This window comes from Miniopterus schreibersii, assembly GCF_964146895.1.
Source record: "Miniopterus schreibersii genome assembly, chromosome: 3".
NCBI lineage: Eukaryota > Metazoa > Chordata > Mammalia > Chiroptera > Miniopteridae > Miniopterus > Miniopterus schreibersii.
In genome coordinates this window covers 27,633,456-27,774,747 of record NC_138103.1, presented here as the reverse complement: position 1 = coordinate 27,774,747, position 141,292 = coordinate 27,633,456, and the positions used below count along the sequence as shown (strand labels likewise).

The window sequence follows — 141,292 nt, the reverse complement described above, 5'->3', positions numbered from 1 at the left end:
CCAGGCTTGTCCCAGTTGTGTGAGGAAGGGCCAGGCAGGCAGCCCAGCGAGGAGGGCTGCTGGCTTTCACCCACTGATGTCCCTGCACTCGGGTGGTGGAAAGATAATGGGCTTTGGACGCTTTGGGGTCTGGGTTCAAATCCATTAGCCTCTGAGGCAACGTGTTCTCACCTGTGTAAAAACTAATATTCAGCCAGCAAGAGTGACCATGGGGATTAAATGTAGCCTCGCCCACATGAAATAAGGGGTGGTGGTGATTGCACGGGCACAGGTTTGGGAGTCAGATGAGGTTAGTTTTAGTCCTGGTTTCACCACATTCAGGCATGGGGGCAAGCTCCTGGCAGTGAGGGCCCGCCCACAGGATCTCCCAAAACAAGCTCTAGTTCACGCACTGCCCTCCTCCCCCACGGGGTGGCGGCAGCGGGCCCAGCCCTTGGTTTCTGTTTCGGTTCCTGCTGAGCCTCCTGTCTGCACTTGGCCCCGCGCCAGCGCTGGCTGGGCCTGGACTGTGGGAAGTCTGGCCACCCCTGCTGGGGCCACGAGAGACACCCCATCCCAGGCCCGGTGCTGGGGAGACCAGACTCTGAAGTGCCAGGCTGAGGGGTGCTAGGGGACCCTCAGAGGCTTCCCTGGGATCCCTGGCAGTCGGGATGCCACTAATAGTTTCCTGGCCTTGAGCAAATTACTAATGACCAGCAGCATGAACACTGGAGCCCACTCCCGTGGTTACCAATCTCTCCCAGCGAGCCGGAGCCTTCCAGACCTCACATTACCTTGCACAGCTGAGGGAAGGGGCTGGCCGGGGGCAGCCGCCGGTCAGAATGAGGCTGTGCTCACGCTGCCAGTGCTCTCACCCTGCTCTGCCCGTGAGCCTCGTCTGGAAAATGGGGGTGATGAGATGTGGTACCCAGGACTGGAGAAGCTGTGATTGTCCTTCCTTCTCCTGACCTTCAGCTTGGCTGCCTGTCTTGCTCCCTCTAATGCCTGTGGCTGTCCTTTCCCCTGTCAACTATTGTTGTCTCCAGCTGTTTGGTAGGTCTTCTCTGTCCACCCATGTCCCATGTTCTGTGTATGTCTGTGTGTGTGTGTGTGTGTGTATGTGTACTGTATGCCTCATTCTTAGGACTCTTGCTCTCTGAGTATTTGGCCTCGGCTCTCTCAATGTGTCTCTGACAGTCGGTGGGTCTCTGTCTCTCTCTGTCTTCCTGTGTCTCCCCCTCTCTCCCAGTCTGAAGCTCTTGGTTGATCTCAGTCTCAGTCTCTGCCTGTCTCTCTGTCTGTCCCCCTGTGTCATTGTATGTTGTGTGTGTGCTCCTCTTTCTCATTTTCTCCCTGCCTGTTTATCTTTTTCTCTCTTCCCCTCTCTCTCCAATTCTGTGTCTCTAGGTCTCTGTGTGTGCGTGTTTTCAGTGTTGGTGTACATTTGTGTGTTCTCTAGTGTGTGCTTCTCCTGCTCTCGCTGCCTGTGTGCCCATGTGCACGCTCCCATTTCATTCTCCCTGTCTCTCTGTGTCTCTCTTACTCCCATGTGACTTGTGTTTACATGTGTGTATTTAGTGTGTGTGATTAAAAAAAAAAATTTAAAAACCTTGACCAGTTTGCTTAGTGGTTAGAGCACCAGTCCACAGACCAAAGGGTCCTGGGTTCGATCCCTGGCCCTGGTCTGGGCTCATGCCAGAGGCAACTAATCCATGTTTCTCTCTCACATCGATGTTTCTCTCTCCCTCCCTTCCACTCTCTCTGAAAAGCAACGGAAAAAAATCCTCGGGGGAGGATTAAAAAAAAAATTGTGTGTGTGCGCGTCCATGTCTCCTGTTCCCTGCGTCTGTCTCTGCCTCTCAATTCCCACGCCCCGCCCCCCCGGGCCTGTGTCTCCCTCTGTTCAAGCAGAGCCTGTCCGGCAGGGCAGCGGATGTGAGGGATGATTCAGTCGCTGACAGGAAGTCTGCCGCCTTGCCTGCTGCCCGCAAGTGTCTGTGGCGTTAGTGTCAGTTCCAGCAGGTGTGTGGGCTCAAGATGAGGTGGCCGCAGTGAAGAGCCTTCAGCTCCCAGGTAAGCCTTTCCCAGGAGTGTCAGGAGCTCGGCCTTGAGGACAGGGGTCCCGAGGCCACCCCCATCCCCGACACCCTATGGGGGTTAGAGTAGCCTCACGGGCCCAGCTTGAGCACTTGGCGGCCCGCTGGGGGAGGTGGGAAGATGTCAGGACGCCTGGCACCCCCTCCTTTGGCCCCAGTCCTGCCCTGGCACCCCTGACTAGGGAGCCCTCACCCTGGACCCTGTAGCACTCAGAGGGGCAGCGGTTTCTGGGGCTTCAGCTGCTTTCCGGCCCTTACCTTCCCCAGCCCGGCCTGCAGTCCTAGGAAGCCTCCGGGGTGGTCCCATCCCTTCCAGAGACTGGTGAGGGGCCAGGACAGTGGCTCCCCAGGTCCATGCCCATGAGCCTAGGTTTCTTCATCTGTAAAATAGAACTGTAGCATCCCAGACACTGGACTACGGGAGCATGGGGGAGGCTTCACAGGCAAGTGTACGCAGGTCCTGCCCCAGGCCAAATGGAAACTGTCCCTGCCACCCCCTCTCTAATCCCCAGCCCAGCCTGCCAACTCCCTGCTGGGGTTCTGAGAGGTGTAGGCCCTGGGGAGCTCCCTGTGCCCAGCTCTGTCAACAGGTGGCCTGGCCTTCACCATCCGCAACTGCTACCCTGGAACAAGGGCTGCCAGACCCTGCATCAGTCACCTGAGCATTGAGAGCCTCCATTAGAGGCCTCTCGGCAGCCTCATCCGAAGGCCAAGGTTATTTGGGAAAACCAAACATACCCCAGAGCAGAGCCCGGTAGCTAAAGCCTTTCCAGGGCTCAGCCCAGGACCTCCCACTCTACCCCCACCCCCAGCCTGCCCTGCAGTCCTGGTGGGCCTCAGTTTCCCCATCTACAGTATGACAAGTGCTGGGAGAGTGGGCCTTTCTCGGACGCTGAGACCCGCATAGCCCAGCACCAAGGGCTTTCCCACAGCCAGCTTGTTGCAAACCTTGTTCATATGAAAACTGCCCACTTCCCCTTGAGCTATTTTGGCCTGCGAAGCCATGGGCTGTAGCAGCCTCCCTTCCTACCCCACCCAGCCCTGCTTGGCTTCTTGGGGCCTCCTGAAGCGGTTGCTTCTGCCTCTCCTGGGGCTCAGCCTCCTCTCCCTCCACCTCACCCCACCCCACCTGCTCTCAGGACATGGGTGGAAAGTGACGAGAGAGGGCAGATTTATTCAGGGGGTGGGGGGGAGCCACAGGAGTTTCCCTCAAATTAGTCTCTTTTTTAAAAAAAGTTTGATTCTTAAAAATGTAATATAAGAAAAAGGTGAAGGAGTGTGGCCTACAGAGGCAGCCTGCCCTGGGTTTGGATTCTGGCTCCATGACTGGCCAGCTGTGTGATCTTGGACAGAGTACGTACCTCTCTGGGCCTGGGATCTCCCACATGATGCTGCGGGTGTCTGTGACAACTAACAGGGGCTGGGACAAGATCACTCTCTCTTCCGATCCCACTCTCTCTTCTGCCTCTCCTGGGGCCCAGCTCCTCTCGGGTCCCAGCACAGCGCCCATACAAGGCAATGGAGGGAGGCTCAGGCTGCCTGTCCGGGGACCAGGCGGAGAAGGCACTGGATAGAGCTGCTCCACACTGTTCGCTGCAGGCCCAAAGGCAGCTCTGGCCCCAACAGGCTGCCCCTGCCCCTGCCCCTAGGACCGAGGTGATGGCCAGTCATGGTGGTCACAGGCAACTGTGCCCCACCCTGCACTAGCACCTTCCATTCATCATCTCGATGCCAGGCCTCATGTGACAAACCCACGGGAAGAGCGTCATTATTTCCCTCATTTAACAAAGGGGCGACCAAAGGCCCATGACACGGGGATTCAATTTTTGTTCCTGGGCAGAATTTGCATGTGCATGCTCCCCTCCCCAGCCTCCCCCAGCGCCAGGTGGGTGGACGTGGCCCAGGGCTGGGGCCACCCCTGAGTGTGCTTCACCTCAGGAAGCAAGAGGGCTCTCCCATAGTCAGGGACCCCGGGGTGGAGGGCCACCCTTCCCCAGAGGTCAGCAGGCCATGTCCCTGCCCTTCAAGGGCCAAGTCGAAAGCATGGACTTCCTTCTGGGGATGGCCGGTGGTGGACTCATGTCCCAGCTCTCAGGGATGGGCATGTGTGTGACCCACCCCGTGTGTCCATGCCCAAATCTCCTTCGGGGACAGAAAGAGTCACTGTCCTAACCAAAGGATAAAGTTGCTGAGGGGCAGGAGCCTGAGGGAGCTGTCCAAACTAGCCAGCTGGAAGTAAGACCCTCAGTAGGTTTCTCTGAAGGAAGCGCAGCCATGAGCCTGGCTGGACGTGCTTCACCCCCTTTTCACAGATGAGAATACTGAGGCCAAGAGGTGCTGAGGCACAGGCAGGGCTTGACCCCAGGAGACCTCCCTCTAAGGCAGGTGTCCCCAACTTCAAACAGCCTGAGATGGACTTGGGCTACCCAGGAGTCTGGGAAGGAGTCCGCCCTGCGGCGGCCACAGGAGGCAGGGCAAGGTGTGCAGACCAGGACAGCAGTGCCCAGCCTCTGAGAGGAGGGCAAGCGGATCCCTCTCAAACAACACCCTGCATGACAGGGGTCGATCTTTCTTCTCCGTGGAGGCTGCTCCGTCACGAGATTTGGGAAGTCTGTGTTCCCACGGACTTACTCAGCGTTCTGGGGAAGGAGAAGTGGTTCTCTGTGACCCGTCCCTGAGCCGGGCTCCGCACCGCGTGACGATTTCTTGTCTTTGCCAGACATTCAGGAAGCTCAAAGAGGTGAGGGTGCAGGTAGGGGCACACAGGCTTCAGGGGAGCCTGAAGCCAGAGGTGGGCAGTGCGAAGTTCATCTTCTCCCCAAGGCTACCCCTCCCCAGCTGTAAGGGGGGGGAGCCCTCCTCCCTGATGCTCGATGCAGGACACACAGGTGTGCACAGAGTGGACGCTCAGTGGTGGGGGCTCCATGTGCTACCTGGGGCATGGCCCCCTCAGACACCCCCTGCTGCCCTTCATCTATGTCCTGAATATTTTGAGGGGGCTAAATCTCCTTTCAGTTCCAATGATTCTCCTTGGAAACTCCCTCAAGAAGGCTGCACTTGCCTTCACCTGACCCTGGTGCATGGTTTTGATCGCCAAAGCCCAACAATCGCAGTGTGGCACTGAGGCCGTGGCTGGGACCAGCCATTAAGACAGCAGTCAGCAGTCAGCAGTCGGGGATTCAGGGCCTCCTTGCCCTGCAGCCTCTCTCCTCCAGCCCCACATCCCACCATGAGCCACCGTGTGCACATGCCAGGTCCCTTTGCCCTGAGCACGCTTCTCCCATGTTCTCAAGCCCACCTCCTCCAAGAAGCCTTCCCTGATCTCCCTCCTCCCAGCTCCCAAGATGGGAGGAATCTGGGTGCACAGATGTTTAATGAATGGAAATCCCACCCCCACCTTCTCCAGGAGGCCATGGATGAGGCGGAAAATTGCCTTAGGTTTGGGTGAGGGTTGCTGGGGGCTCCAATGCAGAAGGGTGTCCACAGACTTTGAGCTTGGGAAAGAAAGCTGGATTTATAGGAGGGAGGAGATGCAGTAGGCAAAGCCAGAGTTAGGGTCTGGATACTGGAACCTGAATCCTGTCTTTCCACTTAGCAATTGTGAGATCTCTGGCCTCAGTTTCTTTATCTGTGAGATGGAGTAAGCCTGTCCTTCAAAGGGCAATTGTGTCAATTAAGCAAGAGCATATACAGGAGTGTGCACATGACATGGTGCCGTCGGGTGGGTCCCAGAACCTTCCAGCACTTATCACGTATTGATGCTGGCCCTGGGGGACCAAGAGTACATGTCTGAGGTCAGATGGAGGAATAGGTCTGGTCCTCCAGCAGGGCGCGCAGGGCGCTCCCACAGCGTAGACTCAGCTGTGGGGCTGTCAGGGGACAGTGGGGTTAAGAAACCTGAGGGTGTGGGACTGGGCGGGTTCCTGGAGGGGTAGCCCTCTAGCCCTCCCACACTGGCTCATGGGGGCCCCCATGTTGTAGTGTTGCAGGAAGTGGCCAGGAGCAGACATGAGTGCAGAGACGGAGCTGCTGTGGCCCGGAGTGGCCCTTCTGCTGCTGCTGGGGCTGGTGGCCAGCCTGTGTGTACGCTGCTCCCGCCCAGGTAAAGGAGGGATTACGATGGCTGGTGGGGTGGGTATGGAGGGGGGCTCATGGGCACAATGGAGGAGGCAGTGTACCCAGAAACCCCCTCAGGCCCAGACCCGGCTGTAGTTAGAAGGGGCAGTCAGATAAGCCTCACAATACGGGGGCGACTCCCCCAAGGGCTGGCCCCAAACTGCCCCTGAATACAATCAGGCTTTGGTTTTGCTGGGTCAAGGGGTATGTCCGGGGCCCTGGAGGGGGGTGAGGGGGTTGCTCTGGACAAGGGAGGGGAGGCTGGGCTGCTTGGGGTGTCCACCTTCTCTATGCCCTGCTCTCCTAAATAAACGGTGAGAAACACCCTGTCAGTGTCAGGTGGCCCACAGTGATTGCAGGCCCCCGTGTCCTGTCCTAGGGCTGCACAGGGCACAGGGCAGACAGGATGAGGGGAGTCTCAGTTCCCACCCTGACTCTGAACACTTGCTAATCCGGTCCCGTTCTTGCAGGTGCGAAGAGGTCCGACAAAATTTATGAGCAGAGGAACCTGTGAGTGCCTCAGTGTCCCTGGCCCAGTGACTTTGTGTGCCCTAGGTGTAGGAATCCACCTGGCCATCCCAGCATGCTGTCCCTCACCCCTCTACTCACACCTCCTCCATGCTGGGCTCTGGTGGGTCCTAAGCAGTCAAGGGAAGGAGAGGGGGCACCCAGGGGCTGTCCAGGCCCTGCCCCACTGGTCAGCAGGGGCTTCGGGAGGAGGGGATGCCACTCTCCAGCTGGCCCAAGAGCATCTCCCGAGATCCTCCCTGTGAACCCAGCCCAGGGCAGCCTGCTGTGCTGGGGGGGGCGGGGTTGACAGAGGAATCCGGCCCTTTGGTGCAATGGGGGGGGGGGACAGAGATTGGGCACAAAGCAAAATGTGAACTGTGTCTGAGTCTCCCCTGAAAAATGCTAAAGGAGCTCAGGGGAGGCTGTGGGCATGTCCCTCGGGGCATTAAGGAAGGCCTGATAGAGGACGTGGCAAAGATTTTAAGAGAGAAAGAGGCAAAAGCGGACATTCCAGAGAAAGAGAGAGAGAACAGCGTGGGCAGTCGCTGACAGAGGACCAGGGTGGACACTGTCTTCCAGGGATGAGGTGGCAGGTACCGTGTGTCTTGGAGAGATGAGCTGGATGAGGGTGGGGAGAGGCCTTGGCCTTCGTTCTGAGGGCCAAAGGGGCCACAGAAGAGCTGGGAGCAGGGGCTTGTGTGCAGCAAGAAGGAGGGAGATGGGGTAGAGATGATATATGGGGTCAGTGAACCCAGCAGAGTGGTGGGACCCAGGTGACGGAGCCCCAGGCATCTTGAGAGCAGAGGGGCTGCTCTGTGAGTCCTGGAAGGGTCAGCAGTGCTGGACGCTGCAGACCAGGTTGGCCCTAGATCAACCCCAGGCAAGGGGGCAGCGGCCATTGGCGTCCTTACACTGACTAGGAGAGGGACTGATGGAGGGCTTGGGGAACCCCTGAGGCCTGCGTGTGCACATGTGCACAGGCCTGAACGCCCACTCATACCCACACGCTCCCTGCACACTTGCTCATGCGTGCACTTCTCACACATGCAGCACTATATGCACACCCGGGTGGCTACTCACGTACAAACGCACACACACACCCTTTCTCATTTCCTTTTGCAACTGAAAAACCACAGTGAGATTTGAAAATAGAATTTCCCCATCCAGACCCACCCCTGGGGCCAGGGCTGGATCTTTCTGGGCATCTTTGGCTACTTGGCTGTCTAGATTGCCGGCCCACAAACTCCACCAGGGGTGGGCTGGGCTCCCCTGGTGTCCCCTACTCTTCTGGGGCAAGGCAGGCCTCCTCAGTGTCTCCCCTCTCCCCTCCTCCCTCAGTCCCTGCCCACTCAAGGCCCCTAATTGGTCTTAGAACTGTGGACTAAACCTCCTCACGTAGGGGTGGGAAAATGGGGCCAGGGTGGAAGGGGGTAAAAAGGGAAGCTTGGGTTCTCCCCACCTCCCTAGGGTTCAGTCCTGCCAGCCTATACGAAACAACTGCTATGTGTGCCAGGCCCAGCTCCTGCAATACCTCCTCCGAGAAGCCATGCCTGACTCTGTCCTGTAAATTTAGAGCATCCTTCCTAAATCAGGTCATCTTGACCCCCAGCACCCCAGGAGCTCCTGGAAGGCTGGGCCAGGTACCCACATTAGTCCAGGGGAGGAGCCCAAAATTCTTTCATGGTTAACTAACCTGCTCCACCATCCTTAGTGGTGACTTCCATTCTCAAGGGCACTTGGTGGTCCAAAATGGCAGCTGGGGCTCCAGCCCTCACCTCTGCATTTCAGGCAGGAGTAAGAGTGAAGGAGAAGAGCAAAAAGGCTGTACTCCAGTTGTCAGTGACTCCTTTAAGGAACTTTCCCGGAACCCCCAACAACCTTGGCTTGCATTTCATTGAACAGAGTTTAATCACGTGGCCACACTCAGGGGCAAGGGAAATGCAGCCTTGTAGATGGGCGTGCTGCTGGCTAAACAAAAGTCAGGGTTGTGTTTCAAAGGAAGAAGGGGACACTGGGCAATGGCCAGACACCTGGCTGTGTCTGCTCACCCTGAAGTAGCCCCATCAGTTATTAGGTAGTAAATGGTGTGCTTGAGGGGTGTGCTCTCTTAGGAATGTTAAACACTCCTGGGGTGGTAGATGGGGGTGAGGGGCAGCCTCCTTGTTGCTTCGGGTTGAAGTCACTGCTGGGTCCCTGAGGAGTCACCCCAACCATCACACCCCAGAGTCTCGGGGCTGCCTCCCCAGCCCTGCCCGCAGACCCTCCTGACCATCTCGGAGGGTTCCTGGGTAGGCCATGTTGAGGGCTGGGGGTCTCTGGCAGCTGCTCCAGGCCAGGGCCATGTGGAAAGTGCAGGCACCCAGTGGGCAGGGGCAGGGAGCAGTCCAGGGAACGAGGCACCAGGGGGCAGGGCTCGGGCTCTGAGACCAGAGGGGTGGCAATTCCTTCTCATTCTTGCTCTGGTGTATCCCTCCTCTCTGTTCCTTGACCCCATCTGTCCATCTCTCCTCTCTGTCCCTTGGGCTGTGGGAGGCCGGGCCCTAGCTCAGAACAGTCCCGTATGTTTCCAGGCAAGAGAACCAACAGAACTTTGCAGTGACCCGGACCTACTCCTGTGAGTCCAGGGGCCGGGCTCGGGGTGGGGGGGTTCGTATCAAAGTCCCTTCTGCCTTCATCGCCCTGAGGTGGTGGCCACACCTGACCTGGTAGGGTGAGGGGATGAGGGGGCTACATTGACAAGCTGGCCTGGGGGGTCCAGCCAACACTTCCTTGTCCTTTGCAGTGGCCGGGCAGGTCTGGCCAGGCTCCCTGATGGAAACAGCCTCTGACCTGGCACCAGCAAGGTAAGAATGAGCCCCTTGTCCTGGGCCCAGGGGAGGCACAGCCCCCACTGGAGGTAATGAGGAGGACCCTGGGGGTCCCAACCTGGCTGAGTCCAGGCCAAGACCTTGCTCCCTCCTCAGACCTCAAGCTGGATCCTAGAGCCCCAGCAGGAGGCCTTCAAATCCCCTGAAAAACCCTAGGGCCATTCCTCACCCCTCAGGCCCTCCTCAGCCCCTACTCCCCCCTCCCCTGCAGGAAGGATAAGCTGCTGTGGTTCTCCCCAAGCCTCGAGGGTGAGTGACACTTGGACGCAGGAGTGGGGCAGGGGTGAGGTGGGACTGAGACAGGTGAATCCCTGGCGGGACAGGTACTGTGCAGGGGTGCAGGGGAGGTTGGGTGAGGACCAGGGGAGCCAGGGCAGAGGAGATACACAGCCAGGCTGGGAGGCCTGATGGGATTGGCCTAGTAGGGGAGGGGACAGAGAACAGGTGCAAAGGTGCGAAGGTAAGAAAGCCTCGGCCTTTCTTCCAGATCCTGCGTCCCCAAGGTACCAGAACTTCAGGAAAGGTAGGTGGGCTCCAGGGATTGGGGGCTGCGGTGGGGCCACCTCCAGGAGTTTAGGCCTAACTCTGCCTCCTCCTGCAGGACGCAGACACACATCAGATGCATCATACATGTGAGTGGCCTGCTCCCAGCCCTGGCACCTCGTCCCATCCCTGCCTACGCCTGCCCTGAACTTCCTTATTTATGAAGGTCTCCTGCCCTAGAACCCGCCAGCCCAGGCCCAGGCAGGCTCTTGTGGGAATGGGGACAGAGACAGGGACATGGTCCTACTCCGGGGACGGCCTGTGTGTGGGACTTCATCCTGCATCACCCAGTCAGAGACAAGTTACAGGGGCACCTAGAACCCCAGAGAGGAACAGTCTTCAGATATCTCACAGATGGGCAAACTGAGGCCCAGGGCAGGTGGACATTTGCGTAGGGTCACATGGCCAGGTGGCTACTGCCAGGCCACCACCCCTTCAGCCCCAAGGGGGCCCAGGGGTCCAGGGAAGTGGGATAGAGGGTTTGAAGGAGACCCTGGCCCAGCCCCCATGGGACCCTGGGGAATGATGGCCGGAGCAGCCCTTGCTTCACTGCCCCCCCTCCCCAGGAAGCCCTTACCCCGACCATGACCTGCCCAGCAACTGGTGTTGTGTTTTCTTGCCAGAGACCCCATCAACATGGACTATGGCAACTGGGGGCAGTCCCAGAAGCTCCGGGAAGGTGAGGCAGAGAGGGAGGAGAGGGGTAGGGAGGAGGGGCACGCAGCTCAGCTTCACTGGTGGGACCAGAGGCGTTTAGGAGACTCAGAGGTGGAGACTGTTTGGATGCACTGAGGAGTCTGGGGAAGATGAGGGAGCTGGCACCATGGGCAGGAGCCCAGGAGCAGAGGAGAAAAGGGACGTGTGGGAGTTAGGGGTGGGCCACAGGGGTGAGGAAGCAAGAGACAGATCTCTGGACAGGAGGAGAGCTGGGCCCCTTGTCATACAAGCCCCATTCGGGGCTGGGCACATATGGGACCTCAGAGGAAAGCCCTGGATGGGCAGACTTGATGGATGCTGAGCCCTGCAGGCTCTGAGGATGCTGGAACTCTAGGCCCTTAACACCTTTGCTTTAAGAAAAGAGGAACTGAGGACTGAGGGCAGGGAGTGCCTGCTGAGAGCTGCACAGGCCTGGGCTCCTGCCTGGGCCGTTCTGGGGTGGGGGTGAGGAGCCGTGGTGGGCAGGGAGTGGGATCCTCTCTTTCCCCCTGCCACTTTCAAGTTGGGGTGGGGCCCTCATTTCTCAGAGTCCTTTTGATGTAAATGGACGCTGGGTGGGATAGTGGTTAGACTCAGCTTCCCAGTTGGAATGGGGGTCAATGCTGGGTTGCCAGGCTCTGATATGCCATACCCAGCCTAAGCCCCTGGACAAAGGCTCTCAGTCCACCCAGCCCTGCCTGAAGGGTTCTGCTTCCAGATAGGTTTAGATCTGGTTCCTGTCTCTCCTGGCCCATCATGGCTCTTACTGCCTGATAGACAGGCCTCCCTTCATCCAAATCTCCATCCTGGGCTCGCCCAGCCGGGCATGGCTCAGCGGTTGAGTGTCAACCTAGGATCCAGGCGATCGGGGTTTGGTTCCCAGTCAGGGCACATGCACAGTTTGCGGGTTCTATCCCAAGTTGGGGGCGTGTAGGAGGCAGCCGATCAATGACTCTCTCATCATTGATGTTTCTCTCTCTCTCTCTCCTTCTTCTTTCCTCTCTCTGAAATCAATAAAAGATATATTTAAAAAACAACAACAAAAACCAAACAAAACAAATATCCATCCTGGGCCTGAATGCAGCCCCAACCCCTAACCTCCCCTCCCCAGTGCATTCAGGGGCAACCTTAGAGGACAGAGAAGGAGCCCAGGGTGGCAGCTGCTAAGCCAGCCCAGCACCCCTTAAGCTTATCCAGGGAAATGTTCAAGGCCCTGGGGGACCCAGAGGGCTGTGGGCTTAGCAGGGCTGGCTAAGGAGGGCTGGGCAGAGGGAGGGAGGAAGAGCCAGGCTTGACGATCAGGGCCCACCATTATGAAGCCCTCTCTCTCCCCAGCAGATGATGATGATACCAATTCCTATGAGAATGTGCTCATCTGCAAGCAGCACGAGCCTGACTCAGGTGAGGCTGCCAGCCTGGAGCTGGGCAGGGACTGGTGAGATCTGAAGTCCCCGTGGCTCAAAGGCGTGGCCCGCCTTGAAGCCCAAAAGGTCACGGGTACCTCCAGTGCCTTTGGGTCAAGCATTGCCTCGTGTCCCAGAAGGAGGCCCCATCATCCTGGGCCTCAGTGGGAATGCTCTATGGGGAGCCCTTCCTGTCCCAAGGCGCTGCCCACATGAGGGCACAGGATGCCTCTCTGGAGGAGCCGTGGCACCTCGCTGGCCTGAGGACTAGCCCTGGTGGCTTCCCCCCTTGCAGGCCCTCTCCTGGTTTCTCTCCCTACAGGCGAAGAGGATTATCAGAACTCGGCTTCCATCCAGAAGTGGCGGGAGTCCAGAAAGGTCATAGGTGTGTGGCCCAAGAGCAGGGGCTCCTGAGTGGTCAACTTCAGCAGGATCAGAGGGGCCTGGCCTGGGAGGATGGGGAGGAAGGGAGGCTAGAGTTGGGGGGGTGTCTGGCCTGGGAGGATGGGGAGGAAGGGAGGCTAGAGTTGGGGGAGTGTCTGGCCTGGCAGGATGGGGAGGAAGGGAGGCTAGAGTTGGGGGGGTGTCTGGCCTGGCAGGATGGGGAGGAAGGGAGGTGGGAGGCGGGGGAGGGGTCTGGCCTGGGAGGGCCAGGCCAGGGTGGGCTCCCCTGCAGCTGGGTCAGCTAATTTCACAATAAAGCCTTCAGCACATGGGTGGCTACACTGGCCTTGAACCATGCCAGGACGTCTCTCAGTGGCCATGGCCTCCTGAGGTCAGATCCTCCTGGACAGGCTGCCGGTCTCGCTGTGTGGATGGAGCCCACTCGCTCTGCTTCCAGGGCAGGACATATCTCTAGCAAATCCCAGAATAGGGACAGACACGCCATCCAGAGCAGCCTTTGCCTTCAGGCTGTTTGGTGGCACCTGGGGGTTTGAGCCCCGGTTGGGCGTTCTGGCTCGGGGAACAGGTCCGGGTGTGTCCCTGTGAACCAACTGACAGTTTGCCTGTTGGCCCACAGGGCAAGTCCAGAGAGAAGCACCCCCCTCCCCTGTAGGAAGCCCAGAGGAGGACGACGAGGGGGATCCCGATTATGTGAACGGGGACATGGCAGCCACGGAAGCCTAGGGCAGACCTAGGAGAAGGTACAACTGCCCTGGTGCAGGGTGGTGGCCTCACTGGCCAGAGGAGCCCCGTTCCACGGGAAAAAGATGAGACCTCAGGCTGGAAGAGCCATGGTGGGGGTCAACGGGGAGCACCCATGGGTGCCGAAATGGGGTGGCTCTGCAGGGTGCTGGGCTTGCCTACCTTGTCCCCAACTCCCATGGCAAACTTGGTAAGGTGACAGATTCATCGCAAGCACAAAGATCTCAGGCTGTGAGGTTGTCAGGCAGGGAAGTTTGGTGAGTCGGGTGAAGCTGGGCTCTGGGTGGGTCTCTGCAACCTTGGGGGAGTGACAACCTCCCCAGACCTATTTCCTCACTTGCAAAATGGAGCCAATGGGACCTGTGTCTTAGACAAGACACTGCACATAAAGCATGAGCCCAGCAGGGCTTGGCCAGCGTTGTACTCAGGGACAAGGGGCAGGACTGGGAGATGATGGTACTTATGACAATGGTGGCTGAACTGTGTTAAGCCACTCTGCAGGCCAGCATGGAGTCAAGTGTTCACACACACCATCTCTTGCCACCCAGAGGCAAGTCCCAAGAGAAGCACCTCACTCCCCTGTAAGCCATCTGCCCAAGGTCACACTTAGAATAAGTGGAGGGGGAGGACATTAGAGTGGCAGGATCCACTCCAGAGCTCTCTTGGTGGGTGGTGGGCTGGGCCTGCCAGGAGCCAGCCACAGAAATTTGAGCCCAACATACAGAGGCCCACTGTTCATTTTCATCCAATATTTACCACACCTGCCAGGGGCATGTCCTGCCGTTGGTGCTAGGGACACAATAGTAAACCCAACACACAAAATGCCGACACTGTGGTGGATAGATACAACCGATCCCTGTGAGCTAAGAGACAGGAGAGCCCAGCCTGTGTGGCTTGGCAGTCGAGCACAGACCTAGGATCCAGGAGATCCAGGTCCGATTCCCGGTCAGGGCACATGCCCAGGTTGCAGGCTCGATCCCCGATCCCCGGTGGGGGCGTGCAGGAGGCAGCCAACCAATGACTCTCTCATCATTGATGTTTCTATCTCCCTCTCCCTCTCCCTCCTCCCTCCCCCCTCCCTCTCTCTCTCCCTTCCTCTCTCTGAAATCAGTAAAGACATATTTTAAAAAAGAGAGAGATAGGACAGAGGAAATAGAGCATGCTAGATGGTAATAAGTCCTGTGGCGACAAATCCGGCAGGGAAGAGACAGGCAGTGTGGGACTTAGGTAGGGAGGTCAGGGAAGCCTTTTGGAAGGACACTCCGGGGAAGGACACCAGGCAGAGGGACTAGTAAAGGCATGCTCAGAGGCTCTGACAACAGCGGGAGGGAGGTGGGGTGATGGGGAAGTGATAGAGGTGGAGGAAGGAAGTGGAGGCGAATCATTAAGGCCAGCACCTGGGGTTTTTCTGAGATTTGGGAAGGGAAAGGGGAAACATGGGAAGGTTTGAAACACAAGAGTGACTTGATATTTCTAAAGGATCATTGACTACTGAACAGAGAAATGAATACAGTCAGCCCTCCAAAACCATGGATTCAACCAACCTTAGTTGCAAAATACTCAGAAAAATACTCAGGGAAAAAAAATCTCAGGAAAGTTCCAAAAAACTAAATTTGAATTTGCCACACACTGAGCACTACACTGAATCCACGCAAAGGAAGTGTAGGCGTACCCTGCTGCATCCTACATGCAAATACACCATTTACATAAGGGACTTTACCATCCTCGGGTTTTGGTATCTGATGGGCTGGGAGGGATGATCCTGGAACCAATCCCCTGAGGATACCAAGGGACAGCTATACAGGGGGACAGCAGTGGGAGCAGGGAGACCCGAAAGTTAAGAGTCTGGATAAAAGATGCCATCTTGGCCCAGGGAGGCAGCAAGAGAGGCAGATACTGAGTGTTTTGGGGAGTCAGTAGGAATCACTGATGCCTTGGATGTGGGTGCTAGGTAGAGGAGTTGAAGAGGGTTGCAGGTGTTTGCCTGAGCAATGAGAGGGTGTCTGTCAGCCACTAAGATCTGGGAGGCTACAGGCAGAGCGGGTTTTGTAGGCCTGTTAACTGGAGAGGCCCATGCGGGGGAAATATGAAATGGGCGTCAGCACCTGGAGTTGGGAAGTCAGGCTGGAGATAGACACTGAAGACAGGTCAGAAGAACCCAGGCCTTGGCCAGGACCAAAGAGCACAGTCAGGATTTTAAAGGAAAAGAGGAGCTCTTAGGATAAACTCAGCTTCATGGGTGGCTCCCTCCCCAGCCTGGGAGGGCAGCTGAATGCTGACCATCACTGTGCGTCCCTCCCACTACGGAACCAGTCACTCCCGTGCCAAGGGAACAAAGTGCTCACCAAGCAGGCCTTTTAGCCAACCACTTTCCTTCTAGCCAACCATTTTCATCTTCGCTGAAGGAGCCAAGGAAGCCAGAGCTCATAGGAATGTTTACCGTCTCCCAAAGATCACTTCTCCAGAGCTGCTCTACTTCTGGACCCCACCACAGTTACTCATGGGAGGTGCACCAACATGTCCCACGGACCATCGCTCTGGCCACGTGGGACCAGCCTGAGGAAGGGCAGTTACACGTGGAATCGGCTTTCCTGGGGCTGGGCAGGAGCCCGGTGCCGAGGGCAGAGCAGCTCCCGCCGTAATTGAATGCCCAGCGCTGAGGGCATGTCACATCCGCATTCCCACATCTAAAACATCTACAGTACTGGTGTTCGTATCCTTTCTGCTTTGGATTTGGATCCCAAATTGCTTACCAGTCGGTTGCTGGGATTTTTTTGTGATTGATAAGTTTGTATAATTAATTTATATAGGTGGAGCCATATTTAATATTCTACTTTCCAGGGTAGATTTTGTCTATCTTGTCTCCTATAAGCATTACATGTTCTAATTTCAGCAGACACTTGGGGAGCCCTGGCATTCCTTTCCTTGGGCCTCAGTTCACAGAAGAAGAGATGAGGCTACAGGCACCCATATGCTCTGTCAGTGGGCACATCCTGTGGACAGTTTCAGTTCTGCCGAAGGGGCAGGCAGGGTGCAGTGGTGCCCCGTTGACCGGAACCCCTCCTCTGCTCCAGGCCAGCCTCGGCTCGCTGATTGGGCAGCATGACTGTCTCATGGGAAGGGCAGAGGCCCAATGGGACCTGAGTCAGAAAAGCCAGTCAGGGAAAAATGCCTCCTCCAGTGGAAACGTCTCAATAAACCTTTTCAGTTTGAGCCGTAATTCTCCAGTGTCTGCTTTCTCTGCTTCATGCAAAACCAGGGGAATGAATCGGCCTCTTGTTTCATAGAAACGGACCCTGAGGCCTGGAGAGAGGGAGGGCTGGGGATAGAACCTTGGGCCCCAAGTCCAGCTCTTTCCAGGATGCCACACCAATTCTTTCCATGAGAAATTAATGCCACAAGTTAGGAAATTAGAAATAAAAAACCACTTAGAACACAGCTGTGGCCACTTGTCCTCACAAGCTCAGAGGGCAGCTTAGGCCTGAGCAGGGGTTTGGGGGTGCTGTGGAGAGACTTCAGGTAGGAGTCCCTCCTTGGTTATAGGTGTGGAAACCCTGTCTCTCAGGCCCCTCACCTGCAAACTGGGCACAACCATTCCTTCACCTCACAGGGATCCCGAGGCTCCAGACAAAAAATAAGACTGAGAAAGTATGTGTATTTTATAAAATTTCACCTTGCTGTTTTTGAGGACCTTATTTTTTCCTCTTAATTGAAAACCAAACCCCAAAAGCCGGTAATCTCAGAGCCTTTTCTATGTCCCTATCCAACAATGTGTTCTGGGGAAGTGACCAGCCTGAGGGACAGCAGTAAGTAGATGTGCCAGCAGGCCCTTCCCCTCCCTGCTTCCTCCACATGTTCAGGCTAGAGCGTTAGAAGCCTGTGAACCAAGCTTGGGCAGGGAGAAAAGCAGGTGGGCGCACCCAGCTGTTCGGGCACTATGTGCAGCATGGGCACACATGGCCACACAGCTGTAGCCCTTTGTCTGGGAACCCACAGGCAGGGAGAGCCAGCATGTCACACAAGTGTTTTTAATCAAAGCTTTTCACGAGATCACTAATCACAGAATGAGTGACTCCCACCCCCACTCCCTTAAAAACACCATTCTAGCCCTAGCCCGTGTGGCTCAGTTGGTTGGAGCATAGCCCTATGCACCGAAGGGTGGTGGGTTCAATTCCCAATCAGGGCATGAGTTTGATCCCTGGTCAGGTCATGTACGGGGGGCAACCAATCGATGTTTCCCTCACATCAATGTTTTTTTTTTCTCTCCCTTCCTCTCTAAAATCAACAAACAATCAAACGAACAAAACCGCCACCACCATTCTATGATGTCTGGGATTTGCTTCAGAACAATCCCAGAAATGGGGTGGGGCGGTAGGAACACAGAGGAAACAAGATTGGTCATGTGTCTGTATAACTGTTAAGACAGATGATGAATATGTGAGTATCTTTCTCTGTTTTATGTACAACTGATATTTTTCATAATTTAAAAAATGGAAAAAATAGTACCTTACCGAAAACAGCAATTCTACAAGTTAATATAAAACTTACTGGGAAATTCTAAAGCAACAAGTACTGCACAGAAGAAGCAACATGGCGGGAGAGTTCTGTGTGCTTATATTGCACCATTTTCCTCGGTGATTCCCCTAAGTCCTTTCTTCTAAGTCATGGACCTGGGCTGTTCTGACTTTTTCTAGTCAGTAACTTATAGCAAACCCTGCCCTCACCCCATGGAACTGTCCTCTAGGCTTCTAGGAAAACTGAGATTAGCTTGTCCAGTCTACTATCTAAATTACCTTTTCTACTTATAGGATGCAAGGGGCACAGAGAGACAGGAAGCTGGCTTTCTTTGCAGCCCTGTGTTGTCACATTACTGCAGACAAAAGTGTACATACAGTTTTATTAGCTAAAATTCCAACACATGCCCAATTGGGTGCCATGCCCTGGACATTCTCTGGGGCCTTGCCCCCTGTCCCCATGTCCCTGAGCCTGGGGCTGAATGCAAATGCTTGGAGATGTGTGTGGAAGCACCAGGAAGGCCACGACATGTTGATGAAAGGTGAGTCCCAGTGCCAGTCTGGGCAGCATTTTCTTCCAAAGCAGAGGCTGTGACTCCTGTCTCTCAGGGACTCTTGTAATATAATCAATGAGTTCTCCGCTCTAACTGGCCACCGGGGCCATTGTCTTCTGACACAGCCTGGCCAGGAGCCCTGCCATCTGCAGAAGGGAGTTCACACCTTCTGCTATTTTCATATGAGTGTATCCAATTTCCTGAAAACCAAATCAAATTTAAATCTGGTTAGTAAGTGAGGGAGGGATTTATTTTTTTAAATTTGTACTAGTTAGTGGTTTACTCAAAATTAATTCAATGAACTCCAACTCCAATTAGAAAATGAACTCTAAGTTGTCATGGATTATGCTGAACTAAAATTAACTGGGATGTTGGTATTTTTTGTAAGATACTGTTAAGAATATACAAAAAAAAAAGGAGGCAATATTAAACTACTTATAAAACACATCTGATGAAGGACTTGCATCCATATATACAAAGAACTTTCAAAACTCAGTAATAAGAAAACAACCCAATTAAAAACGGGAGATTTGCCCAGTTAATGTGGCTCAGTGGTTGAGCATCAACCTATATCCAGGAGACTGCAGTTTGATTCCCGGTCAGGGCACATGCTCAAGTTGTGGGCTTGATCCCCAGCAGAAGACAGCTGATCAATGATCCTCTCATCACTGATGTTTCTATTTCTCTCTCCCTCTCCCTTCCTCTCTCCAAGATCAATAAAAACATATTTTTTTAAAAAATGGGAGATTTGAACAAATGCTTCATCAAAGATTTTGAATGGCAAATAAGCACATGAAAACATGCTTCACATAATCAGTTACTGGTAAATGCAAATTAAAGCCATGAGCTACACACCTATTAGAATGACTTTAAAAAACCAACTGAGCATTCCAAGTGCTGGCTGGGATGTGGATCAGCTGAAATGCTCACATACTGCTAGTAGGATGCAAAATGCTTCAGCTGCTCTGGGAAAGTTGGGCAGTTTCTTATCAAGTTAAACTTACACTTACCATTCTACCAAGCAACCTCACATCCATACGATGGAATACTAGTCAGCAATAGTGATCCGCAGACCCTCACAGCAAACACACACACAAACCCAAAATGCATTCGGCTAAGTGAAAAAGCTGGACTCAAAGGACTATGTTTCTGCTTGATTCCATTTGTATAATGTTCTGAAACATTCTGCCCCCAAACAGAAAGCATATCAGTGGTTTCCAGGTGCTAGAGGGAAGAACTGACTACGAAGGAGCATGTAAAGTTGGGGGGATCAGAGGGTCATGTTTATACAATTGCATGATTTTGTCAGCAGAAGGCATCTAAGAGACTGAATTTTACTCTATGTAAATTACACTTCAACTAATCTGACCTTAAAGATAAATAAACACATCTCTAATGAAGGGAGTCATCTACAGAACAACAGGTCACTGACTGGCAGAATGGGCTCAAACAAACTCCCAGCCCCCAGGATAAGCAGCCACCGGGCTTCATTGGAGTCGAGGACACTTACTGAGCATCTTCCCAGTGACAGGCCTGTAAGTAAAACAAAGAAAACCACAGCATGGCACACATACTTGAGGAGAGAGGCATGGCTATATTCTCACTGACCTTAATAAACTCCAGTTTCAAATATTCTGCCATCTGGAAGGTTTTACACACTCGAAAAATGTTGCCAATGATGTCTTCTGGCGAATAGCCAAGATGCCACAGGTGAGCAAGAATCTAGACAAAAGAGGACACGCTGAGGCTGCTGAACTGTGTAAAGGACAAGGATACTCAGTGGAAATGAGGTTAAAGCCACACTAATCTTGGGCCTGTCACACTGCTGGGAGCTGACAGATCATCCTAGAAAACCCAAGTGATGAGAATCAGCTGAACATCACAGAGCTGGTGGGCCATGCCCTATATATCATGAGGGAATAATTTAACTGATTTTTCCAGCAGGCAGGAAGATAATATTGCAAAGGATTTTAAATGTATTGCAAGGTCTACTACTGCCCCCAAGGCTCTTAAACACTTATTAATCATCCCAGTATACCCCCGAGCAGAAGCAGCAGAACCCTCTATCTGCCCTGCTTTCCCTAGCCATAGTCCTAACCCCCTGCAGGAACAGCCCTGAACACATCCTGCCCAGGGCAGAGACTACAGCAGTCTTGGCCTTCCGCCACCTCAACCCCGGCTCCACCCCACCTGGGCTACAGGGTCTGGAGTCAGTTGTTTCTGTCTTTGCTTCAGCATTTCGGGGTAAATTCGGGGGTGGGGAACCTATGTGTGCCTACATCTAAAGGCTTCCTTCAGGATCACTTAGTGACCTAGTCCAGGTACCTGGGTCTCTGCCTCAGTCTCCCTGCCTTGCACTCCAGTTTCACATTAGGTCCAGCCCTGTGCTAAACTCAGTCAACTTCTAGCCTAATTTAGTGGGAGCAGGGAAACTGGCTGTGATCAGACCAATGGCCTCAGACCACACCATTGCCATCCACATGACTTGAGGGTCACCTGAACCCCAATGGTGCCCACTGGAACCTGCTCACAGGACCAGAATCTATAGTAGGCCAGACACCTCCTGGGTTCTCTCTTAGGTGACTGGAGACTGCTGGGTCCCAGGATGCCTACTCCCAGGATGCCTACTCGGGAGGATGGATGGAAAATCTCCCCTTAACAGAGAAAGATAGCTTCACTGCAACGTAAGGAATTGGGCTGGTCTTGCCTCATGTGTTACGTGGACAAATTCCTGTTGCAGAGAATATAATTACAGTACAAAGACATGATTTTGAATTCCAGGCCTACTACTTTTAAGCAGTGTGACAGAGAGAAGGGATTTTAACCTCTGTCATGGTTTTCTCATCTGTAGGTTGTACCAACTCCTAGTATCACTTTAAGAATTAAGGGGAGCGATGCATGTAAGTCCCTAGCACAGGGAGCTCCCTCTGCCCTGCTCAAGGAGAAAGGTCCCTCTGGAATCAGGAGAGGGGGAAGGAGGCAGACCTTGTAGGCTTCATCGATATTGGCATTCACACAGTGCTGGATCATCTCCTTCACAAGCAGAGGGTGTGGCTCGTCGCAGACCTGACCAAACAGAAAAGAAGGCGAGTCAGCGACCAACGGAACCATCTGACGAGGACCTGTCTGACATACCAACTTCTGGGTGATCTATGTAACCAAATTCTCAACTTGTTTTTTTCATCAAATTTTCCAGCAAGCAGAATCAGGTGGATAAAGCTCCTCACCACCAACCAAGTCACCAAATAAAAAGAATATAATGTCGCCCCGTAGGCATGGCTCAGCAGTTGAGCATCGACCTATGATCCAGGAGATCACAGTTTGATTCCCAGTCAGGGCACATGCCCAGGTTGCAGGCTCCATCCCCAGTAGGGAGTGTGCAGGAGGCAGCCGATCAATGACTCTCATCATTGATGTTTCTCTCTCTCTCTCCCCCTCCCTTCCTCTCTCAGAAATCAATAAAGATATATGGGGGGGGGGGGAAGAATATGATGTCAACCTACTATAGTGAGGAAGGCTTGACACCATGTAACCAATTTCTCCAAGAGAAGATGAACAAGGGCCACTGAAGAATCTAGCTCAGGAGCAGCTTTAAAGTAACATCTCAGAGAACTTGGATGATCACTTGCCCAGAACCACTTAGAACCCACTAAGACTTGGGAGGTCTTCTGGGCCACTCTCCCACCAGAAATGCAATTGGCTTTCCCAGGACAGGGTCCCCAGCCTCAGTGTGACCTGAGGAGCACCCTGTTGAGTGCCAGTGCAGTTCTCCCTAAGCCCAAAGGCTGGCTCCTGCTACTCCCTCCATTGGCCTTAGATTCCACCCTCTCGTGCAGTATCAACATTTAAATCTAAATGACAGCCTTCTGATATCTCAAGGCAGTGCCTATACCTGCCAATGGCCTTCTCTTCCCAGTTCAATTAATTCCCTCAGAAGTCCTGGTTTGCAGAGCCCTCAATGCTGTGCTCCACGAGGAAATGAGACCTTAACAATCACTACAGGTGACTAAACAAGTGTCCCTCAGTGTCCTTGAAAATACAACACTGCCAAGATCTAAGCAGAGGTTTTTAGGACAGCTTTCTTTACCCAAAACCTTGGTAAGACAAAGCTATAGATGAAACACATGGACAGCCCTCCCAATTTTTACCCCCAAATTAGGGGGAAATCAGACACTGAGGTGTTGGATGTGCCAATCAGTTTTCAAAAGTATTCCCCAAAAGAAAATCCTTTGCCGATGTGGGAGAGTGAGAATCTTTTGGCTTGGCTTTGAAGAGCTTTGATACCCCCTCCAGGTGCAGAAAGTGCTGAGGGAAAGTCTCAGATGGGAGCCAGAACCTGTAAAGGGGAAAGCACTGTGCTCCCTCCTGGCCTCAAGCAATCATCCAGCTGTTCTCAGGCAGTCTGCCTGGGTCTGTTTCCTCCGCCACAAATGCTGATGAGAACACGTGTGTGCAGGGATGCTGAGGATCAGAGCACATGGGAGAGCACCCAGCACCAGCCTGAGGCAGCAGTGGCAGCACCTGCATTTATCAGACACTGGTGGCATTCCAAAGTCCCTCCCAGCTCTCCAGTGTGGGGAGTGAAGTGGACACAAAGGAGCAGAGCAATCTCCCTACCCGCTGAGGGCGAGCTCCAGCACACTAGCGACACCATGTCCAACCCCTTCCTTCCAGCACCGTCCCACCTCCACCCCACTGGCCCCCGCAGATAAACATTGTTTTTGTAGACTGTGATGCCCAAGCCAGCTTTTGTACCTTGAACACATTCTCACTGTTAATGTAGCCAAATCCCGAGAAAGTAGACTGCAGGTTGTTCAATGCCTGTTGAGAAACAAAAACATCCAGGGTGATTTTCAATCTAGGCCCTTCCCCATCTCTCTTAGCTGAACTCCCTCCTTGAAAGTCTGCTCTCAACCAGCCCAAGGCCCAACGGTGTGTTGGGTCAACGTTCCCCACTCTGGTTCGGCTCTGTGCAGCCTTCACCTCCCTCTTCCCCCTAAAATAAGGGGCACGGTAGGCCCAGGAGGGCCGGCAAGTCCAGGAACTCGGGGCCTCAGGGGCAGCGACAGCACACACCTGCCTCATGTCTCCCTGGGCGGTGAAGATAATGGCTTCCAGACCATCGTCAGTGTACTGCACCTTCTCCTTCTCAATCACACTCATTAACCTTGCCAGGATCTGGGCATCGGTCAGCTTTGTGTAGCGGAGGACTGCGCACCGGGACTGAATGGGCTCTGAATGAGACAGGAAGAGTGAAGTTCCTGGGCCAAGGATGGCATCACCCTCCTGGTTCCTTAGTTACTTGGAAGCAGCTGCACAACCCACACAGCCCAGCCGTGCTGGCACCACTCTCTCTAGCCAGCAGGCACTCACCAATGACTGACTAATTGGAACTAAATTTCAAAATATCCACCAATAACCACAAGAGAGACTTCAACCAGCACTGCCTGGGACAACCTTGGTTGGCCATGGCTTCCCTAAGGGAAAGATCCTCCAAGATAGAGACATCCACGTGCCACAGCCTACAGGTGAGCCAGTGCTGCCCAGGTGGACCCCAGATCACTCTACATATGCTGAGCATCAGGGCGCTTCTGGGCAGGTCACAACCCAGCCAATCGGGTAAGCACAAGACACTTGTGAGGTTTCTTTAAAGATCCACAGAAGACTCTGACCACAGTCAGGACTGAGAACCACTAGACAGATGAATGCAGAATCCTGGAAGCTGTCCTTTACCTTTGGTTTTGACTACGACAATAGGTTCTTTAAGCCCCAGTTTGATCTCTCTCTGCTGCCACACTGGCCTTCCTCAAAATGTTGTGATCTGTCACCTCTTCCTGCTAAGGCAAACCCATTAATAGCCCCCTAATGTTATAGCACAGTTCACCTCTCACCCTTGTATGTAAAATCTTCTGCAAACCTCACCTGTCTCTACTCTCCTAACTCCAAGTCTGCTACCTTGTCTCTCCTAGAACAAACAGACCTTGCATCTCCTCCAGTTTCTTCCCATTTAAATCACAACCATCATTGAAAGCTTCTCTCAAACTCCCTCCTCCTGGAGACGGCCCAGATCTCCCCAGCCTGCAGTGGCCTCCCCTCCTCTGTTCACACACTTTCCAAGGAACATATTTCTGTTAGCTTATTTGCATTAAAGAAACCAGTTACCTCCTCAGGTTTAGGGAATGCAATGGATAAATATTATGAGGTCATAGCTCCTCAGAGCTTAGGTTTATAGGGATAGGACGAGATATAAACCATAAAGTTACAACACAATAAGACAAGGTCTTGCCCGGCCGGGCGTGGCTCAGTGGTTAAGCATCAACCTAGGATCCAGGCGATCGGGGTTCGATTCCCGGTCGGGGCGCATGCCTGGGTTGCAGGCTGCAGCTGATCAATGACTCTCTCATCATTGATGTTTCTATCTCTCTCTCTCCCTCTCCTTTCCTCTCTCTGAAATCAATAAAGATATATTAAAAAAAAAAAGACAAGGTCTTGGCAGAGGTTTCTAGGAACAGCTCTGGGAACCCCAGCCAGAGAGCAATCAACTCAGCCTAGGGGAGGAGAGCTTCTCAGGGGAGATGAGTTCTGAGCTGGGTTTTTAGGGATGAGGTTTTTAGGCTGGAAAGGCAGAAGGAACAGCACATTCAAAGGTAAAAGCAATGAAAGAGCCCAGGGGATTCAGAAAAACAAAACACTGAGGTTGCAGCGCATAAAAGAGATGAGGCTTCAGGCAACAAGGTCCTGTGTGCTAGCCTGGCGGGAGGGAGAGAGGCATGGCTGTGTAGGCAGTGGGTTTAAAAGGGAGTGGCAGGGTCAGGTGTGCTGTCATGACCTCGGCAGCCAGCACACATGCAAGAGAGCAGCTAGTTCTGATGCAACAGAAGCTGGAGGAACACTGCACCAGTGAAGGAGAAAAACAGTGAGGCCAGATCTGGAGTGAGGAAAAGAGGGTAGGGGTTTGAGATACTGGGGAGGTGGGACCACCTTGGATTTGATTTCGGTGAAGGGCTGGCTGTGGCGGTGAGCAGAAAAAGGAGGACTTGATATGGATCAGGGCTTGCTGTTTGGGGAGCCCCTCTCCTATCCATGCATGAGCTCCTAGAGGGCAGGGAGAGAGCCTCACACAGATCGGTAGCCTCCACTGTGCCTTGTGCAGAACAGATGCTGTGTACATATCTGTCAAGGGGATGAGACTTCAAAAAGCGGCTTTCCTAAGACTTAGTCCAGCTCAACTTGTCTCAGTGATTTTCAATCTTTTTCATCTCATGTCACACATAAACTCATTACTAAAATTCTGCAGCACACCAAAAAGCATATTTTTTGCAGATCTGACACACACAAAAAGGTGTAATTCCAATTCATTCACACCAGATGGCTATTGTTGTGTTGGCTGTTATCACTTTTTTTATTTGACAATCTAAGGGAAAAGAGGTCAGTGCCCCTGACTAAATATTCAGGTATCGTGTGTTTTAAAAATTCTTGCACACCGGTTGAAAATCGCTGACTTATCTGAAAGCAGAAAGCCTCACAACTGAACTTTATTTGCATATTTGATTTATCAGCACATATAAGAGAAAGATCAATTAGAAACTGGAGCCCAGCAGGGCTGGCTCAGCGGCTGAACATCGACCTAGGATCCAGGAAATAGGGTTCGATTCCCCGTTCAGGCACATGCCCAGGGTTTCGGGCTACAGCTGATCAATGACTCTCTCATCATTGATGTTTCTGTCTGTCTCTCTCCCTCTCCCTTCTTCTCTCTGAAATCAATAAAGATATATATATATATTTTTTAATATATCTTTATTGATTTCAGAGAGAGGAAAGGAGAGAGAGAGAGAGAGAGACAGAAACATCAATGATGAGAGAGTCATTGATCAAGCCTGCAACTGGGTATGTGCCCTGACCGGGAATCGAACCCTGATTGCCTGGATCCCAGGTCGACGCTCAACCACTGAGCCACGCCCGGCCGGGCAAGATATATTTTTTTAAAAAAAGAAAGAAAGAAACTGGAGTCCATATTTTAAAGCAATTAATATTCCAACTACACTAGAAGTTTCCTTTAGTTGATTTTTAACTTTTGAGAAGTTCCAAAAGCTGAATTCGCAGAATTTAAATACATGTCAGAATAAGGCAGCCATGGCCTTCCTTAGAGTATACCTCTCTCTTACCTGTATGAATCTAGGAACCAAAGTGAGATCTGGCTGCTAAGTTTCAAAAATCAACTCTGCAGCAATTTGACCATGAACCATTTCCTCTAACGCTGAGAAGTTAATTCCTTTAGAGATTTCATGTTTGCTATGTCCCTTTAAAAATTAAAAATAATCTGAATGCTGTAGGCATCACAAAAATTACTTTCATAAAAAGAGAATGCCAGAGCTTTCTCCACCAACAAATATAGTTTTGAATCGCTGTAACTCATTAATGCACAGTCCTATGCAAAATACATTGGTGGGGAGGTCAATAAGTATAATACAGCCCCTGCCCTCACAGATTACCACTGGCTAAGAAGACAAGCTACATACATATCCATCAATCAAGAACTTTCAGCAGTTTCCTCCACCACATCATTGATGTCTTAAAGATAGAGAATGTTTCTCATTAAACTCTGAATGCTCTGTACTAATGGTACCTGACACCTACTGAGAACAGAGTAAATGCTTGTTGAATAAATAGCTTAATAAATTAATGAACAAATAATGACTATCTAGGGAAGGTAAAAGGACCTAAAGGAATCCTGGTAACACAAAGAGCCTGCCAACTTTGTGGGGCATTACAGTTAACCAGCTTGTCCACAGCAGCATACAATGACCAAGAGGGGAGAGGGGGGAGTCAGATGGCTGAGTTCACACAGGCTGGGGTGTAGCAGGAAGGACGTGAGGCAAGGACAGCAGGACAAGAGAGCTGTGAGAAATGGAGAGAGAAAGCTGAATTGTGCCTGAAGTCTGTATCAGAAAGGGAAGGATGTGAAATCACCAGGAAGCTGAGATGCTGAAAGGTTAGGGTGGGGGGTGGGGGTTCACAGCAGTGAGTAAACAAATTGATGGAGGGGAGGGAACTGGAAGGACAAATGCCAGGTAGGAGGAGACTAACAAGTAAGGTTTCATAGGTGAGGCAATCCCTGGTAATAATCAAGTCCTGGTGTGCATATTAGACACAGTGCATACAAAGTACTCAAGCACACAGAAAGTGCAGGAACAGGTCTGGAGAGGGGCAGTGACTCTGACACTGTGCGCAGGATATCAAAATGTCACATGTGCCTGCAATGGCGCAAGAGGAAGAAAGACATGGGGTTCCAATCCCAGCTCTTCCACTTGCTATGTAACCGTGGGGAAATTATTCACCCTCTCTGAGCTCACTTTCTCATCTCTAATGTGGAGTTAATAATACCTCTGCAAATAATTATGTAAGATTAAATGAAAAAATTGATTATACAGCACAGTGCTTGGCTCCTGATAGGCAATCAAAAAGTCCCTACTCTTCTCTTCTAAGGAGCCAAATGAGCACCATGTGGACTCCAAGCCACCCAGGGCTGATGCTCACCTATGATTTTATCCGAAGCATTACAAGCAAGAGCAAAGCGAGTCGTTTTGGAGTAGATTTCCATGGTTCTCCTCAAGGCTTGCTGGGCTCCATCAGTCATGCTGAGAAGAAAAACATAGGAGTGCAGTTTGCAACTGTGGCCCAGAGCCCACTGGACACAAATCCCTCCCTATAGAGCCTGGGAACCCTGACCTCCTGACTGAACACACTCAGTCTCTCTTCAGGACCCTGTTTGGGTCTTTCATAGACAAGCTGCACACCGGCATAGAGCAGACGCTCTGCGCCCAGACTGCCTGGGCTCACTTCACAGCTCCTTCATCTGCTAGTTTTGGGACCACAAGGCAAATCATCTGAGCCTCAATGTCATCACCTATAAGGTGATAAGGATATTGCCTACTTCAGAGGGTTGTGATGACAGTTAAATGCGATCAAAACATGTAAAGTGTTTCGCAGAGTGCCTGGGATAATGTAAATGCTTACATATAAGTGCTCAATAAATGTTAGCTATTATTGCTATCTTATAGTAAATAGGTTAAGGTGCATCGAACTATGGATTATTACAAACTATGTTTCGAATAAGAATATAATAACGTGGAACAATGCTTTTTAAGTTAAAAGGAAAAGCCAGGATACAAAAATTATATACATTATGATCTAAACTATGTAAAAATACATAGTGTAGAAAAAGAAAATAAAGCAAGATATTAATAATATTTTCTAAATTTTCTTGAAAGAATATGCGTTACTGGTGTTTTTTAATGTCATTCAAAACTTTTCATTTATGCTGGTAATGGCTGTCTAACATTGTAAATGTACTAAATGTCACTGAATTATACACTAAAATGGTTAAAAATGGTAAATTTTATGTTGTGTGTACTTCACTACGATAAAAAAAAATAACATTTAAATTATTCATCATATAAGTGATGCTGGAACAAACACATTAGCAGACTATCTTAAACAAATGTAAGTTAATTAAGATGGGTTTAGGGCTCAAGCCTCTATTAAACTGCTTTTGAAGATAAGCAAACATACCACAAAAGTGCAAAGGTGGATTTAATAAAGCCAGACAAGAGATTTAGAGATCAAGGTCAAAATGTTCGGCAAGGCACTCTACCTGTCTGCTTCATCCAGGATGATGATCTTGTGTCGTCCTTTGGGAAGGGTGACTTTCTGTTGGGCAAACATTTTGATTTTGTTCCTCACAACATCAATGCCCCTGAAACGAGCCAGAATTTAACTGTCACCTTTGAGACAAATTCAGTTATGTTCATGGGAACTTTTAACTCGCATACATCACCATGGAACCAATTTAGTTGTTTCCTTTATGAACAAGTCTAACTACTTATAAGAATTGAAATTTTTTATTATTTTTATTCCTTTTTGGAGATCTTCAGAAGAAAGAAATATTTACTTACTACTTAAAATACAATGAAACTAACTTTATCTTGCAATTACCTTATGGGTCCATTGGATCATTTTATAAAAATCTTAGATATATGTTAAGGTCTTAGTGATCTTATTCTTCCTATACCGTGAAACTGTTTGGTATTTCATCATCCTAGTAATTATTTCCTCATTACTCATCAATTATTCCCAACTATACGAAAAACAACTAAAATAATAAGAAAATGAAAGAAATGATGGAATTGCCTAGAAGAATAATGCAATGGTGGGAGAAAAAATACTATTACTATTGTCTCATCCTTCCTTTTTTTCATTGTGCTGCCTGAAGTACTGCATTAACTCTCTAGAAGTCATAAAAGAAGTTCGGATACTCTGTCTTTGCTATCTTTTTTAAAGCTTTCACTGGTCACAACTAAAAAAAAATAAAAACTTTGCATTTTCCACCCACAATGTCAAAGAGAAAAAAGTTGACAGGAAAATGTTTCATAATTATTAGACAAATCAGAAAATGACTGCAGGGAAGCAAATAGCACTCTAGACTCTAAGGACGGTGAAACTGATCAGATAAGCAACATTTCAGACTGTTTCCTTAGATGCCAAAATCCTAGATGAATTTTCTCAAACTTAAGAACCAAGGAGTGTACTCACTTTGGCAACACATATATGAAAATTGGATGGCACAGAGAAGAGTAGCATGGCTCCTACACAAGGATGACATGCAAATCTGTGAAATGTTCTGTATTTTTAAAATCAGTAAGTCATGAGAATGTAATGTATAGCATCGGGAAAATAGTCAGTAATACTGAATAACCTTGTACAGACAATGTCAGATGGTTACGAGAATTACCACGGTGACCACTTCATTAGGTATATAAGTGTTGAATAACTATACTGTACACCTGAAACTAATATAATAGTGTATATTAACTGTTATTTTAATAAAAAATAAATTTTAAAAAAGAATCAAGGAGTGACCAATGTTTCTAAGGACAAAAACTAAATGTATTTTCATCTGGTTAGTCACTCAACAGGAAGGACTTCATTCCCCAATATCCTATGATAAGAACTTGGACCTTCAGTTTTGATAAAAAAAAATGTGATAGTACTCTTTCATCTTTTATGATGTTTGTACACCAACATTTACAGGGTACAGTTTGTAAGTGATCAAAAGCTGAAGGCAGATTTGTATACAAAAGTGAGTGGAAGGAAACAGATGATACAGAAATGCAAAAAAGTCATTGTATTGATAATTCAAATAGGTGTTTATAAATCTAAAATTGAAAATATTTTACAATTATGGGCCATTCTTTCTTTAAGAAAATTATGAGCCATCAAAGTTTTCAAAAATAGTGAGTTTAATGATGCAAGTGTGAGAAGAACAAGAGGTAACACTGACAAAATGGATTGACTTTAGGCTCATTCGTGACAGCTGGCGAGCAGTTAGTTGAATTCCAAGGATACTGCCTGCTTCAAGTATACATAAATCTTCAAAATTAGGATAATATTAAAGAGCTGAGAACTATATCCTCAAGGAATAACCAAAGACAGACTTGGCAGACTTTTTATTTGACAGGTCCTCATTTCATAATCCTCTACTATTTCATGTTAAAAAGTAAACCAGCCCTGGCCGGTGTGGCTTAATGATTAGAGTGTCAGCCCTCAAGCCTAAGGGTCGTGGGTTCGATTCTCGATCAAGGGCACGCACCTGGGTTGCAGGTTCGATCCCAGGCCCTGGTTGGGGAGCATGCAGGAGGCAACCAATTAATGTGTCTCTCTCACATCAATGTTTCTCTCTATCTCACACTCTCTCCTTCCCTCTTCCTCCCTCTAAAAATCAATGGAAAAAATATCCTCGGGTCAGGATTAACAACAACAACAAAAAAGTAAATCAGCACCTCATACCATTAGGATGGCTACTAACAACAACAAGATAGAAAATAACAAGTTGTCAGTGAGGATGTAGAGACATTAGAACCCTTGAGTACTGTTGGTGGGAATGGAAAACAGCATGGAGGTTCCCCAAAAATTAAACACAGGATTACCAGATATAATCCAGCAATTCTAAGTGTGCATCCAAAAGAATTAAAAGCAGGGTCTTGAAAACATATCTGTGCCCATGTTCATAGCATTTTCACAATTCACAATATCTAAAAGATAAAAGCAACCCAAACATCCATCAATGGATGAATGAATAAGCAAAGTGTGGTGGTCTATCATTACAAAGGGATATTATTCAGCCTTAAAAAGGACAGACAGTCTGACAGATGCTGCAATATAGATGAGTCTTGAGGACATTATGCTATGTGAAAAGAGCCAGACACAGAAAGACAAATACTGTATGAAACCACTTATATGAGGCATCTGCAATAGAATCAAGTTCATAGAAACAGAAAATAGAATGGTGGTTGCAAGGGGCAGGGGGATGGGGATGGGTACAGAGTTGTAGTTTTGCAAGATGAAGAAGTTCTAAAGATTGGCTGCACAACAATGTGAATATACTTAACACTACTGAACTGTACACTTAAAAATGAGCAAGATGGCCCTGGCCAGGTGGTTCAGTTGGTTGGAGGATCACCCCATACACCAAAAGGTTTTGGGTTCAATTCCCAGGTCAGGGTGCACATGGGAGGCAACTGATCAATGTTTCTCTCTCACATCAATGTTTCTCTCTCTCACTTTCTCTCCCCCCCTTCCTCCTCTCTCTAAAAAAAAAAATCAATAAAAAACCATATCCTTGGGTGAGGATAAAAAAAAATTAGTAAGACGGCAAATTTCATGTTATGTACATTTTACCATAATTAAAAATAATATACATAGAATGGAAAAAAGGCCGTTTCTAGAACAATTCAAAAATGTTGCCCTTTAGTGCTAATTCCCAAACGTACCTGTCATTTGAGGCATTGAGCTCTAAAACAGCATCCTTGAGAGCTGGGCCCAGAAGGGCTCGTGCCAAACACAGGATGCTTGTAGTTTTGCCAGTTCCTGGGGGGCCCTAGGAATGAGATCCCAGTAAGTGCTTCAAGCCAGCAGAATGAACTTAACGTAGCTCCTGATTTACTGTTCAGCACTTTTTGCACTCACCCCCCCCCCCCGAACCCTCAATCCCAACCCACAGCACACACCAAATCAATACAGCAACCAACCCACAGGCCTCCTGACCAACTTGGGTGAAATGTTTTCTTTGCAGAGGGCAATGTGAGGGCTGTGGTGTTATCAGGCCTCTCTGAGGAGGAAGCTCTCTGCACAAGAAAGCACTTCAGAGGGAAGAGAAAATGAGACTACAAGACATCCATCAGGGCTGAGACTGAGTACTCACAGCAATGATAATATTGGGCACATTCCCTTCTCGTGCAAAGACCTGAAGGAAGAAATGTCCATTAAAACTAGTTAACCTGTAAACCTTAAGGAGCCAAGCCTTCCAAGCCACGTAGGCCTGTGCAGTAAACATGGCCACAAATTTCTCCATGTGAATGCACCATGGAACTCTCACCTCAGCACATTCAAAATTGAACTCATCATCTTCCCCTATAAACCTGAGGCCCCACCCATATTTCCCCTTCCATGGACTGTCAATGCCATCAACCCCATCACCCAAGCCAGGAACCAGGAGGTTACTATCACTCGGTTTGGCCTTCCTCCTCCCCCCACAGAGCACCTTAATTACAAAGGCATAGTCATTCCTAGTCTCCTTGCCTCTAACCTTGCCCCTCCCCAATCCATTTCCCATACTGTAACCATAGCCAATTTTCTCAAACACACGTCTAATTAAAACATTTTTACCTGACTGAAACCCTTGGGATCACTCCTTACTGCCCTCATCATGAAGCCCAAACTTGTTTTTTTTTCTTATTTATTCATTTTTATTGAATTTATTGGGGTGATACTGGTTAATAAAATTATACAGGTTTCAGGTGTACAATCCTATAACACATCATCTGTATATTGTATTGTGTGTTCACCACCCAAAGTCAAGTCTCCTTCCATCACCACTTATCCCCTTTACCCTCGTCTACCTGCCCCCACCTTCTTTCCCCTCTGGTAATCACCATGCTGTTGTCTGTGTCTATGTTTGTTTGTTTTTTGCTTAATCCTTTTACCTTTATGATTTCACTCATATGTGGAATCTCATGAATAAAATAAACCAACAAACAAAATAGAAAGAGAGCCACAGACAGAACAGGCTGGCAGCTGTCAGAGGGCAAGGGGGTTGTGGGGCTGGGTGAAAAAGGTGAAGAGAGCTGGAGATTTTCTAATGTAAATTAAGGGGTGTGCTAGGCTGGCTTCATGAAGCCCAAACTCTTAAACATGGCTCACCAAGCCCTGCCCAGCTCACCACCTCATTTCTTACATCCTAATACATGGACTCTACAGCCTTGCTCATGGACCGGTGGCATAATCTAGCCTCACTCCAGAACTACTGCACCAGAATCTGCATCTTAACAAAATCCCCAGGCAATTCATATGCTCATTAATGTTTAGAAAGCACTATTACAATCAGATGGCACCCCCTCCCAAGAACAAGCCAAGTTTTCTCACCTGGGGCCTTTGCACATGCTATTCCTGCTACCTCTTCTCTCTCCACCCCTCCCCTCCAAGTCTAGTGAATTCACACTCAAGCTCTGGTATCACTTCTTCCACTTGGGAATAAAGATACTGTGAGATTATCTCCCTGCACCTCTTCCCATGTGCTCCCACAGTACCCTGTACCTCCTCCAGCAGAGTGCTTATCACATTCCCTGCTGACTTTAATGCTGCCCCATTAGACTAAAAATCTCACTCAGGCAGGAATGTCTATTCTGTTCACTATTATATCAATAGTTCCTAACATTGCACCATATCTGGCCCAGAGAACATACTCGAATATTTGTAAAATGAATAAATTTATAAAATTAATAAATACCTTGGTTGCTATTAAAATCTAAGCCCCAATTACTACAGAGACTATCTCGGTCATGTCTCAAATAGTTGGGCTTCTAGGTTCTGTCTAAAGACCTCTAGGGCTCAGAATTCAAAGCTTGCTCTACTGCTAAACATTTCTGCCTAGCCATTTTGAAGCCACCTGCCTTGTCACTTAGTCCCTCTAGGCAGGAGGTGGCAAACTATGGTGAAAAGGGGATGGAGGGAATGGGGGTAATTCAGCCTGAGGCCCGTTTTTATAAAACCCCTAGCTAAGGATGGCTTTCACATTTTTAAAGGATTGTTTAAAAAATAAACAAAGAATATTTGACAAATATCTTACAGTTTGCAAAAAGCCTAAGGTATCTATTAATTGGCCTTTACAGAAAGAGTTTGCCACCCTTGCTCTTGAAGAATGTAAGTCAGATAACCCCCCTTCAAATAAGCCAGCCCTTCAAACATCTGAAGTTACCCACCACTTCTAGGCATCTCCAAATTGAATGTCTCCCGCTCCCTCAACTCTTCTGGATCTGTGGCTCACCCCCCTCCAAATGCCTTAAGCTTATCAAGGCTCAATAATGTGGTACAAGTTTATCTATAAAAAAAACAACACCCACCTCCAGCCTGCTCACAGTGTCTTCATTCCCAACAACTTCATTCAATTTCACTGGTCTGTATTTCTCAACCCTGTTTTTAAGAAAATGCATTAAAGATGTTGACATAGCTATTTTCATGCTATGCAAAAGGAAGCACTAAAGAGCAGCAATCCTGCTGCTCTTTTGAGGGGGGGTTATCTGAGAGTTTTGTCAGATGATATATATTTCAATAAAAATATACCAAATGGCGGGAGCTTTTAAATTTAAAGGGGTGCACAACTGCCATTTAAAAAGTTAAGTGCATGAGAATTACACACCAGAGGCTCCAAACCCACCACCACAAAGAAATACCTGTTGTTGCTGGAGAAGGGCCAGAGCAGGCCATCTGGACCAATGTGATACTGTGCAGCAGCACAGTCTGCCCGTCACAACAGAGGTCCAGCACACATAGCACTGACATCATTTGATCTGACAGACATGGGTGCAACTGAGCCCCCTTCTCACCCCTTACCTGCTAGTTTCTGCAGACTTGGCGAAGTGCACAACAGGGCTGGCTAGACAGAAACCATAGGACTATCCTGTGACCCTATTAGGCTATGTGGAGTGGACAGGCTGGTGACCTAGTCAGACCAATATTTCTCTCTTTTTTTTGTTAATCCTCACCTGAGGATATTTTTTCCATTGACTTTTGACTTTTAGAGATGAGGGAGGGAGGGAGGGAGGGAGGGAGGGAGGGAGGGAGGGAGGGAGGGAGGGAGGGAGGGAGGGAGGGAGGAGAGAGAGGGAGGGAGGGAGGGAGAAGAGAGAGGGAGATCAATGAGAAAGACACATGGATTGGTTGCCTCCTGCATACACCAACCAGGGCCAGGGATCTAACCTGCAACCCAGGTACATGCCCTTGACTGGGAATCGAAACTTCAGACCCTTTGGTGCGTTGGCCAATGCTCTAACCTCCGTGCCACACCAACGAGGGCAATATTTCTCTCTTTTAAATGAATAAGCAAGCTATGCTATGAGAGAAAATGACTTTCTTCAACGAGGAGTGGAAGTAGATTTGCAATGATTTGACCATCAGGACTTCCTCTGTTCTTTATAACACTCCCTTATTTATTATGCAAGTACTGATTGTGCTCCAGAAGCAGCTGCTAAAGAAGCTTGTTTGTCACATACTACAGGATATAGAGGCAGCTCTTCTCCAAGACCAGCAGATGGAGCATGATTGTTCCTACTCATTTGTTCTCCATACTCAACCCCTTCCAGATGCCAAGCACTCTGAAAGGAGGTAGAGATCTCAAGGGGAGGAAAGCAGATAATACAGAGATAAGCAAGGCATAGTTATTGCTCTGAAGGGCTTTCCCAATGGCAGGGAGATAGAGCTTAGCAAGTCCCACTAGAGTGCTAAACTTATTATAGAAGCCAAGGACTGTGGAAGCCCAGAGGAGGGAGGGAATCACTACCTGGGAATGTTAGGAGCTGAAATTTGAGCTGGACTTTGAACAACACAAAGATGCTCCTCTTTCAGGGCCTTCACAGTTGCTCCATCTACCTGAAAGTTTTCTCCACATAGTCACGTCTTACTCCCTGAGTTCAGGTCTTTGCTCAAATGTTGTCTCATCAAAGGCCTTCCCTGAACACCACAGCTATTTATTTACTTCACAGCACTTGTCACCATCAAATATTCTATATATCTACTTGTTTATTTTTTTACTTTGTCTTTATCAAATGTAAGCTCCATGACAGCAGAGTTTGTTTTGTATACTTAAATATCCTATACATGTAGTGTTGTGCATGTAAAATATAATGCCAGCCACATAGGTCATTTTAAACTTTCTGGTAGCCACATTAAAAAAGGTAAAAGAAAACAGATGAAGTTAACTTTACTAATATAATTTATTGAACCTAATATACTAAAAAGTGTCATTCTCAATATGTAACAATATAAAAATTACTAATGAGTTTTTCTTAATACTAAATCCTCAAAATCCAGGTGTATATTGTACACTTATAGCCCATCTCAATTCCGACTAGCCTCATTTCCAGGGCTCAAAAGACTCGTGGCTAAGTGACTGCGGGACTGCACAACGCAGCTATAGACATTACAATAAGCTAAACTATCAGGTATCTGCTCTCATCAAGAAGAGGGGTGGCCTGGCCAGAGTGGCTCAGTTGGTTGAGCATCGTCATGTGCGCGTAAAAGGTTGACGGTCCATCCCGGTCGCAGTCAATCAACCAACCCATGTTTCTCTCTCACTCTCACGCCGATGTTTTTCTCTTTCCCTTCCCCTCTCTCTACGCAGTGCTCTAACGGACACTCTGCTTCCAGGGGTCAGACCGGCCACTCTCGACCCCAGGTGGGCTCAGTGACCCACGTCCCTCGCCCTCTTCAAATAATCTCCCGGTCGCCACCCGGGAGCCTCCCGAACGATCTCCCGCCCCAGGGTTCCCCCGGGACAAGACCCGCCTCTCGCCCACCTACGCTCCCAGAGCACCCATCACTTATGGCCCGAGCCCTCACCACGGCAGCTCGTAGTGGCCGGCACTGCCGGGGGACTTGCTGGGGGCCGGGGCAGGGTCCTGGGCCCCACGCTCGGCTGCGCCACAGCCGCTCTCTTCCACCTCCATTCTCCCGCCGCCTCTTCCCGCGCCCGAGGCCCCGCCCCATGACACCATCACGCAAGCCCCGCCCCGGAACGCGAGGGACGCTGGACGCGAGCGGAAGTCTTGGGTACGCCTTTTTTCGCGCCTGCGCAGAGAGCCACGGCCTGGCTAGTCAGCTGTTGCAAAGGGCCGCGGTTGCTGTGGGAGACCTGGCATCCGGCCTGGAAGAGAGAGGAAAGCGAGACCCGACCGCGTAGCGTCGGCGAAGGCTGGTCGCTCCGGGCAGGAACGGTCGGCGGTTTTCGTCCGCGTGCGACTTGTTGGGTAGCTCTCTCCGCGCGACCCGGAGAACAGCTCGGCCAAGGTGGGGCCGCGCGCCCGGCCAGGCCTGGCGGGGAAGGCGCGGGCTGCTCGGTGCGGAGGAGCAGGGGCCTGTGGATAGTACGTCCAAGTGCAGGACCCGGCGGCGGACACGGACAGGGACTGACGTCCCGCGGTGCTCGGTGGCAGAAACTGACGCCTGGAACCCGCGGTGCCCAGTTTTCCCGATTGCTCAGAGTTCCGATGCAACACCAGCTCCCGTTGGGTGCGCTTCTGTGTTCGACCTGGAACTTGACGTTTATTACCGGGAATTCTCACAGTGCTGCCGGATGGGGATTACTCCCATTTTGCAGAGGAGGCAACTGTCCCTCTGTAAGATGTGACTCGATTTCATTTCTGAGAAATAGGTACTTCATATTCACAAGTGATTTGAGCATTCTTTTAGGCCGGTTTTCTACCTATTTTACTAACCTTCCCTCCCATAGCTCAAATGTTATAATGATGAATAATTAAAAATATGAATAATGATGATCACTTACTATTACTTGAAATCCCTTGGTGGTAGATTAAGGGGATGGGAGAAAGCAAAGCGGAGAAATCTCTGGGATTGGGTGAATGGGGAAAATAAAGAAACAAATACTTCTTTTACATTGGTGGGTACAGAATAGTTAATAATTAACATTTACAGCTTACAGAGGTGGTATTGGGGCAATGAGATAACAATGAGGGGTTCTGTGGTCTCATGCTCTGGTACCAGCAGTTGTGCCTTGAGGGGTCTGGAAAAGATGATTACTCTGACATTTCAAAAGTATGTTATCTTAGATGCAAAAAGATGATAAACAGGCTTACTGAAGGTAAAGATTGATCTTTATCAAGGAAGCTACAGGCCTTGGGCATGTCTGCTCATTGTGACCCACTTGAGTTAGGAATTTTTATGTTTTTAAGGCCTGCCATGACTTGCCAGGTTTAGTATGTCGCCCCTTTTTCATCCACAATATGTTACAGGCAGAAGACCTTGTCTTCTAGGTTATTGATTAGTCATTCAAATAAATGTGGGCCCCAGAATCTATATTATAGGTGATCATTTTTCTATTTTGCTATTATTTTTTTCTAATCCTCACCCCAGACTATCCTCATTGATTATAGAGAGGGAGGAAGGGAGAAAGAGAGAGGGAGAAACAGATTCAATAGAGAAACTGGTCGACTGGTTACCTCCTCTACATGCCCAGACCAGGACTGAACCGGAAGCCCCGGCATGTGCCCTGACCTGGAATCGAACCCGTTGGTGTACGGGACAATGCTCCAACCGAGTCACACTGGCCAGGGTTGGTTTTCTATTTTTATCCTTATATTTTAGTTTTCCTTACCCCCGGAAAGCCCTGTCCATTATGGAAATTTATTGGGGAAGAGCATATTGTTATATTTATTTTTCATCTGTAAATTCTGTGCTTCATCTTTCCAACCTGAGTGTTCAGTTCCTTGGGGACATGGTACGTTTCCCCTATTCCTAGTTTCTGCCCGTGTACGTCCATAGTAGGCATGGAGCTGATGTCTGCCGATTGCTCCTTCCAGTGATGCAGCCAGGCCAGCAAGGTATCAGCAGCAGGCACAATTCACAATTGTATCCTTTGAGATGGGACGAGAACATGTGCTTCCTCATTCTTGTCAAGTTATTGCCACTTAGCAGGAACCTCAAATGACTCAAATTCTGAAGCAGTTTGTTTTAATAGTGGTGATTATTAAAGTTTCCAGGTTCAGAACTTACTTGGTGTTTTTCTTCTTTTATATGGTTTGGAAAAAATGCTTGAGGTTGACTGTCTCTCTTCCGTTCCTCTTTAAACTGATGGAGCCATCTTGCATATTTTTAAAATCACTGTTCACGGGTCCTTTAATTCTCTGGAGGAGAATATATAAATTTTTCTTGAAATAATAAACTTCTCTTGAAATGTCTCCTTGTGGTTTTCCCTTGCGACTGTTCCCATGTAGTAATAATATTCACATTTTCCTTATAGTCAGCTATGACAGACACACACCTCCCACCACATACACTGGATGTTTGTGATTAGAAACTAAACATTTTCAATAAATTTAAAAAACAGTGCACAATTCTTTTCCCCTTTATGGTTCTTTTCCAAAAGCCCCTCTCTACAAGAGGCCTGTTGACACTCCCAGGACTTTGCTTTCAATGATGTGCTTGGAATGCCAGGAGGATCAGAGAAGGAGGTGACCTTTGGGGCAGAACTGCACTATCAGAACATTCTTCTTTTCCCTAGACTGAGTCTTCTGTGACTTGTTGGACTTGGGCCCAGACAGAACTAAGAGCTTAAGAACTCCAGCCTCCCCTAGGGCCACACAGCAGCCCCTAGGGCCACACAGCAGCCCCTAGGGCCACACAGCAGCCAGGGAGTGTTGGGGAAAACCACAGGCTCTTGTGAAAGAGCAAAATGAGCCAAAGTGAATTCCTACTCTTCCCACCAAACAAATCTGTGAAATCCCAGGATACTGAATTCACCACCAGGCTAAGCCTCCAGATTATTTTCTCACAAGAGGGCAATTAGTTATACACAAGAGGAAAGACTGGGAAGGAGATAAAATTGAAAACAAAATCCTTTACCTAAAGCCAGAGCCTTTCAATCTAACACATGGGACAGGCAACAAATCTTGGTTAAAATGACACCATGACTTTAACCATTAGATGATAGCCCACTTCCCCCGTTGCTGGATGGAGTTGAAAATCTGGATGGATCTCAAAACCAGGACTACTGGTTTTCCACCCATCCATTGGCCCAGAATGTTGAACCTGTTTGATGCTGTCTGCTTTGTTTACATTGATTTTTTTAAAATTCACTTGTTTTCCAGTGGATTTCTTCATTAATTTTAGTTATTTTTTATTTATTTATTTTTAAATATGTTTTATTGATTTCAGAGAGGAAGGGAAAGGGAGAGAGAGATAGAAACATCAATGATGAGAGTCATTGATCTGCTGCCTCCTGCACACCCCCTACTGGGGATCAAGCCTGCAACCCAGGCATGTGCCCTGACCGGGAGTCGAATCGTGATCTGGTTCATGGGTTGACATTCAACCACTGAACCATGCTGGCTGGGCTAATTTTAGCTATTTTTTAAATGGTGACACTATTACTGAAATAATTGTTGTCTCTCAAACACTGTAGTGTTCCATCACCGTCAGAGTTATTCTGACATTTTTATTAGCATTTTCAATATTAAAAGGCTCATTATGAGGTGAAAATGCATATTTTCTAAGCATATCTATAGTATAAGAATTTATCATTTGGGTAACATTTGTCCTCAAGAATTGCTCTGAATAGGTTTTTAGAATTTGGAAACTGGTAATCATTTAGCCTGACTCTTGGTTTCTGTCTTTAACAAATATTGATTTAGTGCCTACAGCCACTGTCATAGGCACAGGATTCATGAACAGGGCAAGCTTCTGGGCCTCAAAGAGCTTACATTTAGGGAGGGAAACAGACACCAAGCAGCCAAATATATGTTTACTTAATTATAATTATGATGTATTAGAAAAGGCACTGATTGGTTGCTAAGATATCAGCAATCGGGTACCACCCCACCTGGGAAATCAGAAAGGGCTTTGCTGGGGACAGGCATTTGACCCAAGATCTGAGCCCTGAATCTGAGATCTGAACACCTTCTAACAACCTCCCTGTCTCTCACTGCTCCCTCCCCTATTGCATTGTTTATTTCTTTAGTACTTACCCACAATCTATAATTATCTGGGTTTATGGCTTTGTTTATTGTCTCCCCCACCCCCCAAAATGGCAGCTCTTTGAGAACAGAAATTCTCTCCTGGTCACCGTGGTACCCTGTTGCCTATATGGCTGGCCCAGAGTAGGTGTACTGTATGTCCTGGAGGGATGGAATGACTGAATGACAGTGAGAGTGGAGCACACAGTAAGCAGATGGATCTAGGATGAGTGGGAGTCAGAGAGAGACAAGTCTAGTGTGGGACAAGAGCAATGAGCCCCTGGAGGAGGCTAGGTAAAAGCTACCCCACCTAGTTTATATTTTAGGTCACTCTGGTTACCATGTGGCAAGTGGTCTGGAGGAAGGCAAGGGTGCATGTGGAGAAAAGGTATGTAGAAGTGTTTGTTTTATGATCTTTTAATCTCTAAATTTTAAATTATAACACATTTCAAACATACTGAAAATAATATCAACATTCATGTTCTCACTGTTGAGACAGCTGTTAAAATTTTGCCATCTTTTTAAAAAAAAGAAAACATTATGGATACTGCTAAAGCTCTCCACCATGTTCTTTCCTCTTCCTTTTTCCACTCCCACTTTACAGAAGAAGAAACTGAGGCACAAAGAGGTGAAGCTGTGGTCCCCAGGGTCTCTTGGTGAGTAGGGAGTAGACTTGGATCTAGACTAGGTGGTCGGAGCCCAGGGCCTATATGTCTTCATTTTTAAAATATGTTTTTATTGATTTCAGAGAGTGGAAGGGAGATGGAGAGAGAGAGATAGAAACATCAATGATGAGAGAGAATCATGGATTGGCTGCCTCCTGCGTGCCCCCTACTGAGACTGAGCCTGCGACCTGGGCATGTGCCCTGACCTGGAACCAAACTGTGAATCAAATCGTGACCTCCAGGTTCATGGGTCACGCTCAACCACTGAGCCACACTGGCCATGCCAGGGCCTATATGCTTTACATACTTTTGTACTTTAATGAGACACAGATTATCTGTTAACATAATGTACTATTGTTCGGTGGGTTTAAAAAATTTCCATAAATTGAATCATTCTATGAATAACTTTCAATTTGTTTTTTTTCCACTTAGCATTATATTTTTGAATTATCTATATTAGTTTATTTTATCTTATAGAATGTAAAATTATCTCTTTTGTTCACTGCCTGGTACAGATTAGGTGCTCAATAAAAACTTCCTGAATGAATTAATTTGTTTTCTGCTACAGAGTATTCCATTGTGTTTCTGAGAGTAGATGATATCTAGAAATGAAACTTTTGGGTCCCAGGGAAGGGCATCTTCAATTTAATAAGGATCCTTAGAATGACTTTTTGGAGAAGGTCTCCAGACAAATTCTCGCAAAATATCCAGGGTCAAGGTAGAATAAAGAAAACGAAGCCCTCCAAGGCCCCATATGTCTTACTTCCACACAGTTATTTTCTTGACTTCCTTTCCACCACTTTGACCCGCGTATACTCGATTCCAGTCACATGGGCCTCCTTGCTCTAAATGAGAAGGCCCAATACATCCTCACCCCAGGACCTTTGCCCTCACTCTTCCCTTGGATGTCCACATGGCTTGCTCTGCCTCATTAGGGTCTCTGCTCGGTGTCATCTACTTACTGAGTCTCCCCTGTTCTCCTCCTCCCACCAGTTCCTTTCTTCCCTACCCTGCTTTCCTTTTTCTATAACATATAACTCTAGCTGATAATGTATTATGTATGTATTGTATGTGTGTCCCCCACTGGAATAGGTTTCATGATGGCAAGGAATTCCTCTGTGTCAGCCACTGCTGTTGTCAGTGCCTTGAATAGTGAGTGCTTGGCACTTTACAGACGTTGATAAATATTTTTTGAATGAATGAGTCATCTCAGAGAGTTTCAGAAGTACAAACATGATGAAGAAAGTAAAAATTTGTATCAGTATTTTTTGCAGCACCCATACATAATTGTTATTATTTGATATGTTAAGGATTTGAAATGCTTACGAGAACTTGGCATACTAGTGTCTAACAGGGCAAATATATGAGTCTAATTTAAATGTAAATTTGAATTAAGTTAAACAAGTGATTTTAGATTGAAATTTACCAAATTTATAAATAGTATTAGGATGTTTAAGAGAACTTGAGATTCAACATATTACAAGTTTAATTTATTAGATTTATAAGATATATTTAAGTACTTGGAAGTTTTGTCAGATAACTGAAATACTTAAAAAGGGAATAAAATATATTAAATTTGTAAGTTTAGTTTAAAACGTTTCAGAGAATTTAATTATATTATATCTAAAAAGACCTTTATCCCATCTGGCCTCACTCAGTGGTTGAGCATCAACCTATGATCCAGGAGGTCACGGTTCAATTCCCGGTCAGGGCACAGGCCAGGGTTTCAGGATCGATCCCCATTAGGGGGCGTGCAGGAGGCAACTGGTCAATGACTCATCATTGATGTTTCTATCTCTCCCTCTCCCTTCTTCTCTATGAAATCAATAAAAAAAAAATTTAAATCAATCAATCAATAAAAATACCTTTAAAAGTTATTGCCAAAATTTGCCAGACTTATAAAAAGAAAAATAAGATCTGTAAAGTGAACTTGAAAGCTTGAGGAAGAATGAAGTTTTTCAAATTTGTAACTTTCACAAGGCAAAACAAATTTTTTAAAGTAACTTTCCAAATAGACTTTTCAACGCGTAAAAGTTGTCTCAGGGCCCACCAGAAAACCCACATTCCCACCGAGTGGGTGTTGCTACTTGTGTCCTGAAGGGTTGTGCCAGCATATACTCCTACCCACAGTATCAGGAGGTAATTTTTTAAAGCGCTATTCAAAGGTCAAGCACTATTATTATTACAGATGATAAAACCGAGGGCTGCTGAGATTCAGGGAGGCCCTGCCGCAGACGCACGCTGAGTCATTGGGGAGGGATTCAAGTCCCCAGCTCCTACCTCGGGCCTGTTCCTCCCACCCTGGGGAGCTGCCTCTCAGCCTACTGAACCTGGCATCTTCTCTAAGAGTCTGGGGCTGGTGACAGTCTTCAGGCCCTGCTGAGGGTCAGTAACAGTAACTAACAACTGGCCCCGAGGAAAAGGACTTTACACTTTTCCTTGAAACCTCTCTGAGAGGCTGTTATTATCTCCATTACAGATTTGGAAACCAAGGCACATGGTACCCCAAGTTTCTCCATAAGTAGAAGATGGAGCTAGGATCCAACCTAAAGGTCCAAGCCTGAGCCTCTGCTCTTTGTTGTGTCTGAGCAGCCACTCTCATGTCTGCCTCTCTGAGGGCATCTGGCCTCTCCAGGAACTTCCTGGGGGGCTTGGTGGCCTGGGGTTGAGGTCACTCTATCCACAGAGGAGGCACACCTGCTACCTGAAAGGACCTCCCTCTATGCCTGTCTCTGCCTCCCTGAGCCAATCCCTGAATCCGGTGTGTGTCCCTGAATGTGTGTGTTTGTGTCTCTTGCTTCTGTCATTCAGTTAATGAGGTCACAGGGTGCTCTCCAGCTGGGCTGTCTCCACAGGCATCCATCCTGGGGAAGACAGCCCTTTCAACAAGGACAGGCCCTGCTATAGAGTCTGGATGTGACTCTCTCACGGTCAGTCCACAAAGGACCATGCCTGTGTGAGCACAGTTCAGGGAGCACTATTCTGACAATGGTGGGAGATGCAAAAATGAGTTTGACAACAAGTTCATGGTCCGAGAATCCTGGCAAGTGTTCAGGTGTCCCACACACCACTGGTGACACCTGAAGAGCACAGGGAGGGATGGGTAATTTGTGGCCGGAGTGGTCAAGGCTCTACAGGGAAAAGACCTGTGAGTTAGGCCTTGAAAGGAAGCACAGTTCAAGTTTAAATTTGGTGCTCCTGAACCAGCGTGTCCAAGAGGACCCTTGTTTTTAAAATTTTTACACCTTGCCCCGTCGGTGTGGCTCAGTGGTTGAGCATCCACCTATGAACCAGGAAATCTCAGTTGGATTCCTAGTCAGGGCACATGCTCGGGTTTCAGGCTGGATCCCCAGTAGGGGGCATACAGGAGGCAGTTAATCAATGACTCTCATCAATGATGTTTCTATCTCTCTTTCCCTTTCTCTTCCTCTCTCTGAAATCAGTAAAAAATTATTTTAAAATATTTATTTGCACCTCTCAGCAGAAAAGCTCTGGTCCCATCCCCCAACACCTCTCTCTATATTTTTTTTACAGATTTCTCTCTCTTTTTTAATATGTTTTTATTCACTTTAGAGAGAAGAAGGGAGAGGGAGAGAGACAGAGACATCAGTGATGAGAAGGAGTCATTGATCGGCTACCTCCTGCACTCCCCCTACTGGGGATCGAGCCTGAAACCCCCAGCATGTGCCCTGACCCAGAATCGAACTGCGATCTTCCGGTTCATGGGTTGATGCTCAACCACTGAGCCATGTCAGCCGGGCCCAACACCTCTATTTTGAGGGGCAGGGAAGATGTTTACGAAATACCCTAAGATGCATCTTTTAAAAGACATTTAATTTTTCTCACAAAGTGGCATTTTAGAGTGAGTGAGACTGGTGCTTTCAAAGAGAGCCTGCCCTGCTTTAAGCAAATCCTGAACAGTGAGACTTTAATAACCCTCCCAGAGAACAAGCTATTCTACATAAAGCCCTGTCCTGGTTAAGTGCCTCTGCATGCAAAGTTTTTCATGCCAACGGTTCTGTTAATTTTTAACAATTGGGAAACTTTGAAAACTGCTTAACACACTCCACGCCCTCTTAGAAACAAGGGTACAGAATTTTTCCTGATGCTTTAGGGCTATTACTGCAGGCCACATGATTTGTGTGCTGTGATGTGGGGACCACCTCAGGCGTGGGACTCTTTGCCCCTACACTCTAGAGCAGGGATCATGAGGCTGTTGGATTCTTTACTTCTAATTTTGTTCTGTTTATTTATCCAAGCTCTCCCTACTTCCTGTCCTCCGGCAGCGCCTCTGCCCTGGTGTCCACGTGGCCACTTCTAAACCTGCGGAGGGCTGGGGGACCAGAGCACCGAGCTCATTCCCATTACAGCCAGTTATCGCTCCATCAAAGGCAGATGAGACAGGGGAGGGCATATTTTTCTTTGTTTGACAGTCTGGTGTGCATATATATATATATATATATATATATATATATATGTAAAATTTCTGTTTTAATTTTCATTTTCTTGATAAGCACATTTTAACATGTGTTGACCTTTTACATTTAATGTGTGTTGATCTCTTTTGCAATTTGTTCATTGGTCCGTTTTTCTGTTCTGTACAAACCGCAAAGCTCTTTGGAGAGCAATTTGTCAGTTTCTAGCAACGCTTTAGAAGTATTCATTCTTTGACCTAGAATTTGCTTCTAGAAACTGTCCTAAAGAACTGTTGGCACATGTGCACAAATACATGTGTGCACTAAGATACTCACTGCGGCCAGCGGGCATGAGGAAACAGGAAATGACAGGGCCGCCTTCAGTACTGGAATGGGTAGGTGACTGACGCTCATTCATGCTGCGGAGTCACCAAAGTACGAAGGCCATCTACGTACACTGACTACAAGCCAAAAAAAAAAAAGCCACAGAAAAAAACATAATGTAATGTATCTAAAAGAAACGTATCTCTGCCTGAGCAACAAGCGTCAGCGGCTCTCCACCTGGGGGGGACAGCGGTGTGAAGGGGCTCTGCTCAAGGGGACCAGGTAGACTTTCTCTCACAGTTCACTCCATGCATTTCTGTTAGCTGTAGTCTTCTATGATAAGAATTGCTTGTGAACTGCACGTGTCCTAAAAATTTGATTTCAAGTAAATATTATTCGGCCTAAATAAAGTCTCGCCACTCCAGGTGTGGTCCAGGGACCAGCAGCATGAGCTTCAGCTGGGAGTGGGTTAGAAATGCAGAGTCTCAGGTGGCACTGCCAAGGTTCTCAAGCCTGGCTGGACGGAATCACCTGGGGAGTTTTACACAAATGCTGAGCCCGGGGAGCACTGCAGAAGTTCTGATGTAGTCGTTCTGGAGGCCTGAGCACACAGCAGGGCTGCACCGCTGCTCAAAGCCATCCCATAAATGCTGGGACAGTGTGAGTGGTGGGCCAGCCCTCTAGGCTGTTTGGCAGGGGTCTTGTTGTTGTTGTTGTTTGTTGGTGCTTCCTGTTGGGCTCTCAGTTGTGTGGGATAGTTGGACTGCTAGATCATGGAGCCCACTTTAAGCTAAGAAGTCTTACATATACTGAAAAAAGTCTACTTGTTCACACAGGATCAATTAGGGGTTGATTAACTACACTTAAAAAAAAATCTCACCTAAGCGGTTTGACATTTCTTTCTATAGCAACCTCCCCAGGACATTATTTCCTCAGCTTGAGGTTGCACCTACCATTTCAATACCACCTCCCTCTGCAAATGGGGTACTTCAGCTGAGTCCAACCTAGCTGGATGGTGCTCCAATTTGGGGTGTGTAGTTTATGTTTTTCCTAATCTCAGAAGTACCCAAGCGTGGTCTCATTATCTGAAATGTGGCAAGGACATTTTAAACGCAGCTAGTCCCAGCGTGCTCACTCGAGCGCATAAACGCTCACCGAATTCTGTAGGAATCCCCAGAGGGTGTCATTTCCAAGAAGACTGCGTCTCACAGAAATGTTTTCCTCATACCTGAGGCTGTTGGGTGCAGGGTGTAACTTTGAAAATCCTCCTTGTGCTGGGAGACTCCAAGACTGCCACTTACTATGTTCCAGAAAGTGTCCTAGGTGCACAGGCTGTGGGGGGAGGGCGTGAGGGATTTTTCTCCCAATCTAGCCCAAGAGGTGGGGAGGCCCTGAGTTCCAGGAAAGGGTGTTGTGCCTGCAAACATCTGACCTGGTCAGTGGAAGCCCTCAGGGGTAGTTCACACCAGGTGTAGCAACTGGAATAAGCAAAGGGACAGCACTATGAGAAGGTACAATTTGGGGAATGGTAGGGGATCTCACAAAGCTGAAACAAGGGGTGCCCAGATGTAGGAAGGGCCGCTGAGGGGCTAGGGAGGAGGCCTGGCACTGCTGCAAGTGCCAGAAAGCCAATCAATCCTAAGTCTGAAGCTGAGGAAGGGACCCCCGTGATTAGGGAAATGGGGTGCAGCACAAGGGGAAGCAACATCCCCACTCACTTGGAGGGAACTGGAGTCCCAAACTCGGTCTTCAGTCGGGGTTGCAGCCTGCGCAAGCCCCCCACCCCCCTACTATGGAGGAAATGGAGGTGGGCGGGTCCCTAGCAAGCATTGTCCTAGAGGTCCCCACATTGGACAGTCCCCGCTCAAATACCACCTCTCCGCCACCACCCGCAAATATTTACATCCTGTTTATGCCGAGGCCTCCCAGGGCCTCAATTTTCATGAATAAAATATGCGTTTCTAGGCTGAGCCAAGAAGGGAAGAAACCCCGCCAGCTGGTAGGGACCAGAAGCAGTTTATTGTTTCGGTTGTTGTCGCCGCCCGTGTGGTATTTGGGGAAATTTGAATTGGTCGGTCAAGGTGACAGGGCAGGAGAATTGGCATTTTCTATACTACCTGGGGGATTCCTGGAACGAAACTACCTGCGAAGCACATTCCCTGGACTTATTCATAGGGCTGTTTCCTGAGAAACTCAGACTTTCATTCTTGATTCTTCTGAAATGTTGTTATAGTAAAGTCAGAGCATTTCATAGCCAGAGGGGATGTTCAGAGATAATCAAGCACAATACTTCATTTTATTATTATTATCTTTTTTAAGAGCCTTTATTTTACTTTATTTTATTTTTATTTCCCACATTTTTAAAAATTAAATTTATTGGGGTGGCATTGGTTAATAGGATCATATAGGTTTCAAGTATACATTTCTATAGTACAAAATCTATATATTGCATTGTATGCCTCATTTTAAAGATGAGAAAACTGGGCTTAGAGGGCAAGGGGATTGCCCAGTGTCACTCAGCTAATCATTGATCATCTGTCAGGGTTCCCTGTCACCTGGTCCCATGTTCTCTCCACAGCATCATACTTTGTGCAAGCACACGATTTTTAAATTAATTAATAGACTGTGTATTTAGAACAGTTTTAGATTTACAGAAGATTAAGCAGATAGTACAGAAAGCTCCCATATACCCCCTTTTCAGGCAAACAGTTTCCCCAATTATTAACATCTTGCATTAATGTGGTACATTAAGGAACCAATTAATGAACCAAAGTCCACAATTTACATTAAGGTTCACTCTTTATGTTCATCAGTTTTATGGGTTTTGACAAATGTATAATGTCATGTATCCACTATTACAGTGTCATACAGAGTAGTTTCACTGCCCTAAAGACCACCTGTGCTCCACCGATTCAATCCTCTCCCCTCCCCCCCAGCCCCTGGCAACCACTGATCTTTTTACCATCTTCATGGTCTAGCCTTTTCCAGAATGTCACAGAGCTGGGTTCATACAGTATGTAGTCTCTCTTCAGACTGGCTTCTTTCACTTGGCAATATGCATTACATTTACATACATATATATCCCATAGAAACTTCTTTATGACTAATGGAGATCTTATAGGTTGATTGAATATTTCACATTCTTTGTCCATGTTGGGCTCCTTCCAAAGACGTGGAAATTCTTAGAAAATTACACAAAATTCTTCCTTAGTTATAATTAGGGAAGGATTCAAGTTGGTGCCTTGAGCTGTATTTTGGACTTCAGAGTTTTTTCTCCCTCGCCTTTCTGATGCCTTCTATTAAAATTTTTTTCAACGTGAATTTCTCCTCCTGAATTTTTACTTCTCACGTCTTGTCCTCTGTTTCGACTACTCTACAAAACCTTGATTGGGAGTAGGTTAGGGAGAAGTTTTTGTTTCCCTGGCCATTGAATGTTTTCCTATGCCAGGCTCTGTGCTAGGGAAGCCATTTACTGTGACATTTGCTTTCATCTGTACAAGTCTATAGTGAAGAAATTCTTTCTATTTCTATATGAAGGTACAGAAGAGAACTGAGTGAGGCCCTGAGTAATTTGTCCAAAACCAGGCAGCCAGCGAGTGCCACAGGGGGGATCTGAACACAGATCACCAGGCCAAACCAGGGCTTTGAACTTCCTTTGCTTCCTTGGGCAGTCCTTAATTTTAAAATTTTCACCCAAGCCCTGCCTGGGTAGCTCAGTTGGTTAGAGCATTGTCTCAGTGCGCCAAGGTTTCAAGCCCATACAAGAAGCAACCAATGAATAAATAAGTGAAACAACAAATCTTTCCCTCTCTCTCTCTCTCTCTCAAAATCAATAAATATAAATTAAAATAATTTAAAAGATTTTTTAAAAATAAAATGTTTATCCAAATAAAAAGTGTCCCGAATTTCCCTCCTTTTCAGAGTGGGATGAGTGTCAGTAATCTGAAGAAATACTTTTAATGGGAAAGAAAGTTTTGTTTGAGAACTGCTCGTGGAAAACAAAACAGGAAGTCAAGCATTCCAGCTTAAATGGACCACCTGGGAATGTACTAGATTAGTCCTGCCATAGGCCTGGCTGTGCAAGCTTCACTCTGAGCTCAGGGAGAGGGGCTAGAGCCTGCAAAGAGCCCTGGGCCAGATCTGCTTCCCATGGGGGTGGGAATCAGGGTGGTCAGTGGGCAACATCTGGGGGCCTGGGAGAGGAGCAAGGGAGGCAGGAGCACAGACACCACTCACTAATGGGGAAGCAGCGTGAGTGTGTGTGTAGGCAGGACACAGACATCAGGGCTAGGGTCGATGAAACAACCTCAGGGGCATTGGAGAGCCTGCCTGGCAGTGCACTGTATAGTCATTTCCTCCCAGCAATCCCTTCTCTGTGAGTGCATAATTATTTGCACTTAGAGCCTGCCAGGTATTGTGTGAAGAGCCCTAGAGAAAATGCTATCTCAAAGAAGGAAACTGAGGCACGGAACAATGAAGGTCATTGCCCAAGGTCACACAGACAGTGAGGAGCAGGGCCAGAATTCTAAGGGGGGCTGACAGTCCCCGGAGGCTGCATTATCCAGCCCTGCAGCCTCTATGTTTGAAAAGACACCCCAGACCTCCCATGTTTTCCCAGAAAGTACACTGAGGCATGGGCCTTAGGTGTCATCTCAGCTCCTACTTGAGGCAAAAAGTGGGGAACAGGGATGAGGGGTCCCAGATGTTTGTGGCCCCAGTCTGGTTGGATGGTAGGAAGGAGCAGCCATGGGATTCATGGATACTTTCCCAGCCTGGACTCCATGGACAGTGCTCTCTCCACCTCAGCCCACCCCTGGCTGCTGCCACATGAAGGCTGAGCTATCCAGCTGGAAGACAAATGGCCGGGTCCACACTGTAACAGCCAGCCAGACCATAACCCCGGTGGAAGGAAAGTCTGGGTGAAGTTGGTGGGGACTCACCTCCTGCTAGAGGTGCTGCTGCTGGCAGGGCCGGGAGGTGAGGGAGACTGGGTCCAAAGGGCACCTTGACGGCCTGCATGCCAGGCCCATTGTCAGGGCCCAGGGGGCAGGAGGGCAGGCACCTCACTTGGATGTAGGTCCCGGAATGAGGTGGCTGAGATGAGTTTCGCAGGCTGCCACATGTTGACATTCAGCCATTGAGGTTTGAGGAGCCCATCCAAGCGGAGGGGCTTTCCTTGGTACCCCTCTGCTTCTAGGCAACTCATCTTCCTGAGGCCTGCTGTGGGCTTCTTGCATCTCAGGATCTTCAGAAAATCGACCTTAGCCTCCTATTTCATAACATGAGGAAATGTGTTCAAAATGTTCCAGGATCTATAACATTCCAAAATACCGTGATTGTGTGTCATTTATACATTTGTTATTTAAAGCAAGCTCTAAGCTTTATTCAGTTACTTTCCCTGGAAACTTGGATTAAATATACATAGATATATTTTAAGTGCATAACCACAGCTTATTTACCAATGTTCTGAAATTAGTTCGCAAAACAAAGAACCATTTTGTAAAGTGAATTAACTTAATTCTACTGGGGGGAAAAAAAAAAAAGGCCGAAGAGTCAGAGTAACCTGGAGCCTGGCCTGGGGGCGGTTAGCTGGCCTGGTTTGTGAACTGAGCGCTGGCTGACTTTGGGCAGCCTTTGCAGAACTGTCATTGATTTCTTTGTCTTTCCTTGGTTTCCTCGCTGTCGTTGCAGTAATGATTCAATTATTTAAACATAAGCACCGCATGTTTATTTTGTTAACTATTGAAAAATGTGTAGCATTAATCTCCATGGCAATTAGAGCTTTGATTTATGAAAGTTAGCCCAGGAAATTTTCATCAAGGAAAGAATTGGCCCTGTAAGGGGTGGGTAGTCTGTGTGGGGATCCACATGTGGTTTCTTTTGAACAAAGAGCCATGTTGCTAAAAAGTAAATTGAAAATCTCTGATTTAAACAAGTTCTCAAAGACTTAAACTGTGTGTGGGGGGAAAGATAATAAATTTTACTACATTCATATTGAAAACTTCTGCCCATTTATAGACATTCGATAAAGTTAAATGACAAGCCACTAACTGGGAGAGGTCTTGGCAATTCTTCAAACTGATAGAGGAATAGTGTCTAAGATATGTAAATAATCCTACAAATCATTAAGAAAACAAGACAAACAACCCAAGAGCAAACAAATGCACAGATAACTATCTCACAGAAGAGGAGGCTTTTGAAAGATACCTCATTTGTAGTCCGGTTTTGGTTGCTTGTTTTACTTTCTTTTTGTTTTTTTACAACAACCAGACCAGCAGAAATGAAAAGGTCTGACAATACACAGTGTTACTATGGACACTGGACCAAAAGAACTGTGTTCTCCTAGCTGTGCCCCCGAGAGACATCTGTGCAGTGAACACCAAGAGTTTTGCAAAAAAACCGAAACTAAACACGACCCCAAATTGGAAAAAAACCTAAAGTTCCATCAAAAGGAGAAGTATGTTGAGGGACAGCACACAACGGGACACTCCGTGGCCACCCTCGCCTGTGTGGCTGAATCCCAAACATCAGATTGCAGCACAAGAGAAATCACAGGATACCTGGGGCTCTATTCACACATGGGTGAAAGTGTGCAAAACGGACGCAGCACTGTTTGAGGGGTGTGAACAGATAAAGAGACGCAGGGCAAAGGGAGGAAAACCAAATTTGCACCCAGGTACTTTTGGGGAGGACATGGGATGGAAAGGTGTGGGTAGGGGATTCAAGGTCCTAGTAAAGTTTTATTTCTTAAGCCAGATGTTCTTAACATAGGTGTTTATTTTATTACTTTTAAGTCATGCTTACAAATGTGCTTTATATGTGTGATATTTTATAATCAAAACCAAAAGCAATTTACCACACGGCTTTCCCATCTATGAACCAAGGACCAGGATGGTGGGGGCAAAAACTTGCCCAAAGTCATACAGTGATTCCACCCTCGGCCCCACCCTGATCTAGAGTCCCCACCCCACCCCTGCCCTGACCTGCAGACTCCCCCACTATAGGGAACTCCCTGTGTCTCCTCACACAAGTTGATTCAGTTCTGACACCGGATGTGTGGACTCCCCACACCAAGCAGTTCTCTGCCACACCAACTTGGTGTGTGACAATTTCATTCAATTCTGACACTATCTACCTGGCGTTGGTGCAGACCCCACAGCTAAAGGGCTCAGTTCCACAAGACCACCCCTCTCCCTCCACCTCAGAGGCTGTCACAGTCCAGGTGATCACCTATGCTTCTGATTGGCTGGCTGGTAGATAATGTCCTTTAGATTTGTACAGCCACGATGACTTCCTCTGGGGCCTCTGGGGACTTCAGTTCCCAGGGTTGAGCTGGAGGCTGGAGTTGCAGAGAGGAAAAGGAGCATGCGGGGCACAGGGTAAGGGGAGTAGGGTGGGCGCTGTGGGGCAAAGGCTCCAGGTCAGCACTCCCCCTGCACAGGGCTGGAGCAGTCTCAGCTATGTGGGCACCAGCCCTGGTACCTTGTGGGGAGGGCTGGAGTGAGCTGACTAAAAGAGAAAAAGGAGAGTGGTAGCGTGATGGGGAAACCGAGGCACATAGCAATTACATGTCTTCCATAGGGTCCCATGGAAGGTTTGCAGAGGCTGCTTTCAGCTCTCCAGGCTGGGGGAGGAAAGGAACCAGCTCACTGATGACATTCACAGACACTGTACCCTCTCTCCTGCCAAAGACAAAAAAGGTTCATTTTGGTTCCTTCCTTCTCACTCCCTTGCTAAAGCTTTGACCAGAGCTGCCCACTCTGGACTAACATTTCTGCTTCTGCCTCTCCTTGTCCACCCAATGAGAAAAGACAGGTGCAGCCATACACTGGGCAGAAAAGGAGCTAAAGTATTTGAAAGCAGTAAAAAGGGTTTTGTTGCTAGGACACCAGCAGTTCGAATATGAGCTCTAACTTCGTATATTATACACACATGGACCACATCTGTGGGATGAAGGGGAAGTTTATGAACAATGAAGCTGCAGGGGTAACCTGTAGAGAGAGGAGGCTGCAGTTTTCAAGAGAGTTGGTATCTTTCCTAATGGTGCTTTGTCTAATGGAACTTTATCTTTCCTGCTGAAAAGCAACAGGCATTGCACAAATGACCTCCTAGTTTCTCTCCAAACATCTGGCTCACAGACATCCAAGGCTCAGGGGGCCCCAGAAAGTGTGAGTGTGGGAGGATGGAAAGGTGTGTGAACCGGTCCAAGAGCAGCCAAACAAAGCAGTGCAGTTCTCCCAGGAAACCAAGGTGGCTGAGAGCACCGGGAAGGGGAGGGAGTGGGACTAAGAAAGTCACATCAGGGGTCCCCAAGCCAGAGGAAGCCTCCTCAGGATACTGGTTCCCAAACGTTCCAGGAACAGCTGCCAACCTTGACCAAGTGCTCCTCCACCAGCAGCAAAGTTGAACAGAACAAGAATTTTTCAGAAAGCCAGATGTACTTAGTTTAAAGGGCTGTCCTGTATTCCAAAATTAGGTTCCTTCCTTTATCTCATGCTAAAACATCTTTTCTTGTACGATAGCACACTTATTTTTTCCAGTGTCTTTTCATGGTAAAATAACAAACTAGTCACTTTCAGTGAGTCTCTAATTTTTGTGTTTTCAGTGGGGTGGCTGGTATGTTTGACTTCTCAGAAGGACCCCAAAGACCCAAAAGAAATGTCCCCTTGTACCTGAGCTGCAGAGAAAGTGCAGCCTTGGAGGGGTGGGCAGCCTTGGAGCAGCGGGGGCCAGTGGGCAGTGTCCTGGGGAGAAAGACACTGGCAGTGTCCCCAGGCAAAGGCTCACAGGAACATGGAGTGAACATACCTCTGGGATGTGTCACCACCTCGACTCACTGATGCAATGCACAGATGTGCAAACTTGGGGACATGAGGAATAGCAGCTGTGAAGAAAAGCCTTGAGGTTGGAAACCGAGGGACTGAGAAGAGTTCCATAGCCAGCACCTTCTAGAGACTTCCTTTGGCAGAAGGAGGCTGGGGGCCGCAGCCCAGCTCAGGACCCAAGGAGGAAGGAACCCAGGGGGAATGGAGGCCATGAGCACCGGAGGCCTCTTCCCAGAGAGGCGAGTTTCCACCCCAGCAGCACGGTCCCTAAACATGTGTCCACCTGATCCCTAGTGACTGTGGCTGTTGTCCACCCACAGAGGGGGTGGCCTCTTCCCCCTGCATTCCGTCATTTCCAGGGTCTCCTGTTGAAGACACCCAATCAGGAGTCTCTCAAAGAAAAGCAACTCACCTTATCAGGTCTCAGCTGAGGGTTTGTGCCACCTGGACTATTGCAGGTGCCCCCTTGCTGCCCATTCACAGCCACTGCTTCATTGCAGAGGCAGGAAATGTAGGGACTGAAACACCAGCTCTGGCCCCAGGCGGCCTGGATCCCACATGGCGTCACTCCCTACCTGCCACTTGAATGTGCACAAGTTTCAGACCCGCAGCTGTGGATGGGGCGACTAATGGACGCTGCTCTTGGGGAATCCTGAGGATCACATGGAGGAGGCTGCATGGAAAAAGATCTCCAGGACCTTGGAAGTCCCCACAGGAAGTGTCCATAGCACCCAGTAGCAGACACCTTTTGTAGTGACAAAAGGGTTCCCTCCTCCACAGGCTGTATGGACTTGGATCAACCAAGGAGGTGCCTGGGCTTCTTCTTCCAGGGAAGGAAGAGCAGGACTCCCGCAAAGGCCCCCCCCCCCCCGCGTTTGGAAGTGGGGGTGTGGCCTTCAGAGCGATGACCTCAGCAGATAGCTCCATGGTGATGTGACTCCCAGTACCGGGCCACTGACCACATCCAATCATTTTTTGTGTTTTCAACAGAAAAGGGTTTGGGTTTAAATTTCTCTATTTTTCTTTTCTGTGCCTGAGTTGTTTTTTTCCTTTGCTTAATCACTTCACCTTTTCACCCAGCCCCCAGTCTGTTCCCTGTATCTATGAGTCTGTTTCTCTTTTGTTTGTAGCTTATTTTGTTCATTAGACTCCCTGTGTAAGTGAGATCATGTGGCACTTGTCTTTCTCTGCCTGGCTTATTTCACTTAGCATAATGCTCTCCAGGTCCATCCGTGCTGTCACAAAAGGTTAAGAGTTCCCTTTTTTTTTTTTTTACAGCTGCATAGTATTCCATGGTGTGAATGTCCCACAGCTTTTTATCCACTCATCCACTGGTGGGCACTTGAGCTGCTTCCAGAGCTTGGCTATTGTCAATAATGCTGCAATGAACATAAGGTGCATCTATTCCTTTTGATTCAGTATTTTGGGTTTCTTTGGATATAGTCCCAGAAGTGGAATTGCTGGGTCATAAGGCAGTTTCATTTTTAGTGTTTTGAGGAAGCTCCATACTGTTTTCCACAGTGGCTGCACCAGTCTGCATCCCCACCGGCAGTGTCGAGGATCCCCTTCTCTCCTCACCCTCAACAACACTTGTTGGTTGATTTGTTGATGGAGCCATTCTGACAGGTGTGAGGGGATAGCTCATTGTGGTTTTCATTTGCATCTCTCTGAAGATTAGTGATGACGGTGAGCATCTTTTCATATGTCTATTGGCCATCTGTATGTCCTCTTTGGAGAAGTATCTGTTCAGGTCCTTTGCCCATTTTTTAATTGGAGTTTGTTTCTTTGGTGTTGAGTATTATAAGTTCTTTATAAATTTTGGATATTAAAATGTTATCAGATGGATCATTGTGAATATGTTCTCCCATTCAGTAGGTTATCTTTTCATTTTGTTGATGGTTTCCTTTGCTGTGCAAAACCTTTTTAGTTTAATGTAGTCCCATTTGTTAATTTTTTCTTTTGTTTCCACTGCCTGAGGAAATATATCAGAAAAAAATATTGCTAAGAGAAATGTCCAACATTTTACTGCTTATATTTTCTTCTAAGATTTTTATGGTTTCCAGTCTTACATTTAAGTTTTTTAATCCATTTTGAGTTTATTCTTGTGTATGGTGTAAGAGGGTGGTCTGATTTCATTTTTTTGTACTTATCTGTCCAGTTTTCCCAACACCATTTATTGAAGAGACTGTCTTTACTCCACAGTATGTTCTTGCCTCCTTTGTCAAATAGTAATTGACCATAAAGGCGTGGGTTTATTTCTGGGCTCTCTATTCTGTTCCATTGATCTATGTATCTGTTTTTCTGCTAATACCAGGCTGTTTTGATTACTATAGCTTTGTAGTATATAGTTTCATATCAGGTAGCATGATTCCTCCAACTTTGTTCTTATTTCTCAAGATTGCTGTGGCTATTTGGGGTTCCATATAAATTTTTGGAATATTTGTTCTAGTTCTGTGAAATACACCATTAGTATCTTGATAAGAATTGCATTGAATCTATAGATTGCTTTGGGTAGTATGGACTTTTTTAAAAATATTTTTATTAGAAAAGCTTTTAAAGCAAATCTTTTATTTAGAAAACAAAAGAGTCAAATCAAAAGCTTTATGACTCAACAAATACACATTTAGAAACAATTTATGGACATTTTAAAATTATGTTAATTCTTCTTATCCATGAGCACAGCATGTGCTTCCACTTATTTATGTCTTCTTCACTTTCTTTCTTCAGTGTCTTATAACTTTCTAAGTACAGGTCTTTTACATCCTTGGTTAAACTTATTCTTAGGTGTTTTATTTTTTTTTTTGGATACAATTGTAAATGGGGTTGTTTTCTTAGTTTCTCTTTCTGATAGTTCATTATTGGTGTATAAAAATGCAACTGATTTCTGGATATTTATTTTGTATCCTGCTAATTTAATGAATTCATTTATCAGATCTAGTAGTTTTTTTTTTGGTGGAATCTTTGGGCTTCTCTATAAAAACTTCTTTTGTTGGCTCTAAAAGTATCACATGCTTGTTTAGGAAAATGCAGAAAAGGGGAGAAAAAAACCCATGGTTTCCCCCCCCCCTCCCCGCAAAGCTCATCACGGTGACCAGCTTTTTTCCTCTATAGTTTACACAGTTGAGATTCTACTGTATCCACAATTTTTGTATGTGCATTTTTCACTTAACATAAATACAGGAGTGTTTCCCCATTTGTTACAAACTTCTTATAAACAGTGATTCAGAGACTATAAAATATTCCATCATGTGGATATCCTATTGGTCCTAAAAAATAAAATAAAACAATAAAAAGTATATTGGAGAGCCAGTAACCTGCAAGGTAGCCAGGCCTTGTCTGTGGCTGTCCCACTGCAGGCCTCTGAGACCTCTGCCCTAGCCCCCAGTTATTCCTGATGTGGGACTGCTGATCATGGCCAGTGTCAGCAAGAAAATAGTCAAATCAGCACTTTCCATGGAGACAAAAGGCCTGAGTGAGAGGTGTGCTGGGCGAGCCTCCCTCCCGTTAGCCCCAGCCCCCTCTACCCTGCTACCCCATCATGCCCAGCTCCACCTTCCAGATTTGCATCATTGTTTGGCTGCAGGAAGCAGAAAACTCAGACTGAAACTTCAACAGGATAGAAGCCTGCAGCTCACTTAGAACACGCCTAGCAGCCACAAGGGCAATCAGTGCTCCTCTCAGGTGAGTCGCGCCTTTGCAGCTCTGCCCACCCAGCCCAGGTAAGAAGTGAGTACCCTGCAGGAACTGAGGGCAGTCAGTGCGGGAGGGGGCCAGTGGGTCTTCTGCCCACCTTCTGAAGTTAGGAGGGGTTGGCTGGACCTGCAGGCTGGGTGGAGGTGAGCTCAGGTGCATCGCAGCAGGATCTGTGTGACCTGAAATCCTTGCCTCTCTTAACCCACTTGTGCAAGGAGGGGTCAGGACAAAATGATGGTTTCCTTTCTAATAAGGAAACTTCTCAGTCCACCCCTGATGTGTTGATGTCCTGGGAACTTCGGCCACTTTCTTGGTTCCAGAAGGCTCGGGTGTCAAAGAAGGGAGGGGTGTCTCCGGGGCTCATGTGCCACCTGGTCTGGGTCAGAAACCCACCCATTTGGACAAATCACACTCTCAGCTCCATCCCACTTGCCCTGTTTTTTTCTGAGCACTCCCTCTCGCCCTGGAACCTGGGTGTACAGACCAGGCGGGGTTTCGAGGGGTCTGTGAACTGCCTGGACCCGTCTATAAAACTGTGTGTGTGTGTGTGTGTGTGTGTGTGTGTGTGTGTGTGTGTGTGCATGCAAGCATATCACATGTTTCTGGGAAGTCTCCATGGATTTCAGTCTTAAAGGAGTGCCCCTAAATCTGACCTGGACTGGCCTCTCCTTTGGTTTGCTCTGCTGCTCCCTCACCCTTACAGTGTCCCAGCCCCCCAGCTTTAGCTTGGACCCCCAGAGCCTTCCAGCTGGTTTCTCAGGATCTCAGCCTGTCCCCATGAGCTGCCAGGAGAACATTCAGAATGGCTTCTGGTCGGGCCTCACCTGCTTTCCATCATCAGGATCTGCATGGCCCTGGCAGCCATCCTGGGCTCCCTTCCCACCACTAATTCCCAGAGAGGGAGGGGTGGACAGAACCTCAGGAGGAGGGCAACCAGAAAAGCCCTGCTCCTCAGTCTCTGTGCTTGTCCTCTCCATGGGAGAGAAGCTCACAGGAGAAAATCCAAACTCCTAATATGCAAAGTCCTTCTGTGACCTTGCTCTTTGAAAAAAATTCACACTTCTTAACTAACTACTCATTAGGCACTCTTTGTTCTAAGCCCTTCACATAAATTAATGTGAAGGGCTTGACTACAACCCTAGGAGGCAATCTAACACTAGCTCCATTTATAGATGGGGAAACAGAGGCCCAGGGAGTATTGCCCATCAGCTGGAGGTGATGGAGCTGGATTCTTACCCCTGCCTGATGCCTTGGGTCTCATCTCTTAATATTGGGACCACTCAGCCACATGGAACAATTTGCTCCCTTGTTCCTGAACACAGCCCTTTCCACCTCGAATTCCCTCCCTTCCCATCCAGTTGACACCTCCTCCAGAAGTCTCTTCTCCTCTGGGCTCACTCTGCACCCTCCTCCCCAGTTGGTCTCCAGCTGGGGCCCTCCTCCAGCCTCCATCTTATACCATTCATTACATATTGGTCGAACTGAAGTGAAACACTATCTCCAATTTATAGGTGGGGAAACTGAGTTCCAGAGGTTAACTCATTTCTCAAAGATTACAAATACCATGGCAGTGGAAGGATGGTTGGTGGCAACTTAGCAAATCCATCCATTCAACAAGTGTCATTCAATATCTACCCTTGGCCAGGCACTGTAGTGGGTACCTTAGGGGATATAAACGGGACTGTGCCTGGTGCCTGCCCTCCAGAGCGAGTGAGTCTCACTGTACAGACCACAATCTCCCCCAACACACCCATGTTCCCATGCTCAAGGGAAATGAAGGTGAATTTGAGCTAGGCTTTGAAGGGGAGGGATGATTTGTCTAAGGGGGGACACACACTACTGATAGAAGAACCAGCAAGGCAAAGGCTCAGGGGTTATTAAGACATAGAGGCCAACCACAGCCAGGCACCTATGGGTGTTGGGATTCATGTAATTCTTATCTCTGGCTACCACTTAGCCTCTGCTCCCCCACTCAGGGTGGTGGATGGCGCAGCTGTCAACTTCTCTGATATCATAGGAGAGAGATCCTGGCGGTGGGGTGGGGCGGAGGGCTCAGGGTTCATCTGTGTCTTGGGTACCACTTTTTGCAAATACATGTTGGCAGCAAATCCCCAAGAACCTCATGTCATTTATCACCACCCACTTTGGCCTCAGGACAGCTCCGTAAGACCTGGAGTTTGAACCTCGGTCACATCATCCCCTCCTCATTTCTTCCTGTCCTGTCCAACGTCACCACTTCTGGGAAGCCTTCCTGGGACTTCCCAGTTCCTCCCCCAGCTTCCCAAGCTTCCATCTCTCCCAAAGGTCTGGGCCATCCTTGTGAGCAGAGCAAGGCTGAAGAGTGTTCTTTTGCCAAACATGATTGAAGCACCAATAGGTGCCCCGCGCTTAAGTAGGTGTTGTCGTACGTGGGACACCCTCAACTGACCACTGTGAGCAGACTAGGAGATTCCGCGGCGTTTTCTGCCCGCCCGCCCACTGACGGCTCGGCGCCTTGGCCCGAGAACCGCAAAGCTGTGAGCCCGCGCGCCCGCCCCGGCCGCGCCAGGCCCCGCCCTCCGGCGCTCTTCCCAGCGCCAGCCCCTTTTGTTCCCTCCCGGAGCCGGGCCGCTCGCTCCGCTCCGCTCGGCTCGCTGGGCTCGGCCGCGGGGCGCGTAGGCGGCGGCGGGGCTGCCCGGGTCAGCTCCTCCTGCTTTCCCGCCGCCGGCCGGCCCCACGCGCGGCGCGACGCCCGGGTCCCGAGCGCGAGCGCGGTATCCCGGCGCCTGCAGGGGCTCCGCCGGGGGTGGGGCGCCCGGGAGCGGGGAGCGGCCGCAGCATCCTCTCCCCCCGCGGCTGCCGGGCCGCAGAGGAGGAGGCCGGTGCCGGGTCGCCGCCGCTCAGCCTGAAGCTGGAGGGGCGAAGGTAGGAGCAGCGGGGGGACCCCGAAGGAGAGGGCTTGTCGGACAACAAAGGACCGAGGGATTCGGGAGGCGGCGGGGGCTCCAGCCTGGGCAGAAGCCCGTCGGCCCCGGGACGTTGCCGGGCGTGGGAGAGGCCGCAGGGTCGGGGCTGGTGGGTGGGCGTGAGCGGAGCGGGTCTTGAGATGCACCCCAACTTCCATATGCCTGCAAGCGAGGAAGGGGTGCTGTTGGTGTTGGGAGGCGCTTCCCGGCTGCGTGTCCCCGCGGTGAGGGCATCGCCTGTACCCTGTTTCCCCACCAACAGGCTGGGGTTCGGCATATCTGCTTGGGGTGCCGCCCGTCCCCTCTCCCAAGGGCAGCCGAGGCCGCCGGACGCGCCTCAGGGCGCTGGGCTCACAGGCCCGAGGGGCACAGCCTGGTGGGCGCGGCTCCCTAGCTCCCTGCTCCGGACCCGGGGTCTGGGAGGACACGGAGCGCTCGCCCGCGGCCGGAGTCGCCTGGCCAATGCCCTTTGCAAAACTTGGTTGAAGTGTATGGCGGAGGGGGTTAGGGGGACACTGGGGCGGGGCGGCTTCCCGCAGGGGTGCCCCCCCCCCAAGCTGGCGCTGGTGGCTGGTGAGGCAGCAGATTTTCTGCCCTCCCCACTGGGAGGGGCCGGGCCGGCGTGGATGCTTTGCTGGGCCTCCGGGACCCGCCCGTTTGGTCCCTTCAGGCGGGGCCTGGGTGGGGCGGGTGCTCACTGGGCACTGCCACGCTGGCCCCTGCCCCACCCGCACCCTGGGGAGGATGGGCAGAGGGGCACCTCGTGAGGAGTCACAGAGCCAGCAGCCCATCCCCCAATCTCTGAGCTCCTACCTCTCCCTTCTGGGTGAGAAATGGGAGTCCAAATGAGGGGTGCTGGCTGCCCTCACCCTTGTAAGATGCCCAGAGGAGGCTAATGGGGATGGGCTGGCCTAGAGCTGCTGGCAGAGGAAGAGGAGGGTTCAGGGAGCACCACGTGGGGCTGCCTCACCTCATGTGTGCACATACTCCTCACCAGTTGTAATGTAAACAATGAACCCTTCATTCACCCGCGGCTGTCACCTGGCCCAGCACTGCCAGGGGCTGGCAGGTACACAGGGCTGGGGCATCACTGCCCCCAGGGTGCACAGCCCATCACTGAGTGAAGTGGTGGGGAAGCTGGGAGCACAGAGGACGGACACCTGGAGGATGAGATGGAGAGGAAGCTTGATGGAGCCCATTGCAGAAGTTTGCTGCCAGAATGCCAAGGGGCTTCAGACAGGGAAATAGCATGGGCAGGGTCTGGAGTCAGAGAAGAGGACAGGAGGCCTGGTAGCTAGCTGTTGGGCTAGAGGAGCAGTGAAGGATTTAGGTGTGGGCTTTAAGGCAGGGGAGTTCTGTTGAGGGAAGGGATTGTCCTGTCTTTCCTACTTTCCCAGGTGGGGCCCCTCATACGCCTTCCTCCATGAGCTGTGAGCTAGGATGCATTTTGTCTGCAGTGCCTGGCCTACAAGTGATGGTGGGGTCCAGGCTATGTGACAGGTGGAGGGGAGTAGAGATGGAGAGGAGTTTCAGAGACACAAGAGCCTGGCAGAGGGGACCTGGAGGGAACCTAAGGCACACAGTGCACATCTGCAAGCCCCCAGGTCCACCCAGCAGGCTGGGAAGGTGGTGCTTAGAATTCCATACCCAGAGCCTGAGATTGCAAGTTGGGGATTCACCCTTGGGCACCAATCCTTTTCCAGTATCTCCTGTCCACTTTGGAGGCTAAGAGTTTGGATGCTGGACCCTGACAGCCTGGGTTCAAATCCCAGCTTTGGTACCTACTCGCTTTGTTACCTCAGACAAGTCACTATACATCTCTCTGCCTTTTCCCATCTATCAAAATTAGGATACTTATGGTTTCTACCTGTTAGGGTTATTGAGAGAATTGAATGGATGTATGTGAAATATGTTCACTTCATGGAGCAAATATCCAATGTTTGTTATTGTGGCTGTGCTGGGTGGCCCTACATTCTACAGACACACACACACACACACACACACACACACACACAGAGCTCATTCTCTCCCCATCTGTTTGTCCACTGTTAGGCACTCTCGCCTGTTATCCCCGCCCAGGCCCCGTTCTCTGCCTCACTGCAGCCTCCCCACTCAGCTGCCCCCTCCACTCTGGTGCACCTCCCTTGGCAATGGAAAGGCCACCATCCCTACAGCCCTTCCCATTCCTGTTCCCTCCACTCTGCACCACAATGTAGGAGACAGTTCCCTTCCCTCCCTGGCCCTGCCACCCTAATGATTGACCTTGCCCTTTTGATGCCATCTACCCTACCTCTGCTTCTATGCCCAGAGGAGGGGAACTACATTCTTGACCCTCCTGGTTCACTGCCATTTTGCTGTTTTAACAACAGAAACTTATTCCTCACAGTTCTGGAGGCCAGAAGTCTGAGATCAGGCTGCCAGTATGGTTGGGTGAAGGCCCTCTTCCAGGTTGCGGCCATCTCCTTGTATCTTCTTATGGTGGAAGGGGCTAGGGAACTCTGGGGGGGCCTCTTTTATAAGGGCACAATCTCATTCATGGGGGCTCCATCCTCAGGACCTGATCACCTCCCAAAGGCCCCACCTTCTAACACTATCACATTGGGCATTAGGCTTCAACATATGACTTTGGAGGGACACAAACATTTAGACCAGGAGTTCTTGGGAAGAACATCAGTCTTTGTGTAGGTTTAAAAAAACAAAACAAAACATATTGAAGGTTCACTGTATGCCAAAAACTGTTTTCAGCTCTTTAAATGCATGTGTTAGTTTGTGGCTATCTTAATAACTCCTTGTGTTTTAGAGACGGAGAAATCAAGGCATAGAGAGGTTTCCCTGTTTGCCCTCCATGCATTTGTTAGGCATCTACTGTGTACCTAGGAGACATGCTCCCCTCCTACATGCCATTTGAGCCACCTCCCATGTTCATTTCCCTAAAGCACAATGTTGGCCATGCTATCCTCAGACATCTCTACTCCTTTTGCTCAAGTACAAAGTACAAATGCTCTCTTGCCTTCCCAGCACGCGCTCTAGTGCTGGCCCTACCCAGACCTGCCTCACCTTGTAAACTGAGTAGTGGGCATGGCTTGATGAGTAGGCCTGCCCTTGAGCTGGAAGAGGGGCAGGCTCTGACCATGTCTCTCGGATAATTTTGTTGCCAGGGACGGAAACCTCTTCCACTTAGGTTAAGTGAAGGGAGAGTTAAGAGGGGGGAAAGGGAACTTGTGTAGCAAACAATTGCAGGCGGCCTGGCTCCCCCAGGACATGGGAAGCTGGCAGGCAGCCCCTCCTCTGGCTTTCCTCTCTGGACGGTGGTTTCATTTTTGCCACCTCTTCTGGTGCATCTGCCCCATCTCCCACTGTAGGCTGGCTCTCTCTGGGTTGTTGGCGTGGCTGACCTGAATGGTGGCTTCAGCTTGAAGCCACAGGACCTCCCAGGAGCAGTCCCTTTGGTCTTGGGGTGCCAGAGAAACCGATTGACCTGGCCTGGGTGAGGGTGCCCACCCTGTCCATTCAGCTGGTGGAGGGCAGGTCACATGGTCTCTGGGGTTGGGGGTGGGAGACAGCGCTGGGCAAAGCTGCTCTGCTACAGTGTCGGCTGCATTTATGACACATGGTGTGTTCTGGGGGAGGACGGGCACATGGGGGCATCTTGTTCCTTGTGAGCTCTCAGTATGATGGGAGAGGCAGACCCATGGCCATTTACTGAGATGCCACAGGATATGAAGTGTGGGTCTCCACCACTTGGCACCGTGATTCCTTGGGAGAAGCTGGAGTTCGCTGATCTCCAGGGGCAGGACAGAATGGCAGGGGCTGTGCCTCATGGTTCTCCCCAGCCTTGGCTTGGGACCTGAGGAGGCTCTCCCTTTAGCACCTGGAGACTAAGGTTCCTGTTTCCAGCATGGGACCTACCCTGTCCCACCGTTCCCTTCTCTGGGCTGTGCTGCCAGGGACAGTACACAGAAACAGTAATACAAAGCTCAAGTTTTCAGAAGAAATGCTTCAAAATGATAGTGAAATGGTTCCCTTCTGGATAGAAAGCAGAGCATGGCAGGTGGTTTTTATTAACAAGGCATAAGTGTGGGGCCTTGCCTACTTACTGGCTTCCGTCTTCACTGAGCAGCCCTTGCTCCATCCTTGGAATCTTACCTTTGACTCCAGCTGCAGCCAGAAAGACTCCCACTCCTGTTCCACTTCTCTCTTTGCCCTTTTGGTTTCTTTGCTGTGAGAGGGTGGAATTTCAGGCTCACGAGGAGTGTCTGGTTTTCCAACCTCCCTTCCCTAAGGTGGCGGTGCCGAGAGTGGCCAGGGCTGATCTGCTCCTGCTTGGACCCAGCCTGGCCCCAGCTCCTCCCTGGGGTGCCCCAGCCCCCTCCCCCAACATGTACATTAAGCGTGGGAGTGGGTGATGGCTGTGCAGAAACCAGCCTCTCGGTGTGTGGGGAGCACAGAGCACTTTTGGACCCTGCCTTTGAGAAGCTTTTACTGAATTAGGAAGACGTCAGCACCCTTCCTGAAAATGTAAACAAGATCAGCACCTTTGAGAAACATTTTAAGGCCAGAGTAGAAGAGCTGCCTCAGTGCCCAGTGGGGTCATTGCCCTGGCAATGGTTTCAAGTCATTCTGTGTTACTCAGGTAGGTAGGGCGCTAGGTGGGGGAGATGGTCTAGGGGCTCCCTGGAGGACTATGCCTGGGCTGCATCTTGAAGGAGGGGCTAGCTTGGGGCAGTTAAGGAAGACCTTACTGCTGGCGCAGGGGGAGAAAAGTGAAGTGTGGGCAGGAGAGGGAAGGGTGCCTGGCTAGGGGGCTCAGTGAGGAGCCAAGTCTGTGTCTAGTTGTGGGACCCTGTGGTGAGGGAGGGAAAGACTGCCTTGTGTCCTGATTCTGCTCAGGTCCTTTTCTAAGGTAGATTGTTCCCTTCATAAATTCATCTGTTTGTAGGTTGGGTCACTGGGCTCACACTCAGCTGCTTTCAGACCAGTGGTTGTGCTGGGCTCAGGGAACAGGGAATAGAGGAGGGAAAACATCCCAGAGGGTCATGTGTGTTCTTTGTCTGATTCGAGAAAAGACTTGAGGTGATTTGCAAAGGTAAACACAGTATAATGAGATTAAAAAAAAGGCATGGGAAAATTGGAGCAAGAGGAAACGCAGGGTAGCAAAAGTCAAATGAAGCCCAAGGGGACTTCTGCACCCTCTGTTGGAGGTAATTTGACTCTGAGCTTTCTCGCGACTGGATCTGAGGGGGAAGCGGAAGTTTGGAGTGGCTTTGTATGCTGCATATAAAACAACAGCCTAAATGAGGGATAGCACCTCCAGGGAGGAGCCGGATCGTGTGGTCCTGGGACAGACAGATGTCCACAATGCAGAGGGTGGGCGGGAGGGCAACAGCAGCCTTCTGATCCTTCTAACCCTCCTCGTGGACAGTCCTGGCCAGCAGCTGTGGCAGGGCTGATACTTGCAGCCAGCCCCCTCAAATGTCTAACGGGCTCTAGGTGTGGATGAGACCCGGTGAACCAGGAGCCAGACTGGTCCCTGCCCCGAGAATCCCCAGCTTGTGGGGGGCCGTGATACAGGACAGTGCAGAGAGGTCTGGGCACACCCGCTTGATCCTAGGAGTTGGCTAAGGGATAGAAGAGTGGTGAAGGCATTTCTGGCAGAACAGGCAATGGGGTGGGGTGCCTCAGGGAGCACTGAGAAGTTTAGGGAGGCTGGAATGCAGGGCGCTGGGAGAAGGGGGCCCAGGAAACAAGGCCAGGGCAGTTGAGGGCTGGGTCATCGGGCAGAAGTGCTGTAGTCTGTGGCTTTGGCAGAGGGCTGTGGGCTGCCCGTCTAACCTCTTGCCTGAATCTTTGCCCTTGTCCCCCTGACCCCGGTACCTGGAGGAGAGTTGGTCTTGGTTCTGAGGAAGTAAAGAGAAGTGGTTAAGAGCACAGGCTCCATGGCCAGGGGGCCTGAGTTCCAATGAGACCTCCGCTGTTGCTTCACCCTGGGCAAGTGGCTTGACCTCTCTGGGCCTCAGTTTCCCCATTAGTAAATTGGGGTTCATTATAGTATCTTCTTCACAGGGCTATTTGAAGATTAAATGGGTTAATTTTATAAAGCACTTAGACTGGTGCCTGGAGCAGAACAAATGTTACTGATCTGCAGCTGCTTAGGCTGGAGCAACTCAGTGGAGGATGGGGTCTCATCCCACCCCGAGCCCCACACTGAGTGCACCCACACACGTTCAGTGTCAAGCATAATGAAGAAGCAAAGTCCTATGACAGAGAGAGGTGTGGACATGGGTCGCCCTCCCCCACTGCGGTGGGCTGGCCCTGGGAGGTGGAGGGTGCCCAGCAGGTTCCTGCTAATGTGGTTTTTGACGTAATAATAGTTGCATGAGTTTGGGAGAGCTTCTCATGGAAGCGGTGCCGACTGGAGCAGAAACCTGCTCTGAGAACAGGCCTCAGTCTCTGCTTAACCCCATCCAGTGATGGGGGGCTCACTCCCTGCCTCTTCGCTCGTTGGACTCACAGCAGTGAGCACCTGCTGTGTGCTGTGTGCATCAGATGTGCTTGGTGCCAGCTTTCCTGCAGGATGCGAGTCATTCAGAACCTTGAATTGCTCCACTCTGTCCTTCCCAGACGTGGCTTCAAGCCAGCTGGGGAGTGCCACTGTGGGCTGTGAACTAGCTGCTCTGGGCCTCCGGCTGATGTGGGGAGAATACAGGTGGCAGAGGAGGCATTTTCATTCCCTCCTCCCCTTAGTAGCCAGTTTGAGCTCCTGTGAGTGCTAGGCGCTGTCCTAGGTACCGAGTGCCCAGCCACGAACGAGATGTGCAAAGAACCTGATCTCTTAAGCTGCTCTCAGTGACAGCTGAGGGAGTTTGCCAGAGGCACAGAGGAAGGACATTCTAGGCAGGGGGAACAGCATGTATAAAGGCCTGGAGATGGGACAGTCTGTATGGGCGTGGGTGGGTGCCTGGCATTCTGCCAGATTTTGATAGCTGGGTGGGGGAGTGGAGGGCAGGGGTTGCCTTTCTGGAAGCAACTTAAAAAACATGACTTTGAGGGCTTGTTAGTGACTGACCTTACCCCTAGGGCCACCAAATTCTGCCCCTTCCCCACCCTTCCCTCCTCCACCCTCCAGCAGCTTTGGGTTGCCCTTCAGAGGTGTAAATGGTGCCCCTGGACCCCTGGCTGGTTCATCCCTTCACCAGACTGCCACACCCTGGCCCTTTCCTGTAGGCCCTGGATTACAACCCCTCCCCTCTGGTTGGGCCTCTCATGCCACAGAGGCGCCAAGCCTGGACCTCAGTGGGCTCAACCTCCTCCCCACCCCTTGCAGGGGAAGGCTCAGGTGTGAAAGAAGGCTGACTAAGAGGCCTTCTTTAGGGAAAGTTGGTGCCTGGGAAGCTTGCTCAGTGAGCACAGCACCACTGCATGCCAGACACTGGGCACATGAAATCCATGGGCTTGGGCCTTCCCACAGGGAGCTCACAGAACTGTGGGGAGGCAGACATTCAAGTAGGTCCGCATGGTTGGTTAGGTGCCACCAGCTGGGGCAGTCTGATGGGTTGGAAGGCCCCAGAGCAGCAGGGACCACCCCTACTTCCTCCACTCCTTCCCAGGAAAATTTTAAAAACTTTTTATTGAAGTACAACACCCATACAGAAAAGTGCACATGTCATAAGTGCACTGCTGGTTGAATTTTCTCAAAGTGAAATGACCGAAACAGTACCCAGATCCGGAACCTGCCAGCTCCCAGAAACCCATTCCAGTCAATACGCCTGACCCAAGCATGACCCCTTCCCAGATTTCTAACACCATTAATAAATAAATGTTGCCTGCCCTTGAACTTCATTTTAACAGGAGACACTTTAATACAGTATATTACATGTCCAAAATATGCCCTAAACTGTAAAATTTTTAAATGTCCTGTTCTTAATCTTAGTAATATGAACTTCATTTTAAATGGAAGCATAGTCATACTCCATGCAGTCTTTTATATCCAGCTTTTTTCACTTGATTATAGTCACGAGATTCATGCACACTGTTTCCTGTGGTTGCAGTTCATTCATTCTCATTGCTGTGTTTTATTCCATTGTGTAAATTTATTTACACATGTGACTAAGTGACAACTTATTAAGTCATTCTGATGGTGGTGGATATCTGGGTTATTTTCAGTTTGGGAGTATTAGGAAAAGAGCATGTCTTTGGGTACACATATGTACATATTTCTGTTGGGGGTATACCTTAGGTGGGGAATTGCTGGGTCTTAGGGTTAGTTATGTCCAGCTTTAGTATGTAATTCCAAACTGATTTCCAAATCACTTGTACCAATTTACTTACACTCCTCCTAGCAGTGCCTGAGCGTTTTGGATTACCCACATTTTCATCAACTTGTGGTGTGGTCAGTCTGTTTCATTTTATGTGTTCTGGTGGGTGTATGTTGTTATCCTGATGACTAATAAAGGTGAACATCTTTTCATATGTTTATCAGTCTTTTGTTTTTGTGAAGTGTTTTGCTGATTTTTCTAACTCAGGATTCTTTTTATATTCTGAATATGCATCCTTTGTAGACTACAGGAATTGCCAATGTCTTCTCCCCTTTTGTGGCTTGCCCACCCCTCTCTCTCAGTGATATCATTTGATGCACAGAGGCTCTTAATCTTAATCTTGTCCAATTTATCCGTCTCTTTCCTTTATCTTTAGCACTTCCTGTGTTAAAGGAATCTTTGCTTACTCCGATATTATGAAGATCTTCCATTTCTTCTTCTAAACACTGTATTGTTTTACCTTTTACATTTAGATCTGCTCTCTCCATGAGGAATTGATTTTTGTGTGTGATGTGAAATAAGTATCAGTTTCCTTCTGCTGCTATAGCAAATGACCACACACTTAGTAGTTTAAAACAACACAAATGCATCATCTTATAATTCTGGAGGTCAGAAGTCTGAAATGGATCTCACTAGGCCAAAATCAGGATGTTAGCAGGGCCAGGTTCCTTCTAGAAGCTCTAGGAAAGATTCTATTTCTTTGCCTTTTCCAGCTCCTAGAGATTGCCCACATTCTTCAGCTGGTGGTCCCTGCCTCCATCTTCAAAGCCAGCAATATTGGGCTGAGTTCTTTGCCATATCTCTGATTCTTTTGCTCCTGCCTCCCTCTTCCACATCTAAGGACCCTTGTGGTTACATTGGGCTTGCCTGGATAGTACAGGATAATCTTCCCATCTCATGGTCATCTCATTAGCAACCTTAATTCCATCTGTAACCTTAGTTCCTTCTTGTCATGTAAACATGTTCACAAGTTATGGGGGACCATTGTTAGGGGGGCCATTATTCTTCCAGCCACAGGAGGGGTCATAATATTTTTCCTATGTGGCTATTCAGTTGATCCAGCACCACTTATTGTAAAGACCAACCTTTGCTCACAGGTAATTTTTAGTTGCTTGTGCAGACTGGGTTGGAGAGGAGAACTCAGGAGATGGGGTGGCTTTCTTGCAGCCACCTGGTCTAGATGTATTGGATGGAGCTGCCACAGAAGTCAGAAGTGGATGAGGCAACCATGAAAGACGATTGGGTCACTATCCTGGCCTGGGAGGCAGGACACTGGAGCCCATTCCTTCCTTTCTGTCCTTGTTGCTGGGTCATCTTAGCAGGCCTCTCTTCTCCCTGGGCCTCTGTCTGATCTCAGGGATCCTCTTGCCCCACAAGGGTTTTCTTCATTTGGACACTTGAGTCTCAGTGTGCTGTTCACTTGCTCTGTGACCTTGGGTAAATCTGCTCTGGGCCTCAGTTTCTCATTCTTTGAAATGGGAATAAAGGTGGGTCAGAGGGCAACTTGAGCTGTGTTGTTCCCAAGCCTTTCTCCCTAGACCTGGTGGAGACCCCATCTGGCAGAGCCATGCTGATGCCTGCCCAGCATCTTGGGCCAGTGGCAGGAGAGCTCCAGTTGTCTGGTTGGCAGGGCTATGGGTAGCCACACAGCCAGGAGTAGGCTCTGGGGCCATGGCTGTGCCCTGATTCTGAGCATTCCAACTGTGTGTGTGTGTGTGTGCTCGCGCGCTTGCGCACACGTGCATGCCTGCAAAAGACAGAAAAATATATTGACGTTCCTTCCCCTCCCATGACCTGGCACAGCCCTGACCCCCTTTGTTCTTTGCTGGGAGATAGTATCCCTCCAAACCTGACGGAAGATGGTCCAGCTCAGGCAAGACTGGCCTTCCAGGGCTCTGCAGTCGCTCCAGGTTGTTGGCAGGACAGGGAAGATGCACACTTTATCTTCCCTGCAACTCAAGCTCAGAGGCTGTGAGGATGGTGAGCATGTGGGACTGGAAGCCAGGCTCTGGACTCAGGCCCTGCTTGTCTCCCAGCTGCAGGTGCCAGAGAAGATAGGAGTCAACCTGGGCTCTTGGGTTGGTTTGTCCTTCCCTGCTTAGCACCACGAGTGCCCTTGCATTCTCATCCATGCTGCTGGCACCGTGTGCTCTGCTCTGCCCCATGTCTTTCCAGCTTCACTCTCCCTCCCTTTTCTTGAAGCCACATCGGCTGGTGGAGCCTGGGTTCCAGCCCCAGTTCTGCTCTGAGGCTTGGGAGGGTCCCTTCTCCACACCAGTTCTGAATGGCTCCCAGGACCCTTGGTACTGCCAGGGCAACTCAGGACCCCAAGCAAGGTCCATTACCACCCTACCACCCCATTCTGGGGCCCCCTGTTGCCTTCCCCTGGTTGGCAAGTGTGCTGAGTGTGTATGGCCCAGGCTGGCTGCAGCTTCCCACAGGGCCTCACAACCCAGTGAAAGCAGAGGGTGTGTGTTGGGACGGGGCCCAAGCAGACAGGCGCCATCTTCCTCGCTCTCCCGGGCTGGAGGGGCAGCTAGCCTGAGGCTCAGAGCTTTGGCTTCTGACTCAAGCTGGCAGGACTCAAGGGAGCCCGCCCCGGCCCTATCCTGCTCTCTGCTTGTGCTTGGGGATTCTAGCGTTACCACTGGTGCAGTTTCCTGAGCCTCGGTCAGATGCAGACAATGAACCTCCCTTCCAAGCTGGATGGGCAGGAGGTGCCAGCTGGGAGTAGGCTTGTGGGGGCGGTGGTCACATCCATCTTTGGGACCCTGCTGGATCTGGGGGTTGGGATAGCACTGGGTTGCAGGCATGAGTGTTGGGGTGCCCAGTGGGACAGGGCTAGGGGTAGCCTGTGCCATGTCTACATAAGGGCTCACCTTCAGTTTGGGAGCTTGTTCTGGTGGCCAGCTCCTGTGGGGGTTCATTCCGTTTAGGGACTGTTTGCTCTCCACTCGTGTCTATCTTTACTTGTTTTTTTTGTTTATTTAAGAAGTGATTTGAAATATTTCAGGCATTCAAATAAAGGAATGGAGAGGATACAATGAACATCCATGTACATCCTGTAAGACTTAAGAAACAAATCTTATAAATAGAAATGAAGCCCCAGTTACCCCTCCCAGTCCAATACCCAGCCCCAAACCGCATTTCCCGGCTGTTGCATGGAGGGCTGTGATAAGCACCCTGTAGGTGCCTCCCAGGATGCATGGCCGAGGTTCATAGCTGGGTCTCCTGCTACTGCAGCACCCCCCAGGCTGTGCCCACCCAGGCCCACCAGCTTTTGCTCCATGGCCTTTCTAGCACTTGGCATCACCTGGCTTTCTGACTTGTTTCCCATCTGATTAGGTGGGAAATGGGAGCTCCTTGTGCCTTGGACTTGCATTTTCCTGATGACTGGGAGGCCCAGCAGCTCAGCTGGACATCCTCTCCTTAAAAGCTCCCCCATTCATGCCCTTCTGTTGTTGGGGCACCCTCAAGTCCATACCCGGTGATGCCTTTCTTCTTTCTCTCCAGCCTCTCACATTGGGCTCACCTTTGTTTGAATAGCCTTGGCCTGGTGGCCAGCACTGGAAGATCCCCCTCCTCATCACTGTCCCTTCCAGCCTCTGAATCCCACCCCTGTGGTCTGTGCCTCGCCTTGTTCCAGTCCCCTCACCCCTGCCCCGCTCCCTGTTAACAGAGCCTGCCCCCATCCCCACCCCGCCTGCATGGTGTGTTGTGGCCTGAGCCTCAGGGCTTTCCGCCAGTGGGCAGGGGCCATGCTATAAGTTCACCTCTGGACACTACACGTCTGCGTTCTGGTCACAGGCTCAGGAGAGGAGCAGGGAGCATGGGTACCCTGACTGCCAGAACCTCTGAAGGGGGAGGAGGAACAGCTCAGGGAGAGCTGCCACTGTTGGGGGGTGTCCATGAGGCCTGGGCCATGCTGCCTCAGCCAGTAGCAGTGTCCTGCCAAAGTGCCCTCCCTTCCAAGCAGGAGGCCCAGGGGTGAGCTGTGGCTCAGTCCCGCATCAGAGACTGGCCCTGGGAGCCCCCTTCCAGGTGCCGCCTCTCTTGCCCTCTGGGCAGGCTGTCATGTAGAGATGGGCTTTCCGCTGCCCTATTTGGCACTGGCTGTCCTTCCGTCAGGGCCCCACCCTGGGCCGCCAGTTGGCAGAAAGTTCTTGGTCCTCAACTCCACTGAAACCTCGGTGTGCCACCCCCTGGGCAGCTGAAATGGAAACCCTGAAATGCAGCCTGGGCTTGTCTTCAGTAAATGGTAATTGAGGGCAGCACAAAGGGGGCCTGTTGGCCTGAATGCCACCCGCCCTCTCCCACGCCTGCCTCGTCTGGGCCCGAGTCCCTGGGGGAGGTGGTGTGGGCACCCGGGCCTTCAGAGATCATAATAGAGGCCTGACAGCAGCGACAGTTGCCCTTCCCAACAGCTCCTGTGTGCCAGGCACCGAGGGACACTTGTGGGCTGCGTTCTTTGAGGTAGCAATACTTTTACCCCATTTTACAGGTGATGAAACTGAGGCACTAGGCCAAGCTCCCACAGCCACTCTGGGTCTGGGGTTTGGACTACCCACAAAGCTTAAATTTATTTCCTCCCAGGCCTCCCCCACCAACTGCAGTGTGGCCAAAGGCCAATTTATCACCATGTCTAGCTTTTTCCAAGAATCCCTTTCTCTTCCTCTACCCCAGGAACAGGGCTGAGTCACAAAGGCCAGTTTGCCCAACGCCTCCCCCACCTTCCTGTTCACCAGCCTTCTCTCATCTCCCCCAGCTTTGGAGGCCCTGGAGCGGGGGGGGGGGGGAGCTGCTTGCCTCTCCTCCCCTCGCCTCCCCACACCCTCAGCAGTGGTGGCTGGACTGAGTCAATGCTGCCTCGGTTCTCTTCTCCCGCCAGCTCCTCTGGTCCCCTTTGTCGGCAAGGCACAAGGCATGTGGACACTTTCTCCAGAGGCCAGGAGTCTCACAAATGTTATTCCAGGCCCGGCAGTGTGAGGAGGCAGGGGAGGGCCAGGCCGGGGTCTGGTCTCAGACACTGAGCTTCGTGTGACTTTGGATGAATCTTGAACTTTCTGAGCTTCAGGTGCTCTGCCTCTAAGGTGGGCACTGCCTCATCAGGGCTCTTGAGGACTAATGCGGCCATGTTTCTACAAGGCCTGGTACATAATAGGTTCTTCCTACTGGAGTCTGCTGGGATCATCAGGGTAGGAGGGCAGGAGGGCAACTGTGGGAGCCTCCAGAAGCCTTTTCTGGGAGGAGTGTCCATGGGGATTTGTCCTCTGGGCCGCTGCAGGTGTGCTCTCTATGGAGTTTCCTGATCATAGGCTCTTTGCCAGACCTCACCTGGGGCAGGGTTCTCGAGGAGAGACTGTGGCCCCATCTGAGGTTGCCTGGGAGTTCTCAGGAGGCAAGATGAAGGTAAATGAGAAAAATATCCTTTCTCCTAGCTCAGCATGTGTCCTGACGTCTCTATGGGCCAAAATCTGGGAGAGTTCCTAGAAGAGGAGGAGGCGTCAAGCTAGGTGTTCTCATAGGTGGCTGGAATAGGTGAAGTAACGCAGGTAGGAGAAAATGGACGTGGGAAAGTGTCAGTTGTGTGGTCATCAGCAGCAAGCCTGGTTGGGGAGCCTCCAATGCAAGGACATGGTTATAACACCTGGTTGCTGTCCCCAAGTGCACACTGGCTAGTGGAGAGGTCAGACCAGCTACATGAAATGCCATGGCATCAGCCAACCAGCTGAGCTGATCACCACAAGCCACTCAGTCCTGAGTACTGGGCCCTGTGGAGGTGAGGGGGACCTTCTGGGCCTCTCCTGGCCATGGGCCAGCATCACTTATTCAACAGTGATTTATTGAGCTCCTGTAGACACCCTTGTCAGAACTAAGGGTACCACAGCAAACAAAACAGACCAAAGTCCCTGTCCTCGTGCAGTAGAGAAAAACAAAACAGGGTCAGGGTCAGGAGGACTGGGTAGGGGTTGTAATCCTAAAAGGGAACACTGGAGCAGATACTTGAAGGAGATGAGCAGCACACCTCAATATTTGAGGGAAATGCATTCCAAGTAGAGGGAACAACATGTGCAAAGGCCCTGAAGCTGGAGCATTCTTAGTGTGATCCAGGAGCGACCAGAGGCCAGTGGAGTTGGTGAGGGAGGGTCGATAGTGGTGGAGATGAGGTGAGGAGGGCCTTGAAGGCCATTGTACTAACTTTTATGGAGAGGCTTCAAGGATTTTTTTAATATATATTTTTTAAGGTGAGGTTCATTTACATGATATAAAAGTCACCCATTTTAAGTGGGTGACTTTTATATTAAAAGTTTGATGACTTTTAATATAAATAAGCAGTTGTGCAGCCATTACCACAATCTAGTTTTAGAACATTTCTTCCACTCAGGAAGTTCTCTCATCCATTTTCAGCCAGTCCCTGCTCCTACCACCAGGCAACTGCTGATCTGCTTTCTGCCTATAGTTTTGAAATTTTATATGAATAGAATCATACAGTATGTAATCATGTCTGGGGCCTTTCCCTTAGTATAATGCATAAGTCAGTATTTTCTTACTGTTGCTGAGTGCTATACTATAACATCGATGTACTGTTTGTGCGTTCACCAGAGGATGGACATTTGGGTTTTTACCACTTTGGGTATTATGAATAAAGTTTCTATGAGCATTTTAAAATAAATCTTTGTATGGATATACGTTTTTCTTTCTCTTAGGTAGTTGTGTCATATGGTAGGTATGTATTTAACTTTTTAAAGAAAGTGCCAAACTGTTTTCCAAAGTGGTTGTACTGTTTTTTATTTCCCCCAGCAATATGCATGTTCCAGCTGCTGTACATTCTCATCAGCACTTGATATTGTCAGTTTCCCTGTCTTTAGCCTTTCCAGTTGGTGTGAAGTGGCAGCGCTGAGCTTTTGGTCCTTGTTGGTCATCTTTTCTTGTGCCTATTGCTGTTTGCATATCTTCCTTGGTGGGTGAAATGGCATTCAGATCTTTTGTTCATTTTTCATTAGGTTGTCTTCTTATTACTGAGTTCTAAGAGTTCTTCATATGTCCTGAATACAAGTCTTTTATTAGATATATGATTTGTAGCTTTTTTTCTCTGGGTAGGTCTTGGGCAGAGAAGGGGCCATGGGCATGGGGAGAGGGTCCTTGCACCTCGCTTCAGTTCCAGCAACACACTCTCCTCTGCCTCAGGCATGTGGGCTCTGCATCAAGATTTCCTAGGTCAGAGGGACCCCCAGCTAAGCCACAGGAGCAGGAAGCCCATTTGGCCACCCACAGAGTGGCCACCCATTCGCTGTCACCAGAGACATGCCCTTGTTGGCTCAGCGAGTCCCTGTCAGGTTTGGGGATTCCAACACAGCCTAACCAGGCTCAGAGATAGATGTCACAAACTATGGGGCAATTCCCCAGTGAATGAACTTCCTGGAGAGCCAGATTCTGGGGAGCAAGGGAGCAGGCTTATGCTGCAACCTGACCAAATGTCTCTGGGCCCCAGAATTCCCGAGGTATCAGAGTCATGGATCAGGGGATTGTAATGTTGGATTTGCAGGCTCCAGGGCCAGATCAGGGTAGGCAAAAATGCCCCATTCTCCTCTCAGCTTACCTGGGCATGTAGGTGTCACCACTCTGTGCCTTGGGGGAGCTTATTTTCCTCTGTTCTTATGGCTGGCAGCCCCATGTAAGGAGCTGATCTTTCCCATGGTTGATCCTTCCCGGAACAGATAATAGTGTTGCTGGCTCATCTTGCTGGACTGAGAGCCATTCTGAAGACACTGCGTATTCCTGCCATGAGTATTGTAGGTTGGCTTCTGTATTAGTCAGAACTTTGTGGTTGCAACCAACACAGTCCCTAAAAATAAGTTTAGACAAAAAGAGAAAACAATACATGTGTATGTAAGTATGTATTGGCTGATGTAAGAGAGGGGCTCAGTCACCATCTTCAGGCTCAGCTGGATCCAGGCCCTCTAAATCCAGCCACTCAGCTCTGTTTTCTCTGTGTTGGCATCGTTCCTGGTGGCTCTCCCATGAGGTAACTGGGATGGCCCTGCAGTTCCTGGCGTCCATCCCACAGCGACGCAGCCCCAGAGCAAGGAGAGAACCTCTTCCTAAAGATTCCAGCCAGAGTCCAGGTCCTGATGCTGCTTGGGTCACGTGATTCCCCTCAGTTAACCATGGGGAGAGGGGCGGGGGCTCTGACCTGGCCTGGGTCGTGTCTACTCCAGGAGTGTATGCAGGTTTAGCCACACACATCATGTGGATCAAGAGTGGAGGAAAGGGTTCTCTAAAAGGGAATCATGTTCCATGACCAAGGGTAGGATAGGAAGATGGCTGGACAGGCAGAGGGTGGTGGCATCCCTGACCCTATCAGAGTGGGGTGCCCAGAGGGCATTGATTTCCCGTTCTCAGGTCCCAAGGGGATGAAGCTTTCATCCAGAATCCTCCGTTTGTCCCGTGGTGCTCTGCATTCCTTCTCCCCACTGGCCAGTGTGCTCCCAAGGCAGAGGCCTGTGGCTCTGGGGCAGGACGGGGCCTGGCCCACAGTGCTCCCTCCATAGACACTTGGTACAAGAGAGGGTGTGCACATGGGACAGAGCCGGAGGAGGCCAGGGGCTGGCGGCCCTGTCCTTCATGCCTCTCCTTCAGTCCCCCTGCATCCAGCCCTGTTTTGCTGGCATCTGGTACCCTGAACTGATCACCTTGGAGACTGGAGGTGTCCCTTTTGTCAAATGCTAGTGCCCCATTCATTGCGGACACCGTATGCATCACACCCTTCTCTATTTAGTTATATAGGCAGGGAGCTATAACGGTGGAAGGACAAGCAGAGGGCACATGAGTCCATCCTGGCAAGGGATGTAGGTCTCTCTGTGTGTATGTCTGCACACCAGGTGGAGTGGGCAGGTGCTGGGAAGGTGAGCCCAAGAGCAGGAGTGTAGCCTGATGTTGCTTTGTCCAGCCTGCATCAGGAGGAATGTGAGTTATTGGCTAGTCCTAGAGAGTCTGGGGGCTGATGGAGAGGAACTCACCAGCTTGTCGTGTGTGTCAGAATCCACGCCAGCTTGTGCTCTGTAGTGAGAGCCACACTCAACTGTTGGTGGCTGTGCTGGCCCTCGTGGTCCTTGTCTGGGATTGCTGGGGTTCATACAGCATTGCTGCAGACTCCAAGCGAGTTTGCTCCTGATTCTCACCTCCTGGGCCCAGAAGGTAGGCAGAGAGAACATGCCAGACCTCTGAGTCCAGCAGACCAGTACACTTGGCCACACCGCTGCTACACTGGACCCACTCTTGCTGCCACTGCTCTGTGTCTCAGTTTCCCTACGTAGGAAAAGGTCTGTGCCTTACAGTGTTGGCAGTGCTGGAATCCTGCTGTGTCAGCATTGGGGTGATCACTACTGTTATCTGCCCACAGGTGACTGACGATGGCAGAGAGAACGTGACCTGCACTGGCCCTTTCCCACCCACTGAGTGGCACCACCATGCAGAAGCCCAGTGGCCTGAAGCCCCCCGGCCGTGGGGGGAAACACTCGAGCCCAGTGGGTCGGACGTCCACTGGGTCAGCCTCTGCCTCTGCCACGGCGGCATCCACCGGCTCCAAAGAAGGTGCGCATGGCTAAGGGTGGTAGGGTGAGGGGCTGGGTGGGGACGTGGATCTCCTGGAAGAGCCGCTCTGTGACCAACCTGGAGGCCAGCAGCACCTGGAAGTTCTTATTTCAGTCTGACTGTGATCCCTTGAACAATGAACTAGTGACAAACACTGATGCGCACTTGCCTATTCATTCTCCACCACCCCAGGAGTTGGGTACCACTGTTGGCTCCACTGCAGATGAGGAAATGGAGTTCCAGGGAGGCCTGGCATCTTGCCCAAGGTCACTCAGACCCCCCCATTCATTCTCCTTCCAGGGTCTGAGATTGTCCTAGTGGAGCCAGCCCCATCTTCCCCTCAGCCCTCTTGTCTGCCACCCAGAACCATGCCCTTTAACCTTTCCGTATCTGATCTCTAGTCTTCCTGCTGGTGGGCAGAGGGCACTCTGGCTGGAGGCACCAGCTCTGAGGGCAAATGGTAGAGAAGAGCTGTTAGTAACTTGCCTTTTCTGATCATAAAAGTAAGACAGACCCTGTGGGGTATGTGGAAAGTTTGATGCAGGAGTAAAATTACCTATAATCCCAACCCCTGGAGGCAGCTATTATTTTGGTTTGTGTTTATGTTCTTACTCTTTTTTTTCTTAACTATTTGTAATCATGCTGCATCTACAATGTGAAAATCTGCTTTTTTCCATTTAATATGATCAGGTGAATTTTTCATATCTTTTTTTTTTTTTTTTTATGCTGGCTGCTTGTCGTTTATTTTCCACTTGGTGCAAGGCACACGGTTACAGGGTGTCAGAAGGCTCGAGTGTGGCTTGGGTAGTAAAGAGCAGGGCTCTCAACTTCTTTGTGGTGTTTTGCTGTTTTGTTGTAAAAGAGCCCATTGCTTCTGCTTGCTGCAGCCTGCCTAGTCTATGGGGTGGGGTAAGGAGGGGGGAAAGAGATAGAGGGGGAGGGGCTCAAAAGAGCCTAGCACCCCTAGAAGTCTGGTGGCTGGTGGTGGCCACTCAGGATGGGGACCTGGTATTGGCTTTGCCAGGCTGGCCGCCAAGCTGCTTCCTTGTGGCTTCCCAAGCCAGGCCACAGGTGATCATGCTGCTGGAGGCCTGAGGAGATTCCGAGTGCTCTGGTGACTCCAACACTGTGGCCGTGAATGGGAGAGTGGACTTCCCAAAAAAGAAGCTTGCCCACCAGTGACCCGAGTCGGCCTTGGGGAGACCAGGGTGGTGGGGGACGGCTTCCCCAGGGTACTCAGCACTTCCACAGGAGCTGTTACTGGAAGTGGAACCCAGGCGGCACTGGTAGTGGGTGGCCACGAGCGAGCCGCTGGAGAGGATGGCTGCCATGCTCTTGCTCGCGGACTGCTGGAAACCTCGGTGGCGACCCCCCGTGGGCCTCGGCCCGCGATTCCAGGTGGCAGGAACGGGGGCACTAGGCCACAGAGCCCATTTGCGGAGGAGTCCGTGTGACGCCGCTCCATGACCGAGACACATGGGGGTCTGCTCATCATTTTTATTTATTTATTTTTATTTTTATTATTATTATTATTTTTAATATATCTTTATTGATTTCAGAGAGAGGAAAGGAGAGGGAGAGAGAGAGACAGAATCATTAATGATGAGAGAATCATTGATCGAGCCCACAACCGGGCAGTGCCCTGACCGGGAATCGAACCCCGATTGCCTGGATCCCAGGTCGACACTCAACCGCTGAGCCACGCCCGCCCGGGCTGCTCATCATTTTTAATGGCTGTAAAATATTCTGTTCATTCAACAAATGTAAGTCAAGGGCCTGCTTTGTTGACATAGTCCTAACCCCTAGCCTCTGGAGCTCTCATTCTGAACAAAACTGGTTGAGATCCCAGCCCTCAGGGGCTGCCAGTCTGGGCAGGGAGACTGAATGTCATGATATCCAGTAATGGGGGCCTGCCCAGGTCTGGGAGGTAGGGATGTGTGAGCTGGGGTCTAGAAGGCAATGGTTCACTAGATGAAGAGGGGAGGGTGTTCCAGGCAGAGGGACAGCATGTGCAAAGGCTCAGTGGCAGGAGGGAGCATGATAAGTAAAAGGAAGGGAAAAAAAGTAAGTGAGGCTGAAACATAACCAGTGAGAAGCTTGCTGGTGAGATGGTGGACCGGGTGGGGGCAGCTTGGCGTTATGCGGGGAGTTTTACTAACATCCTAATAGCAGTGGGAAGCCACTGGAGGGTTGTAAATCAAGAGGAATATAATAGAGGAATTGAAAAACTTTTCTTAACCCATTCTTTGCAGTTGAAAGTTGTGATTGTTTTTTACTTTTCACTTTGATAAATGATGCTGTGATGAACATCTTTGGGCTCAAATCCTCACTCTGATTATACTGCAGCCATTAAGGTAAGATGCTATCCATCTTGTCTGATTGGAACAGAAGTTTGGGAAATCTGGCCTCTGGGTTGGGTCAAGGAAAGTTTTGAGCCAAAGGCCTGGGCAGTTGGCAGAACCATGCCCCTGGCAGATCCAAACACCCAGCATGACAGGGTAAGGAAGTTGTACAGTGTGTCCCATGGGCAGGTCTGCCCAGTACATCCTTGTTTAAAGGTCCAGACTCCCCCTCCAAGTGGCAAACCTTCCTTTACTCATGGAAGGCCCTCCTGAACAATGAGAAGAAGCTAGGAGAGAAAACAGGGCGGGAAGGATGTTCCAGGGGAAGAGAAGAAGTGATGCAAAGGCTGTGAGGCAGGAATGAGTTATGTTTGATGGGAAGGAAGGCAAGTCTGGGTAGAGAGGAGTGTGAATGAGGTTGGGGAGGGTGGCAGAGGCAGATTATGAAGAGCAGGGGGTTTGGGTTTAAGTGTGATGGGAGCTGTTGGAGGATATTAGCCGAGGAATGACTGGATGTACACATCCCTAAGTCTGCCATGTGAAGAACGGGCTTCAGGGGTTAGGAGCAGGGGTTGGAGAGACCAGTGACATGTGGTCACCCAGGCGAGGATGTCAGCACTCACTGCCAGGGCTCTGAGATGTTGAGGGGTTGACCACCACTACCTGAGTGGGCCATCAGGGAAGACTTCCTGGAGGAAGCCTAAAAGAGCATAGCCTTGAGAATGGGGGAATATAAGTGTTGTAGAGGAGGAAGACTTTCAGGCAGTGGAGAAGAGCATGGGCAAAGGCATCAAATGGGCTGAGCTTGGTCCAGTGGGGGCTAGGGATGACGGTGGCAGTTGTGTAGCCACTCTATGGAGAAAGGCACCAGCTAGGCCTGACCCTGACCCTCTTCTCTAGTGGAGAGAGTCCCACAGCACCTTTGGCGTTCTTTCCTCATTGCTCCCTCGCTGATCAAGAGGGGCCTGAATCTGGCTCTGATCAGAATCTAATGTGCTCTGCCCCTGGAAGAGTTACCTAACCTCTCTGAGCCACTAATGGGATAATAGCGTCTCTCTGATGTGATCAAGTCAGTTAAGGAATGTGAAGTGCCTGCAGGTACAAAACTCATTAAAGAGTAATTTCTTTTCCTTCCATCCATCTATAATCTCATTATAGAAAAAAAAACGTGAAAGTGATAAAAGAAGATAAGCCCTCCACTGAACCTAATCACAGCCACTGCTGTGATTTATTTCCTTCTGATCTTTTTTCCTACCGCAGATATTGTTTTAAGTAGTTGAGTCATGGATTGTACCCATATTTGCATCATTTGTTTCCACCTTTGACTGTGCTTGCAGTCTTTGCCATCCTTCATAGCCAGGGAATGGGGATGGAGCACACAGTGTGGCATGCTGGTTGCTTCCTAGTCACACTGCACAGTGGTCTGGGAGCCCCTGAGGGTGGTCTGACTTGATCTGGGCCCTCCCACCTTAAAGGGCTGTTCCAGAGCAAGGAGGTGCCACTCCATGAATGTCTGATTAATTACAGAGCCATGACCCCATGCTCCACGTGGGCATGAAAGGCTGCAGCAGGGCTTGGTGGTGCCCTCCCTCCTCTGGCACCAGCTGTCTTTGCAGACACCCAGGCTAGGGGAGGGGGAGTGGAGAGCTGGGAGAGTTGGCAGAGGCAGAGAAACCCTGTGAGAGGGGAAGGGAGATTTCTGCCACCCAGAGCTACTTTTGTCCCTGCTCCAGGTCTTATAACAAGAGTCTCTGGAGAGGAGGGGCGGGTGGAAGCAGCAGCGTAGGACTGTGCCTGCACCACCCACCCCCCATGTTGGCCCCTCAGACTCCCTCCCCCATCCCTTGGAACTGGCCATCTGCTCTCCAAGGTGCTGGAGGTGCTGCCCTCATCAGAGGCTGCGACCCTGTGTGAGGGGCACCAGGGCACTGAGAGATGGATCTGGCAGAGACTAGAGCCTGGCTGGGGTTGGGGGACAGTTAAAAGTTGGAATCTGTTCTGGGAATCGGCAGTGGCTGCCTCCCAAAACATGAGCTCAGCTTCCTGGCAGAGGGTCTGGCCAAGGGCTGGGCCTGGACTGATGCCCCCGCCCCCTGCCCCATGGAGATGGAAGGGCCTGTGTCAGTCCCCAGAGCTGTGACACACAGGGAGCGGCAAAGCCAAGGGGACCGTTGGATGGAGTCTGTCATACTATGTGGTGATCCAGTGGTCAAAGCAGGTGTGCAGAGGGCGATCTGGGACCCACCTGTAGACAAAGGCCTGGGTGGGGCATGGAAGTCAGGGACATCCCAGCTGGACAGGATGGAGCACCTGGAAGCAGCTTCAGATTGGGAGGTCAGGGAGGGTCTTTCTCAGGAGGTGACATTGGTGCAAAGATCTGAGTGACAGAAGCCAACCCAGATGACTAGGGAAAGAGCATCAAGGCAGAGGGAATAGTGATGCAAAGGCCCTGAGGTTTGAGATGTCTGAGAACCAGAGAGCGGCTTGAGTGGACAAGGGGGAGTGTCACTAATGGGCTAGGGCAGGAGTCAGGGCCCCAGATGGAAGTTGGGTAGCTGTGACTGGCGCGCCTGGGGGTTTGGAATCTAGCCTGTGCCTGAAGGAGGAGGAAGTTCAGGCTTCCAAGCTGGTGGCCCGAGACTGCTGCTGGTGTATGGCCCTCCGTTTGGGTCAGGAGGAGCCTGCAGTAGTCAGGCAGGTTCGGACACTGCCCCGCAGTTGTGGAAAAGAAGAAGCTGCAGCACACTGTGAGCAGGGGCCCTTAGCACTTCCATGGGGTTCGCTTCTGAGCCTGAGGTCAGGGCAGACCACAGACCACTGTCGAGTTCTCTCTGCCCTTGCTCCTCCGAAGGGGCAGGTAGGTCCCTGAAGGACCTTTCCCATCCCTTGTAGTGTGCTGTCCTGTAGTGTAGATGTCCTGTCCAGGAGGGATGACATTTGACCCTTGTTATGTCACAAGCAGGCTCTGCAGCAGGCATCTTATCACATTTTTTTCTCATTAACAGTCCAGTGAGATAACTGCTCTTTTTTCCATTTTAAAGATGAGAAAACTGAGGCTTTGAGCTCTCAGCTGAGTTGCTGAGAGTTGCAGGGCCAGAGAGTGGTGGAGTGGGAGTTGAGACTCAGGCTAGGCTGAGTCTAAAGCTGTCTCAGTACACCGGCACCTGCTGTCCCACCCCAGGGGTGGGGTGACTGGGGCCCCAAGTTCAGTTCCAGCTTCACACACTCAGCTCATGCCCCGCTCAGGTGGGCAGGGTGGGAGGAGTGGGCTGTATTCATTAAGTTGGTCACAACTGCCCTCCAAGTTACCTTCAGCCTTTCCTCGTGCTACAGACCCAGGACACAGGAGGTCAAGGAAGAGTACATGGGACTCCCCCTCAGACAGTGAACAGGCCACTCAGGTTGGAGTTCACCCCTATATCTTGATCCCTCCCAAAGGGCCCACACAGGGCTGGCCCCAGAGCTTTAGTTCTGGATTACTAAGTTGGGCGCAGATGCCCCTGCATTCTCTCGGTGCTCCAGACGTGGCAGCCAGCCTGCCCTGCCCCATGTGGGACCCCCAGAGCTGGTCTCTAGTCTCAGACACTGACCCCACCCCACTCCATCCCCAGAGGGTTGTCTTTCACCTAGGTAGCCATGCTCCCTAGGAGGGTGGGAGGCATCATTCACATTCTAAGTGACTTGTCCCAGATGCTGTGCAAACCTGGGCAGAACTAGGACTACTTCCAGCCCTTGCTCTTGCAGAGCAGCACAGCCCCCAGGCAGCACTCACTCCCTTCAAGGTCAACCTCTCTGGCTCTCCCTAACCACATCCTAAACTTTTTAATGGCATCAGGATGGGGAAAGCCAAGCTGAGCTTTTTTGTGGCTGGGCTGTGTGGAGGAGGGGCAGCGAAGCCTCCTAATGCTCCTGACGTCGCTGGTATTGATCCAGGGGGTGGGGGCCCAGCTGCCAGCACTGCCTGCTGTGTGTGGCCACAGCAGGGCTTCTCCATGGGGAGCTGGCTCTGCTCTTTCCAGGGTAAGCCACCCACTTCTTTCTTCCCTGGGTCCCCGGTTGAATCTGCTGGGAGGGGCTTTATTCTCTTGATTTGGAGTAGGGGGGATGGAAGGGGACTCCTGAGTTCCCTTCGGCTCAGGAAGTGATGAGCAATCCCTGGGACTTAGGCCCGCTCCACAGTGGCTGATAGCCGGTCCCTTCTCCAGGGCTGGCTGGCTGGAGGCAGCGTGGCAGGGGGATACAGGGCCTGTGGTGGCCAGAAGGGATGGACCCTGCTTGGTCAGGGTGGTCTGGGAGGGATGGGCTCAGCTCTCCTTGGAGGCCATATCGGTGGTTGCCATCAGGACTGAACTCGGGGTGAACTGGGCTGGGGGCTCCTGGTGGGAAAGCCGGCTCCCTTGAGGAAGACCACAGAGACCTCATCCCTTCCTTCATGAGCACCTGCTGTGCGGGAGGGGGTCCTTAGAGCAGAAAGCAGCTTCAGGATTTGCCAGCATTTATGTTTGTTGCTTTGGGGCCACCAGGGAGGGGAGTTCAATGTCATGGCCAGCCTGCATTTCAGTCTGGTCCTGGGGCTCCAAGGATGGAGAGGGGAGTTGGTATGGGCACCACCTCCCAGGGCTTGTGTTCCTGGTGGGGTGCAGATGCGTACCCCTGCATCCTGGGAGGCAGGCTATGCAAACCAAGGAAGAATGGAGCCCTGGGGGGTGGCTGTCGATGAGGGCTATTAGAGCTGGTCTGATGGGCAGGCACAGACAGGAAAATGCTGTACTTTAAGGCCAGGGTGACCATGTTCTGCCGGGGCAGCCCTAGTTTATGCCTGTGGTCTTGGCATGATGCTATATTAATAACACCTCCTTTTTCTCCAAGGTGTCTGGTTTTGGCTGATGAATCGTGTGGTTACCTTATTTATAGCCCCTCTTAAGCAGTCACAGTGCACATTAAAGGCTCTGAAAAGTCTTGCAGCAACATAACCTTAACTTTGTTTAAGCCACTGGTTCTAAAGTTAGTTTGAATTTGGAGATTAAATTTTTTTCTTCACTATACCTGTTAACACCCTGTGGAACTATGTTCTGTGGAACATTTAGGGAATTGACCAGCTCCTCAAGGGACCAGGTTCGAGCATAGGTATGCTCTGTTCCCTCTGGCCTTTCAGGGGGAACATGGTAGGAAAGCCGGCTCCCTTGAGGAAGCAGACTGCACAGCCTATCTGTCACTGTGGGTCCCTGCAAAGCCCCACTTGTGTGTTTTCAAATTGGTTCCTTTTTATCCTGTTCCCTGTGTTCCCACTTCACCAGCTCCAGGCCTTCATGCCTCAGTGCTGTGTTGGAACACTCTTAAACCTTTCTTTCTCATCAAGCATCACATCAGAAACACTTTCCCTTACGAGAATTATTTTTAAAGGTTGCTTGATAATCTGAAAGACTTGACCATAATTTACATCACTGCTCTCCTGTTCTGGGGCACTTAGATTCAGGTTTTGTTTTTTGTTGTTTTGTGAATGACAAGACAGTGAGTCAGTTTCTTCTTTCTAAATTATTTCATTGGGAAAAAGGCCGAAGATTACATTCCTTATTTTTGAAAATGTATTTCATTTTTATTGTATTTTATTTAAAAAATAGCATTAAAAAAGTAAAAAGTTAACATAAAAAGTGATCTGTATCTAAAGATTTCAAATGGATGGGGTGGGGGGATGATGACATGATTAGATTTGCCTTGCAGAGGGCTGTCTGCGGCTCTGGAGTAGGGCCTGGAGCAAAGATGGTTGATCAGAGGCTGGGAGACCATTTTGGAGGTTGCTGAGCTGGGCAAGGTGTGAAATCTCAAGGACCTGAGATGGAGGTGTGGATTTAAGAGCTATTCCTTCTGTGAAATTGCTGGATCTTGATGAATAACTGGATTGATGGGGTGGGAGGGGAAGGAGTAATGAGGGTCTGTGGCCTGAGTAAATGAATGGGTAGGGGGGCACTCCCGAGATGGGGAGGACAGAGGAAGAGCTCTTAGAGGGAGGGAGTCTTTTGGTTCAGAATATCGAGTGTGAGATTCTGGGGGACATCCTGGGGGAGGCAGCTGCTGGATGGGCATGGCTGGTATCCAGGGAAGGTATCTTGGCTGGAGAGCGCAATTGGGGCCCAACTTCATTCTAATCTTCCTGTGCCATTTAGATCTTTAACAAGGAGAATTTATTAGTGTCTTTAAAAAAGCAGAAGTATGTCAGCCTACAGGCAGTAGCTAAAGCTTCAGGAGAGAGTAGGATTATGTGGGAAGCATAGTGTAGGTCAGGGTTCCCCGGGTACTAACCAGAGAAGGATATTTCTTCTGCCTCTCACCCCTTCCCCACCAGCTCTCTGAGTGGAGACAAGTCAGGGACTTGGTGCTTCTCTGTCTCCTCTTCCTGTGTCTCATTCATGGGATAGAGAGAGAACGTAGATGGGGCCTGGATGGATCGCCCATCCAGGGTGTGGGCTGAGCTGGGACCGGTGGTGTGGTAGCACCAACCCATGCCAGCTCCTGAAATTTCAGGAATTTTGCCAGCCAGATGTTAAACATGGCCATTATTTTAAAAATCAGATTGTGTGGATTTACAATTAAATAAATTCTGTTAAAAACATAGGGCCCTGGACAATGTGACTCACTGGTTGGAGTATCAGCCTGCACACCAAAGGGTCAAGCGTTCAATTCCTGGTCAAGGGTATTGTCCTTGAGTTGCAGCTTCAGTCCCCAGCCCCTATCAGGGCACATGCAGGAGGCAACCAATCACTGTGTCTCTCTTACATCAATGTTTCTCTCTCTTTCTCCCTCCCTCCCTCCCTCCCTCCCTTTCACTCTCTCTAAAAATCAATGGAAAAAATATCCTTAGGTGAGGATTAACAAAAAAACAACAACAAAACACACATAGGTAATAAATAGTCAAAACTCATGAATTCTAGTGGTACTTCTTATAGTGTTTATACACTAATAATTCTATATTTTACTACTATTTACTAGTAGTAAGATTTACAATATCTGTATTTTTGAGGTTATTTATTCTATGGTGGAAATACTATATAATCTCTTCCAACTCCATGTTCTGTGATATCATGCTAGTAGTTTGAAATTGGCCGGGGTGGGAGAACTTACACCATGGAAATTGGCAAATGCTACAGATCAGACTTGCTTATTTATTTTCTCCCAGAGAGCTAGTTGTTAAGCCTTTACCACCACACCACTGGCTGGAACACAGGTGGAAAAAGGAATGAACAGAGACTGCCCCATTGGGAAGAACCATCAGGGTGGACGGGTGGCGGAGGCAGAGAGGCCCCCAGTCCTGTCATAGGAACAGGGGACTTTCAGAGCATGGTGGATAGCTGGGACAGGAACCACAGGGCCAGGAAGGGCCCACTGCCCTGTAGGGAACAGGTAGTGTCATCCTCCCATGAGCAGTATCCGGAGTGGGCACAGATCAGGAGCTGAGGGTCAGAGAGGGCCTAGGAAGCAGAGTCTTCTCAGTGGATAGAGCCACTTCCTTCTAGATGCTTCTGGATCAAAAAATACCCACCTTGCGAAGTGCAGAAGACCAAGTACTGTAATATCTAAATATGGCCTCACTTGAGTTTTTAACTATGCAGTATATATGAATGTATATGCACAAGATAAAGCCTAGAAAAACATATGCCAAGACTTTAACTGTGTTATGTTTGTATGATGGAATTATAGGTGCTTTCATTTTTTTTAAAAATCAGTAACCTATGTTTTCTAATTTTTCTGCAGTGGACGTATGAATGATCTTTGTAATAAACATTTAAATAGAGAGAGGAAAGCTTGTTTGCTGGGAAGGAGAGTAGGTGACGGCAGGAGGGGAAAGCTCCTGTTTTGCGGGCTGAGTGTGTTGATGCCACACATGGGCTCTGGCCTCTGTTGGAGGGCCAGTTGGGGGAGAGGGGAAAGATGGGGAGGTGGGTCCCAGGAAGACCAGGCCACCAGCTGCTGCCACTCTACACCATGTCCATTAGCCCTTTTCATCAAAGTTCTACTTTGAACTTGAGACCAGCAATAAATTTCCTCATGCCTGTGTCTGGGAAAGGATCAGCTGCTCCTGTGAGGTTTAGGTCTGTCACTGCCCTTGGGGGTGTGCTGAGCCACTGCTAGCCTGTGCAGGAACTTGGAGGGAGCAGAGCCCAGATCCTGGCTTCAGAGCTGTGAGAGTATGGTCAGGTCTGATAGCTTGAGTACTCACAATAGCTCCTCCAGAAGAAGTGGGACCCATAGACTATCAGTGCTGGCCAGGACCTTGGCTATTTCTGACCCAGTTCTTTGTTGTCCCATAGGGAAACAGGCCCAGATATGAGAAGGGGCTTGGCCAGGCCTAGCCAATGTGTTATAATGGCTCCCTGGAGGGAAGGGGGCTCTGTAAGCTTTTGTTGATGTTGTTTTAATTATATATTTTTTAAAATTTTATTTATTTATTTTAGGTGTTTTGTTTTTAAAAATTTATTGGGGTGACATTGGTTCACAAAAGTTTCAAGTGTAAAACTCAACAAAACATCATCTGCACACTGCACTGTGCGCCCGCTGCCCCGGGCAAAGTCTCTTTTCGTTCCCTTTTCTTCCTGTTTGCCCACCTCCATCTACCCCTCAGCCCCCTTTTCCCTCTGGCTGTCACCACACTGTTGTCTGTGTCTTAGGTTACTGGTTTTAATTTTGTGTTTTGTTTTTTTTTTTGCTTAAGCCCTTCACCTTCTTTTATCTAGCCCCCAAGCTCCCTCCCCTCTGACAGCTGTCAGTCTGTTCCATGTATCCATGCCTCTGTTTCTATTTTGTTCGTCAGTTTATTTTGTTCATTAGATTCCACATGTAAGTGAGATCATATGGTATTTGTCTTTCTCTGGCTGGCTTATTTTACTTAGCATAATAATCTCCAGGTCCTCCCATGCTGTTGCAAAAGGCAAGATTTCCTTCTTTTTGGCTCTATAAGGGTTTTCCATGCCTTCCCAAGCTCAGGCTGCTGAAAGCTCCTTAGTGTGAGAGGGGGATTTGACGAGGGTTTGCCCTGGTGAGACAGGCAGCCAGGGGCACCAAAGAGGAAAAATGGAGCAAAATACTGGAGTGCGTTTGCCAAAAGCTTGTGACCTGGATTTTAGCAGCTGTTGAAACAACTGGTCCCTGGGCCTGTGACCCCTGGAAGGGGTGGAGTGGGGAAGAAAGATTACCTGAGGGTCTGCCTGGGCTGGGACAGCTGAGGAGAACAGCTGAGGAGGAGCTTTTTGCCAAGAATAGCCCAGAATAGCTTGGTCCCCCTCGACCTGGGACTCTCCTCTGTAAGCAAAAGGAAAGGTGGGGAAAGGCTCTTACCTGGGTCACACCATTCTGTTCAGCTAGCAGACATCACTCAGCCCCTCGACACAGGGAAGTGTTCTAGAAATGGATATGGGAACGGCACTGGCACCTGGTAGGCACCTGTCGTGTATGTGTGCCTTATTGGGGAGTCATCAATAGGGAGGGCTCTGAGCCCGACCAGCTGGGCCTGACTCCTGCCTAGGTAACTGGGCAAGTTTCATAACCTCTGTTTCCTAATCTGCAAGATAAGAATGTAATATGTAAAAAGTACCCAGTCCATTGGAGGCGTGCAGTAGGCACTTCATGAATGGTAGCTGCTGTTTTATTTTATTTTGGTTAATCCTCACCTAGGGATATTTTTCCATTGATTTCAGATAGGGAAGGAGGGAGGGAAAAAGAGAGAGAGAAAAACATGGATGTGAGAGCAACACATCGATTGGTTGCCCCCATACACGCCCTGACTGGGGCCAGGGATCAAACCTGCAACCCTTCTGTGCACAGGCTGACACCCTGACTACTGAGCCACACCAGCCAGGGTAGGAGCTGCTGTTTAAATAATGACAATATTGACATCTCATTGTTGATGGGCTCCACAGGCTTCTTGGGCAGTGTTGTGAGGGGGCTGGGGGCTTCCTTCCCATCTGGCTGCTTTTCAGAGCAGCTTTGTCTAAGGAAGGTGCCTGCCTGACCCAGTGAGGTGGAAAGCCACTGTGGGGGAGTGGGTGGGGTTCCCAGGTCCCAGTAGAAGCTCCTTGTGATACAGGATTGTCCTAGATCAGGATTGAGGACTCCCAGGAGATTGGCCCAGGAGCAGGGAACCAGCTGGATGGGGTCTGTGTTAGCTGACTTACACTTGGTGTTTTATGTCAATTTCAGAGGTCTCAGACAGCCGCCTCATTTTACTCAGGGGTAGAGCCACTTGCCCAAGATGACCAGAACCTGCCTGGAGGCCCTTCTTCTGCCTCCTGGGCCTTTTATGGTTTTCAATTATTTTCTAGCCTTTTAGTTTTTATATAAGCCATTCTCATGAAAATAACAATAGTCAGCACTCATGGGTCCATGTATGGGCCAGGCAGGCACTGTCCCTATCATCCCACATGGCCCAGGAGAGAGGTGCAGGTAAGGGACACAGATGGGGCCGGGGGAAGCTGGGTTTGAGAGCAGGTCTGCGGGTCTCCAGGGTCTGCTCCCTCAGCCACTGGGACCTCATGGAATCTAAGTGGTGGAAGAGAGCCTTGGGGCCCCCAACCAGCGTCCCACTCAGGGTTCTCATATAAACAAGAAATGGAAGGAGACATCCTTACATAGGAAGAAGTAATAGATGAGATTATTTCCTGGTTGCAGGGAACTGTAGGGTTTAGTCAGATTCTGGAAAATAGGTCCATGCAGAGGAGTCCAAGATTTGGGGTGGTTGTAGTTTGGGGCTGGGCATTGTGGGCACTTCATATACATTTGTTAGATGATTGAAAGTGCTCTGCACCAAGAGCCAGAGGCCTTTGGCCAGAGCTTGGCTCTGCTGCCTACTGCTTGGGAACTTAGATAAAGCACCGTTATCTCTGAGCCCCAGTTTCCTCATCTTTAAAACTGGGACAACAAAATCACTTCACAGGGTTAACTGTGAGAGTCAGATGAACTGCTGTATGTCAGCCTCTTAGCACAGAGCACTAATTAATGGGTGCAATAATAGTGGTTGTTAATCAAATTCAGTAGCAAAGGTCGTTGACCTCCCAGGAGCCCAGCTCACAGGTGAGAGGTAGCCCCTTCCCCCCTGGTCAGGACCCCCATCCTGGCTGCCCGGGTCCTGGGTGGCCATGTGCTTTCCCACCACCGCTGCCAGTGCCCAGAGGGAGAACCTGCCTGTTTGTCCTCATGTGTTGGGCCTGCCTTGGAATCGTGTGGCTTCCTCGTGCCCCGGAAGCTTTGTCCTTAAGGGTTGGCTTCCAGCCCTGAGAGAGCATCCAGCCAGGCCTGGGGACCAGGGTTCGTTGGCCTTGGATGAAAGGAGGACTCGGGTGGAGCCGCTGCCCTGTGCCCCCTCCACTGGCTGCCCATGGAAAAAACCAGAAACATAGGCATCTCTGATGGGGGTGTGGCAGCATCTGCTTGCCCCTGTCCCCATCTGTGTTCCATAAGCCCGTCAGCCTCTGGAGGAGAGGAGACCTCCTCCACGTGATGCTTGCTCTGGCAGGAAGGAGGGACGGCCTCCAGACTTTGAGGCACAAACAGGCGGACTTTCTGAGTTCCCACATGCCGAGGAGCCTGGGGCCCAAGAGCCAGATACACATACAGCATGGTGGGGTTGAGCCCTACTTTGTCATTTCCTGAGTGACCTTGAGAAAGTTGCTTCCCTTCCCTTTCTCTTCAGTGTCTTGGAGCGCGTTGGAGCCCAGGCTGGGAGGTAGTCCCCCCGCCCAGAGTTTGAGTCCCATTTCTGCTCTGTGGTCTTGGGCAAGGCCCTTGCCTCTCTCAGCCTCACGGTCATTCTTCCTATAAGGAGGGGCTGGATCAGGGGACCCAGCTCAGGCCAGAGAGCCCCAATGAGGTGACATACTTACTTCCTCCTCCTGCCCTTCTCCCTCCCACTTTTCCTGGTCTGTGCAGCCCGGGAGCTTCAGGCTTGGGAAGGAGGAGGCAAGAGAAGGGAGGCTTAGGGCTGGAGTAAGAGAGTTTTCCTGGCTCTTTCTTTGCCCCAAGATGCCTGTGGCTGTGGCCAGCTGTCCACAGATAGGTTGACAGCCTTTTCATGGGACCCAAGGCCCACAAGGAATGAGACCTGATCAAGGCCACACTGCCAACCACACCTGCCTCAGTTTCCCCATCAGGTAACCAGCACTGATACCTTCCAGCGCTCACTCAGCCCTAACTGCTGCCTGTCTTCTCACCCCACAGGCTCTCCCCTGCATAAGCAGGCCTCGGGCCCCTCTTCTGTGGCCCCACCCGCTGCCCCTGAGAAGCCTGGTCCAAAGGCCACCGAGGTGGGCGATGACTTCGTGGGGGACTTCGAGGTCGGCGAGCGGGTATGGGTGAACGGCGTGAAGCCGGGCGTGGTGCAGTACCTGGGCGAGACGCAGTTCGCACCCGGCCAGTGGGCCGGCGTGGTGCTGGATGAGCCTGTGGGCAAGAACGATGGTGCTGTGGGTGGCGTGCGCTACTTCGAGTGCCCGGCCCTGCAGGGCATCTTCACGCGGCCCTCCAAGCTAACCCGGCAGCCTACGGCCGAGGGCTCAGGCAGCGACACCCACTCGGTAGAGTCACTGACTGCCCAGAACCTGTCACTGCATTCTGGCACAGCTACACCCCCGCTGACCAGCCGCGTTATCCCGCTCCGGGAGAGCGTCCTCAACAGCTCCGTCAAGACAGGCAACGAGTCAGGCTCCAACCTCTCGGACAGTGGATCCGTGAAGCGGGGTGACAAGGACCTGCGCCTGGGAGACCGCGTGTTGGTGAGTCCCTTCCCCCCACTGCTGCACCCCACATGGGCAAGCTGAACCGAGAGGACTGGTAAGGAGGGGACTCAAGAGGCTTGGGTGGGGTCCTGGCTGGATCACCCACTCCTTGTTAGAACCACACAGAGGGACCAGGGAAACAGGTGAAGTGGGATCTTCAGACTGTCGCTGTGTGACCCTGGGCAGGTGTCTTAACCTTTCTGGGCCTCAGTCTTCCCATCTATAAGATGGGAATTTTAATAGTACCTCTGTCATAAGTTGAAATGCATTAATACATGTAATGCCTTTAGATGGTTCCTGCTACTTAGTAAGTGCCCCATAAATGTTAGCTATTACTGATAATATCCACTGATCTAGCCTACCATCGCAGATGTGCCAGGCCTGTATTGGAAAAGGCCAGGGACTAGAGTGCTCAAGACCCCTGGCCAAGTGTTGGGTGGTTGGTTCAGACATCTAATTAACTATAACAGAGAGTCACTTAACCAAGCCTCATCCTCATTTATTCATTCATTTTTTTCACTCATTCATCACCTATCCATTCAGCAAAACTGCATAGTTAGCACCCATGTGATGCTTTTTAAAAATAATTTCTTTTTCAATTACAGTTGGCGTACAATATATTAGTTTCAGGTGTACAATACAGTGATTGGACATTTATGTATTTTACTAAGTGGTCACCACAGTAAGTCTAGTAACCATCCTGCGCCATGTGATGCTTTTGTTGGAGCATAGAAAGAACCGGTGGATGTGGGAGTGCTTCATAGTGACGAAGGGCTCTGGCTGTGCAAGGCCTGGTTAGTGTCATGGGAGTGCCCTGGGGGGCGGTCTGCGACCTCGGGTGGGAAGTGGCGGCTGTGGGGGTTATTGACCAGCCCTGATTGGTCCCTAATTGTGGGGAAGCAGGAGGATTTACCCCGTTGATTCTGCCTAGAACTCTCCTTGTACCTGGTCCCTTTTCAGGGTGTGGGAACTGAACTTACTGAGCAGGGGGCACTCAAACTGGCATAAGACAGGCGCTGCTCTAGAAGTTTCCGCCAGGCCCTATCCCTTCATCAGAGCTGGCAGTAGTAGCAGCAGATAGGCCCCATTGACTTCCCAGCCCACAAGTAGGTTGAATCCTCACTTTGAGACACTGTTTTCTTGGGGGTGTACCCCACACTGGGCACTGTGCCTAGCACTTTCTGTACCTTATCTCTTTGGGTCCTCTCCCCTTTGCCTTATGAGGTAAGGGTTATCCCCCCAATTTTACAGATGAGGAAACTGAGTTCAGCCCTGGAAAACAGCCTGCCCAGGGACACACAGCCAGGAGGTTATGGGCCATTCATCCCTTTATTCACTCATCAGCTGTGCCTACCCTGGATGTGCTCAGATTCTGGGTGAGGGAGAGGAATCTGAACAGGTTTGTTTCTACCGCAAGGATCAGGCCTTACCTGTCCCCCACCCCGCCCTAGTCTGCAGCTTCCCTTGGGTTAGTCTTCCAGGCCTGGTCCACTGTATACTGCCAGGACCCAGCTGGCTTGGCTGACTCTGGCACTTGCTTTTCTTCTCTGTACCTGCTGTGAATATCTGACACCTCACCTTCCTGTCCCTACCCCACCCTCAAAAAATTATATCCTGGACATGGGTGACTGTAGAGGCCTGCACTTAAACCATTTGAGGATGGGGGAACTCTAGGAAAAACAAGAAAAAATACTGCTTTTGCAAATTTTATAAATCATGTGATTCCCATGAATGCATTGTCAGGTCCTTGGAAGGGGCCAGTGCAGGTGAGGGTCCCTGATGCCTAAGCTCTGTTAGCTTCACCAACCACAAATCTGCTTCTGACCTGGGTCAGAGGCGTGAGCAGTATTTATTATTTATGAACATAAGTAACGGTATTTGTGTTCATTAAGTTGTGCTGCCCTTTAAAGATACCTCTAAATCCTGGTTTCATTTGGGCCTCAACATTAACCCATGAGGTCCATGTACTAGCTAAGTAATCATGGGCAAGTTATTTATCCTCTCTGCCTCAGTTTCTTCACCTATAAAATGGGGATAATAATTCACCTACCTCAAGTGGCTCTGTGTAACCTCTGTGAAGTGTTAGCTATTGTCAGCATTAAAGTCCATGATGGGTGGGCATTCTCCTTGGCCATGGGGTCCCAGGTGCAGTGAGGGCCTCAGAGTTCAGGGAGCCTCCCAGTCACACAGTTTCTATTGGTCAAGCATTTACTGTGAACAGAGCCCTGTGCCAAGAACTTTACATGCACAATCCATTTCCTCTTCAACCCTGAGAGACCCTGGTCCCTGGAGGAACCTCTGGAGGGTGAGAGGGAGACCTGGAGGCCCCAGGAAAAACATGCCTCACCTTTCCGGAATAGTGCCACTTAAGTATTGGAAGTTTTGTCACACGCCTGTCTGAGCCAGATTTTCAGGTGTGGTTTGGAGTTGTGCATTGTGCTGTGTGGATCACCTATGGTTCTCACAGTAGCCCATTTCACAGATTGAGGTCTGAGACTCAGAGACTTGAGTTTCCCAACAGCACCTAAAGTGGATGTGACTGAGCTGGGCCCACAGGCTAGCTGTCCTGCCTTGTCCTTTCCCACCCTCTGCCCCCTCCATAGCCCCAGTACACACACAGGTAAACTTTCTGGCTAACGCCTGAAATTTCTTTAGCAGTGGTCTGCTCTGTTCTGCCCAATTTCCTCTTCTAAAATTCTTCCTCCCGAGTTGTCTTAAAGCTTAGCCTGGGTGAGTTTGGGGTCCTGCTCTGGATGAGCATTCAAGGGTTCTGGGTGTCTGGGGTGGGGGTTCCTGGCAGAGGTGGGAGCAGAGAGGTGCAGTGACTTGTCCAAGGTAACACAGCCTTTTAGACCATACCAGATCTGAGACAGGACCCAGGCCAGGTGGGACCCTGCTACCCCAGGCCCTCTCCATTTCCTTCTGCCTGGGATAGCCCTCCACTGCCTTTGGTCCTGGGCACCTTCTAGGCCCAGGGAACATGTGGAGGGCTCTTGGCTGCCTGGCTGACCTAAGACGTGGAAAGCTGCTGTGTGTGTCCCCGTGGGGCCCTGTAGGAACCCCAGGGTATGGTTCTGAAAGTCCATCCTAGGAGGTGGCCTGTCTGCATGGGTTTTAGGGAAGTTAGTTTCAGAGGCAGCATGGCCTGGTGTGGCAGACTCAGGGGCCAGCCTCACAGCCACCAGTTTAGGGTTGAGGTCATGGAAGACAAAAGACATTCCAGGTTGGAATTACAGAGCAGCAGGAACCAAGAGGGCAGGTTGAGACCTAGTCATAGGAGGGGTTGGGAAGACAACCCCACCAGAGGGTCATTGATTAGTGAGAGCCAATCCAGACTCATAGGCCTGCTGGGACAGAAGCCACCAGGTCCTAACTGTTTGTTGTATGGGTGAGGACAGTGAGGCTCAGAGAGGGCAAGTACTTGCTCAGAGTCATAAAGCAGGGCATGGGCAAGGCTGGGACGGGGCCTCTTGGCTTCTACCTACTGGCTTAGGAATGTTCCCTGTATCCTCGACCTTCAGTGTGCCCAGGAGTCTCAGCAGGGGGTGGGGAGGGTGGCGATAGAAATGTCTTGGTCATCTGTACTCGACAGTATGGGGTGTAATTAGCAAGGAACAGAGAAAGCTGTCTCAGGAAGGAAGAGGCCTGGCTGCCTGCTTGTAGCTTGCTGTCCCACTTCAATTAGGTCTGTGTGTCACTGTCACTCCTCGGAGACACAGGCCTCCCATATTACTCCACATAGCCCTTGTCATCCACCTGGAATAACAACATTTATTTACTTCCTTCTTTACTGTCTGTGTCCTGCCCTGACCGGGAGCTCCACAAGAGGAGGGGTCTTACCTGTTTCATTCCCATGTTCCTACTACAGAGCCTGAAAGCGAGCAAGGCACCACATGTATGATGTCAGTGCCCCACAGACTAGTTGAACCCCAGATACTCTCGGTAGTTATTATTCAGTTCAGCAACTGTGGACATTGTCATGGAGGATCACCACCTCAGTCCCCTCCTTTCCCTGAGTGTGGCCCAATGCCGTCTGCTGTTCTCTCCTGGCCAGCCTCCTCCCTGCCAGCACTCCTGCCCCTCCCACAGCTCCCCAGTAGGGGCTGCTCCAGGCCTCGAACATGGACCCCTCACTGTTCCCTCACAGCAGCTCTCATCCAGCCTCCTAATGACAGAGCTGGGCAGCTCCAAGGCGCTGTTCCCTCACTGTGTGGATGAGACCCTCACCCGAGGCACAGGTCGCTATTTTAAGTGAGTCAACAGTTTTGATTTCCTCAGAGGAAAGTCCCTGAGACACAGATTAATGCAGCTTTCCCACCTCCATTACTCCGTGGGACCTAGAATCTAGTTCCCAAGCCAGAAGGGACTGCAAGCCCACAGGCGACCTCCAGATGGTGGAAAAGGAAGGGGTGGGGCTCATCCCTCAGGAGACTGGGCCTGGCATGCAGGGGGTGGACGTGAAGGGGACATCCCCTTAGTGGAGCAGCAGGAACTCCCCTGCATTGCTGATGGGATGCAGCATGGTCCAGACAGTTTGGCAGTTTCTTTTTTTTTTTTTAATATATCTTTATTGATTTCAGAGAGAGAGGAAAGGAGAGGGAGAGAGAGAGAGAGAAACATCAATGATGAGAGAGTCATTGATCTGCTGCAGCCTGCAGCCCGGGCATGTGCCCTGACCAGGAATCGAACCCTGATCGCCTGGATCCTAGGTCGACGCTTAACCGCTGAGCTACGCCCGGCCGGGCCAGTTTGGCAGTTTCTAACAAAAGTAGGCATATTCTCACCATACCATTCTGCAGTTGTGCTCCTTGGTATTTATTTAAATGAGCTTAAAACTTATATCTACACAAGAGCCTGCACACTAATATTTATAGAATTTTTATTCATAATTGCTAAAACTTGGAAGCAACCAAGACGTCCTTCAATAGGTGACTGGATAAATAAACCTTGGTATATCCAGGCAATGGAATATTATTCAGTGCTGAAAAGAAAAGAGCTGCCAAGTCATGAGAAGACATGCAGGTACCTTAAATGCATATGACTAAATGACAGAAGCCAATCTGAAAAGGCTACCGACTGTATGATTCCAACTATATGACATTCTGGAAAAGGTCAAACTCTGGGGACAATAAAAAGATCAAGTGGTAGGAGGGAGAGAGAGAATAGGCAGAGCGCAGTTTTTTACAGCAGGAGAACTATCTTGTATGAGCCTGTAACGGCGGATACATTTGTCAGGACCCAAGAGTGAACTACAATGTAAACTGTGGGCTTTAGTTAATAGTCCTGATCGGTATTCGCTCACCATTGTACACATGTGCCACACTGACGCAGGGTGTTAATAAGGGGAGGCTCTAGGGAGGGATGTGAAGGGATATATGGGGACTCTGTATTTTCTGCTCAGGTTTTCTGTAAACCTAAAACTTCTCTAAAAAATAAAGTATTCTTTTTTTAAGTTAAATTAAGTATAATAAAAATAATAAATAAAGGGAGAAGAGACAGGTCTCATCACTGGAGGGCAGGCCTGGCTCACACATGGTGGGGTCTCAGTGAGGGAGTCTCTGGGGCTTCAGGGAGATGAGTGTCCCCAGGTTGTGCTGACCTTGGCAGAGGTCTGGCACCAGACCTGTCCCCTCTGGAAACATTCCCACTCTTCCTGCTTTGCTCCCATCTCTAAGAAGATACCTGCCTGGTTTCATCCCAATGAAGACAGGGAGGGACTGACAAGGATTCAGCTCCAGAGGCAGCTGAGCAGTAAGGTTGCAGCAACACATCCCTGGGGCTGGTGAGGGCTTATTAGTGCTCTAGCCAGACTCCGACACGAGGCGAGAGGGACCTGTGAGTAGTGTTTGCTTAGTCATAGCACCGTAAACCCAGATCTGATCAAAATTAAGACATTGCCATGTGGAAGAGGGCAAGCTTGGAAGTAGGTGTGAAGCAGTGGTGATGGGGAACTAACACCTCCCCTTCCTTGATGGGAGGTCGATGAATGGCACCCAAAATCGAAAAGGCAAGAAGTAGCAATATAAGCATGTTGTCTAGAAATACAGAGGTAAAATACCAAAAAGTTCAGCTTAAAGAGTTAAAGTTTTGCTTCTGGGGAGAGGTGGAGAAACTTCTAGGGCTTTTTAAACCTTTGGAAGTATTTGACTCTCTAATCTATGTATAAATAACTTTAATCTTAAGAAATTTTAACTATTTTTACAGTAATATTCACACTTATTAGCCTGTACTGTGAGTTTTTTAACTGGTAAAATACACATAACAAGATTTACCTTCTTAACCATTTCATTAGTGTTAAGTACATTCACACTGTCGTGCAACAGATCCACAGATCTTTTTCATCATGAAACTCTAGTCCCTTAAACTACAACTCTTTTTTCCCCTCTTCCTGCCAGCCCCTGGACACTGCCATTTGAACCTTTTTTAAGGATAAAATGTATTGAGACTTCTAGTATGTGTCATACTGCACATGCAGCACTTAATCCTCACAAAACCCCTTTTTAAAGACGAAGATGCTGAAGCTCAGAGAGGTTAGGTAACTTGCCGAAGCTTATACAGCATTAAATGCAGGTCTATCTGTCTGTCTCCAAGCTCTTTCATGGGACAGCCCTGGGAAGTACTGGTTATACCTGTATCCCTCCCAGCTGTCCTTAGGCCTCTCCCCCTCCCCGCCCCTGACTCCCCTCTCTCCTGCATACTGGACGGGAGGGATGGGATGAGCCTGGGCACCTGGGTCCCTGCACCATCTCTGCCTGTGCCCACTTTTATCCCCTAGACCTGAGTCTCTCTGTGTGCCAACAGGTTGGCGGGACAAAGACTGGCGTGGTGCGGTACGTGGGGGAAACGGACTTTGCCAAGGGCGAGTGGTGTGGCGTGGAGCTGGATGAGCCCCTTGGGAAGAACGATGGGGCGGTGGCGGGTACCAGGTACGGTGGGCTTCGCCCAGGAGTGTGGGAGGGGGCTCGTCTTTGCCTGGGATGGGTGCAGGGGACATGGATGGGGCATCTGAGGAAGCCAGTGTTGAGTGTGTGGGTGGCTGTGCCAGACATCACAGTATAGATGCTGCCTCCATCCTTCTGTCACAGCAGCACACAGGGCAGATGGTGGGACTATCATCCCCATTTTACAGATGAGAGAACGGAGGCCAGAGAGGTCATTGCTCAAGGTCACACAGTCAAGAGAAGACCCTGTGATAGGTGGTGGTCCCTGCCTCCCAGGGATTTTCCTGGGTGATACAGGAAATCAGACAGTGAGCTGTGCTTTGCAGCCAAGGGTAGGTCACAACTGGCTCCAGGTTCCACGCCATCTCTGATGAAAGGGAAACGACTGCCGGGAATGCTGGGTCAGGGGGGTCTAAGGCTGTGTCTGGGCTCATTGGGGTGGGGTAGGATGAGACGATGGGTGAACAGTGTCAGGGATGTGGGGCTAAGGCTAGGTGGCCTGTGTTTGTGCATTGGCCGTCCCTGGGTTTGATTCTGTGGCCCAGATGAGGCTGTGACAGCTCTGAGAAGGAAGGTATGCTAGGCTCGGGGGACAACCCAAGCAAAGACCTTAATGTGGGAAGAGGAGGGATGGGGTGGCCATTTCAAGGTGAGTCAGAAATTAGACAGGTCTAGCTCCCCTGGTCCCGTGTAGAATCCTTGACCAGAGAGATTTCAAGAGAAGACGACCAGCCAGAGTTTCCATAATAACACTTTGCCTTCCTGTTTTCAAGACAGATATTTCTCTCAACTTACTCCTGCTTTCTGAATTCAGGGGCAGGTTGGGTGGTGGAAGTCCCCATCCCACCCCCACGGTGTCTCCCTCAGGCTTTTGCTTCTCTATGCAGGGAGCTCCATAGACAGAGAGCTGACGGAGTTCCTAGGGTCTTGGGTGGTCCAGAGGCAGCCATGAGAGTGGGTCTGCCTCTGGATGGTGTGTGGGAGCCAAGCATAGTTGGCTTTGGAGCCCAGCAGGTCAGGGAGTCCAGTCCCAGCTTTGCCGCTTGACTAGTTGTGTGACTGTGGGCAAGTTACTTAACCTTTCTGAGCCTCAGTCTCCTCCTCTGATATGTAGATAACAATAGAATGGTCGGGGGCTTGAAATGAGCATTCATGAAAAGGGACTAGCACAGAGTATGTGCTTAGTAACTGTTATTCACCTACACCCCCCAAATATGCCCAACAGCTGTTCACAGCTGCAAAGAATCAGGCCCTACTTACCTCTGTTCTCTTTCTGGGAGTCCCATCTATTGGTCTTGGGATATGGGTGATTGGGCCCCAAAGATGAGCCTCCCTGCTGGGCTCTAAAGAGGTGGGGGAGGCAGGCGAGGCTCCAGGCCATGTGGCCATGACAGCAGCATGGGCCTCTCTTGCTTCCCCAGGTACTTCCAGTGCCCACCCAAGTTTGGTCTCTTCGCTCCCATCCACAAGGTGATCCGCATCGGCTTCCCATCCACCAGTCCAGCCAAGGCCAAGAAGACCAAGCGCATGGCCATGGGTGTTTCAGCGCTCACCCACAGTCCCAGCAGTTCCTCCATCAGCTCTGTCAGCTCCGTGGCTTCCTCTGTGGGGGGCCGGCCAAGCCGCAGTGGCCTGGTGAGGTTGGGGCTGGGGAGGGATGCCCTGGTGTGTATATGGGGATTGGGGACAGAGGGGTCCAGGGGTCCCAATCTGCCCCTGACTTGCACTAGTTTCAGACATCATCAGATTGGAGTTTTTGAGCAAAGATGAAAGTGTATATCTTTTAACAAGGGAAATTGTTCCATTTACATTATTGTTATTTTTATATTACTGATTTTCAGTAGCCTAAGCCCTTTCCTGGGAGTTAAGGAGGTGCAGGGCAGTGGTTTCAAAAAGGTTGCCACAGTGACCCTGGGTAAGGGGAAAAGGTGAGACTGCCCTTCTGGGCAGAGAGCCTTCAATCCAAGCTTAGTCTAGAATGGAAGGTTCCTCCTGGCCGAGGAGAAGGTGGCCCAGACGAGGCCACCAGCTGTGATTCTCCTGGGAGGGGGCCGTTTCCTAAATCTGAAATAATATGCTTCTGTCTGCATAAGTAGGCAGGGGCACTAGCAGGGGAAGGAGCAGGACCCTGGAAACCCAGGTACTTGGGCCCCTACCTGCTGGGTATCTGTCAGTTATTGGATGGCGCTGCAGATCCCTGAGTCCTGCCTGCACCCATGCCTTCCTGCAGCTCACGGAGACCTCTTCACGCTACGCCCGCAAGATCTCTGGCACAACTGCCTTGCAAGAAGCACTGAAGGAGAAGCAGCAGCACATTGAGCAGTTGCTGGCTGAACGGGACCTGGAGCGGGCTGAGGTGGCCAAGGCCACAAGCCACATCTGCGAGGTGGAGAAGGAGATCGCCCTGCTCAAGGCACAGCACGAGCAGGTGGGTGGGCAGATGGGGCAGTGGGCACCCAGAGGGCACCTAGAGCCTCCTCAGGTCAGGCTTGTAGATCATTCACTCACACTCAGAGTGGAGGGCTTGGGTGTGCAGAGAAGAATCCTCCTCCTCCTGGCGAGTGTCCTTCCAGTGGATAGGTTCACACACCTTAAGAACCTGGATATAGCCCAGCCAGGCATGGCTCAGCAGTTGAGCATTGACCTAGGATCCAGGCAGTCGGGGTTCGATTCCCGGTCAGGGCACATGCCCGGGTTGCGGGCTTGATCCCCAGCAAGGGGGGCGTGCAGGGGGCGGCCAATCAATGACTCATCATTGATGTTTCTCTCTCTCTCTCTCCCTCTCCCTTCCTTTCTCTGAAATCAATAAAGATATATTTAAAAAAAAAAAAAAAAGAACCTGGATATAAACTTTTTCTACTTCCTTAGTGCGGGCATTTCCTTGGCTATGGAAAATTCTTCCCGGCTTGAACAGCGGCATTGCCGTCTGTTACAGACTGCATCCTTGCTGATGTGGCCAGTCTCCTGCTTTGTTTAAATTGTTCCCAATGTCTCACTTTTTATAAATAATACTTGTGTACATGTTTTTTTTTGTACACAACCATCCACATTTCTTATTGTGCTTTCGAGCAGATTCGTGGGTTGGGCTTCAGGGAAGTAAGCCCTTGCCCAAAGCCTTGGGTCATCTGCTGTCCCATGTCTACTTTTCCCTGATGTTTGTCACCTGCATGAAAGCCCCCTCCTGGGCCCTTGTCCCCATTTGTGGCCAGCTCACCCTTCTCTTGGGTGCTGGAATTAATAAAGCCAAGCTCACATGTGTATCGTGACAGGGGCCTTCACAAGACAATGTGTTTTAGGCCCTTGGAGGTTGGGGCAGGTGGCAGCTATTGGGGTGCTAGGTATGGGGACAGGTGGACTTGAGGTTCCCCTTGGGTGAGGAGTCAGCTGGGCCCACCCCCTTATATCAGGCCCACAGTCCATGCCCACCTAGGGCTGGCAGGGGACTAGGGGTGGCTGGGGTTCCAGACCCGACTCCTCAAACCACACCTGCCCTCTCCCACCCTTCCCCCCACTGGCCCTTAGTCCCCAGAAAGAGATTGACCTGGTTCTGGCCCTTGCTGGGGGTCCAGTATGTTGCAGAAGCAGAGGAGAAGCTGCAGCGGGCCCGGCTGCTGGTGGAGAGTGTGCGGAAGGAGAAGGTAGACCTGTCCAACCAGCTGGAGGAGGAGAGGAGGTATGTGCTGTGCCTGCCCTGGTCCTGGGAGGACATTTTCTCTGAGCCTCCTTAAGGATGACCCAGGTCCAATTCCTGCCTCCACCACTTACAGAATGTGTCACGTGGACTAGTGACATGAGCTCTCTGTGGGCCTCAGTCATCTCTTCTATAGAGTGGGGTGATGATCCCCAACTCTACAAGCTGTTGGGGTGACTTACAAGATAATTCCAGTAAAGCACCCGGCATGGTGCTGAACGCATGGGACACCATCCTTCCCACCTGTGTGGGGTTTGCTGCTCCTGCCCCGAACAGCTCAGGCAGCCTATCAAGAGGAGAATGTCCCAGGGAAAGGGGTGGCTCCCGTGCCCCTGGGGAGACATGCACCATGAAGAAGACCCAATGTCCCCACCCCTTGAACCAGCTCCACACAGCTGGGCCAGGTTCTGTGCATGGAGCTCATTCCCATTTCACATGTCAAGAAACTGAGGCTTAAAGAAGCAACAGCAAAAGGGTGCTTGAAATGCCTTGTACCTGGGTGTCAGCCCCATGCTGAGTGCTGTACTGTATCGTCTCAATCTTACCATTAGCCCAGGAGGCAGGTATTAATTCATGTCACCAATGAGAAACTGAGGCTCAGAGCAGGGAAGGAACTTGTTGGAGGCCACCAGCCTATTAATTGTGCTGCTGGTTCTTTCTGCCCTGGCACAGTGGCTAGTGGGGATATGGTTCCCTCTCTGTGGGTACACTGGCCTGGCTTGGTCCTGGGTCTCCTGGTGGGACACAGAGCTGACAAGGGACAGGATTTCCCCTGGCCCAGGAGCCTCTCTTTGTTTCCTGGCTGACATAGATTTCTGTGGCTTTCTCCCCTACCCCATACAGTAGGCAGCTCCCACCTCAGCCGCCCTTCTCCCCCCCCCACCCCGCCATGGGTCTGTTTGGGGGCTTTCAGCCAGGCATGTGCTCCACAGGCTGTTCTTACCATCTGACTGGGGAGGGGAGGGCTTATTTATATCTGCCCGAGCTGCTTGTCAGGACCCACACATCTGGTTCTCATGGCAACGCGCCTGTTGCTGACAAACAAAAACAAATCTTTAAGACATTGTGGGAGTTGTGTTCAAGAAGAGGCTGGGTACAAGTCCCAGATACTTGCTACTTTGGGCAGGTCACTTGCCCTTTCTGGGCCTCAGTTTTCCTCATCTGTGTGCTGGGAGCTGTCAGAGGCCCCAGTAAGAATAGCTTTGTGAGCTATAACATGCCTGTGTCTCCCCTGTGGTGTCTTGGCACGCGAGTGGGTGAATGTGTCTCCCTGAGGTTGGCGCCCTCCACATCAGGGAGTAGTGGGAATTGGAACTCTGGTCCCCAATTTTGAGGCCTGTGGGTGAGCATAGGGTCAGCAGGGGAAGGAGCCTACCTTCCCCCCCCCCCCAACGGTTCCACATGGCAGTGTCTCTTCCCTGCAGTGGTGAAAACAGAGTGGTCTCTAGCATCACTCTGCTTCCATTTACAATCATGCCATCATTTATTCCCACAACCACCCTGGGAGGAAGGATGTTGCATTAAACAGTCCTGTTTTAGAGAAGTCAGTGGTCTCTGCATGGAGTACAGGTCAGGAAGTTGGGAAGGCTGGAGGTTTGCAGGGTGTTCTGCCCCATCAGCCACATGGCTCCAGGCAGGCGTCTACTCCACTGGGACTGCACCTTCTGCGTGGTCTGAGCACGGACTCTGGGCCATCTGTGGCCTCACCTCTCTGTCACTGATGACTTGAGGAAGCCCATCTATCTGGGCAAAGCCCACTCAACCCCCTCTCCCCCTGCAGGAAAGTGGAGGACCTGCAGTTCCGAGTGGAGGAGGAGTCCATTACCAAGGGAGACCTGGAGGTAACAGTCAAAGACACCACCCCCAGCTTGCTTGGCACCCCAGGCCCAGCCCTTGTAGGGCAAATGGCCATGAGATCCAAGCAGCAACTCTGGGCCCCCTGGGAGAGAGCTATGGGGATTTTGGGGGAGAAATAAAGAAGGGTCAAAGGTCATACCCTGGGAGAATGGGAAGGGGGTTGGTCATAAGAGACTCGGTTGTCATAGGTGGGAATGGCTCAGCTCCAGGAGCCTGAGGGGTCGTGGCCACTGGGTGGGATGCACCAAGGGTATCCAAAGGGCTGAGTCTGAGGACATATTGGCTGACTCCCCAGTCCCTGCTTTGTTGGGTAATAGCCGTAAAAGTGACCCTTGGGCCCTTAGTCATCTTTGATTCCAGGTAAAATTTTGGCTAAAATTAGCTTGTTGTTGAGTCACAGAACTTATAGATGGAAAAACAGGCTCAGAAAGGCAAATGGACTCACCCAGTAATAGAGCAAGTCAGCAGCCCCTAGGACCAGGGACCAGGACTCCTGACTCCTGAGCTCAGCCCGTAAGGATGCCAGTTATAGCACCTCCTTGGTTATAACACCTGGGCAAGTGGTCTGGGCACAGGCGGACCTTTCACTCTTCAACCCACCCTTTCTGAGCCCAGGGATAGGGGTGCTCACATCAATTAGTGATGTGAGCACCCCCATCCCAGCCCTCCCCAAAGCATGTAGAGACGGCTGGGCTCACTAGGCCACAGCTGGGTCTGTCAGACTCCTGGAGCTGTCAGACGGGGCAGGTGACAGTGAGTTCAGCCCTTCTCCACATGCTGACCTGCCCTAACTGGCCTTGGGCAGCCTCTTCCCTTCCAAAGCCTCAGTTTGCTTTGCTATAAAATGAAGAGGTTGAAGTAGGTCAGTGAGAATTCATCACCTGGATGACTTGTTCAGATATAAGAGGCTGACCCCAGCCTCAGAGTGGCCATTCAGCCAGTTTGGGTGGCACCTGAAATTTGCATTTCTAACAAGTTCCCAGGTGATACTGGTCTAGGCACCACACTTTGGGAATCACTGCACTAGATCATTCTGAGCTCAAATCGGAAATTGCAGTGTCTGATTTTGCAAAAGAGCCATATTAAGACCCTTATAACTTCACTGCACAGCAAAAGCTTTTGAATGGTTGTCCTGTCCCCAGCTGGGAGAGGGACATGTATGATCTACATAGGGTCACTGCCAGCTACTCCTGTTGGAGCAGGTTTTGCTTCTTAAGATTAAAGGATGGATGTCAGAGCACAACCTGGTGTAGAGGCCCCAGCCTAGTGCCAGGGTGTTCTCATTGATGGATGTTTCCCTCTTAGCTAAGGGGGCAGGTCATGTGGTTATGTCTGGCTGGCTTTCCTCCTGGATGGCTGCCTCCTGCAGGACTTGGGGTGGGTTTCTGGGAAGAGTGCCTGTAGGTGTAAGAAAGAGACCCCTCCTGCTAACTCCAGTCAACAGCAGGGAAGGTTACAAGGGAAATCTCACAGGCAGTTCAGGGAACTGGAACAAGAAACAGCATTAGGATCCAAGCCCATTCTCGCCTGCTCGGGGGTCTCCTCATGACTTGTGGTCAGGCTTCCTATCTGTCTGTCTCTCTCACTGTGCCTCCATGTCCCTTAGCACATCTGCTCCCTCTCCCCACTGCCTACCCAGCTTCTTGGACCCACCCAGACTCCAGCATCCACCATATACTAGCTGTCCTCTCAAGAGAATCTGATTGTTCCTAGACTAGCTAATGCGCTGGCTGACTTTAGATCAGTTGTCCACCCCAGATCCAATTGGCCCTGGCTAGGAGAGACAGGGGGTGGGACAGACAATGACTGACAGCTAATTCAGTCCAAGGGCAAGAGTCCTGTCACTGCTGTTTTTATTGTGACCACATTCGTGGTAAGCAGAAGGCAAATTGACTCAAAATTCCATTCATCCCCACTCATCTTAAAAGTCAAAAATAAAACTCAGAACACCTGGTCCCCCTCCAGCTCTATCGCCCCATCTGCCTGCTCGTTGTTCTGACCTCAATCCCCCAACCCCAGGAGGTGCCGCATTCCAGCCTCTCAGCCTCCTTCCTGACCTCTGACATTGGCCTGTCCAAGGGCTCAGTCTGGGCCCACATGCCTCTTGGTCTACCCTCTCCCTGAGAGCTTTCAGTCTGTGACATTAAATGCCCTTTATAAGCCCATGATTCCCCTGGTCTTCCCCCGATCTCTGCACGGGTGTGCCTGCTGGACACTTCCACCAGGACAAGTAAGTGATGAGCGCCTTTAGCATTTCCCTGGGGCTGCAGTAAAAAAAATTTTTTTTACTATAATTTGGTGGTTAAAAAGAATAGATTTATTCTTTGACAATTCTGGAGGCTAGAAGTCCGAAATCAAGGTGCGGGCAGGGTCATCCCTATGTCTCTTCACATGACCTTCTTAGAAGGACACCAGTCATTGGATTTTGGGCCCAACTTAATCCAGTATGACCCCATTTTAACTAATTACTTGGCAAAGACCCTATTTCTAAACAAGGCCACGTTCTGAGGTTCCAGGAGGGTATGAAATTTGGGGGGATGCTATTCAGCCCAGTACAGGAGCCCACATGTAACATGTCCCAGGCAGACCTCTCCATTTGTTCCTCTCTCCCCCTAACACCACCCCCCTTACCTTTCTCATCTCACAATTGGCCCACAATTCACACAGTTGCTCAGGCCCCACAGCTAAAATTTATCTCGAGCCCAGCCGGGCGTGGCTCAGCTTGAGCGTCGACCTAGGATCCAGGCAATTGGGGTTCGATTCCCAGTCAGGGCACATGCCCAGGTTGTGGGTTCAGTCAATGACTCTCTCATCATCGATGTTTCTATCTCTCTCTTGCCCTCTCCTTTCCTCTCTCTGAATCAATAAAGATATATTTTAAAAATAAATAAATAAAATTTATCTCGAACCTTCTTTTTCCCTCCTCCCTTTATCAGAAATCCTTTTGACCTTGCTGCCAAAGTCATCTTCATCCCCACGGCCACCTTCCTGGGCCAGGCCACAGCGCCTTGCCTTGGACAGCTGCATAGCCTCTACTTGGCTGCTCTGTTTCTGCTCTTAGTCCTCAACTGTCATTTGTCACACTGAAGCCAGATAGACTTTATAAAAGTGTCTTTTTAATTTTTAACACTGGAAAATTTTGAATCTCTAAGTAGAGGATGACGTCATGAACCCCCATTTACACATTACCCGGCTTCAATGGTTTTCAACTCACGGCCGCTAGTTTCAGCCATACCCCCCACCCACAGCCCCTTCTCATGTTATTTTGAAGCAAACCACAGACATCATATGACCACATCTTTTAAAAACATAAATCAGATCCAGTTCCTTTTCTGCTCACACATCTCAGGCCACCACCTGAGATAAAAGCCAGGCTCTGTAGAGTGGCCAAGGGAGGACCTTCGGGACCCAGCCCTGCCACACACATCTGTTCCAGGCACGGAGGGCTCCCCTCTGCCTCTGGAATACCCCAAGCCCTGTCTGCCCCTGAGCTTCTGCTCGTGCTGGTTCCTCTGCCTGAACTTCTCCCCGTGCCTGGGTCCCTACCTCTCCTTTAGGTCTCACCTTAAATTGTATTTCTTAGAGGCCTTTCCTGCCTCCTCGTTTTATGTCCATCCCACTTGCCCTCCACTTGGTGCTCTGTTCCTAATTCAAGTCACAGCCTGAAGTTATTGTCACTAATCATTTATTGTTTGCATCCTTCCCTAGAATGTGAGCTCCTTGAGGGTGGGGACCCTGTCCATCTTGTTTACGTTTATATCCCCAATGCCAGAGCAGGACAGGAGCATGGTCAGGTGCTCCTCAGGAGTGGGATCATAGGGCAGAGGCTGGGGATATGTTTTGTGGTTCTCAAAAGGGTGTTGCCATGTTGCATCATGGAAACCTGTGCCACTCTCTGCCACCAGGGTTCAGGTTATTGTTTTGTTAATTAAATAGCCCCCTCAGTGTTATTTTTTATTTGCATGGGAACACCCATTGTAGCAGAGAGAGCCAGTTTTATGAACTCAGAATCAGCGTTTGTTGAGAAGGATTTGGTGCGAGGCCTAAAGGGACATCAAGAGGTGTGACAGTGCCCGTGACCTTCAGGACCCACGCGTGCGGTTGGAGAAACTCCTTCCCCATTTAGTTAATAATAATAATAGTGTGAGAGGCATGGCGGTGTGCTTTGGAGTGGAGTAGACATGGTTTGTGTGAGGAGAAGGAAAAGAGCTGCAGGGCAAGGGCTCAGGCAGGGCTGGCCTGAGCTTCCAGGGTTGGGAATGGGGCAGAGAGACAGGGAGCTCCCCACTTCAGGAGCCTCCTTCATTGCTCCAGGCGGCTGCCGGAAACCTTGCCTCCCCTCTGTGGAGTCAGCATGGTCTGAGGTAAGATGCCAGTTCTGAGGTCCAGCCATCTGAGTCTGGACCTTGCTCTGCCCGAAGGTGCAGCGTGATTCTGAGCTCGAGGCTTTCTCTGCCTGGAGTGGCCTGCCTCTCTTGCAGGATGGGGAGCCTGCCTTGATGGTGGTTTTCAGAACATCAACTCCAGGAGACCCGATACTGACTAAAAGAGGAGGGTGGTGGCCCCCACTCCTCAGGCCCTGCTCAGTGTCCCTGGAGCAGAATGGAGGTTAGATCGTCCACCCACCTAAAATCTAGTCTCTAAGGCTGCCCCACCCAAGCTCCTAAGTTGAATTTATCCTCACTGAATGAGTACTGGAAACAACTCCACTGGGCTCCCATGTGTCCCCACGAAGACCGCAGCCCATGGACCAGGAAGCTAGAAGTTTTGAAAGTGATGGAGATGAGTCCTGTTGGGGGGCACCAAATGCAATTGCCCTTAAAATTGTGAAGCTGGGGGCTTTTTCTTGCCCATGGGGTCACCAGTAGGGCATTTATGATCATGCTCCATCTAGCGTGGGTCCTGGGCAGCACTACTGTGCCCACCTTCAGTGAGAGGAGGGTGGGGACATGCCCTGCAAGGCTGTAATTTTCTGGAAGAGCCTGAGTGTGGCTGCTGGTTAGCACTGCGGTGTACTGCCCTCTTGAGAGAGAAAGAGGGAAACTTTTTAGTTGTTCTTATAGGAAAATTCACAGAAATAAGGTCACAGGCCAAAGCACATGAACATCTCTGTAGCTCTTGATAAATTGCAAGTTTCTGGGACGGGAGGTTTCGGTTTACACCGTTGCCATCAGCCACGCTAGTGTCGGGTGTGTATTCCTGTTTTTAGGAATACGTGCTATGTTGCTAAGCCTGCCTCTTCAGAGCTGCCACACAGACTTGCTTTAACCTTGTTTCTCCTGGATGGTGACGGGACAAGCAGGGGGATGAGGAGGATTCTCTAGCTTCTCCCTAACCTGAACTTGGTCTCCATACTGCTTTGAATGCTCACAGATCTGTCACGGGAAACCCAAATGCCAGCCTGGATGCCCGGAGAATGCCAGGCTTTGTTAGTGTGTGAAGTGGGGGTTGTGAAGCTGGGACAAAAATGCCCTTGTGCTTTCGGGAGACCAGGCGTTCTCTGCAGGGCCCTGGGGGGTGGGCACTGACAGCGCTGGGCATGGGGCTGGGCAGTGGGAGGCACAGCTCAGCCTCCACCAGGGAGGCCAGGCTGGGAGAATCATGATGGTGCGGGTACATTTTTGAAAACCTCCCATTCATTTGGTTCGTCCACCTTCAGCACAGGCCTGGGGACCAAGAATCCTGCGGTCATTTACTTGCTCATCCCTCCTGGCGGCCTCCTGTGCCTGGCATGATGAACAGCCCACAGGGTCCTCGTGGGGAGTGGGAGCAGGCTGGGGCTCCTTCCCAGAGCTGTAAGGGAAAGGGCCACCTGGAGGTGACAAAAGGGACCCAGGGTGCCCATTGCCACCCAGCTTGGGCAGGGTGCTACAGCCTGTCCTCTGCCCTTAAAGAAACCCAGCCAGGACGCTGAGGGGCAGGGGGAAGGCTCACCTCCCCAGACCTCCTCTTTCCCTGAGCCACCTCCTCTCCTTGACCTGTTTTCCTGTCTTGTTCATGGTAGATGACGCCACCTCTCTCTCTTTCTCTCTCTTCCTCCTGCTTCCTTTCCCTGTGCCCTCTGCCCTGTCCTTACCTCCCCGCCCACCTGGGTGGACCAGACCCAGACGCAGCTGGAGCACGCGCGCATTGGGGAGCTGGAGCAGAGCCTGCTACTGGAGAAGGCGCAGGCCGAGCGGCTGCTCCGAGAATTAGCCGACAACAGGGTAACGCGCCCTCCGCCTCTGGCCCGCCAGCGCCCTGGCCTGTGGACATACCTGGGCCTCCTCTGTTTTATTATTTTCTCTGTCCTTGACTGCTGTCTTCATTGTTTTTTTCCTTTTGCGCCCTTTCTAGGAGGGAAGTGGAGGGTCAGAAATGCGCTAACACTCCACTGCCATGGATGCCTGTTGGGGGAGGGGGCTTGGCTCTCTGTGACTTTGCTCCCCAGCTAGTCCATTGGCTGGGAATGTCCTGTGAGACCCTCCGCCTCCCTCCCTTCCCATGCATTGCCATGACACAGTTTTGTCATGTTCAGAAATCATGGGTCTCTTGGGAACATTCTGCCTTCTGTGGGCAGGCACAGAGACAACCTGTCCATGCCTCCCTTCTCCCAGCTGGGGAAGGCTGGAGGTTGGGGGACTGTAGATCCAGGTTTCTCTAGCCTGGAAGGTCTTGAATATGGTGGCAGGAGGGGCCCCCTGAAGGACCTGGGGCTGGGGATCTAGGTTTCTGTGTCAGCCCAGGATATGGCCGTTGTGGATCAGGGAGTAGTTCCTAGCTAAGGAAAGTTCTGTTTGGAGGTGAGTTCCCCCTGAGTCCCAGGGCCTGGTTCCAAGTCCAGGCTCCAGGCCCAGCTAGCCCATGAATATCCTGGGACTGGCCCCTGTGCAGGCACACACATGCAAACAGCTGGCTGTTCTAGCCCAGGGGACAGCCCAGCTGCAATTCTGGCAACAGCTAAACAGCCAGCGAGCAGTGATTGGGGTGTAAACAGCATGCAGTGTGGTGTGCGGAGCGGTCAGTTTCTGCATGTCAGCCTCAGCACACAGGGGAGTGTGTGCAGGCAGTGGGCACCTGGGGACACAGAGCTCATTTTACACACACTGACTGTTGCCCAGTGACCGTGTGTGCTCATGCAGTACACATGCATGTGCACAGAGGCTACTTGCAGAAACTGACTTGGTCATGGTTGACAGGCTGGAGCCCTCCACACCAAGGCATCTTAATCTAGGCTTCAACTTGATTGAAAAACAAGTTCATTGAACTAAAGGTCAGCTTCAGAAACAAAAATTTTAAGCTTGTAAAAGATATAAAACGTTTAAATATTTTGTTTCCAAATCTGTGACCATTGGCGTGATCAAGGTGTGGGTTTTTGGAGGGTGGAACCTCTGATCTCAAGAGTTTTCTATCAGGAGGCAGGCCTGGGAGCATTAATTTTGTTCTGCTTTAAACATTAAGCCGACCCTTCTTTGGCCACCCCCTCTAGACAGCCCCTCTGAATCAACCCATTCTAGCTGGGGACTTTTGAGAACAGGATAATGCAAAAATCCCCTATGGTCTCTGCTCTTTTAAAAAGAACATGAACTGAAAGAAACCCATAACCTCAAATAGGTGGTTTCTTTTAACCACCAATTTGCCCCAAGCCTAGTGCAGCAGGGACAGCTGACTCCCTGAATCACTGGGGTACAAGCCAGGGGGTTCTTTCTGGTAGCTGTGGTGGGCAAGGCCCCTGAGAAAAACCAGCACTCGGGTAAGGGTGGATGCCCTTCCCTTCTCATGACCTCTGCCACTGGGGCTGGGGCCCTTGAGTGGTGAGGAAGCCCCCCCTAAACTCCTGTTGCATCCCCCTTGCTCTCCAGCTGGCCTGCTGATCCTGTCTCCCTCTCTCCCTGGTAGCTGACCACGGTGGCCGAGAAGTCGAGGGTGCTGCAGCTGGAGGAGGAGCTGAACCTGCGGCGCGGTGAGATCGAGGAGCTGCAGCAGTGCCTGCTGCACTCGGGCCCACCGCCTGCTGACCACCCTGAAGCCACAGAGACCCTGCGGCTGCGGGAGCGGCTGCTGTCGGCCAGTAAGGAGCACCAGAGGGAGAGCGGTGTGCTACGAGACAAGTATGAGAAGGCCCTGAGGGCCTACCAGGCGGAGCTGGAGAAGCTCCGGGCTGCCAACGAGAAGTATGCACAGGAAGTGGTGGACCTCAAGGCCAAGGTCCAGCAGGCCACCAGTGAGAACATGGGGCTCATGGACAACTGGAAGTCCAAGCTGGACTCGCTAGCCTCGGACCACCAGAAGTCCCTGGAGGACCTCAAGGCCACCCTGAACTCGGGCCCAGGTGCCCAGCAGAAGGAGATTGGGGAGCTGAAGGCTGTGATGGAGGGCATTAAGATGGAGCACCAGCTGGAGCTGGGCAACCTGCGCGCCAAGCACGACATTGAGACCGCCATGCACGTGAAGGAGAAGGAGGGCCTGCGGCAGAAGCTGCAGGAGGCCCAGGAGGAGCTGGCCGGCCTGCAGCAGCACTGGCGGGCCCAGCTGGAAGTGCAGGCCAGCCAGCACCGGCTGGAGCTGCAGGAGGCCCAGGACCAGCGCCGGGACGCTGAGCTGCGGGTGCATGAGCTGGAGAAGCTGGACGCGGAGTACCGGGGCCAGGCACAGGCCATCGAGTTCCTCAAGGAGCAGATCTCCCTGGCAGAGAAGAAGATGCTGGACTACGAGCTGCTACAGCGGTCGGAGGCCCAGAGCAAGCAGGAGGCCGAGAGGCTGCGGGAGAAGCTGCTGGTCGCTGAAAACAGACTCCAAGCTGTCGAGTCCCTGTGCTCGTCCCAGCACACCAACGTATGCAGCACCCTTTCTTGCTGGGCTGTGCGGGGGCCCACAGGCACCAGCAGCTCAGGCCTGAGGGCTGGCTGGGGAGGGCCTAGGTGTTTATTGACCTCTTTTTTCCAGCCCAGGGAAGCATTCTCCTTGCCCTCAGGTACATGCCCATTTGAAATCTGGGGGCATCAGGCTCAGAGGAGGAGCCTCTTCTCCCTCTGTCAGAAGGGCAGCTGACCTAGGTGACTGTGGGGACCCAAGGTAGTCTGAGCTGACCTGGTTGGGTCCCCCACAGACCAGGCCTGGAGAGAGATGTACCTCAGAGCAGAGAACAGACTTCCTCCAAGTCCCCAAGTCCCTGATGTACCCAGATATGTCCTCTGCAGGCTCTTATGCCATGAGGCTGGCATTAACGTGGAGGACAAGCCCTGACCAGTCCTGGGGCTCCCATCTCCAACTCGAGTGCTAACCAAGGGGATCTAAGGACGGGCTGAGCAACAGTCCAGTGGTCACTTCCCCAGAGTGTGGGGGTCCCTGGAGTGGGGTCTGGAAGGCTGGAGGGGGATGGCCCTGGAGAGGCTACTGCCACAATATTAGCTTTTCTCCAAATGTAGATATCTCAGATGAGCAAGCTAAGGAGGCCCATACAGGTGTATTCACTCCAGTGGGGCTGGGAAGGGCCTTTGAGTGGCTCAGGGCACTACACCTTGTGCCAGACCCTGTGTTGCCCCATTTCACTTTCACTCCCATGAGGTCAATATGGGCTCCATTTCATAGATGAGCCAATCTTTCCAGGGTTTCTGCCCACTAGTGGGACAACTAGCAGTATGATCATTGCCTTTTTACAGGCCCCGGGGATTCTTGATCTTCAGTTCCTCGTACTTTTACATTAGAATTTAGCATTCCAGCAATAAGTCTTCAGAAGTTCCAAATACAGGGTGCCTTTTTGTAAAAGGAGCTCTGCTTGTGTCATGCTTTGAGGTCCCAATGTAGTAGCCTTTGGCCCCCTTCTGCTAGGAAGTGACCATTTTTAGCAAGTGCTCTCCCAGGATCCTGGGCAGAAGGAAAAGGAAGAGCCCCAGGTTAGCCTATGTGTATATGGCCTGATTGGCTTCTCAGGGCAGGGTGGGCAGGCCTGGGACCCCACACCTGGACTCCCTTAGCAGGAGAGGTTTGTGGCTGCTCTAGTTCCACAGAGCATAGGGGACAGAGGCCGGAGGGTGGCCTCCTGCTCCTCAGTCACAAACCTTGGACTGAGGAATGGGTGATGACCTCAGGAAGACCTCTCTTGACTTCCACACACACGGTGTCTCAGTCTGGACCCACATGTCCAGGGACACTAGATTTTTGGTCTCATGTAGAAAGTATGAGAATTTTTAAAGAATGTTTTAGTGTGTGCCTTATTTTCCCTGCCGTGTTTGTAAAAAAAGATCTAGGGGGCTTAGTTATCACTATCTGAGACTAAAATGGGGGTTGGGATGTATAAGAAAAGTATGAGGGACAGGTGGATGGAGGTGACTGCCTCCTCAGCTCTGTGCTGTCTTGATTTGCAGTGTTAGACTCTGGCAAACTACAAGCTCAAAGGACAGCCAGCATGAGCAGGAGGCCAGAAACTTCTGGAGAAGGAAGCAGTAAGGAGCCAGTTGATGTTTGCCCAGATTTTTTTCTTCTTAATATTTTCTTCTTCGGCTTCTGGGTTTATTATTTAAAAGAAGTGTTGGAGAGAAAGGAAGTAGCATTTCTTGAAGTCCCTCTAGGAGCTAGCCCTGGGCTTGCTCTGCACACACTTCCCCATGGCAGTCGATACTTGTTTCATGGAGGGGAAACTGAGGCTGGAATTTTGCCTCTGGATGTTGGTGGAAACAGATTCTCAGGACCCACCTCTGTAGGTATCCCAGGGAAGGAGACATCTGTTTAATATAATAGACATTTTCAACAGAGGAAGGGGTAGGAGGTGTGCCCATGGAAACCACAGAGCAGCCTTGGGGGTGATGGGAGCAGAGGAGGGGTCCTCTGTCGCCGGGGGGTTATATCAAGGACACTTGTGCTCCCTGCCACAGCAAGTCCCCTTATGGAGTGTGAAGGTGGGGCATGCTTGTTGGGTTGGTTGGGGCTGGGGACAGAGGGGAAGCGAGCGTCCCCCTTACAGGCCTCTTCTTTCAGATGATTGAGTCGAACGACATTTCAGGGGAGAAGATCAGGATGAAGGAGACTGTGGAGGGTAAGTGGCTGCTGAGCAGGTGGGACAGGGCTTTGGGGACAGGCTGGTTTGTTCTGCCTTTGAGCTGGGTGCCATTTGGTTTTGCACCATCTGCCATTTGGTGAGAGGTGCCTACTGCATGTTCAAGCCACCCCGCAGGTGAGGAGGGCTGTGGCTGTTTATTGAGTTCTGGGCATCATGCAAATACCCTGTTATTTATTTGGTTTTGCGTTTTCTTTTCTTTTTTTAATATATTTTTATTGATTTCAGAGAGAGGAAGGGAGAGGGAGAGACAGAAACATCAATGATGAGAGTCATTGATTGGCTGCCTACTGCTGGGAATTGAGCCTGAAACCCGGGCATGTGCCCTGACCGGGAATCAAACTGAAATCTCTTGGATCATAGGTCGATGCTCAACCACTGAGTCACGCTGGCCAGGCTGGTTTTACATTATTTTTAAAATAGGTAAAAACTAACATATGGTGACAAGAGAAGATCTGACTTTGGGTGGTGGGCACACAGTGCAGTATACAGATCTTGTAACATAGAAACACACCTGAGCCCGGCCGGGCATGGCTCAGCGGTTAAGCGTCGACCTAGGATCCAGGCGATCAGGGTTCGATTCCCGGTCAGGGCACATGCCCGGGTTGCGGGCTGCAGCTGATCAATGACTCTCTCACCATTGATGTTTCTAGCTCTCTCTCTCCCTCTCCTTTCCTCTCTCTGAAATCAATAAAGATATATTAAAAAAAAAAAAAAGAAACACACCTGAAACCTATATGATCATATTAACCAATGTCACCCCCCCAAAATTTAACAAAATAAAATAGGTATAAACTACAAATAGTTCAAAGGGCATAAGGTGAAGGGTCTCTTATTCCCTGGTTCCCTTCCCAAAGGCACAGCGTCGGCCAACTTCTGTCGGTCCCCATGCAGAGAGTGTCTGCACATACAAGCAAATAGGTAACAGATGGTGCCATACCTCTCATTCTCTTCAGCTCCTTACTTTTTTCCATTTAATAATGTATCTTGGAGACTCTTCCTTATCACTACAGTCTTTTCTGTGGTGCAGAATATCCCATTGTGTGGAGCCACCATTGTATATTTAGCCAGTTTCCTACTGTAGGTCGTTTTTATTCTTTGCCTATTGCAAACATCGCTACTACAAGTTACCACCTCCTTGGGCTCAACCAGTTTTAACTCCCACTGGCTGTGGTTGAAAGTGGGTTTTCCCACAAGCCTCACCAACATTGTTTCATCAAACTGTGATCTCTGCCAGTCTGAACAGTAAAAGATGTCACCTGATGTAATTTCAGTTTACCTTTCTCTCATTGTAAATGAAGCGCCATTTCCATTTCTACTGGCATCCTTTGCCCATTTTTCCCCTATTGGATTATTGATCTTTTTGTTCATTTTTAGAAACTCCTTACATATGACATTGCAAACATTCCCCCCACTTGTTTGACTTTTCTTATAGTGGTATTTGCCATGCAGATTTTCTTAAATTGATCTGTTTTTTGGCTTCTGGATTATTATTTTTATAAATGTATCCCATGGTTTCTTCTAGTACTTTTTATATGTTTAAATCTCTGATCCATCTAGAATTGATCCTTCTATAAGGTGTGAGGTAGGGACCCATTTTTATTTTTTTCCTAAAAGAGTACCCACTTGTCCCAATACCATAATACCATGTTTGATAAACTTATCTTCCCCTCTCTACTGACTTGAATTGCAAGCATTATTTTTAAATTTTCTTATATAACTGACTCTATTTCTGAATTTGTCTATTCCTTTCCAATGACCTTTCTATCTGTTCATGTGCCAATTCTATAACATTTTTGTTTTTAATTTATTTTTATTGCGTTTGGAGAGGGGAAAAGGGAGAGAGAGACACACACACATCGATCAGTTGCCTCCAATATGCACCCTGACCAGAAATCGAACCTGTGACCTTCCAGTGCACAGGGTGATGCTCCAGCCAACTGGCACACCAGCCAGGGCCTGTAATGTTTTAATTATTCAAGCTTGGTTTGGTTTTTAGTTCCTGGTAAGCCTAGTCTTTCCTACTCTGCTTTTTCAAAATTCTCCTCGCCATTTTTTTTTAATCCTCACCTGAGAACATGTGTAGAGAGAAGAAGGGGAGGAGAGAGAAGGGAGAGAGAGAAACGGAGAGGGACATCGATCAGTTGCCTTCTGTACGTGCCCCAACCAGGGGTTACACCCAAAACTCAGGTATGTGCACTGACCCGGAATTGAACCAGCAACCTTTTAGTGCATGGGACATCGCTGCAACCAACTGAGCCACTTCGGCCAGACCATTTTTTTTAATTAGGGAAAAATTAACATAACATAAAATTAAACAGTTTAAAGCAAACATTCAGTGACATTCACAGTGTTTTGCACCCACCACCTCTATCTAGTTCAAAAACATTTTCGTCACTTCCAAAGGCAACCTCATACCCAAAACCAGTCACTCTATTCTCCCCTCCCTCCAGCCGCTGACAACCACTAATCTGCTTTCTGTCTCTATGGGTTCGCCTATTTTGGATATTTCCTATAAATAGAATCTTACAATATGTGGCCTTTTGTGTCTAGCTTAGTTCACATAGCATGATGTATTCAAGGTCCATCCATGTTGTAGCATGAGTCAGTGCTTCATCCCAGTTTATGGCTGAGTAATATTCCATCCCATGCATATGCCACCGTTTGTTTATCCATCCACCTGTGGATGGACATTTGGGCTCTCTCCACCTTTTGGCTGTTGTGAATAGTGCTGCTATAAACATGCATGTCCAAGTACTTGTTGCATATCTGTTTTGGGAGGCATACACCTAGAGTGGAATTGCTAGGTCATATGGTAATTCTCTAGGTCATATGGTAAATCTGAAGAAGTTTTTGCCAAACTCTCTTGACTATTCTTGCTTATTTTTCCAAGAGATTTTAGAATCAGCTCATCTAGTTCTACAAGCATTAAAACTTGTTCGTATTTTTATTGGTATTACCACCTTAAACTTATAAATTAACTTATGGGAAGTTAATGTGTTTCTAGCACTTTCCATGCATTATCTTTTTACAACGGCTCTGAGGCTATCCAGTATTGAATGCACATGACCTTGTGACATGGGCACCGTTATTATCATCTCCATTTCTTGCTTGAGGAAACTCTGAGAGTTAAGTTGCCTGAGACCACACAGTACTGGAGCCTCTACTTCAGAGTGGGTTACCCAGAGTGAGGGGTGGCGTCCACTGTACCGCAGCACTGAACCTGGAGCATGAATGGCTCCTCGTCTCTCCCTTCTCCCCTAGGCCTGCAGGACAAGCTGAACAAGAGGGACAAAGAGGTGACAGCCTTGACGTCCCAGACTGAGATGCTCAAGGCCCAAGTAAGTGGTAAGTCTCCCTCCCGCAGGGCAGATGCGGGGGGTTTCATGGGGCCACGTGTCAGTGGAGCGTGGAGAGGGTTGGCGTCTGGGTCAGGGTGCCCTCCCGCACTCTGCCTTGAGGAGGTGGCCTGGGCCAGTTCACCTTCACTGGACTGCCACTGGGCAGCAGTGAGTGGGGGAATAGTAGCCCTCTCATGGTCCATAATACAATTGGGGACCGCAGCCAGCTTCTCTCGCCAGTGGCCACTCTGTTCTGAAATTCCATCAGGATTTTTTGGTTTCTCATAGGCTACTTTGATATAGTCTGTCTGCCCCCAGCCCCTGGAGGAAGTACCAGGATTTAAGAATGGGGGGAAGGACACCGGCTGTAGCAGAGAGCAAGACACAGGGGAAGTGAGGACAGAGGGGAGCCTGGGGTGAGGCAAGGAATTTATGATTTGGTGCAAGACTGGCCCTGCTTCTTGTCTGCTGGAGTGCCAGTGGTAGTGTCCATGAGATGACCCCACCCTGGGAAATGGTTCCCACCCCCACGTCTCTCCAGTTCCCATCACGTTCACATGGCATAGTTGGTTCCAACAAAGGTCAGTTGACCTCAGATGCCTCCAAGGCAGAGGTGAAGCAACAGTGTAACACCAGGTCCTATCTCAGGAAGGGTGGACTGCTTCCCACCACCACAGGGCCCACGCTGCTGTGCTTGGGGGTCCTGGTCTGCTTTTTGTGGCTATTCTCTCGGCCCCTAGCTGCCTGGCTCTGCAGGAGAGAGAGACCCACTCAGTGGAGTGTGTCACTGTGATCCCCTCCTCACCCGAGAAAACTGGCTCCCTGCCCGGGCCTTGGTCCTCGAGTGGGACAGATTCCCACAGTGATCCTGACCGTCTCCTTCCTTCCTGCTGGCTGACCCTCAGCACTGGAGAGCAGGTGCAAGTCTGGAGAGAAGAAGGCAGACACCCTCCAGAAAGAGAAGCGGCGCCTGGAGGCAGAGCTAGAGACCCTGTCCCGGAAGACCCACGACGCCTCCGGCCAGCTGGTCCTCATCAGCCAGGAGCTGCTCCGGAAGGAGCGGTGAGTCCGCTGTGAGCAGGGTAGTTGGACCCGCCTGGCCCTGCCACCCCGCTGTCTCCCCTCTGGCCCTGACATTCGCCAGTCCTCTCCAGAGGTGGGCAAGGATGGACTGGGTAGGACAGGTGGCTGGCATCACCAGCGATCGTTGTAGTCTCCTCTGCCAAGCTCAGGTGAAGCTTCAGAATCCTCCTTCACACAGCTCTCCAAGAAGAACTTCCTGAAAAGAAGTTCCCAAACTTCTTTGTCTCAGGGATGCCTTTAAACTCTTAAACACTATTGAGGATTCCCACAAAGCTTGTGTTTATTTATTCTATATCTATCACATTAGAAATTAAAATTAAGGAATTTAAAAATATTTATTAATTCATTTAAAAGTAATAAACCAATTGCATGTAACATAAATAACATGCTTTTGATTAAAAGTAACTGTTTTCCAAAACAAAACAAAATTAATGAGAATAGTGGCATTGTTTAACATTTTGTATTCAGTCTTTGCAGTTTGTTGTTTTGGTTGAAATATATTATGAAAATCTGGCCTTACAGTGATATGTAGTTGGAGAAGAGTGTATTTTAATATTGTTTTCAGATCATTAATATGCCATGTGACCCCAGGGGGCGGAAATCATTGTATATGCATGAGAAATGATAGTGAAAATAGTTTTGACACATGGACCGCTAAAAGGGTCTTGGGGACCCCTGAGTGTTCCCTATACCACACTTTGAAAACCTCTTGGTTCCAGTTTATAGACATGGTTTGTGTAACCCATATGAGGCTTTAGAAAAAAAAACTAAAAAAAAAAAACTAGATAGCATTTAAAAATCAGAAGATTGCACATAAAATTTAGATTTCTCCAGATTCCCTTAAAAAAATTGGAAGTTTTGACAACACTAGGCTGACTTCCAGCCTAGAAACAACCAGCCATTGCTGGGGAGCACCTGCACCCTTTCAGTGGGCAGGGCCCTTTCAGTCTCCTAAGCCCCCCACCCTTCTTCATTATTTTACTTACACCCACTCACCGACATGGTTCACCAGCCCCTGCAAACATTTGAGGTTCAACCTCTGATTTAAAGGAATCTTGTTAAAGTACAAGCATCTTTTTATAAAGGAAATGCCGTCTCTTCCCCTCCTGTTAAGTCTGAGGTACACATTGGGAGTTTCTATGCTAGATTTGCTTCAAATTTAACACCTCTCTAGAAAATGTGGCCCATCCCAGGAGGGGGTTAAACAGGTGCAACTGGGGAACATTCCTTCCCAGCATGAACTCATGACCAGCCAGGCTCCTCAGTTAAGGCTCCACTGATGTCTTGCTCCCCATACCCTCCCCCATCCAAATCAGATATTTTATTCTTTGTGCTCCGTCCAGTCTTGCCTCCCCTGAGGTGTTTGTCTTCCTGCTGTCAACTGGCTTATTTTTTCCTCTGTCTCTCATCACTCACTCAATTCCTACCTTCTTCTTTTTGGACATTTTATTCAATCCAGTCCATTTTTTGAGGCTTAGCTCACAGCCCATCTCTTTCTTGAAGCCTTTCTTTATTGAAGTAGGCCACCATGAGCTTCTCCATGCTCCTGTGGTGCTAACGAGGAGAGTAGAAAATCAGCCAGGAATGTGTTGCCAGATTAACAAGTAGAGATTTATTTTTCTCACATAACAGGAAATCTGGGAGTAGCTGTGGATGACAGTTGGTTTAGTGGCTAAAAAAATCAGTGCTAACTAATTGGTTCTCTTGGACTCTTCCTCATGGTGCATAGTGGCTGCTGGAGCTCCGGCCATCACATTCATAGCAGAAAGGAGGAGGAAAGGGAAAGGGGCAGTACCAGCAGATTTCCACTTTGTTCTCAACTACCCATCGCCACCTAGTAAGGGAGTTTTCCCCTCCTCTATAGTAGATGCAGGCAAGAGAACAGGCTTAGAAGGAGTGTGTTCTGTTCTCTAATCCTCTGCCTATTGAAGACGCTGCTGATTGACCACCACAGGGCCTCAATGTGCCTGAGAATCATTCTATCACAGTACTCCAGGCAGCTACTGCCAGTTGATTAAGCGCTCGCATGGGCAATAAAACTCATCTGATTTCCGTCATTTAAAGTCTTGCTTCTGGGCTCTCTTGGATAAATATTTTGTTTTGCTTTGTTTTGCTTAATTTTTTTAGTTAAGCAAATATTCTCTTTTTTAAAAAAACTTTTAAAATATTCTAGGAAAGGCCAAGTCCTCTTCACTGTCCCATCCCTAAATCCTGGCCCCTCTGAGGCTATGGTCGAATCTTTTCATGCCTCATGTTTCCACTCTGGCCCCTTCTGGCGGAGGTGATGTTTTAATAGCCAGTCTCTAGGCATTAGGCTAATAGCTGGAGTATGGGAGTAGAGGCGCTGGGGCTGACTGTAGCTATTCTGTGCCCCCCCACATTCCTCCCCCAGGAGTCTGAACGAATTGCGGGTATTGTTGCTGGAGGCCAATCGCCACTCCCCAGGGCCTGAGAGGGACCTGAGCCGTGAGGTCCACAAGGCTGAGTGGCGGATCAAGGAGCAGAAACTCAAGGATGACATCCGGGGCCTTCGTGAAAAGCTGACTGGGCTGGTATGTGAGGGCAGAGGAATGCTAGGGTGAGGCTGAGGCTGCCGTGCAGTCAGGCCAGGGAGAGTGGTAACCTCTTGGATCCACCCCAGGAACAACCAAGCTTAGAGAGCATTCAAAATCCCCTAGAACCACAGGGTGAGTGACACAGCTGGTGAAGGGGCTACAGGCAGCTGCTTTTGCAGACATCGTGGCTGGCTGCTGTGTGGCCGTCTAGGTGATGCAATGCAAAGGGCTACTGTCTAAGAATCAGACCTATCCAGAGGTAAGATGGGCTACTGCAGGGTTGTGAGCTCCCCATCCTGAGAAGTAACCAGAAAGCAGCTACTTGTTTAGGGTCCTACAGTGCGGATTCACACATGAATGTGAGGAAGGAGGGGGCAAGTTTGAGTGGGAACCAGGCAGGTGTGTCTCCGGGGACCATGGTGGGTGGGGCAGCTGTGTCCTGCTGGGAGGAGGGGTGTAGAAGTCACTATCGGAGGGGGTCAGATGGCTGGAGGGTAAAAGGTGATGAGGCTTTGGGTCTGACGGTGAAGAGGAGGGATCCATATAAGACAGTGGGGAGGAAGTGAGGGTCAAGAATGAAAGAAGGAGGGCGTCTGGATTTCGGGACTTGGAGGATGTGAAGCATATGACAGAGCCTGCTTCAGTGGGGACTCTCAAGTGAGGGAGGGAAGGGTGAGGAATGTCCCGGTGATGCTCTGGCCTGGCCCAGAGATGGGGTGGGGCCAGGAGAGTTTCTTGCTTGGAGGAGAGGTTTCCCTCCCCTGGCACACACATGCACACGGGCACACATGTGCATGCACACAGGCACACACACACACATGCTCTTCCTTTCTCCCGCCACTTCCAGGACAAAGAGAAGTCACTGTCAGATCAGAGGCGCTACTCCCTCATTGACCCGTCCTCAGCCCCTGAGCTCCTGCGGCTACAGCACCAGTTGATGAGCACAGAGGACACACTGCGAGATGCACTGGACCAGGCTCAGCAGGTGGAGAAGCTCATGGAGGCCATGAGGAGCAGTCCTGACAAGTCCCCGGTGAGCCATGGGCCAGGGCTGGGCTGACCAGGCAAACCAGAGGGCAGTGTTCCCATGGAGCATGGCCCTTTCCTGGGAACCCTGGTCCACAGGGTGGTGGGGGCGGCAGAGGGAGCTCTGTCTATCCTGGGAACCCTGGTGTGAAGGGGGAGGCAGCCCTGTCTGTCCTGGAAACCCTGGTCTGAGGGGAGAGACACAGGCATGTGCTCTGGGAGTTCCAGCCCAAGAGGTACATGGCTTTGGCATGAGGATCTCAGACTAAGGGGAGAGATGCGGCCTCACCCTAAGAGCCTTGGTCTGTGGGAGTCCTGGGTCACCCATTCTGAAGAGCTCTGGTCAGTTTGGAGCCTGAGGTGATCCTATCAAGAAGACCTCGCCATCTAGCGGATGTACTAAGAACTGCTGCCTGGCGAACCTCAGCATCTGCCCATGACTCTTACAGGCCATCGGCAATTCTGGTTCTGCAAACGGCATCCACCAGCAAGACAAGGCCCACAAACAAGAGGTAAGGGGCACTCTGGCCCCAGGGGACACCCTGGAACTCCCATCACCCTCCCGTACAGGCAGAAAAAAAGCCTTAAAAGCCTTAAAAGTCACCAAAAATACAAACAAAGATGCGTTATGCAAAGGCTTTACAATAGGACTCTCACAGAGGAACCCGTGCAGTTCATCTTAATTCAGAATTTATCCTGCTTTTTTAACCTTGTTTCCTTTTTTAAAAAATGTTTATTCTAAAGTAACACATGCCTATTGGGAAACTTTTGGGGCAAAAAATACACAAAAATATATAAAGAAGAAAATGCTAGTAGCCCTGCTACTCAGAGATGACCAAGGTTAGTGTTTGTAAGTGGTAGCCTTCCTGAACTTTCCTAAGTATGTGTATGTGCGTAACTCATACGTATACAGTCAGTTCTCATTATTCACAGATTCCACATTTGCAAATTTGCCTACTCACTAACATTTATTTGTAACTCCAAAATCAATATTTGCAACAATTTTGTGGTCATTCATGAACATGCACAGAGCAGAGCAAAGTTTGAATTGCATGTTCCCAGCTGAGGAGTAACAAGGCTACCTCTGCCTTCTTGTCTCAGTTCTCATACTGCAAACATGTCCTTTTTGAAATCAATTTAGTGCCACATTTTTCACATTTTGGTGTTTTTTCTTGGCAATTTCTACTGTTTAAAATGACCCCCAAGTGCAGTGTTGAAGTGTCTCTAAATGAGAGAAGATGGCTCTGTGCCTTAGGAAGAAAATCAGTGTGTTAAATAGGCTTCGTTCAGGCATGAATTACACAGTAAGTCCTCACTTAAGGTCATTCATAGGTTCTTAGAAATTGCAACTTTAAGCAAAATGACATATGACAAAACCAGTTTTGCCATTGGCTAATTGATATAAACGAGAGTTAAGTTCCTACAGCATTATTTCTGGTTATAAAAACATCACCAAACTTCTAAATAAAGACCTAAACCACTTACAATATTAAACATTGAAATAAATGTGAGCTACACTTACATTAAAGAAGAATAAAAATAGGAAAGATAATTATTTTCCAACCCGCTTCTTCCAGTTCAGGGTCACAAGAGGCTGGGCCTCTCCCAGCAGCTCAGGGCACAAGGCAGGACCCGTCCTGGACCGGACGCCCTTCCTCATGGGGCCACTCGCACCCACACCCACTCACACTGGGACAGTTCAGACATGCCAGTTTACCTCCCAGGCGCATCTTTGGAATGTGGGGGGAAACCAGAGTCCCCGGAGAAAACCCACACAGACATGGGGAGGATATTCAGATGCCATACAGACTGTGGTCCCGGCCGAGAATCAAATTTCTTTTTTCTTACCAATGTAACAAAACGATCTTATTTGAAGACTTGCCATACTATTGGCCTTGAGTTCATGAGTCAACAGTATGTATTAAATAAGGTGGCAGTGGCTCAGTGGTAAGTAGGAGGTCACAGTTCTATTCCCCGTCAGGGCACATGGCCCGGTTGCTGGCTTGGTCCCCAGTAGGGGGGTGCAGGAGGCAGCCCATCAATGACTCTCATCACTGATGTTTCTCTCCCTCTCCCTTCCTCTCTCTGAAATCAATAAAAACGTATTTTAAAATAATAATAAAAAATAAGGTGCCTTTACACAGAATCACACAAAACATGGTTATGTATGACCAGTTGACTAAAACATCATGATCAGAGGAGGCTCGAAGGACTCTACCCCCGTATTTTCCCCGAGGGCAGTGGCAGTGATATCTGATAATTCAGAGTTGGTGACTTTACAGAGCATAACTACTGCGAATAATGGGAAGCTGTTATATGTATATGTATAGGTATGTCCATCTGTGTAAACATTAATTTCATTTGGAAATAATTTCAAAATTACAAAACAAACCTGCAAGGATGGAAATAGGCGGATGCGCTTTCCGCCTTAACGCTGTAAGGGTGCTGCCCCGTCGGCTTCGCCTCCTGCTCTCTGGGTGTAGATGTGAGTGTCACAGTGCCTGAGCTTTTCTTCTCAACCATTCGAGCGTGAGTGCATGTGTCGTGGCCTTAACACTTGGGTCTGTATTTCCCGAGTAGAAGGGCATGATTACACATAACGACAGTACAGTTACCAATCTGTATCCATTCTGCTCTCCGTGCTCATTTTCTTCGTTGACCCAGGAGCATCTCCCACCGTTTTCCCCTCAGTGCAGGATTAGTCCCAGGCTGTCAGCTTACTGCATTTACTAAAGAGCTACTATGGCTCTTTAGTCTCCTTTAATCTGGAACATGCTCTCAATTTCCCTTTGACTTTTATGACATTGACACTTTTGAAATATAGTCCCCACTCTTTTTAATAGAAGATTCCTCATTTGGGGCTTGTCTGATGGGTCCTCGTGATCCGAGCCAGGCCCTACATCTCATCTCAGCTGGAGCACTTCGTCAATGCCGTGTCCTCCGGCACCCAGACGGGGACATGATGTCCATCAGCCCTACACACCTCATGTGAATTTGATCACCTGGTCAAGGAGTTACCTGATTTCTTCACTGTATAGTTAGTGGGTTTTTCTAACAATCAGCCTGTGGAGACTTTAAGACCATGTGAATTCCCTGCTCCTCACTGAGCCCCCTCCCCCACATTTAGCGTCTGTGGATGACTCTCCCCTGAGCCAGCCTTTACTGCGATGGTTGCAAAGCAGCACATACATCATTTCAATAGAGTAAGTCGCACACTCTATATTCAGTTTCACCTCCTGTATTTTTCACTGAATATTTCAAACGTAAGCATTTTCTCTCTTCCTTAAGCAGTCTCTGTAATTTCTACATTTTATAAAGTTGTGGGTGTAAAATTGGTTTTCTAGAACTTCCAAGGGCCTGAAGGGTGCCTGTGACTCCCGTGATTATTACGTCTCTGCTTGACTGCTATGTTTTAAGGGGGTACCTGGTGGCCTCCACCCCACAGTTAACGCCTGCTTTTACCCACAGTGTTATAGACACCCACCTGGGGCCCGGCCTCAGCCCAGTAAGGAGGGAAGAGCCCAGCACTGGCCCTGTCCCAGGCTTGCTATGTGACCTGGGACAAGTGAGGCTGGAGTGGGGTTAGGAACTTGTCCTTCCACTCCTGACAGTAGATCCCCTGGCCAAAGGTGCTCACCTAGACACTGGAGAACCTTGGACATAAAATCTGCCAAGGGCCAGACCTGTGGGGGAGGGACAGAGAGAAATGGTGTGAGGAGGGGCACAGAGCTGTAGGGGAAAGTGGCAGGGTGCTGATATCCAAACCTTGTGTGGCTTTGTCAACCCTTTGAGGCACGGTGGTCATCTCATTTTGCAGACATGAAAACCAAGGCTTGGAGTCTCATGTCCAATTTTTATTTTCTTGAATTCAACCTCCACACATGAACTCAGGGCTCTGTAAACCCATCTGCTCTTGCCTCTCCTCAACTTTCCCTAAACAGCTCCCACGCTACTTCCTATTTCACTGTTCCTCAACACACAGCAGAGATTTTTTCTGCTCTAGGGCTTTTGCCCATGCTGTTCCCTCTACCTGGCACAGATGGGTTCTCCTCCCCCAACCCCCCCTTTTTACCTACCCCCCTCTGCCACTCCTGAAGACACTTGCTGATCAAGCCCTTGCTCTCTCCAGGACAAGCACTGACCCTGAGGGACACCATGGAGCAGCCCAGTCCACACCAGAGCCACTCCTTTCTGCCCCAATGGCGCCCCCTCCAGGCAGCGGCCAGGACTGTCACTTTGGAGACAAGAACAGTGTTTGTAACAATAACGTACCTACCACCTTGGACAATCCCCCACCCTCAATCCCCCTGCCGGACCAGGAGGCTTCCTCAAGCACGAACTTCCACAGAGAGCGGTACAGACCTGGCCTGGCCCCTGGAACCTTCGGCCTAGACACCCAGGACACCCCAGCAGTTTCTGGAGTTTGTTTGGGGAGGCTGAGGCTATCTGACCAGGCACCTCTCCCCAGAACGAGCTGCCCTGAGGACCATCTTGGCACCCTGGGCACATCTCTAACCTCCCTTTCTTCCCTTCCTTCTCCCGGGTCCCCCTCAGACTGACCCCAGAGAGCTATTGTCCCAGGAAAGGGTCAGAGGAGGCCCAGGGTCTCCTTGCAGGCACCAAGGAGGGAAGTCCAGTCCTCAGGAGCCAGGTGAGGACCCTCTTTTCTGCAGCCATTTACAGGCCAAGGCAGTTCCCAGGGCTGCTTGTCCCCACATCCTGAGCCTCCTTCAAACAGTGGTACAAGCTCCCCTTAGCCCATCTGCCCAGCGAGGTCCAAGGTTCAAGGTGTTGGGGTACAAGGACCTTTTCCCCCAACATCAATACACACACACACTCCAAGCTGCTGGCCAGAGGGTGGTCACCAAGGCCAGGAGCCACAGTATTAGGAAAGTTTGGAAGCCCCTCTCCTCACCCCCCCAGTTGACCTGGCTTGGAGCTGGAGTAGGGTGGCCACAGGAGTTCAGACCAGTAGTCCAGACATGCTGTGACTGGTCAGTAATTTGGTGTCCCCTGGGCTGACTAGATGTTCCAAAACTGGGCCTCCCACCGCAGGTACACCTATGCACACCCTGACATATGCACCCACTGACCCTTGACACACGCACACTCAGAGGGGTCATACGTGGCCATGCAGATGGGGTGCTGGCCATCAGCCATGCTCAGGCCGCACAGATGCACATGCTTGGGCTCCAGGACTGAGCCCCAGGCCGGGCAAGGTAGTGTTCGCACCACCACAAACATTCCTGCAACCTGACTGCGCACACACCCCCCGGTACACTCAGCGAGCGTCCAGGGATGTGTATGCCAGGCACACGCATCAAAATGCACAAGTACCAATAGCCCCCTTCAATCTTACCAGGCACCAGCCCAGAGCTTTCTCAACCTTGTCTCCTGTAGCCAGAAAGAGAACCCAGGGGATATTGTTGGCGAGAAAACTCGAACGACCTCTCCCTCTTCCTCTCAAGCCCTGCTGAGTTTCTCTAGGCCTGTGCATGGCAGGAAAAGCCAGCCTTGGCCCAGCAGCGCCCACCTCTAGAGCTGGGGGCCCATGGGTTATGGCTTTGTGCTGTAGCAGTGCTGCTGGGCTGCAGGGGAAGCCTGGGGCCCCATTATGGCGTCCCCGAGGTGCACCAGGATGGTTATGCAGTCCGCCCAGGGAGCAGCTCAGGGAGCCTGAAAGTGCTCCCAGGTACAGGTGGGTGATGCTCGCAACCTGCCTGAAGGCAGCCCGTCTTGGAGGCAACCAGTATGTCCCATCGGCCCCACCCCCTCCCTGTTGGCTTTTGGTAGCTCTCGCATGCGGTTTTATTAACAACAGTCTAGGAGCGATGCTTTAGTGGCTTAACCCAGAGTTAATAGTACTCTTTCCAGCAAAATCAGGCAGCTGCCCACCCAAAGGAGGTGCTGATTGGTCCACTAACTGCCAAAGGCCCACACCGGGAGGGGCTTGCAGGTGGCAGGTATCAAATAAGTGGTTTCCCAGTGAGCGTCTCTGCCTGCCCAGTGTGGGCTCAGCCATGCCCCCTTCCCAAGTCCTCCCCAGGTCCTTCCCCTCCCCAAAGTGGAATTGTTGAAGTGTGGCGAGTCCGTGCTCGAGACAATAAAGCTTGTGACTGAGGTCCAGGACCCGTGCAGTTGTCTGCTTCTCTCTGTCGGTGCCCTGGGCTCCCCAGCCTCTCCCAGCTTGTGAGCACACTGGTGCCAGGAGTTGGTCTCAATCCTGTTCCTGATGGGCTGCCTGCCAGCTAATTTGACTTGAGTGTGAATGGCTGGCAAGGACCTCAGAGGAGCTGATGTTGAAGACACCCCGGGCTGAGCTGCCTTGTTTGGATTTGAATCTGAGTCTTCAGAAAATCTTGTTTGTAGTACTTCTTGGAGAGGGGCAGGGGTTTGAACTTGAATCTGTTAAGAGTTAAAAGTGGGCCTGCAAGAAAAAAAAAATCCTGATACGCAAAATAGGGATGGGCTAGCACCAAGTTGTTGAGTTAGGTGAGTGAGAACATTTTCAGGTTCAGAGGTAACTCTGTCTCCTGCAGCAAGCCGTCTGTAGGTCACGTGAACAGTCAGCGTCTGCAAGCTCTGCGGTCATTCCACAGGCTTTGCAGTTGAGGCTGCCTCCCCGGGAGACTGAACAAGGCCTTGGAGGCTCACCGCTGAGTGTGTCCGCAAGCACCGTGCCCTTTCTCGGAAGCTGTATCAGCACAGTCCTGGGACAAGCAGTGGGACCCCAGGGTGGGACAGGACTTGAAAGGGCCATGTGTGCAGGTGTGGGCAGGGCTAAGGGAACCCACAAAGGACTCTGGGGAGCCACTGCTACCCACAGGGGTAAAGCAAAGGGGCTGTGACTGGAACTGGGCAAACGCTGCAGCTGTGGAAAGAACTCCAGCAGGTGGGTGGCCCTGCAGCAAAGGAGCTGCAGGAGTAAATACCCGGCCCCTCTCCTCCCACCCTCCTCCTGATGCCTCTTCTTAGTGGAACCCAACCCAGAGCCAAGGCAAGGGGCCTGTTGGAGGGTAAGAGGCCAGCCCTGGGGCCCAGCCAGGATGGAGGGAGTGCCGAGTGGGTACAAATGGAGTGCAATCAACACAGTGTCCATCACGAGATAGATTTAAAGTGCCCTATTTATTCTCTGGGCTTCTGCTGCCTTGAATATATATGGTCTCTGTCCTTCCAGAACTTTCTTACCAGCCCAGCATTTGAAATTCAAAGAGCTGCTGCAAACAAGGTTCTTTCCTGTTAAAACCAAACACCACTGTGACCTGTGGTTTCTTTTACCGGAGCCACTGGCTTAGCCCAGTCACTTGAGGTGATGACACCAAATGTGTCACCCTTCCCTGGGGTCAGCTTGCTGCAGGAGAGAGAATGAACTCACTTCCGTGGGAACGCCACACCAGGGGCATGCGGTCAGAGAAGAGCCAGGCCCCCACCCACTCGTGGCTCCCAGGCGGGCAATCTAAGTTGTGTCAGCTGCTGTGAAGAAGAGGGTGCTGGGTGGGGGAGGAGGGAGAAGGGGAGTAGGCAGGGACTGTCACAGGGGGAGTGGGAGCTGGCCTCTCAGGCTGGCAAGGCTCCAGAGCAAGGCTTACCTGCTGTCACCAAGGCTGAGGGGGCCTGAAACTTGAGGTCAGATGGCAAAGGGCTTGAATCTTCCAGAAGGAGCTTCCTGAGCCCTTGTCTGCCCAGGCTGTGCATCTAGGAGGTGCGGGATGGAAGGAAAGCACCAGGAAGGATGAGAGGCCTCTGAGGCGGAGGAGGGGCATGAGGTGGCAATGACAGACTACTACCCAAAGCTGCCTTCGGGGGCTCCCAGCCTCTAGGCCGGGAACCCCCAGGCATGTGATGTGGGGGCTTCAGGGAGGTGTGTGCAAAGCCGAAGGTCTGGAGGCAGCCGTGACCCTTCAGCGCTGTAACCCTGTGGGAGAGGCACCTCTGCCAAGACCACTTGGAAAGAGCTCAGGCACTGGACACCCTGGGGCTCCAACCCCGCCTGCCAATATCCATTTTCTCCTTAAACTTTCGCCAGATTATTAACTATCTCAGTGGATCTTGCCTGAGGCAATTATCACTGTGATATTCTAATAGTGATTTTCTAGTTCCCTCATTCTATCTCCATCTATTAACTGGAATTCTTCTGTAAGGAAGAACTATCTCTTTCCCCCCATTTACCTAGTTATTTATTTATGTCACTATGGATGCATGGATATTTATTTTATACTTTGGGTTATTATTCAATACTTATTGTTATTTGTTGTCCAAGTTATGCTAGCTTTGGCCATTGGGAGCCCTTTCAATTGCTCCCCCACCACCACCTCGTGTCTCTGACATGCCCCCTTCTTTTGTTTTGTAAGCACTTCCTTACTTTCTGGGGTACTGCAATATACTCCAAACTCATCTTGTATTTTCCCCGCCACAGCCCTGAATCAGCCACTGAGATATGAACCTAAAGCACGAGTGACCAAGGGGGAAGATAGATTAATTGAACTTCATCAAAATTTAAAACTTTTTACACCAAAGAGTACCCACCAAATGTGAGAAAATGTTTGCAAGTAATTTATCTGATAAGGGTCTAACATCCAGAATATATAAGGAACACTTTCAACTCAACAATAAAAAGACAACTCAATTTAAAAATAAGCAAAGGATCTGAATATACATCTTTCCAGGGCATATACACAGATGTCCAATAAGCACATGAAAAGATGCTTAGCCTCATTAATGATTAGGGAAATGCAAGTCACTTAGGTATCACCTCACATGCACTAGGATGGCTAAAATAAAAAAGATAGACATTAGTAAGTGCTGATGAGACTGTGGAGAAACTGGAACTCTCATACATTGCTGGTGGGAATGTAGGATGGTCCAGCCACTTTGGAAAATAGTTTGGCTGTTCCTCAAAATGTTAAATACAGAGTTACCATATGACCCAGCATTTTCACTCCTAGGTACATATCCAAGGTAAGTTAAAACATGTCCACACAAAAACTTGTACACAAACTCTCAGAGCAGCATTATTCACAATAGCCAAAGAGTGGAAACAAGGTAAATGTCCATCAGTGGAGTAATGGATAAACAAAGTGTAATTTCCGTACAGTGAATATTATTTGGCCATAGAAAGGAATGAAGTATTGACACATGCTACGACGTGGATAAACCTACAAAACGTTATGCTAAGTGAAAGAAGCCAGACACAAACACGTATCATATGATTCCATTTATAGGAAATGTCCAGAATAAGTAAATCATAGAGACAGAAAGCAGATTGCTGGTTGCCAGGGCCTGAGGGGAAGGGAAATGGAGAGAGGCTGCTCACTGATACGAGATTCACTTTGGAGTGATGAGAATGGTTTAGAACTCGATAGAGGTCGTGGTTGCACAACTTCAGGAATGTACTGAATGCCGTGGAGTGCCTCCTTTAAACGATTAATTTTATGTTATGTAATTTTCACCTCAATAAGATATTTTTTTAAAAAAAGAAAAATTTTACATTATGATCATTGCCATGTTTTCACATATGTACCAGTAAGATTGTGGAAAGAGTGAGATTTGTTAATATTAACACCAAACTGTGTTAGGAATCTTTGCTAAATAGTGATGTGTGCATATTTTCATTTGTTCAGGTCATCTCCTGGGGGGAGAGGGTATCAATTGGTGCAATTTATCGTGTTAACAGAAAAAAGGGAAAAGTACCAAGAACCATTTCAGCAACTACGCTAGACTTGGAGTGAGAGGAGGGCTGGGCAGGGGGTGAATGAATATTTTATTTTTTCATTTTTAATTGTGGTAAAAATCACAGAACATAGAATTTAACATCTTAACCATTTTAAAGTATACAGTTCAGTAGTGTTAACTCTGTTCAGTGGTTTTGCAACAGATCTCGAATGTTTTCATCTTGCAACACTGAAACTCTGTACCTATTAAAAACAACTCTCTGTCCCCACTCTGCCCTGGCAGCCACCATTCTATTTTCTGTGTCTATAAGTTTGAGTACTTTAGATTTCTCTTATAAGTGGAATCGTACAATATGTGTCCTTTTGTAACTGGCTTCTTTTACTTAGCATAATGTCCTCAAGGTCCATCCATGCTGTCACAAATAGCAGGATTTCCTTTTTAAGGCTGAATAATATTCATTCTATGTCTATATACCCCTTTTTCTTTCTACATTTGCCAGTACCTATCATTTGCTTTTTTCCAGCTTTATTGAGGTATAATTTACAAATAAAAAATTATATATATGTTAAGGTGTACAACGTCATGTTTTAATATGTATACATTGTGAAATGATTACCACAATCAAGCTAATTAAACACATCATAGTTACCATTTTTTGGCGTGGTGAGATTACTTGAGATCTACTCTCTTCGTAAATTCCAGGCATACAATACAGGACTAGTAACTATAGTCGCCATCCTGTCCGTTACATCCCCCAAGTGAATCTGCCTGATGTTACTTGATTTAAGTTATAGGGATGGTAATTATTTCACTATACATACCTATATCAAGTCATCATATCATACACCTTAAGCTTACATCATATTATGTGTCAATTATATTTCACTAAAGCTGGGAAAAAAAAAACCACAATGTTCCTTTTGGAAAAAAATTTTAAGTGAAAAATAAAGTTTAAACAAAAGTTATGACGGAGTCAAATGCAGAAGTAGGGAGGAGCGGGGCCTGGTACTCAGCTGACTGGGCCTGGCCTCTGCCTGTGAGGGTTCACAACAACCACCAAAAAATGTTGGACAGACAGCCTAACGCCAGGACCTAGGAGGCCTGGTGACATTGAAGCCTCGGAGTCCCCTGACCCGGACCTCAGGGGACTGCCTGTGTGCTGGGGAGTGAGGCCAGCACCACTGCAGCCTCATGGGGGGTGCCGAGGGGTGGCCGGGCTGCGAACTGAGCTCCCACCCATCCTGCAACTAGGAATCGAAGATGACCGCAGGAGGGGGCAAACGGGCCCTTGCCCTTGCCTGTCTGCACTGACTGAGCTAGTCCCACATCAGAGAGTCAGGAAAGAGGGGGAGACACTCAGCAGGATAGGACCTATAAAAACCCTGCAGAACAAAGGAAGGGAACAGCACTTGGAGACTCAGAATAGAAGAAGGAACCTCTGAAAATAATCTACCACAGAATCCAGAAGAATTACAAGTGTGTGCCTGAAGACATGGTGAGATTTCTGTTTCTGGCAATACAGCAGACTAAACTTCATTTTTTAAAAATATCTCGATGTAATTTCTCCCAATATAATGTGCCAGATAAAATATACTATACATGCTGTTAAGCATATGGTGAGCTTGCAGGAAAATACAGGAAATCCCTAAGAGCTGAAAACCGAGGTCTGGAAGCCAGAGCGGTGAGCTGATGCTTGAGCTGCAGCTGCCCGGGGCAGTCGCCCATGTTGGAAACCCAGAGGCTGGGGATTTTATGGCCACAGGGGGCTCAGAAGGCAAGGCTTTGCAAAGCGGAAAATCGGAACCAAGATGCCTGCCAAAAGTCAAAAACTACAGAAGTACAGACTAGAAAAATCTTTGCCCTGGCAAAGGGAGGTGACAAGTAAACTTGAGCGTCTTGGCCTAGACTCTGGGTGTGAAAAAAATTCACAGACTTTCTAACAACCCAAACCTCATGAGAGATTGGAGTCTGAATTTATGCCATTGGGGTGATTCAGGAAACACTAAGCCAGCAAAAGACTTTCTTTTCTTTTTTTTAATATGTTTTTCTTGATTTTAGAGAGGAAGGGGAAGGGAGAGAGGGAGAAATATCCATCGGCTGCCCCCTACATGCCCCCTATTGGCGATGGAGCCTGAAACCCAGGCAGGTACCCTGACCAAGAATCAGACTGGCAACCTCCCCGTGCATGGGAAGACGCTCAACCAGCTGAGCCACACCAGCCAGGGCACCAGCAAAGGACTTGCAAGTGGTCCTGGTACAGAGCACCTGGCAGAAGCCAGTGCGACCCCCTCTGAAGGAATGTGCCGTCATCCCAGGCGTCCAGCATCCCCGCTGAACATGAGCTCACAGTCCAAAACGTAACACACAAAGCAAAAGCCGAAAAAGCCAGAAGAAAAAGAACTTTGGGTACTGGGATTGTTTAATACAAAATATGAAATGCTTATCTTTAATTTTTAACGAAATAAGATTGAATTAAAAACAAGAGCAAGGAATATGATACTATCACAAAAAAAAAAAAAAGACCAGACTAGTTTGAAAAGACCTAATTAGAAATTTAAAATGGAAAATCTCATTACTGAAATTAAAATTCAATAAATATTTAAAACAAAAGGTTAAACAAAGCTGATGGGGAATTGGAAAACTAGAAGATAGATCTGAAAAGATTACCCAGAGGTGGGAAATAGAAAAGACTGGTTAAGACCCACAAGGCAGCCCTGGTCGGGTAGCTCAGATGGTTACAGCACCGTTCCTGTACACCAAGGTTGCAGGTTAGATCCCCCATCAGAGCACATTCAAGAATCAACCGATGAATGCTAAACAAGTGGAACAACAAACCTCTTTCTCTAAAATCAATAAAATAAAATTAAAAAGATCTACAAGGGTGCTTACCTAGGCCAAATGCCTAGAATCATGCCTGGCATAGTGCTCAATAAATATTTGCTGAATAAATAAGAGACAAAGAGAATAAAAGAGAGGCTTCTATGGGTCTAATTGGGTTTCAAAAGAAAATAGAGAGAATTGAAAAATTATTTAAAGAGGAAACACCTGAGAACTTTCCAGAATTGACAAAGGATATAAATGTGAAATACAAAGAATCACGAGCATTATAAATAAAGAGACATCTACACTTAGGCACGTTTCATTAAATCTGCAGAACTCACAGGATATAATCATAAGAGCAGCTCTATTTTTGTCTCCCACCTTGTCATGAAACCTGTTCAAGTGGGGGTGCTCCTGCCTCGTCCCTGCACAAGAGCTTGGCAGACCCCTCCACCCCCGCAGGCACTCAAAGGTAAGAGAGTACCAAGGTCACTTTGATCGTAAGCATAGTCTCAATTCACGACTGTGTCCCCCAACTTTGAGGAAAGCGTAACAAGCTCTCCAAGGGGTCTTGTTAAAGTCCCTCCTACCAGGCTCCCACCAGGAGGTAGCAGCCCTGCCCTCGCCAAGGTGGGACACAGCCCTCTCAAAGCCAGGGGTTCTCAACCCGACCTGAGTTTCCCCTGGGGAACATTCAGCAATGTCCCCAGACACTTTGGGTGGTCACAGCTGGGAAGATGCTACTGGCAATTAGTGGGTAGAGACCAGGGATGCTGCTAAGTGGCCTTCAATACACAGGACAGGCCCCCAGAACAATGACTCATCTGGCCCAGAATGTCAGTGGTGCTGAGGTTGAGAAATGCTGCTCCGAAGCAGCCCTCCTCTGACTCTTTCATTCCCCACATCCGGGGGCCCCCTTTATACTCCTGATGAGGGGAGCCGCCCGGCGGGGCCTTAGATAGCGGACAGGGCCTTGCACTCATCAAGAGCAGTGCTGTGCAGCCGCTGAGACCCAGGTCCCATCTCTGACTCCCTGACCCACCTGTGGCCCTGGGCAAGGCCTCAGTCTCCTCACCTGTAAAGTGGGGAGCACGGTCCCCAGGCGGGGCAATGGTCAGAGAGGGAAATGTTGGGAATCATGTGGCAGGGGCCACTCTTCCTGGGATCGGGCCTCTCCTAGGGAAGGTTAAGCAGACGTTGGAACAGCAGTGTTCAGGTGTGGGACTGAATCACTGTGGGCTGCAGTGAGGAGTGGGGTGTCCTTGTGACACGCCTGCCCTGAGGCACACTGGCCCTTGGAGAGAGTGCCCCTTGGGATGTGAAAGGCACCTGATCAGGCTTAAGAATGAGACAATCTGGGTTTGAATTGCAGCTCAGCCACTTACCTGGTTTATGACCTTCGCCAGACCCTTAAACTTCCCTGAGCCCCTGCTCCCCACCTCCAGTATGGTCGGGACAGTGAAACACATTGCAGGGAGTTGTGGCCATCAAATGCGACATTACCTCCTGGCAACCCAGGGACTATCTCACGGAGAGCGGGTTGTCTCAGACTCTGGGCCCTCTCTTGTCCCTTTCCCCTTCTTTGCTCTGCCTGCCCCAGGAGACATCAGTCGGACCGTCCAGGTCAACTGGGAAGCCGACCTGGGCCTTCTCCTGAGGGAACTGGGGGTGAAGCTGGAGAGTGGAACAGGCCCCCGGGCTCCACGGTGACCCATCAGCCAAGCTTTGCTTGTGATGCTTGCCACTCGCCACCAGGTGTCACCCTCAGTCCTCTCACTACTGTGCATCAAGCCACCATCCGTGGACCCAGAGGGGAGATGAGGCCCAGGGCACAGATGGCGGTGGCCAAGTTCACAGGCCAGAACCAGGTGGGGACCTCGATATCCTAGC

The 141,292-nt window shown here is 49.9% G+C and overlaps 3 protein-coding genes and 1 pseudogene across 6 annotated transcripts; 2 read left to right on the top strand and 2 right to left on the bottom strand.

Annotated features, from left to right (window-relative positions):
- The first annotated feature begins 1,937 nt into the window (after positions 1-1,937).
- On the top strand, positions 1,938-16,574 carry LAT2 (linker for activation of T cells family member 2). The gene is made up of 13 exons (XM_081131760.1): positions 1,938-2,052; positions 6,057-6,177; positions 6,662-6,701; positions 9,272-9,315; positions 9,484-9,544; positions 9,780-9,817; positions 10,056-10,091; positions 10,170-10,200; positions 10,735-10,790; positions 12,146-12,208; positions 12,533-12,595; positions 13,232-13,355; positions 15,737-16,574. Exons 2-12 carry the CDS (start codon positions 6,084-6,086, stop codon positions 13,336-13,338), a joined length of 633 nt encoding a protein of 210 aa, XP_080987886.1. The 5' UTR covers positions 1,938-2,052; positions 6,057-6,083; the 3' UTR covers positions 13,339-13,355; positions 15,737-16,574.
- Positions 16,575-18,239: 1,665 nt separating this feature from the next.
- Positions 18,240-37,525, bottom strand: RFC2 (replication factor C subunit 2). Its single transcript, XM_081131288.1, has 11 exons — positions 37,376-37,525; positions 34,882-34,951; positions 32,685-32,726; positions 32,254-32,360; positions 29,079-29,180; positions 27,962-28,062; positions 23,501-23,658; positions 23,180-23,245; positions 21,410-21,490; positions 20,033-20,146; positions 18,240-18,624 (listed from the first exon to the last, which is right to left on the bottom strand). The coding sequence occupies exons 1-11, from the start codon at positions 37,480-37,482 to the stop codon at positions 18,514-18,516; spliced, it is 1,059 nt and encodes a 352-aa protein (XP_080987414.1). The 5' UTR covers positions 37,483-37,525; the 3' UTR covers positions 18,240-18,513.
- A 24,501-nt stretch (positions 37,526-62,026) lies between these two features.
- CLIP2 (CAP-Gly domain containing linker protein 2) lies at positions 62,027-133,036 on the top strand. Of its 3 annotated transcripts, XM_081132231.1 has the most exons (17): positions 62,027-62,328; positions 80,088-80,278; positions 94,825-95,378; positions 102,183-102,307; positions 103,744-103,957; positions 104,553-104,750; positions 105,892-105,995; positions 107,794-107,854; positions 113,972-114,076; positions 115,749-116,684; positions 118,827-118,884; positions 122,170-122,253; positions 123,152-123,308; positions 125,722-125,881; positions 126,732-126,917; positions 127,360-127,422; positions 131,040-133,036. In XM_081132231.1, the coding sequence occupies exons 2-17, from the start codon at positions 80,155-80,157 to the stop codon at positions 131,049-131,051; spliced, it is 3,141 nt and encodes a 1,046-aa protein (XP_080988357.1). In that variant the 5' UTR covers positions 62,027-62,328; positions 80,088-80,154; the 3' UTR covers positions 131,052-133,036. The 3 variants fall into 3 exon arrangements, with proteins under 3 accessions (XP_080988357.1, XP_080988359.1, XP_080988358.1); XM_081132233.1 differs by lacking the exon at positions 113,972-114,076; XM_081132232.1 differs by lacking the exon at positions 127,360-127,422.
- On the bottom strand, positions 81,256-81,609 carry LOC308554734 (pancreatic progenitor cell differentiation and proliferation factor pseudogene; annotated as a pseudogene). Its single transcript has one exon. The product of its transcript is annotated as a pancreatic progenitor cell differentiation and proliferation factor pseudogene (transcript).
- Positions 133,037-141,292: the final 8,256 nt, after the last annotated feature.

Excerpts from the sequence above, each read along its gene's own strand:
- LAT2 (XM_081131760.1), top strand. The coding sequence starts at position 6,084 with ATGAGTGCAGAGACGGAGCTGCTGTGGCCCGGAGTGGCCCTTCTGCTG. Across the intron at positions 9,316-9,483 it reads AGTGACCCGGACCTACTCCT|TGGCCGGGCAGGTCTGGCCA; the intron begins GTGAGTCCAGGG and ends TGTCCTTTGCAG. Across the intron at positions 12,596-13,231 it reads GGAGTCCAGAAAGGTCATAG|GGCAAGTCCAGAGAGAAGCA; the intron begins GTGTGTGGCCCA and ends GTTGGCCCACAG.
- RFC2 (XM_081131288.1), bottom strand. The coding sequence starts at position 37,482 with ATGGAGGTGGAAGAGAGCGGCTGTGGCGCAGCCGAGCGTGGGGCCCAG. Across the intron at positions 29,181-32,253 it reads CTCAATGCCTCAAATGACAG|GGGCATTGATGTTGTGAGGA; the intron begins GTACGTTTGGGA and ends GGCTCGTTTCAG. Across the intron at positions 23,659-27,961 it reads TGCTTCGGATAAAATCATAG|AGCCCATTCAGTCCCGGTGC; the intron begins GTGAGCATCAGC and ends TGTCTCATTCAG.
- CLIP2 (XM_081132231.1), top strand. The coding sequence starts at position 80,155 with ATGCAGAAGCCCAGTGGCCTGAAGCCCCCCGGCCGTGGGGGGAAACAC. Across the intron at positions 116,685-118,826 it reads GCTCGTCCCAGCACACCAAC|ATGATTGAGTCGAACGACAT; the intron begins GTATGCAGCACC and ends CTCTTCTTTCAG. Across the intron at positions 125,882-126,731 it reads GTGAAAAGCTGACTGGGCTG|GACAAAGAGAAGTCACTGTC; the intron begins GTATGTGAGGGC and ends CGCCACTTCCAG.